The following is a 142,489-nucleotide window of genomic DNA, read 5'->3' as shown; positions in this document are numbered from 1 at the left end:
ATTTTTGGCTGACAAAACTGTCCAAGAGATCACCACAAGTCTGAGTTCCACTACATGCTGCCTTTATGCATTGTCTACCAGATTTTTAAAGTCTACGGTGAGCAGTCTGTTGGCTCCAATCACTCAAAAAGTCAACATGTCGCTTGGATCTGGAATATTCCCAAGAGCCTTAAAACTGCGGTCATTAAGCCTCTCTTAAAGAAGAGCAGTCTTGATGCCACAGTGCTAAATAATTACCGGCCCATCTCAAACCTACTACTACTACTCAGTTGTCCATTATTTTATTTTTTTTATCTTTTATTATCAAAAACATCTTACAAGTATTTACATATATTTACATAATTGTACAGACAAACATCACACACAAGTGCAAGGGAATGGGATACACAAGGGCAGGGGGAGAAGAGACAAAAAATTACAGAAAATCAAACACACAATCATTCTTCAAACTTTCTTCAGTGATGGGGGGTGATGCCGTGGATGGGGGGGTGATGCCGGGGTCAGAAGATGATGTCCAGGTTTCCAGAGGGTATAAGGTGGATCAGGGTGTTGTGGGGGATGAGGTGGGTGATGAACCGGTGCTCTGCTGCCATGTGGAGGTGTCGGAGGTGTGCGGCCAAGAGTCCTTTGAAGATGGGCCAAGGTTCTGCTGTTTTATTGTCACGGAGATGGATGTTCCTGTTGAGATATAATGTATACCGGGCTATGGAGAGGGTTACAGTTGTCCATTCAGGCGTGCAAATTATTTACAATGACAGAAAATGCGCTGCTGTTACAAATTGGAATAAGAGATGGAAAAGTATCCCTGCACACACAGATTAACTGCACTCTTTTCACTTTTTGATTCTCAGTTTGTTGGCAAGGAATGACTGACGTAGACCCATTTTGGATGAAAACCGTGTTTTGCGTTTGTGGAAATGAGCATCACGCAAGGATGTATGGACTCTGTGGCGCAATGGATAGTGCATTGGACTTCTAGGCATTAGTTGCAAGGGCTTTCAAAGGTTGTGGGTTGAGTCCCACTAGAGTCGCTAATGGTGAGAGAACATTTTTGTTTTTTACAATGGAACGTCTGCGCGCTTTACTATCTGATAAAAGGCACTGCTGAACGAGGTTTATTGCCAAGTGTGCTTGAAAAAGTAAGCAAATACATCGGCATTATGTCAAATAACATTATCTTGCAATTTTTCCTCAATATCCAGATTAACTGCAGTATATTGAGTGCGCAATAAATTGGCGAGAGTCGATTGATTGAAAGACTTCCAGTTTTTTTATAGCTACATTGGTACAGGGGATTTAGCTCAAAGGTAGAAAGATTGATGCCCTCGCTCTCCATTAAACACAGTTGATTGGACAGGGGCTGAACTTTCGAATGTTGCTGGCTCGCTTTAAAAAAAAAAAGATGTTGCGGCTTGTCAAGTCGCAAATATTTTTTCGACTGGGCTGGATGTCTCTGTGGCGCAATTGGCCAGCGCGCTCGGCTGTTAACCGGGAGGTTGGTGGTTTGAGCCCACCCAGGGACGACAAGCTATTTTGGAAGAGCTATCGCAGGCAAAATCCACGAGGTAACATTGTTTGCTGAATATCTACCTGAAACAGGTTGGAGTAACATTTTAGAGGCGCTGTGGCTTAGTTGGTCAAAGTGCCTGTCTAGTAAATCCCAGCAGTGCCTTCATGATAGCCTTTCAAGCAAATCAGTTGTTTACATGTACAGAAAAACATATCACCTGAAAGAGCCATTTTGAAATTATAGATTGAACAGTATCCCTGAATAAACAGAGTAAATGCACTCTTTTCACTCCTTGTTTCTCAGTTTGATGGTAAGGAATGATTGATGTAGACCGTTTTCGGATGACTGTTTTGCTTTTGTGAAAAAGGGGAATCAGACAAAAGTTGCAAAGGCATTCAAAGGCTGTGAGTTCGAGACCCACCAGAGTCACTGTTGTAACCCCTGTTATCTACATTGGTAAATAGGAAAGCCTGCTTGTGTTATTAACTGATGAAAGGAACTGCTAAACTTGGTTCAATTACCACAGAATCCCAGTGTGCTATAGGCTGGCCACTGCTTGGTAGGAGTTTCCCGTACGTGAGTGACTGTTCCTTCCTTCCTTCACGCCCCGCTCAACCTCGTCTTCTTCTAAAGAGCTTGGCGCTGTCCTCAGAAGCTTTGGTCTTACTCCGCACCTGAGTGGCCCCACCAAGGGCAAAGGGCACACTCTGGACCTGCTAATGACAAAGCGGGTTAACATTTCAAATTACAGTGTGGTAAATGTTACTTTGTCTGATGGTTTCTGTATTTCTCCAGGTGCAATGAGTTTGCAGTCTTCTTTGTAAGACTCAGTTCAGAACATTAGAAATACCATTCTTTGCAGATAACAAGCACGCAGCCAGCTAGACAACTGGAGTTAACCCATTTTGCATTTTTGGCTGACAAAACTGTCCAAGAGATCACCACAAGTCTGAGTTCCACTACATGCTGCCTTTATGCATTGTCTACCAGATTTTTAAAGTCTACGGTGAGCAGTCTGTTGGCTCCAATCACTCAAAAAGTCAACATGTCGCTTGGATCTGGAATATTCCCAAGAGCCTTAAAACTGCGGTCATTAAGCCTCTCTTAAAGAAGAGCAGTCTTGATGCCACAGTGCTAAATAATTACCGGCCCATCTCAAACCTACTACTACTACTCAGTTGTCCATTATTTTATTTTTTTTTATCTTTTATTATCAAAAACATCTTACAAGTATTTACATATATTTACATAATTGTACAGACAAACATCACACACAAGTGCAAGGGAATGGGATACACAAGGGCAGGGGGAGAAGAGACAAAAAATTACAGAAAATCAAACACACAATCATTCTTCAAACTTTCTTCAGTGATGGGGGGTGATGCCGTGGATGGGGGGGTGATGCCGGGGTCAGAAGATGATGTCCAGGTTTCCAGAGGGTATAAGGTGGATCAGGGTGTTGTGGGGGACGAGGTGGGTGATGAACCGGTGCTCTGCTGCCATGTGGAGGTGTCGGAGGTGTGCGGCCAAGAGTCCTTTGAAGATGGGCCAAGGTTCTGCTGTTTTATTGTCACGGAGATGGATGTTCCTGTTGAGATATAATGTATACCGGGCTATGGAGAGGGTTACAGTTGTCCATTCAGGCGTGCAAATTATTTACAATGACAGAAAATGCGCTGCTGTTACAAATTGGAATAAGAGATGGAAAAGTATCCCTGCACACACAGATTAACTGCACTCTTTTCACTTTTTGATTCTCAGTTTGTTGGCAAGGAATGACTGACGTAGACCCATTTTGGATGAAAACCGTGTTTTGCGTTTGTGGAAATGAGCATCACGCAAGGATGTATGGGCTCTGTGGCGCAATGGATAGCGCATTGGACTTCTAGGCATTAGTTGCAAGGGCTTTCAAAGGTTGTGGGTTGAGTCCCATTAGAGTCGCTAATGGTGAGAGAACATTTTTGTTTTTTACAATGGAACGTCTGCGCGCTTTACTATCTGATAAAAGGCACTGCTGAACGAGGTTTATTGCCAAGTGTGCTTGAAAAAGTAAGCAAATACATCGGCATTATGTCAAATAACATTATCTTGCAATTTTTCCTCAATATCCAGATTAACTGCAGTATATTGAGTGCGCAATAAATTGGCGAGAGTCGATTGATTGAAAGACTTCCAGTTTTTTTATAGCTACATTGGTACAGGGGATTTAGCTCAAAGGTAGAAAGATTGATGCCCTCGCTCTCCATTAAACACAGTTGATTGGACAGGGGCTGAACTTTCGAATGTTGCTGGCTCGCTTTAAAAAAAAAAAGATGTTGCGGCTTGTCAAATCGCAAATATTTTTTCGACTGGGCTGGATGTCTCTGTGGCGCAATTGGCCAGCGCGCTCGGCTGTTAACCGGGAGGTTGGTGGTTTGAGCCCACCCAGGGACGACAAGCTATTTTGGAAGAGCTATCGCAGGCAAAATCCACGAGGTAACATTGTTTGCTGAATATCTACCTGAAACAGGTTGGAGTAACATTTTAGAGGCGCTGTGGCTTAGTTGGTCAAAGTGCCTGTCTAGTAAATCCCAGCAGTGCCTTCATGATAGCCTTTCAAGCAAATCAGTTGTTTACATGTACAGAAAAACATATCACCTGAAAGAGCCATTTTGAAATTATAGATTGAACAGTATCCCTGAATAAACAGAGTAAATGCACTCTTTTCACTCCTTGTTTCTCAGTTTGATGGTAAGGAATGATTGATGTAGACCGTTTTCGGATGACTGTTTTGCTTTTGTGAAAAAGGGGAATCAGACAAAAGTTGCAAAGGCATTCAAAGGCTGTGAGTTCGAGACCCACCAGAGTCACTGTTGTAACCCCTGTTATCTACATTGGTAAATAGGAAAGCCTGCTTGTGTTATTAACTGATGAAAGGAACTGCTAAACTTGGTTCAATTACCACAGAATCCCAGTGTGCTATAGGCTGGCCACTGCTTGGTAGGAGTTTCCCGTACGTGAGTGACTGTTCCTTCCTTCCTTCACGCCCCGCTCAACCTCGTCTTCTTCTAAAGAGCTTGGCGCTGTCCTCAGAAGCTTTGGTCTTACTCAGCACCTGAGTGGCCCCACCAAGGGCAAAGGGCACACTCTGGACCTGCTAATGACAAAGCGGGTTAACATTTCAAATTACAGTGTGGTAAATGTTACTTTGTCTGATGGTTTCTGTATTTCTCCAGGTGCAATGAGTTTCCAGTCTTCTTTGCAAGACTCAGTTCAGAACATTAAAAATACCATTATTTGCAGATAACAAGCACGCAGCCAGCTAGACAACTGGAGTTAACCCATTTTGCATTTTTGGCTGACAAAACTGTCCAAGAGATCGCCACAAGTCTGAGTTCCACTACATGCTGCCTTTATGCATTGTCTACCAGATTTTTAAAGTCTACGGTGAGCAGTCTGTTGGCTCCAATCACTCAAAAAGTCAACATGTCGCTTGGATCTGGAATATTCCCAAGAGCCTTAAAACTGCGGTCATTAAGCCTCTCTTAAAGAAGAGCAGTCTTGATGCCACAGTGCTAAATAATTACCGGCCCATCTCAAACCTACTACTACTACTCAGTTGTCCATTATTTTTTTTTTTTTTTATCTTTTATTATCAAAAACATCTTACAAGTATTTACATATATTTACATAATTGTACAGACAAACATCACACACAAGTGCAAGGGAATGGGATACACAAGGGCAGGGGGAGAAGAGAAAAAAAATTACAGAAAGTCAAACACACAATCATTCTTCAAACTTTCTTCAGTGATGGGGGGTGATGCCGTGGATGGGGGGGTGATGCCGGGGTCAGAAGATGATGTCCAGGTTTCCAGAGGGTATAAGGTGGATCAGGGTGTTGTGGGGGATGAGGTGGGTGATGAACCGGTGCTCTGCTGCCATGTGGAGGTGTCGGAGGTGTGCGGCCAAGAGTCCTTTGAAGATGGGCCAAGGTTCTGCTGTTTTATTGTCACGGAGATGGATGTTCCTGTTGAGATATAATGTATACCGGGCTATGGAGAGGGTTACAGTTGTCCATTCAGGCGTGCAAATTATTTACAATGACAGAAAATGCGCTGCTGTTACAAATTGGAATAAGAGATGGAAAAGTATCCCTGCACACACAGATTAACTGCACTCTTTTCACTTTTTGATTCTCAGTTTGTTGGCAAGGAATGACTGACGTAGACCCATTTTGGATGAAAACCGTGTTTTGCGTTTGTGGAAATGAGCATCACGCAAGGATGTATGGGCTCTGTGGCGCAATGGATAGCGCATTGGACTTCTAGGCATTAGTTGCAAGGGCTTTCAAAGGTTGTGGGTTGAGTCCCACTAGAGTCGCTAATGGTGAGAGAACATTTTTGTTTTTTACAATGGAACGTCTGCGCGCTTTACTATCTGATAAAAGGCACTGCTGAACGAGGTTTATTGCCAAGTGTGCTTGAAAAAGTAAGCAAATACATCGGCATTATGTCAAATAACATTATCTTGCAATTTTTCCTCAATATCCAGATTAACTGCAGTATATTGAGTGCGCAATAAATTGGCGAGAGTCGATTGATTGAAAGACTTCCAGTTTTTTTTATAGCTACATTGGTACAGGGGATTTAGCTCAAAGGTAGAAAGATTGATGCCCTCGCTCTCCATTAAACACAGTTGATTGGACAGGGGCTGAACTTTCGAATGTTGCTGGCTCGCTTTAAAAAAAAAAAGATGTTGCAGCTTGTCAAATCGCAAATATTTTTTGACTGGGCTGGATGTCTCTGTGGTGCAATTGGCCAGCGCGCTCGGCTGTTAACCGGGAGGTTGGTGGTTCGAGTCCACCCAGGGACGAAAAGCTATTTTGGAAGAGCTATCGCAGGCAAAATCCACGAGGTAACATTGTTTGCTGAATATCTACCTGAAACAGGTTGGAGTAACATTTTAGAGGCGCTGTGGCTTAGTTGGTCAAAGTGCCTGTCTAGTAAATCCCAGCAGTGCCTTCATGATAGCCTTTCAAGCAAATCAGTTGTTTACATGTACAGAAAAACATATCACCTGAAAGAGCTATTTTGCAATTATAGATTGAACAGTATCCCTGAATAAACAGAGTAAATGCACTCTTTTCACTCCTTGTTTCTCAGTTTGATGGTAAGGAATGATTGATGTAGACCGTTTTCGGATGACTGTTTTGCTTTTGTGAAAAAGGGGAATCAGACAAAAGTTGCAAAGGCATTCAAAGGCTGTGAGTTCGAGACCCACCAGAGTCACTGTTGTAACCCCTGTTATCTACATTGGTAAATAGGAAAGCCTGCTTGTGTTATTAACTGATGAAAGGAACTGCTAAACTTGGTTCAATTACCACAGAATCCCAGTGTGCTATATGCTGGCCACTGCTTGGTAGGAGTTTCCCGTACGTGAGTGACTGTTCCTTCCTTCCTTCACGCCCCACTCAACCTCGTCTTCTTCTAAAGAGCTTGGCGCTGTCCTCAGAAGCTTTGGTCTTACTCCGCACCTGAGTGGCCCCACCAAGGGCAAAGGGCACACTCTGGACCTGCTAATGACAAAGCGGGTTAACATTTCAAATTACAGTGTGGTAAATGTTACTTTGTCTGATGGTTTCTGTATTTCTCCAGGTGCAATGAGTTTGCAGTCTTGTTTGCAAGACTCAGTTCAGAACATTAGAAATACCATTATTTGCAGATAACAAGCACGCAGCCAGCTAGACAACTGGAGTTAACCCATTTTGCATTTTTGGCTGACAAAACTGTCCAAGAGATCACCACAAGTCTGAGTTCCACTACATGCTGCCTTTATGCATTGTCTACCAGATTTTTAAAGTCTACGGTGAGCAGTCTGTTGGCTCCAATCACTCAAAAAGTCAACATGTCGCTTGGATCTGGAATATTCCCAAGAGCCTTAAAACTGCGGTCATTAAGCCTCTCTTAAAGAAGAGCAGTCTTGATGCCACAGTGCTAAATAATTACCGGCCCATCTCAAACCTACTACTATTACTCAGTTGTCCATTATTTTATTTTATTTTATCTTTTATTATCAAAAACATCTTACAAGTATTTACATATATTTACATAATTGTACAGACAAACATCACACACAAGTGCAAGGGAATGGGATACACAAGGGCAGGGGGAGAAGAGACAAAAAAATACAGAAAATCAAACACACAATCATTCTTCAAACTTTCTTCAGTGATGGGGGGTGATGCCGTGGATGGGGGGGGTGATGCCGGGGTCAGAAGATGATGTCCAGGTTTCCAGAGGGTATAAGGTGGATCAGGGTGTTGTGGGGGATGAGGTGGGTGATGAACCGGTGCTCTGCTGCCATGTGGAGGTGTCGGAGGTGTGCGGCCAAGAGTCCTTTGAAGATGGGCCAAGGTTCTGCTGTTTTATTGTCACGGAGATGGATGTTCCTGTTGAGATATAATGTATACCGGGCTATGGAGAGGGTTACAGTTGTCCATTCAGGCGTGCAAATTATTTACAATGACAGAAAATGCGCTGCTGTTACAAATTGGAATAAGAGATGGAAAAGTATCCCTGCACACACAGATTAACTGCACTCTTTTCACTTTTTGATTCTCAGTTTGTTGGCAAGGAATGACTGACGTAGACCCATTTTGGATGAAAACCGTGTTTTGCGTTTGTGGAAATGAGCATCACGCAAGGATGTATGGGCTCTGTGGCGCAATGGATAGTGCATTGGACTTCTAGGCATTAGTTGCAAGGGCTTTCAAAGGTTGTGGGTTGAGTCCCACTAGAGTCGCTAATGGTGAGAGAACATTTTTGTTTTTTACAATGGAACGTCTGCGCGCTTTACTATCTGATAAAAGGCACTGCTGAACGAGGTTTATTGCCAAGTGTGCTTGAAAAAGTAAGCAAATACATCGGCATTATGTCAAATAACATTATCTTGCAATTTTTCCTCAATATCCAGATTAACTGCAGTATATTGAGTGCGCAATAAATTGGCGAGAGTCGATTGATTGAAAGACTTCCAGTTTTTTTATAGCTACATTGGTACAGGGGATTTAGCTCAAAGGTAGAAAGATTGATGCCCTCGCTCTCCATTAAACACAGTTGATTGGACAGGGGCTGAACTTTCGAATGTTGCTGGCTCGCTTTAAAAAAAAAAAGATGTTGCGGCTTGTCAAGTCGCAAATATTTTTTCGATTGGGCTGGATGTCTCTGTGGCGCAATTGGCCAGCGCGCTTGGCTGTTAACCGGGAGGTTGGTGGTTCGAGCCCACCCAGGGACGACAAGCTATTTTGGAAGAGCTATCGCAGGCAAAATCCACGAGGTAACATTGTTTGCTGAATATCTACCTGAAACAGGTTGGAGTAACATTTTAGAGGCGCTGTGGCTTAGTTGGTCAAAGTGCCTGTCTAGTAAATCCCAGCAGTGCTTTCATGATAGCCTTTCAAGCAAATCAGTTGTTTACATGTACAGAAAAACATATCACCTGAAAGAGCCATTTTGAAATTATAGATTGAACAGTATCCCTGAATAAACAGAGTAAATGCACTCTTTTCACTCCTTGTTTCTCAGTTTGATGGTAAGGAATGATTGATGTAGACCGTTTTCGGATGACTGTTTTGCTTTTGTGAAAAAGGGGAATCAGACAAAAGTTGCAAAGGCATTCAAAGGCTGTGAGTTCGAGACCCACCAGAGTCACTGTTGTAACCCCTGTTATCTACATTGGTAAATAGGAAAGCCTGCTTGTGTTATTAACTGATGAAAGGAACTGCTAAACTTGGTTCAATTACCACAGAATCCCAGTGTGCTATAGGCTGGCCACTGCTTGGTAGGAGTTTCCCGTACGTGAGTGACTGTTCCTTCCTTCCTTCACGCCCCGCTCAACCTCGTCTTCTTCTAAAGAGCTTGGCGCTGTCCTCAGAAGCTTTGGTCTTACTCCGCACCTGAGTGGCCCCACCAAGGGCAAAGGGCACACTCTGGACCTGCTAATGACAAAGCGGGTTAACATTTCAAATTACAGTGTGGTAAATGTTACTTTGTCTGATGGTTTCTGTATTTCTCCAGGTGCAATGAGTTTGCAGTCTTCTTTGCAAGACTCAGTTCAGAACATTAGAAATACCATTATTTGCAGATAACAAGCACGCAGCCAGTTAGACAACTGGAGTTAACCCATTTTGCATTTTTGGCTGACAAAACTGTCCAAGAGATCACCACAAGTCTGAGTTCCACTACATGCTGCCTTTATGCATTGTCTACCAGATTTTTAAAGTCTACGGTGAGCAGTCTGTTGGCTCCAATCACTCAAAAAGTCAACATGTCGCTTGGATCTGGAATATTCCCAAGAGCCTTAAAACTGCGGTCATTAAGCCTCTCTTAAAGAAGAGCAGTCTTGATGCCACAGTGCTAAATAATTACCGGCCCATCTCAAACCTACTACTACTACTCAGTTGTCCATTATTTTTTTTTTTTTTTATCTTTTATTATCAAAAACATCTTACAAGTATTTACATATATTTACATAATTGTACAGACAAACATCACACACAAGTGCAAGGGAATGGGATACACAAGGGCAGGGGGAGAAGAGACAAAAAATTACAGAAAGTCAAACACACAATCATTCTTCAAACTTTCTTCAGTGATGGGGGGTGATGCCGTGGATGGGGGGGTGATGCCGGGGTCAGAAGATGATGTCCAGGTTTCCAGAGGGTATAAGGTGGATCAGGGTGTTGTGGGGGATGAGGTGGGTGATGAACCGGTGCTCTGCTGCCATGTGGAGGTGTCGGAGGTGTGCGGCCAAGAGTCCTTTGAAGATGGGCCAAGGTTCTGCTGTTTTATTGTCACGGAGATGGATGTTCCTGTTGAGATATAATGTATACCGGGCTATGGAGAGGGTTACAGTTGTCCATTCAGGCGTGCAAATTATTTACAATGACAGAAAATGCGCTGCTGTTACAAATTGGAATAAGAGATGGAAAAGTATCCCTGCACACACAGATTAACTGCACTCTTTTCACTTTTTGATTCTCAGTTTGTTGGCAAGGAATGACTGACGTAGACCCATTTTGGATGAAAACCGTGTTTTGCGTTTGTGGAAATGAGCATCACGCAAGGATGTATGGGCTCTGTGGCGCAATGGATAGCGCATTGGACTTCTAGGCATTAGTTGCAAGGGCTTTCAAAGGTTGTGGGTTGAGTCCCACTAGGGTCGCTAATGGTGAGAGAACATTTTTGTTTTTTACAATGGAACGTCTGCGCGCTTTACTATCTGATAAAAGGCACTGCTGAACGAGGTTTATTGCCAAGTGTGCTTGAAAAAGTAAGCAAATACATCGGCATTATGTCAAATAAGATTATCTTGCAATTTTTCCTCAATATCCAGATTAACTGCAGTATATTGAGTGCGCAATAAATTGGCGAGAGTCGATTGATTGAAAGACTTCCAGTTTTTTTTATAGCTACATTGGTACAGGGGATTTAGCTCAAAGGTAGAAAGATTGATGCCCTCGCTCTCCATTAAACACAGTTGATTGGACAGGGGCTGAACTTTCGAATGTTGCTGGCTCGCTTTAAAAAAAAAAAGATGTTGCGGCTTGTCGAGTCGCAAATATTTTATTGCCTAGGCTGGATGTCTCTGTGGTGCAATTGGCCAGCGCGCTCGGCTGTTGACCGGGAGGTTGGTGGTTTGAGCCCACCCAGGGACGAGAAGCTATTTTGGAAGAGCTATCGCAGCCAAAATCCACGGGGTAACATTGTTTGCTGAATATCTACCTGAAACAGGTTGGAGTAACACTTTAGAGGCGCTGTGGCTTAGTTGGTCAAAGTGCCTGTCTAGTAAATCCCAGCAGTGCTTTCATGATAGCCTTTCAAGCAAATCAGTTGTTTACATGTACAGAAAAACATATCACCCGAAAGAGCTATTTTGCAATTAGAGATTGAACAGTATCCCTGAATAAACAGAGTAAATGCACTCTTTTCACTCCTTGTTTCTCAGTTTGATGGTAAGGAATGATTGATGTAGACCGTTTTCGGATGACTGTTTTCTTTTGTGAAAAAGGGGAATCAGACAAAAGTTGCAAAGGCATTCAAAGGCTGTGAGTTCGAGACCCACCAGAGTCACTGTTGTAACCCCTGTTATCTACATTGGTAAATAGGAAAGCCTGCTTGTGTTATTAACTGATGAAAGGAACTGCTAAACTTGGTTCAATTACCACAGAATCCCAGTGTGCTATAGGCTGGCCACTGCTTGGTAGGAGTTTCCCGTACGTGAGTGACTGTTCCTTCCTTCCTTCACGCCCCGCTCAACCTCGTCTTCTTCTAAAGAGCTTGGCGCTGTCCTCAGAAGCTTTGGTCTTACTCCGCACCTGAGTGGCCCCACCAAGGGCAAAGGGCACACTCTGGACCTGCTAATGACAAAGCGGGTTAACATTTCAAATTACAGTGTGGTAAATGTTACTTTGTCTGATGGTTTCTGTATTTCTCCAGGTGCAATGAGTTTGCAGTCTTCTTTGCAAGACTCAGTTCAGAACATTAAAAATACCATTATTTGCAGATAACAAGCACGCAGCCAGCTAGACAACTGGAGTTAACCCATTTTGCATTTTTGGCTGACAAATCTGTCCAAGAGATCACCACAAGTCTGAGTTCCACTACATGCTGCCTTTATGCATTGTCTACCAGATTTTTAAAGTCTACGGTGAGCAGTCTGTTGGCTCCAATCACTCAAAAAGTCAACATGTCGCTTGGATCTGGAATATTCCCAAGAGCCTTAAAACTGCGGTCATTAAGCCTCTCTTAAAGAAGAGCAGTCTTGATGCCACAGTGCTAAATAATTACCGGCCCATCTCAAACCTACTACTACTACTCAGTTGTCCATTATTTTTTTTTTTTTTATCTTTTATTATCAAAAACATCTTACAAGTATTTACATATATTTACATAATTGTACAGACAAACATCACACACAAGTGCAAGGGAATGGGATACACAAGGGCAGGGGGAGAAGAGACAAAAAAATACAGAAAATCAAACACACAATCATTCTTCAAACTTTCTTCAGTGATGGGGGGTGATGCCGTGGATGGGGGTTGATGCCGGGGTCAGAAGATGATGTCCAGGTTTCCAGAGGGTATAAGGTGGATCAGGGTGTTGTGGGGGATGAGGTGGGTGATGAACCGGTGCTCTGCTGCCATGTGGAGGTGTCGGAGGTGTGCGGCCAAGAGTCCTTTGAAGATGGGCCAAGGTTCTGCTGTTTTATTGTCACGGAGATGGATGTTCCTGTTGAGATATAATGTATACCGGGCTATGGAGAGGGTTACAGTTGTCCATTCAGGCGTGCAAATTATTTACAATGACAGAAAATGCGCTGCTGTTACAAATTGGAATAAGAGATGGAAAAGTATCCCTGCACACACAGATTAACTGCACTCTTTTCACTTTTTGATTCTCAGTTTGTTGGCAAGGAATGACTGACGTAGACCCATTTTGGATGAAAACCGTGTTTTGCGTTTGTGGAAATGAGCATCACGCAAGGATGTATGGGCTCTGTGGCGCAATGGATAGCGCATTGGACTTCTAGGCATTAGTTGCAAGGGCTTTCAAAGGTTGTAGGTTGAGTCCCACTAGAGTCGCTAATGGTGAGAGAACATTTTTGTTTTTTACAATGGAACGTCTGCGCGCTTTACTATCTGATAAAAGGCACTGCTGAACGAGGTTTATTGCCAAGTGTGCTTGAAAAAGTAAGCAAATACATCGGCATTATGTCAAATAACATTATCTTGCAATTTTTCCTCAATATCCAGATTAACTGCAGTATATTGAGTGCGCAATAAATTGGCGAGAGTCGATTGATTGAAAGACTTCCAGTTTTTTTTATAGCTACATTGGTACAGGGGATTTAGCTCAAAGGTAGAAAGATTGATGCCCTCGCTCTCCATTAAACACAGTTGATTGGACAGGGGCTGAACTTTCGAATGTTGCTGGCTCGCTTTAAAAAAAAAAAAGATGTTGCGGCTTGTCAAGTCGCAAATATTTTTTCGACTGGGCTGGATGTCTCTGTGGCGCAATTGGCCAGCGCGCTCGGCTGTTAACCGGGAGGTTGGTGGTTCGAGCCCACCCAGGGACGACAAGCTATTTTGGAAGAGCTATCGCAGGCAAAATCCACGAGGTAACATTGTTTGCTGAATATCTACCTGAAACAGGTTGGAGTAACATTTTAGAGGCGCTGTGGCTAAGTTGGTCAAAGTGCCTGTCTAGTAAATCCCAGCAGTGCCTTCATGATAGCCTTTCAAGCAAATCAGTTGTTTACATGTACAGAAAAACATATCACCTGAAAGAGCTATTTTGCAATTATAGATTGAACAGTATCCCTGAATAAACAGAGTAAATGCACTCTTTTCACTCCTTGTTTCTCAGTTTGATGGTAAGGAATGATTGATGTAGACCGTTTTGGGATGACTGTTTTGCTTTTGTGAAAAAGGGGAATCAGACAAAAGTTGCAAAGGCATTCAAAGGCTGTGAGTTCGAGACCCACCAGAGTCACTGTTGTAACCCCTGTTATCTACATTGGTAAATAGGAAAGCCTGCTTGTGTTATTAACTGATGAAAGGAACTGCTAAACTTGGTTCAATTACCACAGAATCCCAGTGTGCTATATGCTGGCCACTGCTTGGTAGGAGTTTCCCGTACGTGAGTGACTGTTCCTTCCTTCCTTCACGCCCCGCTCAACCTCGTCTTCTTCTAAAGAGCTTGGCGCTGTCCTCAGAAGCTTTGGTCTTACTCAGCACCTGAGTGGCCCCACCAAGGGCAAAGGGCACACTCTGGACCTGCTAATGACAAAGCGGGTTAACATTTCAAATTACAGTGTGGTAAATGTTACTTTGTCTGATGGTTTCTGTATTTCTCCAGGTGCAATGAGTTTGCAGTCTTCTTTGCAAGACTCAGTTCAGAACATTAAAAATACCATTATTTGCAGATAACAAGCACGCAGCCAGCTAGACAACTGGAGTTAACCCATTTTGCATTTTTGGCTGACAAAACTGTCCAAGAGATCACCACAAGTCTGAGTTCCACTACATGCTGCCTTTATGCATTGTCTACCAGATTTTTAAAGTCTACGGTGAGCAGTCTGTTGGCTCCAATCACTCAAAAAGTCAACATGTCGCTTGGATCTGGAATATTCCCAAGAGCCTTAAAACTGCGGTCATTAAGCCTCTCTTAAAGAAGAGCAGTCTTGATGCCACAGTGCTAAATAATTACCGGCCCATCTCAAACCTACTACTACTACTCAGTTGTCCATTATTTTATTTTTTTTATCTTTTATTATCAAAAACATCTTACAAGTATTTACATATATTTACATAATTGTACAGACAAACATCACACACAAGTGCAAGGGAATGGGATACACAAGGGCAGGGGGAGAAGAGACAAAAAATTACAGAAAATCAAACACACAATCATTCTTCAAACTTTCTTCAGTGATGGGGGGTGATGCCGTGGATGGGGGGGTGATGCCGGGGTCAGAAGATGATGTCCAGGTTTCCAGAGGGTATAAGGTGGATCAGGGTGTTGTGGGGGATGAGGTGGGTGATGAACCGGTGCTCTGCTGCCATGTGGAGGTGTCGGAGGTGTGCGGCCAAGAGTCCTTTGAAGATGGGCCAAGGTTCTGCTGTTTTATTGTCACGGAGATGGATGTTCCTGTTGAGATATAATGTATACCGGGCTATGGAGAGGGTTACAGTTGTCCATTCAGGCGTGCAAATTATTTACAATGACAGAAAATGCGCTGCTGTTACAAATTGGAATAAGAGATGGAAAAGTATCCCTGCACACACAGATTAACTGCACTCTTTTCACTTTTTGATTCTCAGTTTGTTGGCAAGGAATGACAGACGTAGACCCATTTTGGATGAAAACCGTGTTTTGCGTTTGTGGAAATGAGCATCACGCAAGGATGTATGGGCTCTGTGGCGCAATGGATAGCACATTGGACTTCTAGGCATTATTTGCAAGGGCTTTCAAAGGTTGTGGGTTGAGTCCCACTAGAGTCGCTAATGGTGAGAGAACATTTTTGTTTTTTACAATGGAACGTCTGCGCGCTTTACTATCTGATAAAAGGCACTGCTGAACGAGGTTTATTGCCAAGTGTGCTTGAAAAAGTAAGCAAATACATCGGCATTATGTCAAATAACATTATCTTGCAATTTTTCCTCAATATCCAGATTAACTGCAGTATATTGAGTGCGCAATAAATTGGCGAGAGTCGATTGATTGAAAGACTTCCAGTTTTTTTATAGCTACATTGGTACAGGGGATTTAGCTCAAAGGTAGAAAGATTGATGCCCTCGCTCTCCATTAAACACAGTTGATTGGACAGGGGCTGAACTTTCGAATGTTGCTGGCTCGCTTTAAAAAAAAAAAGATGTTGCGGATTGTCAAGTCGCAAATATTTTTTCGACTGGGCTGGATGTCTCTGTGGCGCAATTGGCCAGCGCGCTTGGCTGTTAACCGGGAGGTTGGTGGTTCGAGCCCACCCAGGGACGACAAGCTATTTTGGAAGAGCTATCGCAGGCAAAATCCACGAGGTAACATTGTTTGCTGAATATCTACCTGAAACAGGTTGGAGTAACATTTTAGAGGCGCTGTGGCTTAGTTGGTCAAAGTGCCTGTCTAGTAAATCCCAGCAGTGCCTTCATGATAGCCTTTCAAGCAAATCAGTTGTTTACATGTACAGAAAAACATATCACCTGAAAGAGCCATTTTGAAATTATAGATTGAACAGTATCCCTGAATAAACAGAGTAAATGCACTCTTTTCACTCCTTGTTTCTCAGTTTGATGGTAAGGAATGATTGATGTAGACCGTTTTCGGATGACTGTTTTGCTTTTGTGAAAAAGGGGAATCAGACAAAAGTTGCAAAGGCATTCAAAGGCTGTGAGTTCGAGACCCACCAGAGTCACTGTTGTAACCCCTGTTATCTACATTGGTAAATAGGAAAGCCTGCTTGTGTTATTAACTGATGAAAGGAACTGCTAAACTTGGTTCAATTACCACAGAATCCCAGTGTGCTATAGGCTGGCCACTGCTTGGTAGGAGTTTCCCGTACGTGAGTGACTGTTCCTTCCTTCCTTCACGCCCCGCTCAACCTCGTCTTCTTCTAAAGAGCTTGGCGCTGTCCTCAGAAGCTTTGGTCTTACTCCGCACCTGAGTGGCCCCACCAAGGGCAAAGGGCACACTCTGGACCTGCTAATGACAAAGCGGGTTAACATTTCAAATTACAGTGTGGTAAATGTTACTTTGTCTGATGGTTTCTGTATTTCTCCAGGTGCAATGAGTTTGCAGTCTTCTTTGCAAGACTCAGTTCAGAACATTAAAAATACCATTATTTGCAGATAACAAGCACGCAGCCAGCTAGACAACTGGAGTTAACCCATTTTGCATTTTTGGCTGACAAAACTGTCCAAGAGATCACCACAAGTCTGAGTTCCACTACATGCTGCCTTTATGCATTGTCTACCAGATTTTTAAAGTCTACGGTGAGCAGTCTGTTGGCTCCAATCACTCAAAAAGTCAACATGTCGCTTGGGTCTGGAATATTCCCAAGAGCCTTAAAACTGCGGTCATTAAGCCTCTCTTAAAGAAGAGCAGTCTTGATGCCACAGTGCTAAATAATTACCGGCCCATCTCAAACCTACTACTACTACTCAGTTGTCCATTATTTTATTTTTTTTATCTTTTATTATCAAAAACATCTTACAAGTATTTACATATATTTACATAATTGTACAGACAAACATCACACACAAGTGCAAGGGAATGGGATACACAAGGGCAGGGGGAGAAGAGACAAAAAATTACAGAAAATCAAACACACAATCATTCTTCAAACTTTCTTCAGTGATGGGGGGTGATGCCGTGGATGGGGGGGTGATGCCGGGGTCAGAAGATGATGTCCAGGTTTCCAGATTGTATAAGGTGGATCAGGGTGTTGTGGGGGATGAGGTGGGTGATGAACCGGTGCTCTGCTGCCATGTGGAGGTGTCGGAGGTGTGCGGCCAAGAGTCCTTTGAAGATGGGCCAAGGTTCTGCTGTTTTATTGTCACGGAGATGGATGTTCCTGTTGAGATATAATGTATACCGGGCTATGGAGAGGGTTACAGTTGTCCATTCAGGCGTGCAAATTATTTACAATGACAGAAAATGCGCTGCTGTTACAAATTGGAATAAGAGATGGAAAAGTATCCCTGCACACACAGATTAACTGCACTCTTTTCACTTTTTGATTCTCAGTTTGTTGGCAAGGAATGACTGACGTAGACCCATTTTGGATGAAAACCGTGTTTTGCGTTTGTGGAAATGAGCATCACGCAAGGGCGTATGGGCTCTGTGGCGCAATGGATAGCGCATTGGACTTCTAGGCATTAGTTGCAAGGCCTTTCAAAGGTTGTGGGTTGAGTCCCACTGGAGTCGCTAATGGCGAGAGAACATTTTTGTTTTTTACAATGGAACGTCTGCGCGCTTTACTATCTGATAAAAAGCACTGCTGAACGAGGTTTATTGCCAAGTGTGCTTGAAAAAGTAAGCAAATACATCGGCATTATGTCAAATAACATTATCTTGCAATTTTTCCTCAATATCCAGATTAACTGCAGTATATTGAGTGCGCAATAAATTGGCGAGAGTCGATTGATTGAAAGACTTCCAGTTTTTTTTTATAGCTACATTGGTACAGGGGATTTAGCTCAAAGGTAGAAAGATTGATGCCCTCGCTCTCCATTAAACTCAGTTGATTGGACAGGGGCTGAACTTTCGAATGTTGCTGGCTCGCTTTAAAAAAAAAAAGATGTTGCGGCTTGTCGAGTCGCAAATATTTTATTGCCTAGGCTGGATGTCTCTGTGGTGCAATTGGCCAGCGCGCTCGGCTGTTAACCGGGTGGTTTGAGCCCACCCAGGGACGAGAAGCTATTTTGGAAGAGCTATCGCAGCCAAAATCCACGGGGTAACATTGTTTGCTGAATATCTACCTGAAACAGGTTGGAGTAACACTTTAGAGGCGCTGTGGCTTAGTTGGTCAAAGTGCCTGTCTAGTAAATCCCAGCAGTGCTTTCATGATAGCCTTTCAAGCAAATCAGTTGTTTACATGTACAGAAAAACATATCACCCGAAAGAGCTATTTTGCAATTAGAGATTGAACAGTATCCCTGAATAAACAGAGTAAATGCACTCTTTTCACTCCTTGTTTCTCAGTTTGATGGTAAGGAATGATTGATGTAGACCGTTTTCGGATGACTGTTTTCTTTTGTGAAAAAGGGGAATCAGACAAAAGTTGCAAAGGCATTCAAAGGCTGTGAGTTCGAGACCCACCAGAGTCACTGTTGTAACCCCTGTTATCTACATTGGTAAATAGGAAAGCCTGCTTGTGTTATTAACTGATGAAAGGAACTGCTAAACTTGGTTCAATTACCACAGAATCCCAGTGTGCTATAGGCTGGCCACTGCTTGGTAGGAGTTTCCCGTACGTGAGTGACTGTTCCTTCCTTCCTTCACGCCCCGCTCAACCTCGTCTTCTTCTAAAGAACTTGGCGCTGTCCTCAGAAGCTTTGGTCTTACTCCGCACCTGAGTGGCCCCACCAAGGGCAAAGGGCACACTCTGGACCTGCTAATGACAAAGCGGGTTAACATTTCAAATTACAGTGTGGTAAATGTTACTTTGTCTGATGGTTTCTGTATTTCTCCAGGTGCAATGAGTTTGCAGTCTTCTTTGCAAGACTCAGTTCAGAACATTAAAAATACCATTATTTGCAGATAACAAGCACGCAGCCAGCTAGACAACTGGAGTTAACCCATTTTGCATTTTTGGCTGACAAAACTGTCCAAGAGATCACCACAAGTCTGAGTTCCACTACATGCTGCCTTTATGCATTGTCTACCAGATTTTTAAAGTCTACGGTGAGCAGTCTGTTGGCTCCAATCACTCAAAAAGTCAACATGTCGCTTGGATCTGGAATATTCCCAAGAGCCTTAAAACTGCGGTCATTAAGCCTCTCTTAAAGAAGAGCAGTCTTGATGCCACAGTGCTAAATAATTACCGGCCCATCTCAAACCTACTACTACTACTCAGTTGTCCATTATTTTATTTTTTTTATCTTTTATTATCAAAAACATCTTACAAGTATTTACATATATTTACATAATTGTACAGACAAACATCACACACAAGTGCAAGGGAATGGGATACACAAGGGCAGGGGGAGAAGAGACAAAAAAATACAGAAAATCAAACACACAATCATTCTTCAAACTTTCTTCAGTGATGGGGGGTGATGCCGTGGATGGGGGTTGATGCCGGGGTCAGAAGATGATGTCCAGGTTTCCAGAGGGTATAAGGTGGATCAGGGTGTTGTGGGGGATGAGGTGGGTGATGAACCGGTGCTCTGCTGCCATGTGGAGGTGTCGGAGGTGTGCGGCCAAGAGTCCTTTGAAGATGGGCCAAGGTTCTGCTGTTTTATTGTCACGGAGATGGATGTTCCTGTTGAGATATAATGTATACCGGGCTATGGAGAGGGTTACAGTTGTCCATTCAGGCGTGCAAATTATTTACAATGACAGAAAATGCGCTGCTGTTACAAATTGGAATAAGAGATGGAAAAGTATCCCTGCACACACAGATTAACTGCACTCTTTTCACTTTTTGATTCTCAGTTTGTTGGCAAGGAATGACTGACGAAGACCCATTTTGGATGAAAACCGTGTTTTGCGTTTGTGGAAATGAGCATCACGCAAGGATGTATGGGCTCTGTGGCGCAATGGATAGCGCATTGGACTTCTAGGCATTAGTTGCAAGGGCTTTTAAAGGTTGTAGGTTGAGTCCCACTAGAGTCGCTAATGGTGAGAGAACATTTTTGTTTTTTACAATGGAACGTCTGCGCGCTTTACTATCTGATAAAAGGCACTGCTGAACGAGGTTTATTGCCAAGTGTGCTTGAAAAAGTAAGCAAATACATCGGCATTATGTCAAATAACATTATCTTGCAATTTTTCCTCAATATCCAGATTAACTGCAGTATATTGAGTGCGCAATAAATTGGCGAGAGTCGATTGATTGAAAGACTTCCAGTTTTTTTTATAGCTACATTGGTACAGGGGATTTAGCTCAAAGGTAGAAAGATTGATGCCCTCGCTCTCCATTAAACACAGTTGATTGGACAGGGGCTGAACTTTCGAATGTTGCTGGCTCGCTTTAAAAAAAAAAAAGATGTTGCGGATTGTCAAGTCGCAAATATTTTTTCAACTGGGCTGGATGTCTCTGTGGCGCAATTGGCCAGCGCGCTCGGCTGTTAACCGGGAGGTTGGTGGTTTGAGCCCACCCAGGGACGACAAGCTATTTTGGAAGAGCTATCGCAGGCAAAATCCACGAGGTAACATTGTTTGCTGAATATCTACCTGAAACAGGTTGGAGTAACATTTTAGAGGCGCTGTGGCTAAGTTGGTCAAAGTGCCTGTCTAGTAAATCCCAGCAGTGCCTTCATGATAGCCTTTCAAGCAAATCAGTTGTTTACATGTACAGAAAAACATATCACCTGAAAGAGCTATTTTGCAATTATAGATTGAACAGTATCCCTGAATAAACAGAGTAAATGCACTCTTTTCACTCCTTGTTTCTCAGTTTGATGGTAAGGAATGATTGATGTAGACCGTTTTCGGATGACTGTTTTGCTTTTGTGAAAAAGGGGAATCAGACAAAAGTTGCAAAGGCATTCAAAGGCTGTGAGTTCGAGACCCACCAGAGTCACTGTTGTAACCCCTGTTATCTACATTGGTAAATAGGAAAGCCTGCTTGTGTTATTAACTGATGAAAGGAACTGCTAAACTTGGTTCAATTACCACAGAATCCCAGTGTGCTATATGCTGGCCACTGCTTGGTAGGAGTTTCCCGTACGTGAGTGACTGTTCCTTCCTTCCTTCACGCCCCGCTCAACCTCGTCTTCTTCTAAAGAGCTTGGCGCTGTCCTCAGAAGCTTTGGTCTTACTCAGCACCTGAGTGGCCCCACCAAGGGCAAAGGGCACACTCTGGACCTGCTAATGACAAAGCGGGTTAACATTTCAAATTACAGTGTGGTAAATGTTACTTTGTCTGATGGTTTCTGTATTTCTCCAGGTGCAATGAGTTTGCAGTCTTCTTTGCAAGACTCAGTTCAGAACATTAAAAATACCATTATTTGCAGATAACAAGCACGCAGCCAGCTAGACAACTGGAGTTAACCCATTTTGCATTTTTGGCTGACAAAACTGTCCAAGAGATCACCACAAGTCTGAGTTCCACTACATGCTGCCTTTATGCATTGTCTACCAGATTTTTAAAGTCTACGGTGAGCAGTCTGTTGGCTCCAATCACTCAAAAAGTCAACATGTCGCTTGGATCTGGAATATTCCCAAGAGCCTTAAAACTGCGGTCATTAAGCCTCTCTTAAAGAAGAGCAGTCTTGATGCCACAGTGCTAAATAATTACCGGCCCATCTCAAACCTACTACTACTACTCAGTTGTCCATTATTTTATTTTTTTTATCTTTTATTATCAAAAACATCTTACAAGTATTTACATATATTTACATAATTGTACAGACAAACATCACACACAAGTGCAAGGGAATGGGATACACAAGGGCAGGGGGAGAAGAGACAAAAAATTACAGAAAATCAAACACACAATCATTCTTCAAACTTTCTTCAGTGATGGGGGGTGATGCCGTGGATGGGGGGGTGATGCCGGGGTCAGAAGATGATGTCCAGGTTTCCAGAGGGTATAAGGTGGATCAGGGTGTTGTGGGGGATGAGGTGGGTGATGAACCGGTGCTCTGCTGCCATGTGGAGGTGTCGGAGGTGTGCGGCCAAGAGTCCTTTGAAGATGGGCCAAGGTTCTGCTGTTTTATTGTCACGGAGATGGATGTTCCTGTTGAGATATAATGTATACCGGGCTATGGAGAGGGTTACAGTTGTCCATTCAGGCGTGCAAATTATTTACAATGACAGAAAATGCGCTGCTGTTACAAATTGGAATAAGAGATGGAAAAGTATCCCTGCACACACAGATTAACTGCACTCTTTTCACTTTTTGATTCTCAGTTTGTTGGCAAGGAATGACTGACGTAGACCCATTTTGGATGAAAACCGTGTTTTGCGTTTGTGGAAATGAGCATCACGCAAGGATGTATGGGCTCTGTGGCGCAATGGATAGCGCATTGGACTTCTAGGCATTAGTTGCAAGGGCTTTCAAAGGTTGTGGGTTGAGTCCCACTAGAGTCGCTAATGGTGAGAGAACATTTTTGTTTTTTACAATGGAACGTCTGCGCGCTTTACTATCTGATAAAAGGCACTGCTGAACGAGGTTTATTGCCAAGTGTGCTTGAAAAAGTAAGCAAATACATCGGCATTATGTCAAATAACATTATCTTGCAATTTTTCCTCAATATCCAGATTAACTGCAGTATATTGAGTGCGCAATAAATTGGCGAGAGTCGATTGATTGAAAGACTTCCAGTTTTTTTTATAGCTACATTGGTACAGGGGATTTAGCTCAAAGGTAGAAAGATTGATGCCCTCGCTCTCCATTAAACACAGTTGATTGGACAGGGGCTGAACTTTCGAATGTTGCTGGCTCGCTTTAAAAAAAAAAAAGATGTTGCGGCTTGTCAAGTCGCAAATATTTTTTCGACTGGGCTGGATGTCTCTGTGGCGCAATTGGCCAGCGCGCTCGGCTGTTAACCGGGAGGTTGGTGGTTCGAGCCCACCCAAGGACGACAAGCTATTTTGGAAGAGCTATCGCAGCCAAAATCCACGGGGTAACATTGTTTGCTGAATATCTACCTGAAACAGGTTGGAGTAACACTTTAGAGGCGCTGTGGCTTAGTTGGTCAAAGTGCCTGTCTAGCAAATCCCAGCAGTGCTTTCATGATAGCCTTTCAAGCAAATCAGTTGTTTACATGTACAGAAAAACATATCACCCGAAAGAGCTATTTTGCAATTAGAGATTGAACAGTATCCCTGAATAAACAGAGTAAATGCACTCTTTTCACTCCTTGTTTCTCAGTTTGATGGTAAGGAATGATTGATGTAGACCGTTTTCGGATGACTGTTTTCTTTTGTGAAAAAGGGGAATCAGACAAAAGTTGCAAAGGCATTCAAAGGCTGTGAGTTCGAGACCCACCAGAGTCACTGTTGTAACCCCTGTTATCTACATTGGTAAATAGGAAAGCCTGCTTGTGTTATTAACTGATGAAAGGAACTGCTAAACTTGGTTCAATTACCACAGAATCCCAGTGTGCTATAGGCTGGCCACTGCTTGGTAGGAGTTTCCCGTACGTGAGTGACTGTTCCTTCCTTCCTTCACGCCCCGCTCAACCTCGTCTTCTTCTAAAGAGCTTGGCGCTGTCCTCAGAAGCTTTGGTCTTACTCCGCACCTGAGTGGCCCCACCAAGGGCAAAGGGCACACTCTGGACCTGCTAATGACAAAGCGGGTTAACATTTCAAATTACAGTGTGGTAAATGTTACTTTGTCTGATGGTTTCTGTATTTCTCCAGGTGCAATGAGTTTGCAGTCTTCTTTGCAAGACTCAGTTCAGAACATTAAAAATACCATTATTTGCAGATAACAAGCACGCAGCCAGCTAGACAACTGGAGTTAACCCATTTTGCATTTTTGGCTGACAAAACTGTCCAAGAGATCACCACAAGTCTGAGTTCCACTACATGCTGCCTTTATGCATTGTCTACCAGATTTTTAAAGTCTACGGTGAGCAGTCTGTTGGCTCCAATCACTCAAAAAGTCAACATGTCGCTTGGATCTGGAATATTCCCAAGAGCCTTAAAACTGCGGTCATTAAGCCTCTCTTAAAGAAGAGCAGTCTTGATGCCACAGTGCTAAATAATTACCGGCCCATCTCAAACCTACTACTACTACTCAGTTGTCCATTATTTTATTTTTTTTATCTTTTATTATCAAAAACATCTTACAAGTATTTACATATATTTACATAATTGTACAGACAAACATCACACACAAGTGCAAGGGAATGGGATACACAAGGGCAGGGGGAGAAGAGACAAAAAATTACAGAAAATCAAACACACAATCATTCTTCAAACTTTCTTCAGTGATGGGGGGTGATGCCGTGGATGGGGGAGTGATGCCGGGGTCAGAAGATGATGTCCAGGTTTCCAGAGGGTATAAGGTGCATCAGGGTGTTGTGGGGGATGAGGTGGGTGATGAACCGGTGCTCTGCTGCCATGTGGAGGTGTCGGAGGTGTGCGGCCAAGAGTCCTTTGAAGATGGGCCAAGGTTCTGCTGTTTTATTGTCACGGAGATGGATGTTCCTGTTGAGATATAATGTATACCGGGCTATGGAGAGGGTTACAGTTGTCCATTCAGGCGTGCAAATTATTTACAATGACAGAAAATGCGCTGCTGTTACAAATTGGAATAAGAGATGGAAAAGTATCCCTGCACACACAGATTAACTGCACTCTTTTCACTTTTTGATTCTCAGTTTGTTGGCAAGGAATGACTGACGTAGACCCATTTTGGATGAAAACCGTGTTTTGCGTTTGTGGAAATGAGCATCACGCAAGGATGTATGGGCTCTGTGGCGCAATGGATAGCGCATTGGACTTCTAGGCATTAGTTGCAAGGGCTTTCAAAGGTTGTGGGTTGAGTCCCACTAGAGTCGCTAATGGTGAGAGAACATATTTGTTTTTTACAATGGAACGTCTGCGCGCTTTACTATCTGATAAAAGGCACTGCTGAACGAGGTTTATTGCCAAGTGTGCTTGAAAAAGTAAGCAAATACATCGGCATTATGTCAAATAACATTATCTTGCAATTTTTCCTCAATATCCAGATTAACTGCAGTATATTGAGTGCGCAATAAATTGGCGAGAGTCGATTGATTGAAAGACTTCCAGTTTTTTTTATAGCTACATTGGTACAGGGGATTTAGCTCAAAGGTAGAAAGATTGATGCCCTCGCTCTCCATTAAACACAGTTGATTGGACAGGGGCTGAACTTTCGAATGTTGCTGGCTCGCTTTAAAAAAAAAAAGATGTTGCGGCTTGTCAAGTCGCAAATATTTTTTCGACTGGGCTGGATGTCTCTGTGGCGCAATTGGCCAGCGCGCTCGGCTGTAAACCGGGAGGTTGGTGGTTCGAGCCCACCCAGGGACGACAAGCTATTTTGGAAGAGCTATCGCAGGCAAAATCCACGAGGTAACATTGTTTGCTGAATATCTACCTGAAACAGGTTGGAGTAACATTTTAGAGGCGCTGTGGCTAAGTTGGTCAAAGTGCCTGTCTAGTAAATCCCAGCAGTGCCTTCATGATAGCCTTTCAAGCAAATCAGTTGTTTACATGTACAGAAAAACATATCACCTGAAAGAGCTATTTTGCAATTATAGATTGAACAGTATCCCTGAATAAACAGAGTAAATGCACTCTTTTCACTCCTTGTTTCTCAGTTTGATGGTAAGGAATGATTGATGTAGACCGTTTTCGGATGACTGTTTGCTTTTGTGAAAAAGGGGAATCAGACAAAAGTTGCAAAGGCATTCAAAGGCTGTGAGTTCGAGACCCACCAGAGTCACTGTTGTAACCCCTGTTATCTACATTGGTAAATAGGAAAGCCTGCTTGTGTTATTAACTGATGAAAGGAACTGCTAAACTTGGTTCAATTACCACAGAATCCCAGTGTGCTATAGGCTGGCCACTGCTTGGTAGGAGTTTCCCGTACGTGAGTGACTGTTCCTTCCTTCCTTCACGCCCCGCTCAACCTCGTCTTCTTCTAAAGAGCTTGGCGCTGTCCTCAGAAGCTTTGGTCTTACTCCGCACCTGAGTGGCCCCACCAAGGGCAAAGGGCACACTCTGGACCTGCTAATGACAAAGCGGGTTAACATTTCAAATTACAGTGTGGTAAATGTTACTTTGTCTGATGGTTTCTGTATTTCTCCAGGTGCAATGAGTTTGCAGTCTTCTTTGCAAGACTCAGTTCAGAACATTAAAAATACCATTATTTGCAGATAACAAGCACGCAGCCAGCTAGACAACTGGAGTTAACCCATTTTGCATTTTTGGCTGACAAAACTGTCCAAGAGATCACCACAAGTCTGAGTTCCACTACATGCTGCCTTTATGCATTGTCTACCAGATTTTTAAAGTCTACGGTGAGCAGTCTGTTGGCTCCAATCACTCAAAAAGTCAACATGTCGCTTGGATCTGGAATATTCCCAAGAGCCTTAAAACTGCGGTCATTAAGCCTCTCTTAAAGAAGAGCAGTCTTGATGCCACAGTGCTAAATAATTACCGGCCCATCTCAAACCTACTACTACTACTCAGTTGTCCATTATTTTATTTTTTTTATCTTTTATTATCAAAAACATCTTACAAGTATTTACATATATTTACATAATTGTACAGACAAACATCACACACAAGTGCAAGGGAATGGGATACACAAGGGCAGGGGGAGAAGAGACAAAAAATTACAGAAAATCAAACACACAATCATTCTTCAAACTTTCTTCAGTGATGGGGGGTGATGCCGTGGATGGGGGAGTGATGCCGGGGTCAGAAGATGATGTCCAGGTTTCCAGAGGGTATAAGGTGCATCAGGGTGTTGTGGGGGATGAGGTGGGTGATGAACCGGTGCTCTGCTGCCATGTGGAGGTGTCGGAGGTGTGCGGCCAAGAGTCCTTTGAAGATGGGCCAAGGTTCTGCTGTTTTATTGTCACGGAGATGGATGTTCCTGTTGAGATATAATGTATACCGGGCTATGGAGAGGGTTACAGTTGTCCATTCAGGCGTGCAAATTATTTACAATGACAGAAAATGCGCTGCTGTTACAAATTGGAATAAGAGATGGAAAAGTATCCCTGCACACACAGATTAACTGCACTCTTTTCACTTTTTGATTCTCAGTTTGTTGGCAAGGAATGACTGACGTAGACCCATTTTGGATGAAAACCGTGTTTTGCGTTTGTGGAAATGAGCATCACGCAAGGATGTATGGGCTCTGTGGCGCAATGGATAGCGCATTGGACTTCTAGGCATTAGTTGCAAGGGCTTTCAAAGGTTGTGGGTTGAGTCCCACTAGAGTCGCTAATGGTGAGAGAACATTTTTGTTTTTTACAATGGAACGTCTGCGCGCTTTACTATCTGATAAAAGGCACTGCTGAACGAGGTTTATTGCCAAGTGTGCTTGAAAAAGTAAGCAAATACATCGGCATTATGTCAAATAACATTATCTTGCAATTTTTCCTCAATATCCAGATTAACTGCAGTATATTGAGTGCGCAATAAATTGGCGAGAGTCGATTGATTGAAAGACTTCCAGTTTTTTTTATAGCTACATTGGTACAGGGGATTTAGCTCAAAGGTAGAAAGATTGATGCCCTCGCTCTCCATTAAACACAGTTGATTGGACAGGGGCTGAACTTTCGAATGTTGCTGGCTCGCTTTAAAAAAAAAAAGATGTTGCGGCTTGTCAAGTCGCAAATATTTTTTCGACTGGGCTGGATGTCTCTGTGGCGCAATTGGCCAGCGCGCTCGGCTGTTAACCGGGAGGTTGGTGGTTCGAGCCCACCCAGGGACGACAAGCTATTTTGGAAGAGCTATCGCAGGCAAAATCCACGAGGTAACATTGTTTGCTGAATATCTACCTGAAACAGGTTGAAGTAACATTTTAGAGGCGCTGTGGCTAAGTTGGTCAAAGTGCCTGTCTAGTAAATCCCAGCAGTGCCTTCATGATAGCCTTTCAAGCAAATCAGTTGTTTACATGTACAGAAAAACATATCACCTGAAAGAGCTATTTTGCAATTATAGATTGAACAGTATCCCTGAATAAACAGAGTAAATGCACTCTTTTCACTCCTTGTTTCTCAGTTTGATGGTAAGGAATGATTGATGTAGACCGTTTTCGGATGACTGTTTTGCTTTTGTGAAAAAGGGGAATCAGACAAAAGTTGCAAAGGCATTCAAAGGCTGTGAGTTCGAGACCCACCAGAGTCACTGTTGTAACCCCTGTTATCTACATTGGTAAATAGGAAAGCCTGCTTGTGTTATTAACTGATGAAAGGAACTGCTAAACTTGGTTCAATTACCACAGAATCCCAGTGTGCTATATGCTGGCCACTGCTTGGTAGGAGTTTCCCGTACGTGAGTGACTGTTCCTTCCTTCCTTCACGCCCCGCTCAACCTCGTCTTCTTCTAAAGAGCTTGGCGCTGTCCTCAGAAGCTTTGGTCTTACTCAGCACCTGAGTGGCCCCACCAAGGGCAAAGGGCACACTCTGGACCTGCTAATGACAAAGCGGGTTAACATTTCAAATTACAGTGTGGTAAATGTTACTTTGTCTGATGGTTTCTGTATTTCTCCAGGTGCAATGAGTTTGCAGTCTTCTTTGCAAGACTCAGTTCAGAACATTAAAAATACCATTATTTGCAGATAACAAGCACGCAGCCAGCTAGACAACTGGAGTTAACCCATTTTGCATTTTTGGCTGACAAAACTGTCCAAGAGATCACCACAAGTCTGAGTTCCACTACATGCTGCCTTTATGCATTGTCTACCAGATTTTTAAAGTCTACGGTGAGCAGTCTGTTGGCTCCAATCACTCAAAAAGTCAACATGTCGCTTGGATCTGGAATATTCCCAAGAGCCTTAAAACTGCGGTCATTAAGCCTCTCTTAAAGAAGAGCAGTCTTGATGCCACAGTGCTAAATAATTACCGGCCCATCTCAAACCTACTACTACTACTCAGTTGTCCATTATTTTATTTTTTTTATCTTTTATTATCAAAAACATCTTACAAGTATTTACATATATTTACATAATTGTACAGACAAACATCACACACAAGTGCAAGGGAATGGGATACACAAGGGCAGGGGGAGAAGAGACAAAAAATTACAGAAAATCAAACACACAATCATTCTTCAAACTTTCTTCAGTGATGGGGGGTAATGCCGTGGATGGGGGGGTGATGCCGGGGTCAGAAGATGATGTCCAGGTTTCCAGAGGGTATAAGGTGGATCAGGGTGTTGTGGGGGATGAGGTGGGTGATGAACCGGTGCTCTGCTGCCATGTGGAGGTGTCGGAGGTGTGCGGCCAAGAGTCCTTTGAAGATGGGCCAAGGTTCTGCTGTTTTATTGTCACGGAGATGGATGTTCCTGTTGAGATATAATGTATACCGGGCTATGGAGAGGGTTACAGTTGTCCATTCAGGCGTGCAAATTATTTACAATGACAGAAAATGCGCTGCTGTTACAAATTGGAATAAGAGATGGAAAAGTATCCCTGCACACACAGATTAACTGCACTCTTTTCACTTTTTGATTCTCAGTTTGTTGGCAAGGAATGACTGACGTAGACCCATTTTGGATGAAAACCGTGTTTTGCGTTTGTGGAAATGAGCATCACGCAAGGATGTATGGGCTCTGTGGCGCAATGGATAGCGCATTGGACTTCTAGGCATTAGTTGCAAGGGCTTTCAAAGGTTGTGGGTTGAGTCCCACTAGAGTCGCTAATGGTGAGAGAACATTTTTGTTTTTTACAATGGAACGTCTGCGCGCTTTACTATCTGATAAAAGGCACTGCTGAACGAGGTTTATTGCCAAGTGTGCTTGAAAAAGTAAGCAAATACATCGGCATTATGTCAAATAACATTATCTTGCAATTTTTCCTCAATATCCAGATTAACTGCAGTATATTGAGTGCGCAATAAATTGGCGAGAGTCGATTGATTGAAAGCCTTCCAGTTTTTTTTATAGCTACATTGGTACAGGGGATTTAGCTCAAAGGTAGAAAGATTGATGCCCTCGCTCTCCATTAAACACAGTTGATTGGACAGGGGCTGAACTTTCGAATGTTGCTGGCTCGCTTTAAAAAAAAAAAGATGTTGCGGCTTGTCAAGTCGCAAATATTTTTTCGACTGGGCTGGATGTCTCTGTGGCGCAATTGGCCAGCGCGCTCGGTTGTTAACCGGGAGGTTGGTGGTTCGAGCCCACCCAGGGACGACAAGCTATTTTGGAAGAGCTATCGCAGGCAAAATCCACGAGGTAACATTGTTTGCTGAATATCTACCTGAAACAGGTTGGAGTAACATTTTAGAGGCGCTGTGGCTAAGTTGGTCAAAGTGCCTGTCTAGTAAATCCCAGCAGTGCCTTCATGATAGCCTTTCAAGCAAATCAGTTGTTTACATGTACAGAAAAACATATCACCTGAAAGAGCTATTTTGCAATTATAGATTGAACAGTATCCCTGAATAAACAGAGTAAATGCACTCTTTTCACTCCTTGTTTCTCAGTTTGATGGTAAGGAATGATTGATGTAGACCGTTTTCGGATGACTGTTTTGCTTTTGTGAAAAAGGGGAATCAGACAAAAGTTGCAAAGGCATTCAAAGGCTGTGAGTTCGAGACCCACCAGAGTCACTGTTGTAACCCCTGTTATCTACATTGGTAAATAGGAAAGCCTGCTTGTGTTATTAACTGATGAAAGGAACTGCTAAACTTGGTTCAATTACCACAGAATCCCAGTGTGCTATATGCTGGCCACTGCTTGGTAGGAGTTTCCCGTACGTGAGTGACTGTTCCTTCCTTCCTTCACGCCCCGCTCAACCTCGTCTTCTTCTAAAGAGCTTGGCGCTGTCCTCAGAAGCTTTGGTCTTACTCAGCACCTGAGTGGCCCCACCAAGGGCAAAGGGCACACTCTGGACCTGCTAATGACAAAGCGGGTTAACATTTCAAATTACAGTGTGGTAAATGTTACTTTGTCTGATGGTTTCTGTATTTCTCCAGGTGCAATGAGTTTGCAGTCTTCTTTGCAAGACTCAGTTCAGAACATTAAAAATACCATTATTTGCAGATAACAAGCACGCAGCCAGCTAGACAACTGGAGTTAACCCATTTTGCATTTTTGGCTGACAAAACTGTCCAAGAGATCACCACAAGTCTGAGTTCCACTACATGCTGCCTTTATGCATTGTCTACCAGATTTTTAAAGTCTACGGTGAGCAGTCTGTTGGCTCCAATCACTCAAAAAGTCAACATGTCGCTTGGATCTGGAATATTCCCAAGAGCCTTAAAACTGCGGTCATTAAGCCTCTCTTAAAGAAGAGCAGTCTTGATGCCACAGTGCTAAATAATTACCGGCCCATCTCAAACCTACTACTACTACTCAGTTGTCCATTATTTTATTTTTTTTATCTTTTATTATCAAAAACATCTTACAAGTATTTACATATATTTACATAATTGTACAGACAAACATCACACACAAGTGCAAGGGAATGGGATACACAAGGGCAGGGGGAGAAGAGACAAAAAATTACAGAAAATCAAACACACAATCATTCTTCAAACTTTCTTCAGTGATGGGGGGTGATGCCGTGGATGGGGGGGTGATGCCGGGGTCAGAAGATGATGTCCAGGTTTCCAGAGGGTATAAGGTGGATCAGGGTGTTGTGGGGGATGAGGTGGGTGATGAACCGGTGCTCTGCTGCCATGTGGAGGTGTCGGAGGTGTGCGGCCAAGAGTCCTTTGAAGATGGGCCAAGGTTCTGCTGTTTTATTGTCACGGAGATGGATGTTCCTGTTGAGATATAATGTATACCGGGCTATGGAGAGGGTTACAGTTGTCCATTCAGGCGTGCAAATTATTTACAATGACAGAAAATGCGCTGCTGTTACAAATTGGAATAAGAGATGGAAAAGTATCCCTGCACACACAGATTAACTGCACTCTTTTCACTTTTTGATTCTCAGTTTGTTGGCAAGGAATGACTGACGTAGACCCATTTTGGATGAAAACCGTGTTTTGCGTTTGTGGAAATGAGCATCACGCAAGGATGTATGGGCTCTGTGGCGCAATGGATAGCGCATTGGACTTCTAGGCATTAGTTGCAAGGGCTTTCAAAGGTTGTGGGTTGAGTCCCACTAGAGTCGCTAATGGTGAGAGAACATTTTTGTTTTTTACAATGGAACGTCTGCGCGCTTTACTATCTGATAAAAGGCACTGCTGAACGAGGTTTATTGCCAAGTGTGCTTGAAAAAGTAAGCAAATACATCGGCATTATGTCAAATAACATTATCTTGCAATTTTTCCTCAATATCCAGATTAACTGCAGTATATTGAGTGCGCAATAAATTGGCGAGAGTCGATTGATTGAAAGACTTCCAGTTTTTTTTATAGCTACATTGGTACAGGGGATTTAGCTCAAAGGTAGAAAGATTGATGCCCTCGCTCTCCATTAAACACAGTTGATTGGACAGGGGCTGAACTTTCGAATGTTGCTGGCTCGCTTTAAAAAAAAAAAGATGTTGCGGCTTGTCAAGTCGCAAATATTTTTTCGACTGGGCTGGATGTCTCTGTGGCGCAATTGGCCAGCGCGCTCGGCTGTTAACCGGGAGGTTGGTGGTTCGAGCCCACCCAGGGACGACAAGCTATTTTGGAAGAGCTATCGCAGGCAAAATCCACGAGGTAACATTGTTTGCTGAATATCTACCTGAAACAGGTTGGAGTAACATTTTAGAGGCGCTGTGGCTAAGTTGGTCAAAGTGCCTGTCTAGTAAATCCCAGCAGTGCCTTCATGATAGCCTTTCAAGCAAATCAGTTGTTTACATGTACAGAAAAACATATCACCTGAAAGAGCTATTTTGCAATTATAGATTGAACAGTATCCCTGAATAAACAGAGTAAATGCACTCTTTTCACTCCTTGTTTCTCAGTTTGATGGTAAGGAATGATTGATGTAGACCGTTTTCGGATGACTGTTTTGCTTTTGTGAAAAAGGGGAATCAGACAAAAGTTGCAAAGGCATTCAAAGGCTGTGAGTTCGAGACCCACCAGAGTCACTGTTGTAACCCCTGTTATCTACATTGGTAAATAGGAAAGCCTGCTTGTGTTATTAACTGATGAAAGGAACTGCTAAACTTGGTTCAATTACCACAGAATCCCAGTGTGCTATATGCTGGCCACTGCTTGGTAGGAGTTTCCCGTACGTGAGTGACTGTTCCTTCCTTCCTTCACGCCCCGCTCAACCTCGTCTTCTTCTAAAGAGCTTGGCGCTGTCCTCAGAAGCTTTGGTCTTACTCAGCACCTGAGTGGCCCCACCAAGGGCAAAGGGCACACTCTGGACCTGCTAATGACAAAGCGGGTTAACATTTCAAATTACAGTGTGGTAAATGTTACTTTGTCTGATGGTTTCTGTATTTCTCCAGGTGCAATGAGTTTGCAGTCTTCTTTGCAAGACTCAGTTCAGAACATTAAAAATACCATTATTTGCAGATAACAAGCACGCAGCCAGCTAGACAACTGGAGTTAACCCATTTTGCATTTTTGGCTGACAAAACTGTCCAAGAGATCACCACAAGTCTGAGTTCCACTACATGCTGCCTTTATGCATTGCCTACTAGATTTTTAAAGTCTACGGTGAGCAGTCTGTTGGCTCCACTCACTCAAAAAGTCAACATGTTGCTTCGATCTGGAATATTCCCAAGAGCCTTAAAACTGCGGTCATTAAGCCTCTCTTAAAGAAGAGCAGTCTTGATGCCACAGTGCTAAATAATTACCGGCCCATTTCAAACCTACTACTACTACTCAGTTGTCCATTATTTTAATTTTTTTTTTATCTTTTATTATCAAAAACATCTTACAAGTATTTACATATATTTACATAATTGTACAGACAAACATCACACACAAGTGCAAGGGAATGGGATACACAAGGGCAGGGGGAGAAGAGACAAAAAATTACAGAAAATCAAACACACCATCATTCTCCAAACTTTCTTCAGTGATGGGGGTTGATGCCGTGGTTGGGGGAGGTGATGCCGGGGTCAGAAGATGATGTCCAGGTTTCCAGAGGGTATAAGGTGGATCAGGGTGTTGTGGGGGACGAGGTGGGTGATGAACCGGTGCTCTGCTGCCATGTGGAGGTGTCGGAGGTGTGCGGCCAAGAGTCCTTTGAAGATGGGCCAAGGTTCTGCTGTTTTATTGTCACGGAGATGGATGTTCCTGTTGAGATATAATGTATACCGGGCTATGGAGAGGGTTACAGTTGTCCATTCAGGCGTGCAAATTGTTTACAATGACAGAAAATGCGCTGCTGTTACAAATTGGAATAAGAGATGGAAAAGTATCCCTGCACACACAGATTAACTGCACTCTTTTCACTTTTTGATTCTCAGTTTGTTGGCAAGGAATGACTGACGTAGACCCATTTTGGATGAAAACCGTGTTTTGCGTTTGTGGAAATGAGCATCACGCAAGGACGTATGGGCTCTGTGGCGCAATGGATAGCGCATTGGACTTCTAGGCATTAGTTGCAAGGGCTTTCAAAGGTTGTGGGTTGAGTCCCACTGGAGTCGCTAATGGCGAGAGAACATTTTTGTTTTTTACAATGGAACGTCTGCGCGCTTTACTATCTGATAAAAGGCACTGCTGAACGAGGTTTATTGCCAAGTGTGCTTGAAAAAGTAAGCAAATACATCGGCATTATGTCAAATAACATTATCTTGCAATTTTTCCTCAATATCCAGATTAACTGCAGTATATTGAGTGCGCAATAAATTGGCGAGAGTCGATTGATTGAAAGACTTCCAGTTTTTTTTATAGCTACATTGGTACAGGGGATTTAGCTCAAAGGTAGAAAGATTGATGCCCTCGCTCTCCATTAAACACAGTTGATTGGACAGGGGCTGAACTTTCGAATGTTGCTGGCTCGCTTTAAAAAAAAAAAGATGTTGCGGCTTGTCAAGTCGCAAATATTTTTTCGACTGGGCTGGATGTCTCTGTGGCGCAATTGGCCAGCGCGCTCGGCTGTTAACCGGGAGGTTGGTGGTTCGAGCCCACCCAGGGACGACAAGCTATTTTGGAAGAGCTATCGCAGGCAAAATCCACGAGGTAACATTGTTTGCTGAATATCTACCTGAAACAGGTTGGAGTAACATTTTAGAGGCGCTGTGGCTAAGTTGGTCAAAGTGCCTGTCTAGTAAATCCCAGCAGTGCCTTCATGATAGCCTTTCAAGCAAATCAGTTGTTTACATGTACAGAAAAACATATCACCTGAAAGAGCTATTTTGCAATTATAGATTGAACAGTATCCCTGAATAAACAGAGTAAATGCACTCTTTTCACTCCTTGTTTCTCAGTTTGATGGTAAGGAATGATTGATGTAGACCGTTTTCGGATGACTGTTTTGCTTTTGTGAAAAAGGGGAATCAGACAAAAGTTGCAAAGGCATTCAAAGGCTGTGAGTTCGAGACCCACCAGAGTCACTGTTGTAACCCCTGTTATCTACATTGGTAAATAGGAAAGCCTGCTTGTGTTATTAACTGATGAAAGGAACTGCTAAACTTGGTTCAATTACCACAGAATCCCAGTGTGCTATATGCTGGCCACTGCTTGGTAGGAGTTTCCCGTACGTGAGTGACTGTTCCTTCCTTCCTTCACGCCCCGCTCAACCTCGTCTTCTTCTAAAGAGCTTGGCGCTGTCCTCAGAAGCTTTGGTCTTACTCAGCACCTGAGTGGCCCCACCAAGGGCAAAGGGCACACTCTGGACCTGCTAATGACAAAGCGGGTTAACATTTCAAATTACAGTGTGGTAAATGTTACTTTGTCTGATGGTTTCTGTATTTCTCCAGGTGCAATGAGTTTGCAGTCTTCTTTGCAAGACTCAGTTCAGAACATTAAAAATACCATTATTTGCAGATAACAAGCACGCAGCCAGCTAGACAACTGGAGTTAACCCATTTTGCATTTTTGGCTGACAAAACTGTCCAAGAGATCACCACAAGTCTGAGTTCCACTACATGCTGCCTTTATGCATTGCCTACTAGATTTTTAAAGTCTACGGTGAGCAGTCTGTTGGCTCCACTCACTCAAAAAGTCAACATGTTGCTTCGATCTGGAATATTCCCAAGAGCCTTAAAACTGCGGTCATTAAGCCTCTCTTAAAGAAGAGCAGTCTTGATGCCACAGTGCTAAATAATTACCGGCCCATTTCAAACCTACTACTACTACTCAGTTGTCCATTATTTTAATTTTTTTTTTATCTTTTATTATCAAAAACATCTTACAAGTATTTACATATATTTACATAATTGTACAGACAAACATCACACACAAGTGCAAGGGAATGGGATACACAAGGGCAGGGGGAGAAGAGACAAAAAATTACAGAAAATCAAACACACCATCATTCTCCAAACTTTCTTCAGTGATGGGGGTTGATGCCGTGGTTGGGGGAGGTGATGCCGGGGTCAGAAGATGATGTCCAGGTTTCCAGAGGGTATAAGGTGGATCAGGGTGTTGTGGGGGACGAGGTGGGTGATGAACCGGTGCTCTGCTGCCATGTGGAGGTGTCGGAGGTGTGCGGCCAAGAGTCCTTTGAAGATGGGCCAAGGTTCTGCTGTTTTATTGTCACGGAGATGGATGTTCCTGTTGAGATATAATGTATACCGGGCTATGGAGAGGGTTACAGTTGTCCATTCAGGCGTGCAAATTGTTTACAATGACAGAAAATGCGCTGCTGTTACAAATTGGAATAAGAGATGGAAAAGTATCCCTGCACACACAGATTAACTGCACTCTTTTCACTTTTTGATTCTCAGTTTGTTGGCAAGGAATGACTGACGTAGACCCATTTTGGATGAAAACCGTGTTTTGCGTTTGTGGAAATGAGCATCACGCAAGGACGTATGGGCTCTGTGGCGCAATGGATAGCGCATTGGACTTCTAGGCATTAGTTGCAAGGGCTTTCAAAGGTTGTGGGTTGAGTCCCACTGGAGTCGCTAATGGCGAGAGAACATTTTTGTTTTTTACAATGGAACGTCTGCGCGCTTTACTATCTGATAAAAAGCACTGCTGAACGAGGTTTATTGCCAAGTGTGCTTGAAAAAGTAAGCAAATACATCGGCATTATGTCAAATAACATTATCTTGCAATTTTTCCTCAATATCCAGATTAACTGCAGTATATTGAGTGCGCAATAAATTGGCGAGAGTCGATTGATTGAAAGACTTCCAGTTTTTTTTATAGCTACATTGGTACAGGGGATTTAGCTCAAAGGTAGAAAGATTGATGCCCTCGCTCTCCATTAAACTCAGTTGATTGGACAGGGGCTGAACTTTCAAATGTTGCTGGCTCGCTTTAAAAAAAAAAAGATGTTGCGGCTTGTCGAGTCGCAAATATTTTATTGACTAGGCTGGATGTCTCTGTGGCGCAATTGGCCAGCGCGCTCGGCTGTTAACCGGGAGGTTGGTGGTTTGAGCCCACCCAGGGACGAGAAAGCTATTTTGGAAGAGCTATCGCAGCCAAAATCCACGGGGTAACATTGTTTGCTGAATATCTACCTGAAACAGGTTGGAGTAACACTTTAGAGGCGCTGTGGCTTAGTTGGTCAAAGTGCCTGTCTAGTAAATCCCAGCAGTGCTTTCATGATAGCCTTTCAAGCAAATCAGTTGTTTACATGTACAGAAAAACATATCACCCGAAAGAGCTATTTTGCAATTAGAGATTGAACAGTATCCCTGAATAAACAGAGTAAATGCACTCTTTTCACTCCTTGTTTCTCAGTTTGATGGTAAGGAATGATTGATGTAGACCGTTTTCGGATGACTGTTTTCTTTTGTGAAAAAGGGGAATCAGACAAAAGTTGCAAAGGCATTCAAAGGCTGTGAGTTCGAGACCCACCAGAGTCACTGTTGTAACCCCTGTTATCTACATTGGTAAATAGGAAAGCCTGCTTGTGTTATTAACTGATGAAAGGAACTGCTAAACTTGGTTCAATTACCACAGAATCCCAGTGTGCTATAGGCTGGCCACTGCTTGGTAGGAGTTTCCCGTACGTGAGTGACTGTTCCTTCCTTCCTTCACGCCCCGCTCAACCTCGTCTTCTTCTAAAGAGCTTGGCGCTGTCCTCAGAAGCTTTGGTCTTACTCCGCACCTGAGTGGCCCCACCAAGGGTAAAGGGCACACTCTGGACCTGCTAATGACAAAGCGGGTTAACATTTCAAATTACAGTGTGGTAAATGTTACTTTGTCTGATGGTTTCTGTATTTCTCCAGGTGCAATGAGTTTGCAGTCTTCTTTGCAAGACTCAGTTCAGAACATTAAAAATACCATTATTTGCAGATAACAAGCACGCAGCCAGCTAGACAACTGGAGTTAACCCATTTTGCATTTTTGGCTGACAAAACTGTCCAAGAGATCACCACAAGTCTGAGTTCCACTACATGCTGCCTTTATGCATTGTCTACCAGATTTTTAAAGTCTACGGTGAGCAGTCTGTTGGCTCCAATCACTCAAAAAGTCAACATGTCGCTTGGATCTGGAATATTCCCAAGAGCCTTAAAACTGCGGTCATTAAGCCTCTCTTAAAGAAGAGCAGTCTTGATGCCACAGTGCTAAATAATTACCGGCCCATCTCAAACCTACTACTACTACTCAGTTGTCCATTATTTTATTTTTTTTATCCTTTATTATCAAAAACATCTTACAAGTATTTACATATATTTACATAATTGTACAGACAAACATCACACACAAGTGCAAGGGAATGGGATACACAAGGGCAGGGGGAGAAGAGACAAAAAATTACAGAAAATCAAACACACAATCATTCTTCAAACTTTCTTCAGTGATGGGGGGTGATGCCGTGGATGGGGGGGTGATGCCGGGGTCAGAAGATGATGTCCAGGTTTCCAGAGGGTATAAGGTGGATCAGGGTGTTGTGGGGGATGAGGTGGGTGATGAACCGGTGCTCTGCTGCCATGTGGAGGTGTCGGAGGTGTGCGGCCAAGAGTCCTTTGAAGATGGGCCAAGGTTCTGCTGTTTTATTGTCACGGAGATGGATGTTCCTGTTGAGATATAATGTATACCGGGCTATGGAGAGGGTTACAGTTGTCCATTCAGGCGTGCAAATTATTTACAATGACAGAAAATGCGCTGCTGTTACAAATTGGAATAAGAGATGGAAAAGTATCCCTGCACACACAGATTAACTGCACTCTTTTCACTTTTTGATTCTCAGTTTGTTGGCAAGGATTGACTGACGTAGACCCATTTTGGATGAAAACCGTGTTTTGCGTTTGTGGAAATGAGCATCACGCAAGGCTGTATGGGCTCTGTGGCGCAATGGATAGCGCATTGGACTTCTAGGCATTAGTTGCAAGGGCTTTCAAAGGTTGTGGGTTGAGTCCCACTAGAGTCGCTAATGGTGAGAGAACATTTTTGTTTTTTACAATGGAATGTCTGCGCGCTTTACTATCTGATAAAAGGCACTGCTGAACGAGGTTTATTGCCAAGTGTGCTTGAAAAAGTAAGCAAATACATCGGCATTATGTCAAATAACATTATCTTGCAATTTTTCCTCAATATCCAGATTAACTGCAGTATATTGAGTGCGCAATAAATTGGCGAGAGTCGATTGATTGAAAGACTTCCAGTTTTTTTATAGCTACATTGGTACAGGGGATTTAGCTCAAAGGTAGAAAGATTGATGCCCTCGCTCTCCATTAAACACAGTTGATTGGACAGGGGCTGAACTTTCGAATGTTGCTGGCTCGCTTTAAAAAAAAAAGATGTTGCGGCTTGTCGAGTCGCAAATATTTTTTGACTGGGCTGGATGTCTCTGTGGCGCAATTGGCCAGCGCGCTCGGCTGTTAACCGGGAGGTTGGTGGTTTGAGCCCACCCAGGGACGACAAGCTATTTTGGAAGAGCTATCGCAGGCAAAATCCACGAGGTAACATTGTTTGCTGAATATCTACCTGAAACAGGTTGGAGTAACATTTTAGAGGCGCTGTGGCTTAGTTGGTCAAAGTGCCTGTCTAGTAAATCCCAGCAGTGCTTTCATGATAGCCTTTCAAGCAAATCAGTTGTTTACATGTACAGAAAAACATATCACCCGAAAGAGCTATTTTGCAATTATAGATTGAACAGTATCCCTGAATAAACAGAGTAAATGCACTCTTTTCACTCCTTGTTTCTCAGTTTGATGGTAAGGAATGATTGATGTAGACCGTTTTCGGATGACTGTTTTCTTTTGTGAAAAAGGGGAATCAGACAAAAGTTGCAAAGGCATTCAAAGGCTGTGAGTTCGAGACCCACCAGAGTCACTGTTGTAACCCCTGTTATCTACATTGGTAAATAGGAAAGCCTGCTTGTGTTATTAACTGATGAAAGGAACTGCTAAACTTGGTTCAATTACCACAGAATCCCAGTGTGCTATAGGCTGGCCACTGCTTGGTAGGAGTTTCCCGTACGTGAGTGACTGTTCCTTCCTTCCTTCACGCCCCGCTCAACCTCGTCTTCTTCTAAAGAGCTTGGCGCTGTCCTCAGAAGCTTTGGTCTTACTCCGCACCTGAGTGGCCCCACCAAGGGCAAAGGGCACACTCTGGACCTGCTAATGACAAAGCGGGTTAACATTTCAAATTACAGTGTGGTAAATGTTACTTTGTCTGATGGTTTCTGTATTTCTCCAGGTGCAATGAGTTTGCAGTCTTCTTTGCAAGACTCAGTTCAGAACATTAAAAATACCATTATTTGCAGATAACAAGCACGCAGCCAGCTAGACAACTGGAGTTAACCCATTTTGCATTTTTGGCTGACAAAACTGTCCAAGAGATCACCACAAGTCTGAGTTCCACTACATGCTGCCTTTATGCATTGTCTACCAGATTTTTAAAGTCTACGGTGAGCAGTCTGTTGGCTCCAATCACTCAAAAAGTCAACATGTCGCTTGGATCTGGAATATTCCCAAGAGCCTTAAAACTGCGGTCATTAAGCCTCTCTTAAAGAAGAGCAGTCTTGATGCCACAGTGCTAAATAATTACCGGCCCATCTCAAACCTACTACTACTACTCAGTTGTCCATTATTTTATTTTTTTTATCTTTTATTATCAAAAACATCTTACAAGTATTTACATATATTTACATAATTGTACAGACAAACATCACACACAAGTGCAAGGGAATGGGATACACAAGGGCAGGGGGAGAAGAGACAAAAAATTACAGAAAATCAAACACACAATCATTCTTCAAACTTTCTTCAGTGATGGGGGGTGATGCCGTGGATGGGGGGGTGATGCCGGGGTCAGAAGATGATGTCCAGGTTTCCAGAGGGTATAAGGTGGATCAGGGTGTTGTGGGGGATGAGGTGGGTGATGAACCGGTGCTCTGCTGCCATGTGGAGGTGTCGGAGGTGTGCGGCCAAGAGTCCTTTGAAGATGGGCCAAGGTTCTGCTGTTTTATTGTCACGGAGATGGATGTTCCTGTTGAGATATAATGTATACCGGGCTATGGAGAGGGTTACAGTTGTCCATTCAGGCGTGCAAATTATTTACAATGACAGAAAATGCGCTGCTGTTACAAATTGGAATAAGAGATGGAAAAGTATCCCTGCACACACAGATTAACTGCACTCTTTTCACTTTTTGATTCTCAGTTTGTTGGCAAAGAATGACTGACGTAGACCCATTTTGGATGAAAACCGTGTTTTGCGTTTGTGGAAATGAGCATCACGCAAGGATGTATGGGCTCTGTGGCGCAATGGATAGTGCATTGGACTTCTAGGCATTAGTTGCAAGGGCTTTCAAAGGTTGTGGGTTGAGTCCCACTAGAGTCGCTAATGGTGAGAGAACATTTTTGTTTTTTACAATGGAACGTCTGCGCGCTTTACTATCTGATAAAAGGCACTGCTGAACGAGGTTTATTGCCAAGTGTGCTTGAAAAAGTAAGCAAATACATCGGCATTATGTCAAATAACATTATCTTGCAATTTTTCCTCAATATCCAGATTAACTGCAGTATATTGAGTGCGCAATAAATTGGCGAGAGTCGATTGATTGAAAGACTTCCAGTTTTTTTATAGCTACATTGGTACAGGGGATTTAGCTCAAAGGTAGAAAGATTGATGCCCTCGCTCTCCATTAAACACAGTTGATTGGACAGGGGCTGAACTTTCGAATGTTGCTGGCTCGCTTTAAAAAAAAAAAGATGTTGCGGCTTGTCAAGTCGCAAATATTTTTTCGACTGGGCTGGATGTCTCTGTGGCGCAATTGGCCAGCGCGCTCGGCTGTTAACCGGGAGGTTGGTGGTTTGAGCCCACCCAGGGACGACAAGCTATTTTGGAAGAGCTATCGCAGGCAAAATCCACGAGGTAACATTGTTTGCTGAATATCTACCTGAAACAGGTTGGAGTAACATTTTAGAGGCGCTGTGGCTTAGTTGGTCAAAGTGCCTGTCTAGTAAATCCCAGCAGTGCCTTCATGATAGCCTTTCAAGCAAATCAGTTGTTTACATGTACAGAAAAACATATCACCTGAAAGAGCCATTTTGAAATTATAGATTGAACAGTATCCCTGAATAAACAGAGTAAATGCACTCTTTTCACTCCTTGTTTCTCAGTTTGATGGTAAGGAATGATTGATGTAGACCGTTTTCGGATGACTGTTTTGCTTTTGTGAAAAAGGGGAATCAGACAAAAGTTGCAAAGGCATTCAAAGGCTGTGAGTTCGAGACCCACCAGAGTCACTGTTGTAACCCCTGTTATCTACATTGGTAAATAGGAAAGCCTGCTTGTGTTATTAACTGATGAAAGGAACTGCTAAACTTGGTTCAATTACCACAGAATCCCAGTGTGCTATAGGCTGGCCACTGCTTGGTAGGAGTTTCCCGTACGTGAGTGACTGTTCCTTCCTTCCTTCACGCCCCGCTCAACCTCGTCTTCTTCTAAAGAGCTTGGCGCTGTCCTCAGAAGCTTTGGTCTTACTCCGCACCTGAGTGGCCCCACCAAGGGCAAAGGGCACACTCTGGACCTGCTAATGACAAAGCGGGTTAACATTTCAAATTACAGTGTGGTAAATGTTACTTTGTCTGATGGTTTCTGTATTTCTCCAGGTGCAATGAGTTTGCAGTCTTCTTTGTAAGACTCAGTTCAGAACATTAGAAATACCATTATTTGCAGATAACAAGCACGCAGCCAGCTAGACAACTGGAGTTAACCCATTTTGCATTTTTGGCTGACAAAACTGTCCAAGAGATCACCACAAGTCTGAGTTCCACTACATGCTGCCTTTATGCATTGTCTACCAGATTTTTAAAGTCTACGGTGAGCAGTCTGTTGGCTCCAATCACTCAAAAAGTCAACATGTCGCTTGGATCTGGAATATTCCCAAGAGCCTTAAAACTGCGGTCATTAAGCCTCTCTTAAAGAAGAGCAGTCTTGATGCCACAGTGCTAAATAATTACCGGCCCATCTCAAACCTACTACTACTACTCAGTTGTCCATTATTTTATTTTTTTTATCTTTTATTATCAAAAACATCTTACAAGTATTTACATATATTTACATAATTGTACAGACAAACATCACACACAAGTGCAAGGGAATGGGATACACAAGGGCAGGGGGAGAAGAGACAAAAAATTACAGAAAATCAAACACACAATCATTCTTCAAACTTTCTTCAGTGATGGGGGGTGATGCCGTGGATGGGGGGGTGATGCCGGGGTCAGAAGATGATGTCCAGGTTTCCAGAGGGTATAAGGTGGATCAGGGTGTTGTGGGGGATGAGGTGGGTGATGAACCGGTGCTCTGCTGCCATGTGGAGGTGTCGGAGGTGTGCGGCCAAGAGTCCTTTGAAGATGGGCCAAGGTTCTGCTGTTTTATTGTCACGGAGATGGATGTTCCTGTTGAGATATAATGTATACCGGGCTATGGAGAGGGTTACAGTTGTCCATTCAGGCGTGCAAATTATTTACAATGACAGAAAATGCGCTGCTGTTACAAATTGGAATAAGAGATGGAAAAGTATCCCTGCACACACAGATTAACTGCACTCTTTTCACTTTTTGATTCTCAGTTTGTTGGCAAGGAATGACTGACGTAGACCCATTTTGGATGAAAACCGTGTTTTGCGTTTGTGGAAATGAGCATCACGCAAGGATGTATGGGCTCTGTGGCGCAATGGATAGTGCATTGGACTTCTAGGCATTAGTTGCAAGGGCTTTCAAAGGTTGTGGGTTGAGTCCCACTAGAGTCGCTAATGGTGAGAGAACATTTTTGTTTTTTACAATGGAACGTCTGCGCGCTTTACTATCTGATAAAAGGCACTGCTGAACGAGGTTTATTGCCAAGTGTGCTTGAAAAAGTAAGCAAATACATCGGCATTATGTCAAATAACATTATCTTGCAATTTTTCCTCAATATCCAGATTAACTGCAGTATATTGAGTGCGCAATAAATTGGCGAGAGTCGATTGATTGAAAGACTTCCAGTTTTTTTATAGCTACATTGGTACAGGGGATTTAGCTCAAAGGTAGAAAGATTGATGCCCTCGCTCTCCATTAAACACAGTTGATTGGACAGGGGCTGAACTTTCGAATGTTGGCTCGCTTTAAAAAAAAAAAGATGTTGCGGCTTGTCAAGTCGCAAATATTTTTTCGACTGGGCTGGATGTCTCTGTGGCGCAATTGGCCAGCGCGCTCCGCTGTTAACCGGGAGGTTGGTGGTTTGAGCCCACCCAGGGACGACAAGCTATTTTGGAAGAGCTATCGCAGGCAAAATCCACGAGGTAACATTGTTTGCTGAATATCTACCTGAAACAGGTTGGAGTAACATTTTAGAGGCGCTGTGGCTTAGTTGGTCAAAGTGCCTGTCTAGTAAATCCCAGCAGTGCCTTCATGATAGCCTTTCAAGCAAATCAGTTGTTTACATGTACAGAAAAACATATCACCTGAAAGAGCCATTTTGAAATTATAGATTGAACAGTATCCCTGAATAAACAGAGTAAATGCACTCTTTTCACTCCTTGTTTCTCAGTTTGATGGTAAGGAATGATTGATGTAGACCGTTTTCGGATGACTGTTTTGCTTTTGTGAAAAAGGGGAATCAGACAAAAGTTGCAAAGGCATTCAAAGGCTGTGAGTTCGAGACCCACCAGAGTCACTGTTGTAACCCCTGTTATCTACATTGGTAAATAGGAAAGCCTGCTTGTGTTATTAACTGATGAAAGGAACTGCTAAACTTGGTTCAATTACCACAGAATCCCAGTGTGCTATAGGCTGGCCACTGCTTGGTAGGAGTTTCCCGTACGTGAGTGACTGTTCCTTCCTTCCTTCACGCCCCGCTCAACCTCGTCTTCTTCTAAAGAGCTTGGCGCTGTCCTCAGAAGCTTTGGTCTTACTCCGCACCTGAGTGGCCCCACCAAGGGCAAAGGGCACACTCTGGACCTGCTAATGACAAAGCGGGTTAACATTTCAAATTACAGTGTGGTAAATGTTACTTTGTCTGATGGTTTCTGTATTTCTCCAGGTGCAATGAGTTTGCAGTCTTCTTTGTAAGACTCAGTTCAGAACATTAGAAATACCATTATTTGCAGATAACAAGCACGCAGCCAGCTAGACAACTGGAGTTAACCCATTTTGCATTTTTGGCTGACAAAACTGTCCAAGAGATCACCACAAGTCTGAGTTCCACTACATGCTGCCTTTATGCATTGTCTACCAGATTTTTAAAGTCTACGGTGAGCAGTCTGTTGGCTCCAATCACTCAAAAAGTCAACATGTCGCTTGGATCTGGAATATTCCCAAGAGCCTTAAAACTGCGGTCATTAAGCCTCTCTTAAAGAAGAGCAGTCTTGATGCCACAGTGCTAAATAATTACCGGCCCATCTCAAACCTACTACTACTACTCAGTTGTCCATTATTTTATTTTTTTTATCTTTTATTATCAAAAACATCTTACAAGTATTTACATATATTTACATAATTGTACAGACAAACATCACACACAAGTGCAAGGGAATGGGATACACAAGGGCAGGGGGAGAAGAGACAAAAAATTACAGAAAATCAAACACACAATCATTCTTCAAACTTTCTTCAGTGATGGGGGGTGATGCCGTGGATGGGGGGGTGATGCCGGGGTCAGAAGATGATGTCCAGGTTTCCAGAGGGTATAAGGTGGATCAGGGTGTTGTGGGGGATGAGGTGGGTGATGAACCGGTGCTCTGCTGCCATGTGGAGGTGTCGGAGGTGTGCGGCCAAGAGTCCTTTGAAGATGGGCCAAGGTTCTGCTGTTTTATTGTCACGGAGATGGATGTTCCTGTTGAGATATAATGTATACCGGGCTATGGAGAGGGTTACAGTTGTCCATTCAGGCGTGCAAATTATTTACAATGACAGAAAATGCGCTGCTGTTACAAATTGGAATAAGAGATGGAAAAGTATCCCTGCACACACAGATTAACTGCACTCTTTTCACTTTTTGATTCTCAGTTTGTTGGCAAGGAATGACTGACGTAGACCCATTTTGGATGAAAACCGTGTTTTGCGTTTGTGGAAATGAGCATCACGCAAGGATGTATGGGCTCTGTGGCGCAATGGATAGTGCATTGGACTTCTAGGCATTAGTTGCAAGGGCTTTCAAAGGTTGTGGGTTGAGTCCCACTAGAGTCGCTAATGGTGAGAGAACATTTTTGTTTTTTACAATGGAACGTCTGCGCGCTTTACTATCTGATAAAAGGCACTGCTGAACGAGGTTTATTGCCAAGTGTGCTTGAAAAAGTAAGCAAATACATCGGCATTATGTCAAATAACATTATCTTGCAATTTTTCCTCAATATCCAGATTAACTGCAGTATATTGAGTGCGCAATAAATTGGCGAGAGTCGATTGATTGAAAGACTTCCAGTTTTTTTATAGCTACATTGGTACAGGGGATTTAGCTCAAAGGTAGAAAGATTGATGCCCTCGCTCTCCATTAAACACAGTTGATTGGACAGGGGCTGAACTTTCGAATGTTGCTGGCTCGCTTTAAAAAAAAAAAGATGTTGCGGCTTGTCAAGTCGCAAATATTTTTTCGACTGGGCTGGATGTCTCTGTGGCGCAATTGGCCAGCGCGCTCGGCTGTTAACCGGGAGGTTGGTGGTTTGAGCCCACCCAGGGACGACAAGCTATTTTGGAAGAGCTATCGCAGGCAAAATCCACGAGGTAACATTGTTTGCTGAATATCTACCTGAAACAGGTTGGAGTAACATTTTAGAGGCGCTGTGGCTTAGTTGGTCAAAGTGCCTGTCTAGTAAATCCCAGCAGTGCCTTCATGATAGCCTTTCAAGCAAATCAGTTGTTTACATGTACAGAAAAACATATCACCTGAAAGAGCCATTTTGAAATTATAGATTGAACAGTATCCCTGAATAAACAGAGTAAATGCACTCTTTTCACTCCTTGTTTCTCAGTTTGATGGTAAGGAATGATTGATGTAGACCGTTTTCGGATGACTGTTTTGCTTTTGTGAAAAAGGGGAATCAGACAAAAGTTGCAAAGGCATTCAAAGGCTGTGAGTTCGAGACCCACCAGAGTCACTGTTGTAACCCCTGTTATCTACATTGGTAAATAGGAAAGCCTGCTTGTGTTATTAACTGATGAAAGGAACTGCTAAACTTGGTTCAATTACCACAGAATCCCAGTGTGCTGTAGGCTGGCCACTGCTTGGTAGGAGTTTCCCGTACGTGAGTGACTGTTCCTTCCTTCCTTCACGCCCCGCTCAACCTCGTCTTCTTCTAAAGAGCTTGGCGCTGTCCTCAGAAGCTTTGGTCTTACTCCGCACCTGAGTGGCCCCACCAAGGGCAAAGGGCACACTCTGGACCTGCTAATGACAAAGCGGGTTAACATTTCAAATTACAGTGTGGTAAATGTTACTTTGTCTGATGGTTTCTGTATTTCTCCAGGTGCAATGAGTTTGCAGTCTTCTTTGTAAGACTCAGTTCAGAACATTAGAAATACCATTATTTGCAGATAACAAGCACGCAGCCAGCTAGACAACTGGAGTTAACCCATTTTGCATTTTTGGCTGACAAAACTGTCCAAGAGATCACCACAAGTCTGAGTTCCACTACATGCTGCCTTTATGCATTGTCTACCAGATTTTTAAAGTCTACGGTGAGCAGTCTGTTGGCTCCAATCACTCAAAAAGTCAACATGTCGCTTGGATCTGGAATATTCCCAAGAGCCTTAAAACTGCGGTCATTAAGCCTCTCTTAAAGAAGAGCAGTCTTGATGCCACAGTGCTAAATAATTACCGGCCCATCTCAAACCTACTACTACTACTCAGTTGTCCATTATTTTATTTTTTTTATCTTTTATTATCAAAAACATCTTACAAGTATTTACATATATTTACATAATTGTACAGACAAACATCACACACAAGTGCAAGGGAATGGGATACACAAGGGCAGGGGGAGAAGAGACAAAAAATTACAGAAAATCAAACACACAATCATTCTTCAAACTTTCTTCAGTGATGGGGGGTGATGCCGTGGATGGGGGGGTGATGCCGGGGTCAGAAGATGATGTCCAGGTTTCCAGAGGGTATAAGGTGGATCAGGGTGTTGTGGGGGATGAGGTGGGTGATGAACCGGTGCTCTGCTGCCATGTGGAGGTGTCGGAGGTGTGCGGCCAAGAGTCCTTTGAAGATGGGCCAAGGTTCTGCTGTTTTATTGTCACGGAGATGGATGTTCCTGTTGAGATATAATGTATACCGGGCTATGGAGAGGGTTACAGTTGTCCATTCAGGCGTGCAAATTATTTACAATGACAGAAAATGCGCTGCTGTTACAAATTGGAATAAGAGATGGAAAAGTATCCCTGCACACACAGATTAACTGCACTCTTTTCACTTTTTGATTCTCAGTTTGTTGGCAAGGAATGACTGACGTAGACCCATTTTGGATGAAAACCGTGTTTTGCGTTTGTGGAAATGAGCATCACGCAAGGATGTATGGGCTCTGTGGCGCAATGGATAGTGCATTGGACTTCTAGGCATTAGTTGCAAGGGCTTTCAAAGGTTGTGGGTTGAGTCCCACTAGAGTCGCTAATGGTGAGAGAACATTTTTGTTTTTTACAATGGAACGTCTGCGCGCTTTACTATCTGATAAAAGGCACTGCTGAACGAGGTTTATTGCCAAGTGTGCTTGAAAAAGTAAGCAAATACATCGGCATTATGTCAAATAACATTATCTTGCAATTTTTCCTCAATATCCAGATTAACTGCAGTATATTGAGTGCGCAATAAATTGGCGAGAGTCGATTGATTGAAAGACTTCCAGTTTTTTTATAGCTACATTGGTACAGGGGATTTAGCTCAAAGGTAGAAAGATTGATGCCCTCGCTCTCCATTAAACACAGTTGATTGGACAGGGGCTGAACTTTCGAATGTTGGCTCGCTTTAAAAAAAAAAAGATGTTGCGGCTTGTCAAGTCGCAAATATTTTTTCGACTGGGCTGGATGTCTCTGTGGCGCAATTGGCCAGCGCGCTCGGCTGTTAACCGGGAGGTTGGTGGTTTGAGCCCACCCAGGGACGACAAGCTATTTTGGAAGAGCTATCGCAGGCAAAATCCACGAGGTAACATTGTTTGCTGAATATCTACCTGAAACAGGTTGGAGTAACATTTTAGAGGCGCTGTGGCTTAGTTGGTCAAAGTGCCTGTCTAGTAAATCCCAGCAGTGCCTTCATGATAGCCTTTCAAGCAAATCAGTTGTTTACATGTACAGAAAAACATATCACCTGAAAGAGCCATTTTGAAATTATAGATTGAACAGTATCCCTGAATAAACAGAGTAAATGCACTCTTTTCACTCCTTGTTTCTCAGTTTGATGGTAAGGAATGATTGATGTAGACCGTTTTCGGATGACTGTTTTGCTTTTGTGAAAAAGGGGAATCAGACAAAAGTTGCAAAGGCATTCAAAGGCTGTGAGTTCGAGACCCACCAGAGTCACTGTTGTAACCCCTGTTATCTACATTGGTAAATAGGAAAGCCTGCTTGTGTTATTAACTGATGAAAGGAACTGCTAAACTTGGTTCAATTACCACAGAATCCCAGTGTGCTATAGGCTGGCCACTGCTTGGTAGGAGTTTCCCGTACGTGAGTGACTGTTCCTTCCTTCCTTCACGCCCCGCTCAACCTCGTCTTCTTCTAAAGAGCTTGGCGCTGTCCTCAGAAGCTTTGGTCTTACTCCGCACCTGAGTGGCCCCACCAAGGGCAAAGGGCACACTCTGGACCTGCTAATGACAAAGCGGGTTAACATTTCAAATTACAGTGTGGTAAATGTTACTTTGTCTGATGGTTTCTGTATTTCTCCAGGTGCAATGAGTTTGCAGTCTTCTTTGTAAGACTCAGTTCAGAACATTAGAAATACCATTATTTGCAGATAACAAGCACGCAGCCAGCTAGACAACTGGAGTTAACCCATTTTGCATTTTTGGCTGACAAAACTGTCCAAGAGATCACCACAAGTCTGAGTTCCACTACATGCTGCCTTTATGCATTGTCTACCAGATTTTTAAAGTCTACGGTGAGCAGTCTGTTGGCTCCAATCACTCAAAAAGTCAACATGTCGCTTGGATCTGGAATATTCCCAAGAGCCTTAAAACTGCGGTCATTAAGCCTCTCTTAAAGAAGAGCAGTCTTGATGCCACAGTGCTAAATAATTACCGGCCCATCTCAAACCTACTACTACTACTCAGTTGTCCATTATTTTATTTTTTTTATCTTTTATTATCAAAAACATCTTACAAGTATTTACATATATTTACATAATTGTACAGACAAACATCACACACAAGTGCAAGGGAATGGGATACACAAGGGCAGGGGGAGAAGAGACAAAAAATTACAGAAAATCAAACACACAATCATTCTTCAAACTTTCTTCAGTGATGGGGGGTGATGCCGTGGATGGGGGGGTGATGCCGGGGTCAGAAGATGATGTCCAGGTTTCCAGAGGGTATAAGGTGGATCAGGGTGTTGTGGGGGATGAGGTGGGTGATGAACCGGTGCTCTGCTGCCATGTGGAGGTGTCGGAGGTGTGCGGCCAAGAGTCCTTTGAAGATGGGCCAAGGTTCTGCTGTTTTATTGTCACGGAGATGGATGTTCCTGTTGAGATATAATGTATACCGGGCTATGGAGAGGGTTACAGTTGTCCATTCAGGCGTGCAAATTATTTACAATGACAGAAAATGCGCTGCTGTTACAAATTGGAATAAGAGATGGAAAAGTATCCCTGCACACACAGATTAACTGCACTCTTTTCACTTTTTGATTCTCAGTTTGTTGGCAAGGAATGACTGACGTAGACCCATTTTGGATGAAAACCGTGTTTTGCGTTTGTGGAAATGAGCATCACGCAAGGATGTATGGGCTCTGTGGCGCAATGGATAGTGCATTGGACTTCTAGGCATTAGTTGCAAGGGCTTTCAAAGGTTGTGGGTTGAGTCCCACTAGAGTCGCTAATGGTGAGAGAACATTTTTGTTTTTTACAATGGAACGTCTGCGCGCTTTACTATCTGATAAAAGGCACTGCTGAACGAGGTTTATTGCCAAGTGTGCTTGAAAAAGTAAGCAAATACATCGGCATTATGTCAAATAACATTATCTTGCAATTTTTCCTCAATATCCAGATTAACTGCAGTATATTGAGTGCGCAATAAATTGGCGAGAGTCGATTGATTGAAAGACTTCCAGTTTTTTATAGCTACATTGGTACAGGGGATTTAGCTCAAAGGTAGAAAGATTGATGCCCTCGCTCTCCATTAAACACAGTTGATTGGACAGGGGCTGAACTTTCGAATGTTGCTGGCTCGCTTTAAAAAAAAAAAGATGTTGCGGCTTGTCAAGTCGCAAATATTTTTTCGACTGGGCTGGATGTCTCTGTGGCGCAATTGGCCAGCGCGCTCGGCTGTTAACCGGGAGGTTGGTGGTTTGAGCCCACCCAGGGACGACAAGCTATTTTGGAAGAGCTATCGCAGGCAAAATCCACGAGGTAACATTGTTTGCTGAATATCTACCTGAAACAGGTTGGAGTAACATTTTAGAGGCGCTGTGGCTTAGTTGGTCAAAGTGCCTGTCTAGTAAATCCCAGCAGTGCCTTCATGATAGCCTTTCAAGCAAATCAGTTGTTTACATGTACAGAAAAACATATCACCTGAAAGAGCCATTTTGAAATTATAGATTGAACAGTATCCCTGAATAAATAGAGTAAATGCACTCTTTTCACTCCTTGTTTCTCAGTTTGATGGTAAGGAATGATTGATGTAGACCGTTTTCGGATGACTGTTTTGCTTTTGTGAAAAAGGGGAATCAGACAAAAGTTGCAAAGGCATTCAAAGGCTGTGAGTTCGAGACCCACCAGAGTCACTGTTGTAACCCCTGTTATCTACATTGGTAAATAGGAAAGCCTGCTTGTGTTATTAACTGATGAAAGGAACTGCTAAACTTGGTTCAATTACCACAGAATCCCAGTGTGCTATAGGCTGGCCACTGCTTGGTAGGAGTTTCCCGTACGTGAGTGACTGTTCCTTCCTTCCTTCACGCCCCGCTCAACCTCGTCTTCTTCTAAAGAGCTTGGCGCTGTCCTCAGAAGCTTTGGTCTTACTCCGCACCTGAGTGGCCCCACCAAGGGCAAAGGGCACACTCTGGACCTGCTAATGACAAAGCGGGTTAACATTTCAAATTACAGTGTGGTAAATGTTACTTTGTCTGATGGTTTCTGTATTTCTCCAGGTGCAATGAGTTTGCAGTCTTCTTTGTAAGACTCAGTTCAGAACATTAGAAATACCATTATTTGCAGATAACAAGCACGCAGCCAGCTAGACAACTGGAGTTAACCCATTTTGCATTTTTGGCTGACAAAACTGTCCAAGAGATCACCACAAGTCTGAGTTCCACTACATGCTGCCTTTATGCATTGTCTACCAGATTTTTAAAGTCTACGGTGAGCAGTCTGTTGGCTCCAATCACTCAAAAAGTCAACATGTCGCTTGGATCTGGAATATTCCCAAGAGCCTTAAAACTGCGGTCATTAAGCCTCTCTTAAAGAAGAGCAGTCTTGATGCCACAGTGCTAAATAATTACCGGCCCATCTCAAACCTACTACTACTACTCAGTTGTCCATTATTTTATTTTTTTTATCTTTTATTATCAAAAACATCTTACAAGTATTTACATATATTTACATAATTGTACAGACAAACATCACACACAAGTGCAAGGGAATGGGATACACAAGGGCAGGGGGAGAAGAGACAAAAAATTACAGAAAATCAAACACACAATCATTCTTCAAACTTTCTTCAGTGATGGGGGGTGATGCCGTGGATGGGGGGGTGATGCCGGGGTCAGAAGATGATGTCCAGGTTTCCAGAGGGTATAAGGTGGATCAGGGTGTTGTGGGGGATGAGGTGGGTGATGAACCGGTGCTCTGCTGCCATGTGGAGGTGTCGGAGGTGTGCGGCCAAGAGTCCTTTGAAGATGGGCCAAGGTTCTGCTGTTTTATTGTCACGGAGATGGATGTTCCTGTTGAGATATAATGTATACCGGGCTATGGAGAGGGTTACAGTTGTCCATTCAGGCGTGCAAATTATTTACAATGACAGAAAATGCGCTGCTGTTACAAATTGGAATAAGAGATGGAAAAGTATCCCTGCACACACAGATTAACTGCACTCTTTTCACTTTTTGATTCTCAGTTTGTTGGCAAGGAATGACTGACGTAGACCCATTTTGGATGAAAACCGTGTTTTGCGTTTGTGGAAATGAGCATCACGCAAGGATGTATGGGCTCTGTGGCGCAATGGATAGTGCATTGGACTTCTAGGCATTAGTTGCAAGGGCTTTCAAAGGTTGTGGGTTGAGTCCCACTAGAGTCGCTAATGGTGAGAGAACATTTTTGTTTTTTACAATGGAACGTCTGCGCGCTTTACTATCTGATAAAAGGCACTGCTGAACGAGGTTTATTGCCAAGTGTGCTTGAAAAAGTAAGCAAATACATCGGCATTATGTCAAATAACATTATCTTGCAATTTTTCCTCAATATCCAGATTAACTGCAGTATATTGAGTGCGCAATAAATTGGCGAGAGTCGATTGATTGAAAGACTTCCAGTTTTTTTATAGCTACATTGGTACAGGGGATTTAGCTCAAAGGTAGAAAGATTGATGCCCTCGCTCTCCATTAAACACAGTTGATTGGACAGGGGCTGAACTTTCGAATGTTGCTGGCTCGCTTTAAAAAAAAAAAGATGTTGCGGCTTGTCAAGTCGCAAATATTTTTTCGACTGGGCTGGATGTCTCTGTGGCGCAATTGGCCAGCGCGCTCGGCTGTTAACCGGGAGGTTGGTGGTTTGAGCCCACCCAGGGACGACAAGCTATTTTGGAAGAGCTATCGCAGGCAAAATCCACGAGGTAACATTGTTTGCTGAATATCTACCTGAAACAGGTTGGAGTAACATTTTAGAGGCGCTGTGGCTTAGTTGGTCAAAGTGCCTGTCTAGTAAATCCCAGCAGTGCCTTCATGATAGCCTTTCAAGCAAATCAGTTGTTTACATGTACAGAAAAACATATCACCTGAAAGAGCCATTTTGAAATTATAGATTGAACAGTATCCCTGAATAAACAGAGTAAATGCACTCTTTTCACTCCTTGTTTCTCAGTTTGATGGTAAGGAATGATTGATGTAGACCGTTTTCAGATGACTGTTTTGCTTTTGTGAAAAAGGGGAATCAGACAAAAGTTGCAAAGGCATTCAAAGGCTGTGAGTTCGAGACCCACCAGAGTCACTGTTGTAACCCCTGTTATCTACATTGGTAAATAGGAAAGCCTGCTTGTGTTATTAACTGATGAAAGGAACTGCTAAACTTGGTTCAATTACCACAGAATCCCAGTGTGCTATAGGCTGGCCACTGCTTGGTAGGAGTTTCCCGTACGTGAGTGACTGTTCCTTCCTTCCTTCACGCCCCGCTCAACCTCGTCTTCTTCTAAAGAGCTTGGCGCTGTCCTCAGAAGCTTTGGTCTTACTCCGCACCTGAGTGGCCCCACCAAGGGCAAAGGGCACACTCTGGACCTGCTAATGACAAAGCGGGTTAACATTTCAAATTACAGTGTGGTAAATGTTACTTTGTCTGATGGTTTCTGTATTTCTCCAGGTGCAATGAGTTTGCAGTCTTCTTTGTAAGACTCAGTTCAGAACATTAGAAATACCATTCTTTGCAGATAACAAGCACACAGCCAGCTAGACAACTGGAGTTAACCCATTTTGCATTTTTGGCTGACAAAACTGTCCAAGAGATCACCACAAGTCTGAGTTCCACTACATGCTGCCTTTATGCATTGTCTACCAGATTTTTAAAGTCTACGGTGAGCAGTCTGTTGGCTCCAATCACTCAAAAAGTCAACATGTCGCTTGGATCTGGAATATTCCCAAGAGCCTTAAAACTGCGGTCATTAAGCCTCTCTTAAAGAAGAGCAGTCTTGATGCCACAGTGCTAAATAATTACCGGCCCATCTCAAACCTACTACTACTACTCAGTTGTCCATTATTTTATTTTTTTTTATCTTTTATTATCAAAAACATCTTACAAGTATTTACATATATTTACATAATTGTACAGACAAACATCACACACAAGTGCAAGGGAATGGGATACACAAGGGCAGGGGGAGAAGAGACAAAAAATTACAGAAAATCAAACACACAATCATTCTTCAAACTTTCTTCAGTGATGGGGGGTGATGCCGTGGATGGGGGGGTGATGCCGGGGTCAGAAGATGATGTCCAGGTTTCCAGAGGGTATAAGGTGGATCAGGGTGTTGTGGGGGACGAGGTGGGTGATGAACCGGTGCTCTGCTGCCATGTGGAGGTGTCGGAGGTGTGCGGCCAAGAGTCCTTTGAAGATGGGCCAAGGTTCTGCTGTTTTATTGTCACGGAGATGGATGTTCCTGTTGAGATATAATGTATACCGGGCTATGGAGAGGGTTACAGTTGTCCATTCAGGCGTGCAAATTATTTACAATGACAGAAAATGCGCTGCTGTTACAAATTGGAATAAGAGATGGAAAAGTATCCCTGCACACACAGATTAACTGCACTCTTTTCACTTTTTGATTCTCAGTTTGTTGGCAAGGAATGACTGACGTAGACCCATTTTGGATGAAAACCGTGTTTTGCGTTTGTGGAAATGAGCATCACGCAAGGATGTATGGGCTCTGTGGCGCAATGGATAGCGCATTGGACTTCTAGGCATTAGTTGCAAGGGCTTTCAAAGGTTGTGGGTTGAGTCCCACTAGAGTCGCTAATGGTGAGAGAACATTTTTGTTTTTTACAATGGAACGTCTGCGCGCTTTACTATCTGATAAAAGGCACTGCTGAACGAGGTTTATTGCCAAGTGTGCTTGAAAAAGTAAGCAAATACATCGGCATTATGTCAAATAACATTATCTTGCAATTTTTCCTCAATATCCAGATTAACTGCAGTATATTGAGTGCGCAATAAATTGGCGAGAGTCGATTGATTGAAAGACTTCCAGTTTTTTTATAGCTACATTGGTACAGGGGATTTAGCTCAAAGGTAGAAAGATTGATGCCCTCGCTCTCCATTAAACACAGTTGATTGGACAGGGGCTGAACTTTCGAATGTTGCTGGCTCGCTTTAAAAAAAAAAAGATGTTGCGGCTTGTCAAGTCGCAAATATTTTTTCGACTGGGCTGGATGTCTCTGTGGCGCAATTGGCCAGCGCGCTCGGCTGTTAACCGGGAGGTTGGTGGTTTGAGCCCACCCAGGGACGACAAGCTATTTTGGAAGAGCTATCGCAGGCAAAATCCACGAGGTAACATTGTTTGCTGAATATCTACCTGAAACAGGTTGGAGTAACATTTTAGAGGCGCTGTGGCTTAGTTGGTCAAAGTGCCTGTCTAGTAAATCCCAGCAGTGCCTTCATGATAGCCTTTCAAGCAAATCAGTTGTTTACATGTACAGAAAAACATATCACCTGAAAGAGCCATTTTGAAATTATAGATTGAACAGTATCCCTGAATAAACAGAGTAAATGCACTCTTTTCACTCCTTGTTTCTCAGTTTGATGGTAAGGAATGATTGATGTAGACCGTTTTCGGATGACTGTTTTGCTTTTGTGAAAAAGGGGAATCAGACAAAAGTTGCAAAGGCATTCAAAGGCTGTGAGTTCGAGACCCACCAGAGTCACTGTTGTAACCCCTGTTATCTACATTGGTAAATAGGAAAGCCTGCTTGTGTTATTAACTGATGAAAGGAACTGCTAAACTTGGTTCAATTACCACAGAATCCCAGTGTGCTATAGGCTGGCCACTGCTTGGTAGGAGTTTCCCGTACGTGAGTGACTGTTCCTTCCTTCCTTCACGCCCCGCTCAACCTCGTCTTCTTCTAAAGAGCTTGGCGCTGTCCTCAGAAGCTTTGGTCTTACTCCGCACCTGAGTGGCCCCACCAAGGGCAAAGGGCACACTCTGGACCTGCTAATGACAAAGCGGGTTAACATTTCAAATTACAGTGTGGTAAATGTTACTTTGTCTGATGGTTTCTGTATTTCTCCAGGTGCAATGAGTTTGCAGTCTTCTTTGTAAGACTCAGTTCAGAACATTAGAAATACCATTCTTTGCAGATAACAAGCACACAGCCAGCTAGACAACTGGAGTTAACCCATTTTGCATTTTTGGCTGACAAAACTGTCCAAGAGATCACCACAAGTCTGAGTTCCACTACATGCTGCCTTTATGCATTGTCTACCAGATTTTTAAAGTCTACGGTGAGCAGTCTGTTGGCTCCAATCACTCAAAAAGTCAACATGTCGCTTGGATCTGGAATATTCCCAAGAGCCTTAAAACTGCGGTCATTAAGCCTCTCTTAAAGAAGAGCAGTCTTGATGCCACAGTGCTAAATAATTACCGGCCCATCTCAAACCTACTACTACTACTCAGTTGTCCATTATTTTATTTTTTTTTATCTTTTATTATCAAAAACATCTTACAAGTATTTACATATATTTACATAATTGTACAGACAAACATCACACACAAGTGCAAGGGAATGGGATACACAAGGGCAGGGGGAGAAGAGACAAAAAATTACAGAAAATCAAACACACAATCATTCTTCAAACTTTCTTCAGTGATGGGGGGTGATGCCGTGGATGGGGGGGTGATGCCGGGGTCAGAAGATGATGTCCAGGTTTCCAGAGGGTATAAGGTGGATCAGGGTGTTGTGGGGGACGAGGTGGGTGATGAACCGGTGCTCTGCTGCCATGTGGAGGTGTCGGAGGTGTGCGGCCAAGAGTCCTTTGAAGATGGGCCAAGGTTCTGCTGTTTTATTGTCACGGAGATGGATGTTCCTGTTGAGATATAATGTATACCGGGCTATGGAGAGGGTTACAGTTGTCCATTCAGGCGTGCAAATTATTTACAATGACAGAAAATGCGCTGCTGTTACAAATTGGAATAAGAGATGGAAAAGTATCCCTGCACACACAGATTAACTGCACTCTTTTCACTTTTTGATTCTCAGTTTGTTGGCAAGGAATGACTGACGTAGACCCATTTTGGATGAAAACCGTGTTTTGCGTTTGTGGAAATGAGCATCACGCAAGGGTGTATGGGCTCTGTGGCGCAATGGATAGCGCATTGGACTTCTAGGCATTAGTTGCAAGGGCTTTCAAAGGTTGTGGGTTGAGTCCCATTAGAGTCGCTAATGGTGAGAGAACATTTTTGTTTTTTACAATGGAACGTCTGCGCGCTTTACTATCTGATAAAAGGCACTGCTGAACGAGGTTTATTGCCAAGTGTGCTTGAAAAAGTAAGCAAATACATCGGCATTATGTCAAATAACATTATCTTGCAATTTTTCCTCAATATCCAGATTAACTGCAGTATATTGAGTGCGCAATAAATTGGCGAGAGTCGATTGATTGAAAGACTTCCAGTTTTTTTTTATAGCTACATTGGTACAGGGGATTTAGCTCAAAGGTAGAAAGATTGATGCCCTCGCTCTCCATTAAACACAGTTGATTGGACAGGGGCTGAACTTTCGAATGTTGCTGGCTCGCTTGAAATAAAAAAAGATGTTGCGGCTTGTCGAGTCGCAAATATTTTTTCAACTGGACTGGATGTCTCTTTGGCGCAATTGGCCAGCGCGCTCGGCTGTTAACCGGGAGGTTGGTGGTTCGAGCCCACCCAGGGACGACAAGCTATTTTGGAAGAGCTATCGCAGGCAAAATCCACGAGGTAACATTGTTTGCTGAATATCTACCTGAAACAGGTTGGAGTAACATTTTAGAGGCGCTGTGGCTTAGTTGGTCAAAGTGCCTGTCTAGTAAATCCCAGCAGTGCTTTCATGATAGCCTTTCAAGCAAATCAGTTGTTTACATGTACAGAAAAACATATCACCCGAAAGAGCTATTTTGCAATTATAGATTGAACAGTATCCCTGAATAAACAGAGTAAATGCACTCTTTTCACTCCTTGTTTCTCAGTTTGATGGTAAGGAATGATTGATGTAGACTGTTTTCGGATGACTGTTTTCTTTTGTGAAAAAGGGGAATCAGACAAAAGTTGCAAAGGCATTCAAAGGCTGTGAGTTCGAGACCCACCAGAGTCACTGTTGTAACCCCTGTTATCTACATTGGTAAATAGGAAAGCCTGCTTGTGTTATTAACTGATGAAAGGAACTGCTAAACTTGGTTCAATTACCACAGAATCCCAGTGTGCTATAGGCTGGCCACTGCTTGGTAGGAGTTTCCCGTACGTGAGTGACTGTTCCTTCCTTCCTTCACGCCCCGCTCAACCTCGTCTTCTTCTAAAGAGCTTGGCGCTGTCCTCAGAAGCTTTGGTCTTACTCCGCACCTGAGTGGCCCCACCAAGGGCAAAGGGCACACTCTGGACCTGCTAATGACAAAGCGGGTTAACATTTCAAATTACAGTGTGGTAAATGTTACTTTGTCTGATGGTTTCTTTATTTCTCCAGGTGCAATGAGTTTGCAGTCTTCTTTGCAAGACTCAGTTCAGAACATTAAAAATACCATTATTTGCAGATAACAAGCACGCAGCCAGCTAGACAACTGGAGTTAACCCATTTTGCATTTTTGGCTGACAAAACTGTCCAAGAGATCACCACAAGTCTGAGTTCCACTACATGCTGCCTTTATGCATTGCCTACTAGATTTTTAAAGTCTACGGTGAGCAGTCTGTTGGCTCCACTCACTCAAAAAGTCAACATGTTGCTTGGATCTGGAATATTCCCAAGAGCCTTAAAACTGCGGTCATTAAGCCTCTCTTAAAGAAGAGCAGTCTTGATGCCACAGTGCTAAATAATTACCGGCCCATTTCAAACCTACTACTACTACTCAGTTGTCCATTATTATTATTTTTTTTTATCTTTTATTATCAAAAACATCTTACAAGTATTTACATATATTTACATAATTGTACAGACAAACATCACACACAAGTGCAAGGGAATGGGATACACAAGGGCAGGGGGAGAAGAGACAAAAAATTACAGAAAATCAAACACACAATCATTCTTCAAACTTTCTTCAGTGATGGGGGGTGATGCCGTGGATGGGGGGGTGATGCCGGGGTCAGAAGATGATGTCCAGGTTTCCAGAGGGTATAAGGTGGATCAGGGTGTTGTGGGGGATGAGGTGGGTGATGAACCGGTGCTCTGCTGCCATGTGGAGGTGTCGGAGGTGTGCGGCCAAGAGTCCTTTGAAGATGGGCCAAGGTTCTGCTGTTTTATTGTCACGGAGATGGATGTTCCTGTTGAGATATAATGTATACCGGGCTATGGAGAGGGTTACAGTTGTCCATTCAGGCGTGCAAATTATTTACAATGACAGAAAATGCGCTGCTGTTACAAATTGGAATAAGAGATGGAAAAGTATCCCTGCACACACAGATTAACTGCACTCTTTTCACTTTTTGATTCTCAGTTTGTTGGCAAGGAATGACTGACGTAGACCCATTTTGGATGAAAACCGTGTTTTGCGTTTGTGGAAATGAGCATCACGCAAGGATGTATGGGCTCTGTGGCGCAATGGATAGCGCATTGGACTTCTAGGCATTAGTTGCAAGGGCTTTCAAAGGTTGTGGGTTGAGTCCCATTAGAGTCGCTAATGGTGAGAGAACATTTTTGTTTTTTACAATGGAACGTCTGCGCGCTTTACTATCTGATAAAAGGCACTGCTGAACGAGGTTTATTGCCAAGTGTGCTTGAAAAAGTAAGCAAATACATCGGCATTATGTCAAATAACATTATCTTGCAATTTTTCCTCAATATCCAGATTAACTGCAGTATATTGAGTGCGCAATAAATTGGCGAGAGTCGATTGATTGAAAGACTTCCAGTTTTTTTTATAGCTACATTGGTACAGGGGATTTAGCTCAAAGGTAGAAAGATTGATGCCCTCGCTCTCCATTAAACACAGTTGATTGGACAGGGGCTGAACTTTCGAATGTTGCTGGCTCGCTTGAAATAAAAAAAGATGTTGCGGCTTGTCGAGTCGCAAATATTTTTTCGATTGGACTGGATGTCTCTGTGGCGCAATTGGCCAGCGCGCTCGGCTGTTAACCGGGAGGTTGGTGGTTCGAGCCCACCCAGGGACGACAAGCTATTTTGGAAGAGCTATCGCAGGCAAAATCCACGAGGTAACATTGTTTGCTGAATATCTACCTGAAACAGGTTGGAGTAACATTTTAGAGGCGCTGTGGCTTAGTTGGTCAAAGTGCCTGTCTAGTAAATCCCAGCAGTGCTTTCATGATAGCCTTTCAAGCAAATCAGTTGTTTACATGTACAGAAAAACATATCACCCGAAAGAGCTATTTTGCAATTATAGATTGAACAGTATCCCTGAATAAACAGAGTAAATGCACTCTTTTCACTCCTTGTTTCTCAGTTTGATGGTAAGGAATGATTGATGTAGACTGTTTTCGGATGACTGTTTTCTTTTGTGAAAAAGGGGAATCAGACAAAAGTTGCAAAGGCATTCAAAGGCTGTGAGTTCGAGACCCACCAGAGTCACTGTTGTAACCCCTGTTATCTACATTGGTAAATAGGAAAGCCTGCTTGTGTTATTAACTGATGAAAGGAACTGCTAAACTTGGTTCAATTACCACAGAATCCCAGTGTGCTATAGGCTGGCCACTGCTTGGTAGGAGTTTCCCGTACGTGAGTGACTGTTCCTTCCTTCCTTCACGCCCCGCTCAACCTCGTCTTCTTCTAAAGAGCTTGGCGCTGTCCTCAGAAGCTTTGGTCTTACTCCGCACCTGAGTGGCCCCACCAAGGGCAAAGGGCACACTCTGGACCTGCTAATGACAAAGCGGGTTAACATTTCAAATTACAGTGTGGTAAATGTTACTTTGTCTGATGGTTTCTGTATTTCTCCAGGTGCAATGAGTTTGCAGTCTTCTTTGCAAGACTCAGTTCAGAACAATAAAAATACCATTATTTGCAGATAACAAGCACGCAGCCAGCTAGACAACTGGAGTTAACCCATTTTGCATTTTTGGCTGACAAAACTGTCCAAGAGATCACCACAAGTCTGAGTTCCACTACATGCTGCCTTTATGCATTGTCTACCAGATTTTTAAAGTCTACGGTGAGCAGTCTGTTGGCTCCAATCACTCAAAAAGTCAACATGTCGCTTGGATCTGGAATATTCCCAAGAGCCTTAAAACTGCGGTCATTAAGCCTCTCTTAAAGAAGAGCAGTCTTGATGCCACAGTGCTAAATAATTACCGGCCCATCTCAAACCTACTACTACTACTCAGTTGTCCATTATTTTATTTTTTTTATCTTTTATTATCAAAAACATCTTACAAGTATTTACATATATTTACATAATTGTACAGACAAACATCACACACAAGTGCAAGGGAATGGGATACACAAGGGCAGGGGGAGAAGAGACAAAAAATTACAGAAAATCAAACACACAATCATTCTTCAAACTTTCTTCAGTGATGGGGGGTGATGCCTTGGATGGGGGGGTGATGCCGGGGTCAGAAGATGATGTCCAGGTTTCCAGAGGGTATAAGGTGGATCAGGGTGTTGTGGGGGATGAGGTGGGTGATGAACCGGTGCTCTGCTGCCATGTGGAGGTGTCGGAGGTGTGCGGCCAAGAGTCCTTTGAAGATGGGCCAAGGTTCTGCTGTTTTATTGTCACGGAGATGGATGTTCCTGTTGAGATATAATGTATACCGGGCTATGGAGAGGGTTACAGTTGTCCATTCAGGCGTGCAAATTATTTACAATGACAGAAAATGCGCTGCTGTTACAAATTGGAATAAGAGATGGAAAAGTATCCCTGCACACACAGATTAACTGCACTCTTTTCACTTTTTGATTCTCAGTTTGTTGGCAAGGAATGACTGACGTAGACCCATTTTGGATGAAAACCGTGTTTTGCGTTTGTGGAAATGAGCATCACGCAAGGAAGTATGGGCTCTGTGGCGCAATGGATAGCGCATTGGACTTCTAGGCATTAGTTGCAAGGGCTTTCAAAGGTTGTGGGTTGAGTCCGACTAGAGTCGCTAATGGTGAGAGAACATTTTGTTTTTTACAATGGAACGTCTGCGCGCTTTACTATCTGATAAAAGGCACTGCTGAACGAGGTTTATTGCCAAGTGTGCTTGAAAAAGTAAGCAAATACATCGGCATTATGTCAAATAACATTATCTTGCAATTTTTCCTCAATATCCAGATTAACTGCAGTATATTGAGTGCGCAATAAATTGGCGAGAGTCGATTGATTGAAAGACTTCCAGTTTTTTTTTATAGCTACATTGGTACAGGGGATTTAGCTCAAAGGTAGAAAGATTGATGCCCTCGCTCTCCATTAAACACAGTTGATTGGACAGGGGCTGAACTTTCGAATGTTGCTGGCTCGCTTTAAAAAAAAAAAGATGTTGCGGCTTGTCGAGTCGCAAATATTTTTTCAACTGTGCTGGATGTCTCTGTGGCGCAATTGGCCAGCGCGCTCGGCTGTTAACCGGGAGGTTGGTGGTTCGAGCCCACCCAGGGACGACAAGCTATTTTGGAAGAGCTATCGCAGGCAAAATCCACGAGGTAACATTGTTTGCTGAATATCTACCTGAAACAGGTTGGAGTAACATTTTAGAGGCGCTGTGGCTTAGTTGGTCAAAGTGCCTGTCTAGTAAATCCCAGCAGTGCTTTCATGATAGCCTTTCAAGCAAATCAGTTGTTTACATGTACAGAAAAACATATCACCCGAAAGAGCTATTTTGCAATTATAGATTGAACAGTATCCCTGAATAAACAGAGTAAATGCACTCTTTTCACTCCTTGTTTCTCAGTTTGATGGTAAGGAATGATTGATGTAGACCGTTTTCGGATGACTGTTTTCTTTTGTGAAAAAGGGGAATCAGACAAAAGTTGCAAAGGCATTCAAAGGCTGTGAGTTCGAGACCCACCAGAGTCACTGTTGTAACCCCTGTTATCTACATTGGTAAATAGGAAAGCCTGCTTGTGTTATTAACTGATGAAAGGAACTGCTAAACTTGGTTCAATTACCACAGAATCCCAGTGTGCTATAGGTTGGCCACTGCTTGGTAGGAGTTTCCCGTACGTGAGTGACTGTTCCTTCCTTCCTTCACGCCCCGCTCAACCTCGTCTTCTTCTAAAGAGCTTGGCGCTGTCCTCAGAAGCTTTGGTCTTACTCCGCACCTGAGTGGCCCCACCAAGGGCAAAGGGCACACTCTGGACCTGCTAATGACAAAGCGGGTTAACATTTCAAATTACAGTGTGGTAAATGTTACTTTGTCTGATGGTTTCTGTATTTCTCCAGGTGCAATGAGTTTGCAGTCTTCTTTGCAAGACTCAGTTCAGAACATTAAAAATACCATTATTTGCAGATAACAAGCACGCAGCCAGCTAGACAACTGGAGTTAACCCATTTTGCATTTTTGGCTGACAAAACTGTCCAAGAGATCACCACAAGTCTGAGTTCCACTACATGCTGCCTTTATGCATTGTCTACCAGATTTTTAAAGTCTACGGTGAGCAGTCTGTTGGCTCCAATCACTCAAAAAGTCAACATGTCGCTTGGATCTGGAATATTCCCAAGAGCCTTAAAACTGCGGTCATTAAGCCTCTCTTAAAGAAGAGCAGTCTTGATGCCACAGTGCTAAATAATTACCGGCCCATCTCAAACCTACTACTACTACTCAGTTGTCCATTATTTTATTTTTTTTATCTTTTATTATCAAAAACATCTTACAAGTATTTACATATATTTACATAATTGTACAGACAAACATCACACACAAGTGCAAGGGAATGGGATACACAAGGGCAGGGGGAGAAGAGACAAAAAATTACAGAAAATCAAACACACAATCGTTCTTCAAACTTTCTTCAGTGATGGGGGGTGATGCCGTGGATGGGGGGGTGATGCCGGGGTCAGAAGATGATGTCCAGGTTTCCAGAGGGTATAAGGTGGATCAGGGTGTTGTGGGGGATGAGGTGGGTGATGAACCGGTGCTCTGCTGCCATGTGGAGGTGTCGGAGGTGTGCGGCCAAGAGTCCTTTGAAGATGGGCCAAGGTTCTGCTGTTTTATTGTCACGGAGATGGATGTTCCTGTTGAGATATAATGTATACCGGGCTATGGAGAGGGTTACAGTTGTCCATTCAGGCGTGCAAATTATTTACAATGACAGAAAATGCGCTGCTGTTACAAATTGGAATAAGAGATGGAAAAGTATCCCTGCACACACAGATTAACTGCACTCTTTTCACTTTTTGATTCTCAGTTTGTTGGCAAGGAATGACTGACGTAGACCCATTTTGGATGAAAACCGTGTTTTGCATTTGTGGAAATGAGCATCACGCAAGGAAGTATGGGCTCTGTGGCGCAATGGATAGCGCATTGGACTTCTAGGCATTAGTTGCAAGGGCTTTCAAAGGTTGTGGGTTGAGTCCCACTAGAGTCGCTAATGGTGAGAGAACATTTTTGTTTTTTACAATGGAACGTCTGCGCGCTTTACTATCTGATAAAAGGCACTGCTGAACGAGGTTTATTGCCAAGTGTGCTTGAAAAAGTAAGCAAATACATCGGCATTATGTCAAATAACATTATCTTGCAATTTTTCCTCAATATCCAGATTAACTGCAGTATATTGAGTGCGCAATAAATTGGCGAGAGTCGATTGATTGAAAGACTTCCAGTTTTTTTTATAGCTATATTGGTACAGGGGATTTAGCTCAAAGGTAGAAAGATTGATGCCCTCACTCTCCATTAAACACAGTTGATTGGACAGGGGCTGAACTTTCGAATGTTGCTGGCTCGCTTTAAAAAAAAAAAGATGTTGCGGCTTGTCGAGTCGCAAATATTTTTTCGACTGGGCTGGATGTCTCTGTGGCGCAATTGGCCAGCGCGCTCGGCTGTTAACCGGGAGGTTGGTGGTTCGAGCCCACCCAGGGACGACAAGCTTTTTTGGAAGAGCTATCGCAGGCAAAATCCACGAGGTAACATTGTTTGCTGAATATCTACCTGAAACAGGTTGGAGTAACATTTTAGAGGCGCTGTGGCTTAGTTGGTCAAAGTGCCTGTCTAGTAAATCCCAGCAGTGCTTTCATGATAGCCTTTCAAGGAAATCAGTTGTTTACATGTACAGAAAAACATATCACCCGAAAGAGCTATTTTGCAATTATAGATTGAACAGTATCCCTGAATAAACAGAGTAAATGCACTCTTTTCACTCCTTGTTTCTCAGTTTGATTGTAAGGAATGATTGATGTAGACCGTTTTCGGATGACTGTTTTCTTTTGTGAAAAAGGGGAATCAGACAAAACTTGCAAAGGCATTCAAAGGCTGTGAGTTCGAGACCCACCAGAGTCACTGTCGTAACCCCTGTTATCTACATTGGTAAATAGGAAAGCCTGCTTGTGTTATTAACTGATGAAAGGAACTGCTAAACTTGGTTCAATTACCACAGAATCCCAGTGTGCTATAGGCTGGCCACTGCTTGGTAGGAGTTTCCAGTACGTGAGTGACTGTTCCTTCCTTCCTTCACGCCCCGCTCAACCTCGTCTTCTTCTAAAGAGCTTGGCGCTGTCCTCAGAAGCTTTGGTCTTACTCCGCACCTGAGTGGCCCCACCAAGGGCAAAGGGCACACTCTGGACCTGCTAATGACAAAGCGGGTTAACATTTCAAATTACAGTGTGGTAAATGTTACTTTGTCTGATGGTTTCTGTATTTCTCCAGGTGCAATGAGTTTGCAGTCTTCTTTGCAAGACTCAGTTCAGAACATTAAAAATACCATTATTTGCAGATAACAAGCACGCAGCCAGCTAGACAACTGGAGTTAACCCATTTTGCATTTTTGGCTGACAAAACTGTCCAAGAGATCACCACAAGTCTGAGTTCCACTACATGCTGCCTTTATGCATTGTCTACCAGATTTTTAAAGTCTACGGTGAGCAGTCTGTTGGCTCCAATCACTCAAAAAGTCAACATGTCGCTTGGATCTGGAATATTCCCAAGAGCCTTAAAACTGCGGTCATTAAGCCTCTCTTAAAGAAGAGCAGTCTTGATGCCACAGTGCTAAATAATTACCGGCCCATCTCAAACCTACTACTACTACTCAGTTGTCCATTATTTTATTTTTTTTATCTTTTATTATCAAAAACATCTTACAAGTATTTACATATATTTACATAATTGTACAGACAAACATCACACACAAGTGCAAGGGAATGGGATACACAAGGGCAGGGGGAGAAGAGACAAAAAATTACAGAAAATCAAACACACAATCGTTCTTCAAACTTTCTTCAGTGATGGGGGGTGATGCCGTGGATGGGGGGGTGATGCCGGGGTCAGAAGATGATGTCCAGGTTTCCAGAGGGTATAAGGTGGATCAGGGTGTTGTGGGGGATGAGGTGGGTGATGAACCGGTGCTCTGCTGCCATGTGGAGGTGTCGGAGGTGTGCGGCCAAGAGTCCTTTGAAGATGGGCCAAGGTTCTGCTGTTTTATTGTCACGGAGATGGATGTTCCTGTTGAGATATAATGTATACCGGGCTATGGAGAGGGTTACAGTTGTCCATTCAGGCGTGCAAATTATTTACAATGACAGAAAATGCGCTGCTGTTACAAATTGGAATAAGAGATGGAAAAGTATCCCTGCACACACAGATTAACTGCACTCTTTTCACTTTTTGATTCTCAGTTTGTTGACAAGGAATGACTGACGTAGACCCATTTTGGATGAAAACCGTGTTTTGCGTTTGTGGAAATGAGCATCACGCAAGGATGTATGGGCTCTGTGGCGCAATGGATAGCGCATTGGACTTCTAGGCATTAGTTGCAAGGGCTTTCAAAGGTTGTGGGTTGAGTCCCACCAGAGTCGCTAATGGTGAGAGCTCAGAAGGCAAGAAGAAAGAGGAAAAACATGTCCGAAACGCCCTCTCAGCCTGTGGTTACCCCACTTGGGCTCTCAACAGAGTGAAGAGAACCATGAAGCAGGACAAAAGGGAAACTGAACAGAGAAGGAAGGGTGTTTCTATCCCTTATGTCTCTGGCCTGTCGGAAAAACTGCAGAGAATTTTTAGACAACACGAAGTCCCTGTTTATTTTAAACCAGGAAACACTTTAAGACAAAAACTGGTTCATCCCAAGGACAAGTTGCCGACTCAAAAACAGAGCAATGTAGTTTATTCGATCCAATGCAGTGAAGAAAGCTGTAAAGAACGGTACATAAGTGAGACAAAACAGCCTCTACACAAGAGGCTTTATCAGCACAGAAGAAATACAAGTTCAGGACCACAGAGCGCCGTGCATCTCCATCTTGAAGCCTCTAATCACTCGTTTGAAGACGGTGAGGTGAAGGTTTTAAGCAGGGAGAAAAGATGGTTTGAAAGAGGAGTCAAGGAGGCTATTTTTGTTAAAAAAGAAAAACCTTCTTTAAACAGAAATGGAGGGCTAAGATTTAATCTTCCTGTTATTTATAATGGGATACTGAACCCCTGGAAAGGTAGAGGACCAGGACCAGGACATTTAGATGCTAATCAGGTACTCAGGGTGGTTGAGCCAGGGTCTCACAAAGACAAAGAGGATTCTAATAGCCCATTAAAATTCTGAATAGGCTAGCTCGGTAGATACAGGGGGGGAGTTTCTGTTGAAACAAACAACTCTTTCTTACTTCAGGAAGGCTCCTCCCAATGGGCGGGTCTTACCACAGAACAGTATTAATATCGGAGTTCTCGATCTAAATTCTTTTATTGACAATGACTCTTGGATGAGAGTCGAAACGTCTATTTTTTCAAACTGAGTCCAGATGACTACAACTGAAGCTTTTTCTACAATGGTGAGAGAACATTTTTGTTTTTTACAATGGAACGTCTGTGCGCTTTACTATCTGATAAAAGGCACTGCTGAACAAGGTTTATTGCCAAGTGTGCTTGAAAAAGTAAGCAAATACATCGGCATTATGTCAAATAACATTATCTTGCAATTTTTCCTCAATATCCAGATTAACTGCAGTATATTGAGTGCGCAATAAATTGGCGAGAGTCGATTGATTGAAAGACTTCCAGTTTTTTTTTATAGCTACATTGGTACAGGGGATTTAGCTCAACGGTAGAAAGATTGATGCCCTCGCTCTCCATTAAACAACGTTGATTGGACAGGGGCTGAACTTTCAAATGTTGCTGGCTCGCTTTCAAAAAAAAAAGATGTTGCGGCTTGTCGAGTCGCAAATATTTTATTTACTGGGCTGGATGTCTCTGTGGCGCAATTGGCCAGCGCGCTCGGCTGTTAACCGGGAGGTTGGTGGTTCGAGCCCACCCAGGGGCGACAAGCTATTTTGGAAGAGCTATCGCAGGCAAAATCCATGAGGTAACATTGTTTGCTGAATATCTACCTGAAACAGGTTGGAGTAACATTTTAGAGGCGCTGTGGCTTAGTTGGTCAAAGTGCCTGTCTAGTAAATCCCAGCAGTGCTTTCATGATAGCCTTTCAAGCAAATCAGTTGTTTACATGTACAGAAAAACATATCACCCGAAAGAGCTATTTAGCAATTATAGATTGAACAGTATCCCTGAATAAACAGAGTAAATGCACTCTTTTCACTCCTTGTTTCTCAGTTTGATGGTAAGGAATGATTGATGTAGACCGTTTTCGGATGACTGTTTTCTTTTGTGAAAAAGGGGAATCAGACAAAAGTTGCAAAGGCATTCAAAGGCTGTGAGTTCGAGACCCACCAGAGTCACTGTTGTAACCCCTGTTATCTACATTGGTAAATAGGAAAGCCTGCTTGTGTTATTAACTGATGAAAGGAACTGCTAAACTTGGTTCAATTACCACAGAATCCCAGTGTGCTATAGGCTGGCCACTGCTTGGTAGGAGTTTCCCGTACGTGAGTGACTGTTCCTTCCTTCCTTCACGCCCCGCTCAACCTCGTCTTCTTCTAAAGAGCTTGGCGCTGTCCTCAGAAGCTTTGGTCTTACTCCGCACCTGAGTGGCCCCACCAAGGGCAAAGGGCACACTCTGGACCTGCTAATGACAAAGCGGGTTAACATTTCAAATTACAGTGTGGTAAATGTTACTTTGTCTGATGGTTTCTGTATTTCTCCAGGTGCAATGAGTTTGCAGTCTTCTTTGCAAGACTCAGTTCAGAACATTAAAAATACCATTATTTGCAGATAACAAGCACGCAGCCAGCTAGACAACTGGAGTTAACCCATTTTGCATTTTTGGCTGACAAAACTGTCCAAGAGATCACCACAAGTCTGAGTTCCACTACATGCTGCCTTTATGCATTGTCTACCAGATTTTTAAAGTCTACGGTGAGCAGTCTGTTGGCTCCAATCACTCAAAAAGTCAACATGTCGCTTGGATCTGGAATATTCCCAAGAGCCTTAAAACTGCGGTCATTAAGCCTCTCTTAAAGAAGAGCAGTCTTGATGCCACAGTGCTAAATAATTACCGGCCCATCTCAAACCTACTACTACTACTCAGTTGTCCATTATTTTATTTTTTTTATCTTTTATTATCAAAAACATCTTACAAGTATTTACATATATTTACATAATTGTACAGACAAACATCACACACAAGTGCAAGGGAATGGGATACACAAGGGCAGGGGGAGAAGAGACAAAAAATTACAGAAAATGAAACACACAATCGTTCTTCAAACTTTCTTCAGTGATGGGGGGTGATGCCGTGGATGGGGGGGTGATGCCGGGGTCAGAAGATGATGTCCAGGTTTCCAGAGGGTATAAGGTGGATCAGGGTGTTGTGGGGGATGAGGTGGGTGATGAACCGGTGCTCTGCTGCCATGTGGAGGTGTCGGAGGTGTGCGGCCAAGAGTCCTTTGAAGATGGGCCAAGGTTCTGCTGTTTTATTGTCACGGAGATGGATGTTCCTGTTGAGATATAATGTATACCGGGCTATGGAGAGGGTTACAGTTGTCCATTCAGGCGTGCAAATTATTTACAATGACAGAAAATGCGCTGCTGTTACAAATTGGAATAAGAGATGGAAAAGTATCCCTGCACACACAGATTAACTGCACTCTTTTCACTTTTTGATTCTCAGTTTGTTGGCAAGGAATGACTGACGTAGACCCATTTTGGATGAAAACCGTGTTTTGCGTTTGTGGAAATGAGCATCACGCAAGGATGTATGGGCTCTGTGGCGCAATGGATAGCGCATTGGACTTCTAGGCATTAGTTTCAAGGGCTTTCAAAGGTTGTGGGTTGAGTCCCACTAGAGTCGCTAATGGTGAGAGAACATTTTTGTTTTTTACAATGGAACGTCTGCGCGCTTTACTATCTGATAAAAGGCACTGCTGAACGAGGTTTATTGCCAAGTGTGCTTGAAAAAGTAAGCAAATACATCGGCATTATGTCAAATAACATTATCTTGCAATTTTTCCTCAATATCCAGATTAACTGCAGTATATTGAGTGCGCAATAAATTGGCGAGAGTCGATTGATTGAAAGACTTCCAGTTTTTTTTATAGCTACATTGGTACAGGGGATTTAGCTCAAAGGTAGAAAGATTGATGCCCTCGCTCTCCATTAAACACAGTTGATTGGACAGGGGCAGAACTTTCGAATGTTGCTGGCTCGCTTTAAAAAAAAAAAAGATGTTGCGGCTTGTCGAGTCGCAAATATTTTTTCGACTGGGCTGGATGTCTCTGTGGCGCAATTGGCCAGCGCGCTTGGCTATTAACCGGGAGGTTGGTGGTTCGAGCCCACCCAGGGACGACAAGCTATTTTGGAAGAGCTATCGCAGGCAAAATCCACAAGGTAACATTGTTTGCTGAATATCTACCTGAAACAGGTTGGAGTAACATTTTAGAGGCGCTGTGGCTTAGTTGGTCAAAGTGCCTGTCTAGTAAATCCCAGCAGTGCTTTCATGATAGCCTTTCAAGCAAATCAGTTGTTTACATGTACAGAAAAACATATCACCCTAAAAGAGCTATTTTGCAAATATAGATTGAACAGTATCCATGAATAAACAGAGTAAATGCACTCTTTTCACTCCTTGTTTCTCAGTTTGATGGTAAGGAATGATTGATGTAGACCGTTTTCGGATGACTGTTTTCTTTTGTGAAAAAGGGGAATCAGACAAAAGTTGCAAAGGCATTCAAAGGCTGTGAGTTCGAGACCCACCAGAGTCACTGTTGTAACCCCTGTTATCTACATTGGTAAATAGGAAAGCCTGCTTGTGTTATTAACTGATGAAAGGAACTGCTAAACTTGGTTCAATTACCACAGAATCCCAGTGTGCTATAGGCTGGCCACTGCTTGGTAGGAGTTTCCCGTACGTGAGTGACTGTTCCTTCCTTCCTTCACGCCCCGCTCAACCTCGTCTTCTTCTAAAGAGCTTGGCGCTGTCCTCAGAAGCTTTGGTCTTACTCCGCACCTGAGTGGCCCCACCAAGGGCAAAGGGCACACTCTGGACCTGCTAATGACAAAGCGGGTTAACATTTCAAATTACAGTGTGGTAAATGTTACTTTGTCTGATGGTTTCTGTATTTCTCCAGGTGCAATGAGTTTGCAGTCTTCTTTGCAAGACTCAGTTCAGAACATTAAAAATACCATTATTTGCAGATAACAAGCACGCAGCCAGCTAGACAACTGGAGTTAACCCATTTTGCATTTTTGGCTGACAAAACTGTCCAAGAGATCACCACAAGTCTGAGTTCCACTACATGCTGCCTTTATGCATTGTCTACCAGATTTTTAAAGTCTACGGTGAGCAGTCTGTTGGCTCCAATCACTCAAAAAGTCAACATGTCGCTTGGATCTGGAATATTCCCAAGAGCCTTAAAACTGCGGTCATTAAGCCTCTCTTAAAGAAGAGCAGTCTTGATGCCACAGTGCTAAATAATTACCGGCCCATCTCAAACCTACTACTACTACTCAGTTGTCCATTATTTTATTTTTTTTATCTTTTATTATCAAAAACATCTTACAAGTATTTACATATATTTACATAATTGTACAGACAAACATCACACACAAGTGCAAGGGAATGGGATACACAAGGGCAGGGGGAGAAGAGACAAAAAATTACAGAAAATCAAACACACAATCGTTCTTCAAACTTTCTTCAGTGATGGGAGGTGATGCCGTGGATGGGGGGGTGATGCCGGGGTCAGAAGATGATGTCCAGGTTTCCAGAGGGTATAAGGTGGATCAGGGTGTTGTGGGGGATGAGGTGGGTGATGAACCGGTGCTCTGCTGCCATGTGGAGGTGTCGGAGGTGTGCGGCCAAGAGTCCTTTGAAGATGGGCCAAGGTTCTGCTGTTTTATTGTCACGGAGATGGATGTTCCTGTTGAGATATAATGTATACCGGGCTATGGAGAGGGTTACAGTTGTCCATTCAGGCGTGCAAATTATTTACAATGACAGAAAATGCGCTGCTGTTACAAATTGGAATAAGAGATGGAAAAGTATCCCTGCACACACAGATTAACTGCACTCTTTTCACTTTTTGATTCTCAGTTTGTTGGCAAGGAATGACTGACGTAGACCCATTTTGGATGAAAACCGTGTTTTGCGTTTGTGGAAATGAGCATCACGCAAGGATGTATGGGCTCTGTGGCGCAATGGATAGCGCATTGGACTTCTAGGCATTAGTTTCAAGGGCTTTCAAAGGTTGTGGGTTGAGTCCCACTAGAGTCGCTAATGGTGAGAGAACATTTTTGTTTTTTACAATGGAACGTCTGCGCGCTTTACTATCTGATAAAAGGCACTGCTGAACGAGGTTTATTGCCAAGTGTGCTTGAAAAAGTAAGCAAATACATCGGCATTATGTCAAATAACATTATCTTGCAATTTTTCCTCAATATCCAGATTAACTGCAGTATATTGAGTGCGCAATAAATTGGCGAGAGTCGATTGATTGAAAGACTTCCAGTTTTTTTTATAGCTACATTGGTACAGGGGATTTAGCTCAAAGGTAGAAAGATTGATGCCCTCGCTCTCCATTAAACACAGTTGATTGGACAGGGGCTGAACTTTCGAATGTTGCTGGCTCGCTTTAAAAAAAAAAAAGATGTTGCGGCTTGTCGAGTCGCAAATATTTTTTCGACTGGGCTGGATGTCTCTGTGGCGCAATTGGCCAGCGCGCTTGGCTATTAACCGGGAGGTTGGTGGTTCCAGCCCACCCAGGGACGACAAGCTATTTTGGAAGAGCTATCGCAGGCAAAATCCACAAGGTAACATTGTTTGCTGAATATCTACCTGAAACAGGTTGGAGTAACATTTTAGAGGCGCTGTGGCTTAGTTGGTCAAAGTGCCTGTCTAGTAAATCCCAGCAGTGCTTTCATGATAGCCTTTCAAGCAAATCAGTTGTTTACATGTACAGAAAAACATATCACCCTAAAAGAGCTATTTTGCAATTATAGATTGAACAGTATCCCTGAATAAACAGAGTAAATGCACTCTTTTCACTCCTTGTTTCTCAGTTTGATGGTAAGGAATGATTGATGTAGACCGTTTTCGGATGACTGTTTTCTTTTGTGAAAAAGGGGAATCAGACAAAAGTTGCAAAGGCATTCAAAGGCTGTGAGTTCGAGACCCACCAGAGTCACTGTTGTAACCCCTGTTATCTACATTGGTAAATAGGAAAGCCTGCTTGTGTTATTAACTGATGAAAGGAACTGCTAAACTTGGTTCAATTACCACAGAATCCCAGTGTGCTATAGGCTGGCCACTGCTTGGTAGGAGTTTCCCGTACGTGAGTGACTGTTCCTTCCTTCCTTCACGCCCCGCTCAACCTCGTCTTCTTCTAAAGAGCTTGGCGCTGTCCTCAGAAGCTTTGGTCTTACTCCGCACCTGAGTGGCCCCACCAAGGGCAAAGGGCACACTCTGGACCTGCTAATGACAAAGCGGGTTAACATTTCAAATTACAGTGTGGTAAATGTTACTTTGTCTGATGGTTTCTGTATTTCTCCAGGTGCAATGAGTTTGCAGTCTTCTTTGCAAGACTCAGTTCAGAACATTAAAAATACCATTATTTGCAGATAACAAGCACACAGCCAGCTAGACAACTGGAGTTAACCCATTTAGCATGTTTGGCTGACAAAACTGTCCAAGAGAGCACCACAAGTCTGAGTTCCACTACATGCTGCCTTTATGCATTGCCTACTAGATTTTTAAAGTCTACGGTGAGCAGTCTGTTGGCTCCAATCACTCAAAAAGTCAACATGTTGCTTGGATCTGGAATATTCCCAAGAGCCTTAAAACTGCGGTCATTAAGCCTCTCTTAAAGAAGAGCAGTCTTGATGCCACAGTGCTAAATAATTACCGGCCCATTTCAAACTTACTACTACTACTCAGTTGTCCATTATTTTAATTTTTTTATCTTTTATTATCAAAAACATCTTACAAGTATTTACATATATTTACATAATTGTACAGACAAACATCACACACAAGTGCAAGGGAATGGGATACACAAGGGCAGGGGGAGAAGAGACAAAAAATTACAGAAAATCAAACACACAATCATTCTTCAAACTTTCTTCAGTGATGGGGGGTGATGTCGTGGATGGGGGGGGTGATGCCGGGGTCAGAAGATGATGTCCAGGTTTCCAGAGGGTATAAGGTGGATCAGGGTGTTGTGGGGGACGAGGTGGGTGATGAACCGGTGCTCTGCTGCCATGTGGAGGTGTCGGAGGTGTGCGGCCAAGAGTCCTTTGAAGATGGGCCAAGGTTCTGCTGTTTTATTGTCACGGAGATGGATGTTCCTGTTGAGATATAATGTATACCGGGCTATGGAGAGGGTTACAGTTGTCCATTCAGGCGTGCAAATTATTTACAATGACAGAAAATGCGCTGCTGTTACAAATTGGAATAAGAGATGGAAAAGTATCCCTGCACACACAGATTAACTGCACTCTTTTCACTTTTTGATTCTCAGTTTGTTGGCAAGGAATGACTGACGTAGACCCATTTTGGATGAAAACCGTGTTTTGCGTTTGTGGAAATGAGCATCACGCAAGGATGTATGGGCTCTGTGGCGCAATGGATAGCGCATTGGACTTCTAGGCATTAGTTGCAAGGGCTTTCAAAGGTTGTGGGTTGAGTCCCACCAGAGTCGCTAATGGTGAGAGCTCAGAGGGCAAGAAGAAAGAGGAAAAACATGTCCGAAATGCCCTCTCAGCCTGTGGTTACCCCACTTGGGCTCTCAACAGAGTGAAGAGAACCATGAAGCAGGACAAAAGGGAAACTGAACAGAGAAGGAAGGGTGTTTCTATCCCTTATGTCTCTGGCCTGTCGGAAAAACTGCAGAGAATTTTTAGACAACACGAGGTCCCTGTTTATTTTAAACCAGGAAACACTTTAAGACAAAAACTGGTTCATCCTAAGGACAAGTTGCCGACTCAAAAACAGAGCAATGTAGTTTATTCGATCCAATGCAGTGAAGAAAGCTGTAAAGAACGGTACATAGGTGAGACAAAACAGCCTCTACACAAGAGGCTTTATCAGCACAGAAGAAATACAAGTTCAGGACCACAGAGCGCCGTGCATCTCCATCTTGAAGCCTCTAATCACTCGTTTGAAGACGGTGAGGTGAAGGTTTTAAGCAGGGAGAAAAGATGGTTTGAAAGAGGAGTCAAGGAAGCTATTTTTGTTAAAAAAGAAAAACCTTCTTTAAACAGAAATGGAGGGCTAAGATTTAATCCTCCTGTTATTTATAATGGGATACTGAACCCCTGGAAAGGTAGAGGACCAGGAACAGGACATTTAGATGCTAATCAGGTACTCAGGGTGGTTGAGCCAGGGTCTCACAAAGACAAAGAGGATTCTAATAGCCCATTAAAATTCTGAATAGGCTAGCTCGGTAGATATAGGGGGGGAGTTTCTGTTGAAACAAACAACTCTTTCTTACTTCAGGAAGGCTCCTCCCAATGGGCGGGTCTTACCACAGAACAGTATTAATATCGGAGTTCTCGATCTAAATTCTTTTATTGACAATGACTCTTGGATGAGAGTCGAAACGTCTATTTTTTCAAACTGAGTCCAGATGACTACAACTGAAGCTTTTTCTACAATGGTGAGAGAACATTTTTGTTTTTTACAATGGAACGTCTGCGCGCTTTACTATCTGATAAAAGGCACTGCTGAACGAGGTTTATTGCCAAGTGTGCTTGAAAAAGTAAGCAAATACATCGGCATTATGTCAAATAACATTATCTTGCAATTTTTCCTCAATATCCAGATTAACTGCAGTATATTGAGTGCGCAATAAATTGGCGAGAGTCGATTGATTGAAAGACTTCCAGTTTTTTTTATAGCTACATTGGTACAGGGGATTTAGCTCAAAGGTAGAAAGATTGATGCCCTCGCTCTCCATTAAACACAGTTGATTGGACAGGGGCTGAACTTTCGAATGTTGCTGGCTCGCTTTAAAAAAAAAAGATGTTGCGGCTTGTCGAGTCGCAAATATTTTTTCGACTGGGCTGGATGTCTCTGTGGCGCAATTGGCCAGCGCGCTCGGCTGTTAACCGGGAGGTTGGTGGTTTGAGCCCACCCAGGGACGAGAAGCTATTTTGGAAGAGCTATCGCAGCCAAAATCCACGGGGTAACATTGTTTGCTGAATATCTACCTGAAACAGGTTGGAGTAACACTTTAGAGGCGCTGTGGCTTAGTTGGTCAAAGTGCCTGTCTAGTAAATCCCAGCAGTGCTTTCATGATAGCCTTTCAAGCAAATCAGTTGTTTACATGTACAGAAAAACATATCACCCGAAAGAGCTATTTTGCAATTATAGATTGAACAGTATCCCTGAATAAACAGAGTAAATGCACTCTTTTCACTCCTTGTTTCTCAGTTTGATGGTAAGGAATGATTGATGTAGACCGTTTTCGGATGACTGTTTTGCTTTTGTGAAAAAGGGGAATCAGACAAAAGTTGCAAAGGCATTCAAAGGCTGTGAGTTCGAGACCCGCCAGAGTCACTGTTGTAACCCCTGTTATCTACATTGGTAAAGAGGAAAGCCTGCTTGTGTTATTAACTGATGAAAGGAACTGCTAAACTTGGTTCAATTACCACAGAATCCCAGTGTGCTATAGGCTGGCCACTGCTTGATAGGAGTTTCCCGTACGTGAGTGACTGTTCTTTCCTTCCTTCACGCCCCGCTCAACCTTGTCTTCTTCTAAAGAGCTTGGCGCTGTCCTCAGAAGCTTTGGTCTTACTCAGCACCTGAGTGGCCCCACCAAGGGCAAAGGGCACACTCTGGACCTGCTAATGACAAAGCGGGTTAACATTTCAAATTACAGTGTGGTAAATGTTACTTTGTCTGATGGTTTCTGTATTTCTCCAGGTGCAATGAGTTTGCAGTCTTCTTTGCAAGACTCAGTTCAGAACATTAAAAATACCATTATTTGCAGATAACAAGCACGCAGCCAGCTAGACAACTGGAGTTAACCCATTTTGCATTTTTGGCTGACAAAACTGTCCAAGAGATCACCACAAGTCTGAGTTCCACTACACGCTGCCTTTATGCATTGCCTACTAGATTTTTAAAGTCGATGGTGAGCAGTCTGTTGGCTCCAATCACTCAAAAAGTCAACATGTCGCTTGGATCTGGAATATTCCCAAGAGCCTTAAAACTGCGGTCATTAAGCCTCTCTTAAAGAAGAGCAGTCTTGATGCCACAGTGCTAAATAATTACCGGCCCATCTCAAACCTACTACTACTACTCAGTTGTCCAATTTTTTTTATTTTTATCTTTCGAGTCCCATCATTGTAAGCATTCAGCTGAGTGGCGCAGCGGAAGCGTGCTGGGCCCATAACCCAGAGGTAAATGGACTGAAGCCATGCTCTGCTAGGACATTTTTACTTGCATTGAAGGGGATTTTAATCAGAATGTATCAAGCCAGTCAGTAATGTGTTGGATGATGGAAGCCGATCTTCAGCGCAAGCTCCCCTTTTCACATTACCTTTGAATCTAGTAGCACATTGCTTTTGACCATCCTATACAGACTGCTATGGCATTTTTAATCAAGGGGATGTAGCTCAGTGGTAGAGTGCATGCTTTGCATGTATGAAGTCCTGGGTTCAATCCCCAGCATCTCCAGGCAATCCTATTTTCTTTGCAATTGCCAGATTGCAGTGCGATATTTTTTAGAGAAATTCGCTTAAATATGTTAAATCTTCAAAAGTGGAGCCCCAGTGGCCTAATGGATAAGGCACTGGCCTCCTAAGCCAGGGATTGTGGGTTCATGTCCCATCTGGGGTGTATGAAAAGCATTGTCAGCTACAGTGACATTCGTAAGTTGTTTTTGGGCTTTGAGCAGTATAAATGATATCTCCTACTCTTTGGCTAATGGATATTCAAAAATCAAAATTGCATCCACAAGCTTAAAAAACTCAATAAATCCATTGCGAACTGTCACCTTGTCATATTATAATGCAGTGATAGTATGGTATTGAGTAGGTTTATTCTCATCTGATGGCGAGATAGATGCTCAAACGCAAGCTTCAGAGTAAACTCCCAGTCCTACATTACCTTTGAACCTCGCAGCACTTATATAATTCAAACAATATTATTTCATCCATCCATCCACACTACTTGCAGGAAGGTGAGACAAAGTGGCCCACCCAGTTGGCCTGGGTTCAACTCCAGGTATGGGAACATAGTGGTCAGCCTTTTGGAAGACTTGAATCCACAGGATGAATAAGACACGCTGTGGATACAAGTGAAATGAAACTGGATGGGTGTCAAGAGAGGCATAGAAAAATCTCATCCATTTACGATGCAGCATGCAATATGTAGTAATCAACCTTTAGCTGTTCCATGCAATGTAGCAGCGGTTGTACTTGAAAGCATCCCTTCACAGGGACTGGAACTTAAATCTAACTCCTTAGAACACTCGGCTAGAATATGTGGAGGGGCACAACACAAACTCAGAGCTGCTTGATAGTGCTTCTTACCCCATTTAAAAAAAAAAACTGTTTTAAAAATCACAAAGTGGCTCTATTTGGCTGAACCAAAAGCAAAATACAAATCCCGACATATGTGCTTCTTTCCATTACATGCAGAACCAAGCACATTTAGATATTAAAAATGCTTGTTTAAAAGCTGGTGACCCAACTATGTACTGTTCCTTAACCTCTCAAACATCAATGAGGCTTATGTTACAATTCAATCTGTTACACTTGATCTTTAAATTTCTCATATGGTCTAGGGGTTAGAATTTGTAGTTCTCACCGAGGCAGCCTGGTCGACATTCCCAACTTCCAGTATGGGTATGTCTTGCCAAACCTGAGCTTACAATGCTTAATAAAACATGCTGTCTGCAGATAACATTGAAGCAATCCTGCAAGAATTCATGGAGGGTTAAATATGGTAATGTAATTGCGTTGGTTTCTGTATTTCTCCAGGTGCAATGAGTTTGCAGTCTTCTTTGCAAGACTCAGTTCAGAACATTAAAAATACCATTATTTGCAGATAACAAGCACGCAGCCAGCTAGACAACTGGAGTTAACCCATTTTGCATTTTTGGCTGACAAAACTGTCCAAGAAATCACCACAAGTCTGAGTTCCACTACATGCTGCCTTTATGCATTGCCTACTAGATTTTTAAAGTCTACGGTGAGCAGTCTGTTGGCTCCAATCACTCAAAAAGTCAACATGTTGCTTGGATCTGGAATATTCCCAAGAGCCTTAAAACTGTGGTCATTAAGCCTCTCTTAAAGAAGAGCAGTCTTGATGCCACCGGCCCATCTCAAACCTACTACTACTACTCAGTTGTCCATTATTTTATTTTTTTATCTTTTATTATCAAAAACATCTTACAAGTATTTACATATATTTACATAATTGTACAGACAAACATCACACACAAGTGCAAGGGAATGGGATACACAAGGGCAGGGGGAGAAGAGACAAAAAATTACAGAAAATCAAACACACAATCATTCTTCAAACTTTCTTCAGTGATGGGGGGTGATGCCGTGGTTGGGGAGGTGATGCCGGGATCAGAAGATGATGTTCAGGTTTCCAGAGGGTATAAGGTGGATCAGGGTGTTGTGGGGGACGAGGTGGGTGATGAACCGGTGCTCTGCTGCCATGTGGAGGTGTCGGAGGTGTGCGGCTAAGAGTCCTTTGAAGATGGGCCAAGGTTCTGCTGTTTTATTGTCACGGAGATGGATGTTCCTGTTGAGATATAATGTATACCGGGCTATGGAGAGGGTTACAGTTGTCCATTCAGGCGTGCAAATTATTTACAATGACAGAAAATGCGCTGCTGTTACAAATTGGAATAAGAGATGGAAAAGTATCCCTGCACACACAGATTAACTGCACTCTTTTCACTTTTTGATTCTCAGTTTGTTGGCAAGGAATGACTGACGTAGACCCATTTTGGATGAAAACCGTGTTTTGCGTTTGTGGAAATGAGCATCACGCAAGGATGTATGGGATCTGTGGCGCAATGGATAGCGCATTGGACTTCTAGGCGTTAGTTGCAAGGGCTTTCAAAGGTTGTGGGTTGGAGTCCCACCAGAGTTCCTAATGGTGTGAGAACATTTTTGTTTTTTACAATGGAAAGTCTGCGCGCTTTACTATCTGATAAAAGGCACTGCTGAAGGAGGTTTATTGCCAAGTGTGCTTGAAAAAGTAAGCAAATACATCGGCATTATGTCAAATAACATTATCTTGCAATTTTTCCTCAATATCCAGATTAACTGCAGTATATTGAGTGCGCAATAAATTGGTGAGAGTCGATTGATTGAAAGACTTCCAGTCTTTTTATAGCTACATTGGTACAGGGGATTTAGCTCAAAGGTAGAAAGATTGATGCCCTCGCTCTCTATTAAACACAGTTGATTGGACAGGGGCTGAACTTTCGAATGTTGCTGGCTCGCTTTAAAAAAAAAAAAGATGTTGCGGCTTGTCAAGTCGCAAATATTTTGTCGACTGGGCTGGATGTCTCTGTGGCGCAATTGGCCAGTGCGCTCGGCTGGTAACCGGGAGGTTGGTGGTTTGAGCCCACCCAGGGACGACAAGATATTTTGGAAGAGCTATCGCAGGCAAAATCCACGAGGTAACATTGTTTGCTGAATATCTACCTGAAACAGGTTGGGGTAACATTTTAGAGGCGCTGTGGCTTAGTTGGTCAAAGTGCCTGTCTAGTAAATCCCAGCAGTGCCTTCATGATAGCCTTTCAAGCAAATCAGTTGTTTACATGTACAGAAAAACATATCACCCGAAAGAGCTCTTTTGCAATTAGAGATTGAACAGTATCCCTGAATAAACAGAGTAAATGCACTCTTTTCACTCCTTGTTTCTCAGTTTGATGGTAAGGAATGATTGATGTAGACCGTTTTCGGATGACTGTTTTGCTTTTGTGAAAAAGGGGAATCAGACAAAAGTTGCAAAGGCATTCAAAGGCTGTGAGTTCGAGACCCACCAGAGTCACTGTTGTAACCCCTGTTATCTACATTGGTAAATAGGAAAGCCTGCTTGTGTTATTAACTGATGAAAGGAACTGCTAAACTTGGTTCAATTACCACAGAATTCCAGTGTGCTATAGGCTGGCCACTGCTTGGTAGGAGTTTCCCGTACGTGAGTAACTGTTCCTTCCTTCCTTCACGCCCCGCTCAACCTTGTCTTCTTCTTAAGAGCTTGGCGCTGTCCTCAGAAGCTTTGGTCTTACTCAGCACCTGAGTGGCCCCACCAAGGGCAAAGGGCACACTCTGGACCTGCTAATGACAAAGCGGGTTAACATTTCAAATTACAGTGTGATAAATGTTACTTTGTCTGATGGTTTCTGTATTTCTCCAGGTGCAATGAGTTTGCAGTCTTCTTTGCAAGACTCAGTTCAGAACATTAAAAATACCATTATTTGCAGATAACAAGCACGCAGCCAGCTAGACAACTGGAGTTAACCCATTTTGCATTTTTGGCTGACAAAACTGTCCAAGAGATCACCACAAGTCTGAGTTCCACTACACGCTGCCTTTATGCATTGCCTACTAGATTTTTAAAGTCGATGGTGAGCAGTCTGTTGGCTCCAATCACTCAAAAAGTCAACATGTTGCTTGGATCTGGAATATTCCCAAGAGCCTTAAAACTGCGGTCATTAAGCCTCTCTTAAAGAAGAGCAGTCTTGATGCCACAGTGCTAAATAATTACCGGCCCATCTCAAACCTACTACTACTACTCAGTTGTCCAAATTTTTTTAGTTTTATCTTTCGAGTCCCATCATTGTAAGCATTCAGCTGAGTGGCGCAGCGGAAGCGTGCTGGGCCCATAACCCAGAGGTAAATGGACTGAAGCCATGCTCTGCTAGGACATTTTTACTTGCATTGAAGGGGATTTTAATCAGAATGTATCAAGCCAGTCAGTAATGTGTTGGATGATGGAAGCCGATCTTCAGCGCAAGCTCCCCTTTTCACATTACCTTTGAATCTAGTAGCACATTGCTTTTGACCATCCTATACAGACTGCTATGGCATTTTTAATCAAGGGGATGCAGCTCAGTGGTAGAGTGCATGCTTTGCATGTATGAAGTCCTGGGTTCAATCCCCAGCATCTCCAGGCAATCCTATTTTCTTTGCAATTGCCAGATTGCAGTGCGATAATTTTTAGAGAAATTCGCTTAAATATGTTAAATCTTCAAAAGTGGAGCCCCAGTGGCCTAATGGATAAGGCACTGGCCTCCTAAGCCAGGGATTGTGGGTTCAAGTCCCATCTGGGGTGTATGAAAAGCATTGTCAGCTACAGTGACATTCGTAAGTTGTTTTTGGGCTTTGAGCAGTATAAATGATATCTCCTACTCTTTGGCTAATGGATATTCAAAAATCAAAATTGCATCCACAAGCTTAAAAAACTCAATAAATCCATTGCGAACTGTCACCTTGTCATATTATAATGCAGTGATAGTATGGTATTGAGTAGGTTTATTCTCATCTGATGGCGAGATAGATGCTCAAACGCAAGCTTCAGAGTAAACTCCCAGTCCTACATTACCTTTGAACCTCGCAGCACTTATATAATTCAAACAATATTATTTCATCCATCCATCCACACTACTTGCAGGAAGGTGAGACAAAGTGGCCCACCCAGTTGGCCTGGGTTCAACTCCAGGTATGGGAACATAGTGGTCAGCCTTTTGGAAGACTTGAATCCACAGGATGAATAAGACACGCTGTGGATACAAGTGAAATGAAACTGGATGGGTGTCAAGAGAGGCATAGAAAAATCTCATCCATTTACGATGCAGCATGCAATATGTAGTAATCAACCTTTAGCTGTTCCATGCAATGTAGCAGCGGTTGTACTTGAAAGCATCCCTTCACAGGGACTGGAACTTAAATCTAACTCCTTAGAACACTCGGCTAGAATATGTGGAGGGGCACAACACAAACTCAGAGCTGCTTGATAGTGCTTCTTACCCCATTTAAAAAAAAAAACTGTTTTAAAAATCACAAAGTGGCTCTATTTGGCTGAACCAAAAGCAAAATACAAATCCCGACATATGTGCTTCTTTCCATTACATGCAGAACCAAGCACATTTAGATATTAAAAATGCTTGTTTAAAAGCTGGTGACCCAACTATGTACTGTTCCTTAACCTCTCAAACATCAATGAGGCTTATGTTACAATTCAATCTGTTACACTTGATCTTTAAATTTCTCATATGGTCTAGGGGTTAGAATTTGTAGTTCTCACCGAGGCAGCCTGGTCGACATTCCCAACTTCCAGTATGGGTATGTCTTGCCAAACCTGAGCTTACAATGCTTAATAAAACATGCTGTCTGCAGATAACATTGAAGCAATCCTGCAAGAATTCATGGAGGGTTAAATATGGTAATGTAATTGCGTTGGTTTCTGTATTTCTCCAGGTGCAATGAGTTTGCAGTCTTCTTTGCAAGACTCAGTTCAGAACATTAAAAATACCATTATTTGCAGATAACAAGCACGCAGCCAGCTAGACAACTGGAGTTAACCCATTTTGCATTTTTGGCTGACAAAACTGTCCAAGAAATCACCACAAGTCTGAGTTCCACTACATGCTGCCTTTATGCATTGCCTACTAGATTTTTAAAGTCTACGGTGAGCAGTCTGTTGGCTCCAATCACTCAAAAAGTCAACATGTTGCTTGGATCTGGAATATTCCCAAGAGCCTTAAAACTGTGGTCATTAAGCCTCTCTTAAAGAAGAGCAGTCTTGATGCCACCGGCCCATCTCAAACCTACTACTACTACTCAGTTGTCCATTATTTTATTTTTTTATCTTTTATTATCAAAAACATCTTACAAGTATTTACATATATTTACATAATTGTACAGACAAACATCACACACAAGTGCAAGGGAATGGGATACACAAGGGCAGGGGGAGAAGAGACAAAAAATTACAGAAAATCAAACACACAATCATTCTTCAAACTTTCTTCAGTGATGGGGGGTGATGCCGTGGTTGGGGAGGTGATGCCGGGATCAGAAGATGATGTTCAGGTTTCCAGAGGGTATAAGGTGGATCAGGGTGTTGTGGGGGACGAGGTGGGTGATGAACCGGTGCTCTGCTGCCATGTGGAGGTGTCGGAGGTGTGCGGCTAAGAGTCCTTTGAAGATGGGCCAAGGTTCTGCTGTTTTATTGTCACGGAGATGGATGTTCCTGTTGAGATATAATGTATACCGGGCTATGGAGAGGGTTACAGTTGTCCATTCAGGCGTGCAAATTATTTACAATGACAGAAAATGCGCTGCTGTTACAAATTGGAATAAGAGATGGAAAAGTATCCCTGCACACACAGATTAACTGCACTCTTTTCACTTTTTGATTCTCAGTTTGTTGGCAAGGAATGACTGACGTAGACCCATTTTGGATGAAAACCGTGTTTTGCGTTTGTGGAAATGAGCATCACGCAAGGATGTATGGGATCTGTGGCGCAATGGATAGCGCATTGGACTTCTAGGCGTTAGTTGCAAGGGCTTTCAAAGGTTGTGGGTTGGAGTCCCACCAGAGTTCCTAATGGTGTGAGAACATTTTTGTTTTTTACAATGGAAAGTCTGCGCGCTTTACTATCTGATAAAAGGCACTGCTGAAGGAGGTTTATTGCCAAGTGTGCTTGAAAAAGTAAGCAAATACATCGGCATTATGTCAAATAACATTATCTTGCAATTTTTCCTCAATATCCAGATTAACTGCAGTATATTGAGTGCGCAATAAATTGGTGAGAGTCGATTGATTGAAAGACTTCCAGTCTTTTTATAGCTACATTGGTACAGGGGATTTAGCTCAAAGGTAGAAAGATTGATGCCCTCGCTCTCTATTAAACACAGTTGATTGGACAGGGGCTGAACTTTCGAATGTTGCTGGCTCGCTTTAAAAAAAAAAAAGATGTTGCGGCTTGTCAAGTCGCAAATATTTTGTCAACTGGGCTGGATGTCTCTGTGGCGCAATTGGCCAGTGCGCTCGGCTGGTAACCGGGAGGTTGGTGGTTTGAGCCCACCCAGGGACGACAAGATATTTTGGAAGAGCTATCGCAGGCAAAATCCACGAGGTAACATTGTTTGCTGAATATCTACCTGAAACAGGTTGGGGTAACATTTTAGAGGCGCTGTGGCTTAGTTGGTCAAAGTGCCTGTCTAGTAAATCCCAGCAGTGCCTTCATGATAGCCTTTCAAGCAAATCAGTTGTTTACATGTACAGAAAAACATATCACCCGAAAGAGCTCTTTTGCAATTAGAGATTGAACAGTATCCCTGAATAAACAGAGTAAATGCACTCTTTTCACTCCTTGTTTCTCAGTTTGATGGTAAGGAATGATTGATGTAGACCGTTTTCGGATGACTGTTTTGCTTTTGTGAAAAAGGGGAATCAGACAAAAGTTGCAAAGGCATTCAAAGGCTGTGAGTTCGAGACCCACCAGAGTCACTGTTGTAACCCCTGTTATCTACATTGGTAAATAGGAAAGCCTGCTTGTGTTATTAACTGATGAAAGGAACTGCTAAACTTGGTTCAATTACCACAGAATTCCAGTGTGCTATAGGCTGGCCACTGCTTGGTAGGAGTTTCCCGTACGTGAGTAACTGTTCCTTCCTTCCTTCACGCCCCGCTCAACCTTGTCTTCTTCTTAAGAGCTTGGCGCTGTCCTCAGAAGCTTTGGTCTTACTCAGCACCTGAGTGGCCCCACCAAGGGCAAAGGGCACACTCTGGACCTGCTAATGACAAAGCGGGTTAACATTTCAAATTACAGTGTGATAAATGTTACTTTGTCTGATGGTTTCTGTATTTCTCCAGGTGCAATGAGTTTGCAGTCTTCTTTGCAAGACTCAGTTCAGAACATTAAAAATACCATTATTTGCAGATAACAAGCACGCAGCCAGCTAGACAACTGGAGTTAACCCATTTTGCATTTTTGGCTGACAAAACTGTCCAAGAGATCACCACAAGTCTGAGTTCCACTACACGCTGCCTTTATGCATTGCCTACTAGATTTTTAAAGTCGATGGTGAGCAGTCTGTTGGCTCCAATCACTCAAAAAGTCAACATGTTGCTTGGATCTGGAATATTCCCAAGAGCCTTAAAACTGCGGTCATTAAGCCTCTCTTAAAGAAGAGCAGTCTTGATGCCACAGTGCTAAATAATTACCGGCCCATCTCAAACCTACTACTACTACTCAGTTGTCCAAATTTTTTTAGTTTTATCTTTCGAGTCCCATCATTGTAAGCATTCAGCTGAGTGGCGCAGCGGAAGCGTGCTGGGCCCATAACCCAGAGGTAATTGGACTGAAGCCATGCTCTGCTAGGACATTTTTACTTGCATTGAAGGGGATTTTAATCAGAATGTATCAAGCCAGTCAGTAATGTGTTGGATGATGGAAGCCGATCTTCAGCGCAAGCTCCCCTTTTCACATTACCTTTGAATCTAGTAGCACATTGCTTTTGACCATCCTATACAGACTGCTATGGCATTTTTAATCAAGGGGATGCAGCTCAGTGGTAGAGTGCATGCTTTGCATGTATGAAGTCCTGGGTTCAATCCCCAGCATCTCCAGGCAATCCTATTTTCTTTGCAATTGCCAGATTGCAGTGCGATAATTTTTAGAGAAATTCGCTTAAATATGTTAAATCTTCAAAAGTGGAGCCCCAGTGGCCTAATGGATAAGGCACTGGCCTCCTAAGCCAGGGATTGTGGGTTGAAGTCCCATCTGGGGTGTATGAAAAGCATTGTCAGCTACAGTGACATTCGTAAGTTGTTTTTGGGCTTTGAGCAGTATAAATGATATCTCCTACTCTTTGGCTAATGGATATTCAAAAATCAAAATTGCATCCACAAGCTTAAAAAACTCAATAAATCCATTGCGAACTGTCACCTTGTCATATTATAATGCAGTGATAGTATGGTATTGAGTAGGTTTATTCTCATCTGATGGCGAGATAGATGCTCAAACGCAAGCTTCAGAGTAAACTCCCAGTCCTACATTACCTTTGAACCTCGCAGCACTTATATAATTCAAACAATATTATTTCATCCATCCATCCACACTACTTGCAGGAAGGTGAGACAAAGTGGCCCACCCAGTTGGCCTGGGTTCAACTCCAGGTATGGGAACATAGTGGTCAGCCTTTTGGAAGACTTGAATCCACAGGATGAATAAGACACGCTGTGGATACAAGTGAAATGAAACTGGATGGGTGTCAAGAGAGGCATAGAAAAATCTCATCCATTTACGATGCAGCATGCAATATGTAGTAATCAACCTTTAGCTGTTCCATGCAATGTAGCAGCGGTTGTACTTGAAAGCATCCCTTCACAGGGACTGGAACTTAAATCTAACTCCTTAGAACACTCGGCTAGAATATGTGGAGGGGCACAACACAAACTCAGAGCTGCTTGATAGTGCTTCTTACCCCATTTAAAAAAAAAAACTGTTTTAAAAATCACAAAGTGGCTCTATTTGGCTGAACCAAAAGCAAAATACAAATCCCGACATATGTGCTTCTTTCCATTACATGCAGAACCAAGCACATTTAGATATTAAAAATGCTTGTTTAAAAGCTGGTGACCCAACTATGTACTGTTCCTTAACCTCTCAAACATCAATGAGGCTTATGTTACAATTCAATCTGTTACACTTGATCTTTAAATTTCTCATATGGTCTAGGGGTTAGAATTTGTAGTTCTCACCGAGGCAGCCTGGTCGACATTCCCAACTTCCAGTATGGGTATGTCTTGCCAAACCTGAGCTTACAATGCTTAATAAAACATGCTGTCTGCAGATAACATTGAAGCAATCCTGCAAGAATTCATGGAGGGTTAAATATGGTAATGTAATTGCGTTGGTTTCTGTATTTCTCCAGGTGCAATGAGTTTGCAGTCTTCTTTGCAAGACTCAGTTCAGAACATTAAAAATACCATTATTTGCAGATAACAAGCACGCAGCCAGCTAGACAACTGGAGTTAACCCATTTTGCATTTTTGGCTGACAAAACTGTCCAAGAAATCACCACAAGTCTGAGTTCCACTACATGCTGCCTTTATGCATTGCCTACTAGATTTTTAAAGTCTACGGTGAGCAGTCTGTTGGCTCCAATCACTCAAAAAGTCAACATGTTGCTTGGATCTGGAATATTCCCAAGAGCCTTAAAACTGTGGTCATTAAGCCTCTCTTAAAGAAGAGCAGTCTTGATGCCACCGGCCCATCTCAAACCTACTACTACTACTCAGTTGTCCATTATTTTATTTTTTTATCTTTTATTATCAAAAACATCTTACAAGTATTTACATATATTTACATAATTGTACAGACAAACATCACACACAAGTGCAAGGGAATGGGATACACAAGGGCAGGGGGAGAAGAGACAAAAAATTACAGAAAATCAAACACACAATCATTCTTCAAACTTTCTTCAGTGATGGGGGGTGATGCCGTGGTTGGGGAGGTGATGCCGGGATCAGAAGATGATGTTCAGGTTTCCAGAGGGTATAAGGTGGATCAGGGTGTTGTGGGGGACGAGGTGGGTGATGAACCGGTGCTCTGCTGCCATGTGGAGGTGTCGGAGGTGTGCGGCTAAGAGTCCTTTGAAGATGGGCCAAGGTTCTGCTGTTTTATTGTCACGGAGATGGATGTTCCTGTTGAGATATAATGTATACCGGGCTATGGAGAGGGTTACAGTTGTCCATTCAGGCGTGCAAATTATTTACAATGACAGAAAATGCGCTGCTGTTACAAATTGGAATAAGAGATGGAAAAGTATCCCTGCACACACAGATTAACTGCACTCTTTTCACTTTTTGATTCTCAGTTTGTTGGCAAGGAATGACTGACGTAGACCCATTTTGGATGAAAACCGTGTTTTGCGTTTGTGGAAATGAGCATCACGCAAGGATGTATGGGATCTGTGGCGCAATGGATAGCGCATTGGACTTCTAGGCGTTAGTTGCAAGGGCTTTCAAAGGTTGTGGGTTGGAGTCCCACCAGAGTTCCTAATGGTGTGAGAACATTTTTGTTTTTTACAATGGAAAGTCTGCGCGCTTTACTATCTGATAAAAGGCACTGCTGAAGGAGGTTTATTGCCAAGTGTGCTTGAAAAAGTAAGCAAATACATCGGCATTATGTCAAATAACATTATCTTGCAATTTTTCCTCAATATCCAGATTAACTGCAGTATATTGAGTGCGCAATAAATTGGTGAGAGTCGATTGATTGAAAGACTTCCAGTCTTTTTATAGCTACATTGGTACAGGGGATTTAGCTCAAAGGTAGAAAGATTGATGCCCTCGCTCTCTATTAAACACAGTTGATTGGACAGGGGCTGAACTTTCGAATGTTGCTGGCTCGCTTTAAAAAAAAAAAAGATGTTGCGGCTTGTCAAGTCGCAAATATTTTGTCAACTGGGCTGGATGTCTCTGTGGCGCAATTGGCCAGTGCGCTCGGCTGGTAACCGGGAGGTTGGTGGTTTGAGCCCACCCAGGGACGACAAGATATTTTGGAAGAGCTATCGCAGGCAAAATCCACGAGGTAACATTGTTTGCTGAATATCTACCTGAAACAGGTTGGGGTAACATTTTAGAGGCGCTGTGGCTTAGTTGGTCAAAGTGCCTGTCTAGTAAATCCCAGCAGTGCCTTCATGATAGCCTTTCAAGCAAATCAGTTGTTTACATGTACAGAAAAACATATCACCCGAAAGAGCTCTTTTGCAATTAGAGATTGAACAGTATCCCTGAATAAACAGAGTAAATGCACTCTTTTCACTCCTTGTTTCTCAGTTTGATGGTAAGGAATGATTGATGTAGACCGTTTTCGGATGACTGTTTTGCTTTTGTGAAAAAGGGGAATCAGACAAAAGTTGCAAAGGCATTCAAAGGCTGTGAGTTCGAGACCCACCAGAGTCACTGTTGTAACCCCTGTTATCTACATTGGTAAATAGGAAAGCCTGCTTGTGTTATTAACTGATGAAAGGAACTGCTAAACTTGGTTCAATTACCACAGAATTCCAGTGTGCTATAGGCTGGCCACTGCTTGGTAGGAGTTTCCCGTACGTGAGTAACTGTTCCTTCCTTCCTTCACGCCCCGCTCAACCTTGTCTTCTTCTTAAGAGCTTGGCGCTGTCCTCAGAAGCTTTGGTCTTACTCAGCACCTGAGTGGCCCCACCAAGGGCAAAGGGCACACTCTGGACCTGCTAATGACAAAGCGGGTTAACATTTCAAATTACAGTGTGATAAATGTTACTTTGTCTGATGGTTTCTGTATTTCTCCAGGTGCAATGAGTTTGCAGTCTCAGACTCAGTTCACAACATTAAAAATACCATTATTTGCAGATAACAAGCACGCAGCCAGCTAGACAACTGGAGTTAACCCATTTTGCATTTGTGGCTGACAAAACTGTCCAAGAGATCACCACAAGTCTGAGTTCCACTACATGCTGCCTTTATGCATTGCCTACTAGATTTTTAAAGTCTACGGTGAGCAGTCTGTTGGCTCCAATCACTCAAAAAGTCAACATGTTGCTTGGATCTGGAATATTCCCAAGAGCCTTAAAACTGTGGTCATTAAGCCGCTCTTAAAGAAGAGCAGTCTTGATGCCACAGTGCTAAATAATTACCGGCCCATCTCAAACCTACTACTACTACTCAGTTGTCCATTATTTAATTTTTTTTATCTTTTATTATCAAAAACATCTTACAAGTATTTACATATATTTACATAATTGTACAGACAAACATCACACACAAGTGCAAGGGAATGGGATACACAAGGGCAGGGGGAGAAGAGACAAAAAATTACAGAAAATCAAACACACAATCATTCTTCAAACTTTCTTCAGTGATGGGGGGTGATGCCGTGGTTGGGGAGGTGATGCCGGGATCAGAAGATGATGTTCAGGTTTCCAGAGGGTATAAGGTGGATCAGGGTGTTGTGGGGGACGAGGTGGGTGATGAACCGGTGCTCTGCTGCCATGTGGAGGTGTCGGAGGTGTGCGGCTAAGAGTCCTTTGAAGATGGGCCAAGGTTCTGCTGTTTTATTGTCACGGAGATGGATGTTCCTGTTGAGATATAATGTATACCGGGCTATGGAGAGGGTTACAGTTGTCCATTCAGGCGTGCAAATTGTTTACAATGACAGAAAATGCGCTGCTGTTACAAATTGGAATAAGAGATGGAAAAGTATCCCTGCACACACAGATTAACTGCACTCTTTTCACTTTTTGATTCTCAGTTTGTTGGCAAGGAATGACTGACGTAGACCCATTTTGGATGAAAACCGTGTTTTGCGTTTGTGGAAATGAGCATCACGCAAGGATGTATGGGATCTGTGGCGCAATGGATAGCGCATTGGACTTCTAGGCGTTAGTTGCAAGGGCTTTCAAAGGTTGTGGGTTGAAGTCCCACCAGAGTTCCTAATGGTGTGAGAACATTTTTGTTTTTTACAATGGAAAGTCTGCGCGGTTTACTATCTGATAAAAGGCACTGCTGAACGAGGTTTATTGCCAAGTGTGCTTGAAAAAGTAAGCAAATACATCAGCATTATGTCAAATAACATTATCTTGCAATTTTTCCTCAATATCCAGATTAACTGCAGTATATTGAGTGCGCAATAAATTGGCGAGAGTTGATTGATTGAAAGACTTCCAGTTTTTTTTATAGCTACATTGGTACAGGGGATTTAGCTCAAAGGTAGAAAGATTGATGCCCTCGCTCTCCATTAAACACAGTTGATTGGACAGGGGCTGAACTTTCGAATGTTGCTGGCTCGCTTTAAAAAAAAAATATGTTGCGGATTGTCGAGTCGCAAATATTTTATTGACTGGGCTGGATGTCTCTGTGGTGCAATTGGCCAGCGCGCTCGGCTGTTAACCGGGAGGTTGGTGGTTCGAGCCCACCCAGGGATGACAAGCTATTTTGGAAGAGCTATCGCAGGCAAAATCCACGAGGTAACATTGTTTGCTGAATATCTACCTGAAACAGGTTGGAGTAACATTTTAGAGGCGCTGTGGCTTAGTTGGTCAAAGTGCCTGTCTAGTAAATCCCAGCAGTGCCTTCATGATAGCCTTTCAAGCAAATCAGTTGTTTACATGTACAGAAAAACATATCACCCGAAAGAGCTATTTTGCAATTAGAGATTGAATAGTATCCCTGAATAAACAGAGTAAATTCACTCTTTTCACTCCTTGTTTCTCAGTTTGATGGTAAGGAATGATTGATGTAGACCGTTTTCGGATGACTGTGTTGCTTTTGTGAAAAAGGGGAATCAGAGAAAAGTTGCAAAGGCATTCAAAGGCTGTGAGTTCGAGACCCACCAGAGTCACTGTTGTAACCCCTGTTATCTACATTGGTAAATAGGAAAGCCTGCTTGTGTTATTAACTGATGAAAGGAACTGCTAAACTTGGTTCAATTACCACAGAATCCTAGTGTGCTATAGGCTGGTCACTGCTTGGTAGGAGTTTCCCGTACGTGAGTGACTGTTCCTTCCTTCCTTCACGCCCCGCTCAATCTTGTCTTCTTCTAAAGAGCTTGGCGCTGTCCTCAGAAGCTTTGGTCTTACTCAGCACCTGAGTGGCCCCACCAAGGGCAAAGGGCACACTCTGGACCTGCTAATGACAAAGCGGGTTAACATTTCAAATTACAGTGTGGTAAATGTTACTTTGTCTGATGGTTTCTGTATTTCTCCAGGTGCAATGAGTTTGCAGTCTCAGACTCAGTTCAGAACATTAAAAATACCATTATTTGCAGATAACAAGCACGCAGCCAGCTAGACAACTGGAGTTAACCCATTTTGCATTTGTGGCTGACAAAACTGTCCAAGAAATCACCACAAGTCTGAGTTCCACTACATACTGCCTTTATGCATTGCCTACTAGATTTTTAAAGTCTACAGTGAGCAGTCTGTTGGCTCCAATCACTCAAAAAGTGAACATGTTGCTTGGATCTGGAATATTCCCAAGAGCCTTAAAACTGCGGTCATTAAGCCGCTCTTAAAGTAGAGCAGTCTTGATGCCACAGTGCTAAATAATTACCGGCCCATCTCAAACCTACTACTACTACTCAGTTGTCCATTATTTTATTTTTTTTATCTTTTATTATCAAAAACATCTTACAAGTATTTACATATATTTACATAATTGTACAGACAAACATCACACACAAGTGCAAGGGAATGGGATACACAAGGGCAGGGGGAGAAGAGACAAAAAATTACAGAAAATCAAACACACAATCATTCTTCAAACTTTCTTCAGTGATGGGGGGTGATGCCGGGGTCAGAAGATGATGTCCAGGTTTCCAGAGGGTATAAGGTGAATCAGGGTGTTGTGGGGGACGAACCGGTGCTCTGCTGCCATGTGGAGGTGTCGGAGGTGTGCGGCTAAGAGTCCTTTGAAGATGGGCCAAGGTTCTGCTGTTTTATTGTCATGGAGATGGATGTTCCTGTTGAGATATAATGTATACCGGGCTATGGAGAGGGTTACAGTTGTCCATTCAGGCGTGCAAATTATTTACAATGACAGAAAATGCGCTGCTGTTACAAATTGGAATAAGAGATGGAAAAGTATCCCTGCACACACAGATTAACTGCACTCTTTTCACTTTTTGATTCTCAGTTTGTTGGCAAGGAATGACTGACGTAGACCCATTTTGGATGAAAACCGTGTTTTGCGTTTGTGGAAATGAGCATCACACGAGGATGTATGGGCGCAATGGATAGCGCATTGGACTTCTAGACATTAGTTGCAAGGGCTTTCAAAGGTTGTGGGTTGGAGTCCCACCAGAGTCGCTAATGGTGAGAGAACATTTTTGTTTTTTACAATGGAAAGTCTGCGCGCTTTACTATCTGATAAAAGGCACTGCTGAACGAGGTTTATTGCCAAGTGTGCTTGAAAAAGTAAGCAAATACATCGGCATTATATCAAATAACATTATCTTGCAATTTTTCCTCAATATCCAGATTAACTGCAGTATATTGAGTGCGCAATAAATTGGCGAGAGTTGATTGATTGAAAGACTTCCAGTTTTTTTTATAGCTACATTGGTACAGGGGATTTAGCTCAAAGGTAGAAAGATTGATGCCCTCGCTCTCCATTAAACACAGTTGATTGGACAGGGGCTGAACTTTCGAATGTTGCTGGCTCGCTTTAAAAAAAAAAAGATGTTGCGGCTTGTCAAGTCGCAAATATTTTATTGACTTGGCTGGATGTCTCTGCGGCGCAATTGGCCAGTGCGCTTGGCTGTTAACCGGGAGGTTGGTGGTTCGAGCCCACACAGGGATGGCAAGCTATTTTGGAAGAGCTATTGCAGGCAAAATCCACGAGGTAACATTGTTTGCTGAATATCTATCTACCTGAAACAGGTTGGAGTAACATTTTAGAGGCGCTGTGGCTTAGTTGGTCAAAGTGCCTGTCTAGTAAATCCCAGCAGTGCCTTCATGATAGCCTATCAAGCAAATCAGTTGTTTACATGTACAGAAAAACATATCACCCGAAAGAGCTATTTTGCAATTAGAGATTGAACAGTATCCCTGAATAAACAGAGCAAATGCACTCTTTTCACTCCTTGTTTCTCAGTTTGATGGTAAGGAATGATTGATGTAGACCGTTTTCGGATGACTGTTTTGCTTTTGTGAAAAAGGGGAATCAGACAAAAGTTGCAAAGGCATTCAAAGGCTGTGAGTTCGAGACCCACCAGAGTCACTGTTGTAACCCCTGTTATCTACATTGGTAAATAGGAAAGCCTGCTTGTGTTATTAACTGATGAAAGGAACTGCTAAACTTGGTTCAATTACCACAGAATCCCAGTGTGCTATAGGCTGGCCACTGCTTGGTAGGAGTTTCCCGTACGTGAGTGACTGTTCCTTCCTTCCTTCACGCCCCGCTCAACCTCGTCTTCTTCTAAAGAGCTTGGTGCTGTCCTCAGAAGCTTTGGTCTTACTCAGCACCTGAGTGGCCCCACCAAGGGCAAAGGGCACACTCTGGACCTGCTAATGACAAAGCGGGTTAACCCTTTAAGCGCCAAAGTCGCAGAAATGCAACTTTACCGTACAAGGAAATTAATGAAATAATAGTAGAAAATGAATCACTTCAGTCATTGGTCGGTTCGGTGCAACTTCCTCTTATTAGCCAGGTATTATCTAGGGCAGATCCGGTAAGGAAAAAAATGGCTGGAGGAAGTACACGTGGCATGCAATTTACAGCAGATTCTGACTCTGAAGGGTATTATCTCCCCGAGAGTGACGATGGATTTCCAAGTGGAGATGAAGGGACTTCGAAACAACGGACAGGTGCAAAGGACAGACGGAGGCGAGGAACCAGTGGAACCAGTGGCTGCAGTAAAACTTGCCCGGTGGATGAGAGCTGGGACATGCTGAGAGAGGTCGAGGTATTTGAGGCATGGATCAAACCTTTTGAAGACCCAGTTGGCTACACAGGAGAGATGGATCTGACGGATGCTAATCCATTTGATATTCTGTCACTCTTTCTGACCGATCAGTTTTGGACTTTCATTACTGATGAGACAAATAGATATTCACATCAGTGTATGGCACCTATGATTCTGAAGCCACATTCAAGATTTCTTGAGTGGTATGATGTATCAGTCACCGAAATGAAAGCTTTCTTCGCTTTGCATCTCTCCATGGGCCTTGTTGAGAAACCTGAAATCGAGGATTACTGGGGAACATTTTGGCTTACACAAACGCCTGGATTTGGAAATGTAATGTCAAGAAACAGATTTGAAATCATTCTTTCGTTCTTTCATTTTGTCAACAATAATGATTATGTGAGAACAGGCGAGCCCGGGCACGATAAACTGTTCAAAGTCCGCCCAATAATAGATTTGATTATTCCCAAATTTGCAGCAGTTTACAGTCCAATCAAGGAGCTTTCTTTAGATGAAATGACAATAGCTTTTAAGGGGAGATCTTCACTAAAATGTTACTCTCCGAATAAACCTGACAAATATGGCTATAGAGTGTATGCCCTGAGTGAAAGCTGTTCAGGGTATGTTTTGCGCTGGTCAATGCACACTGGACAGTACAAAAATAATGCAAGCAACATCAGTGCAACACACGCAGTTGTCCGTGAGTTGGTTTCTCCCTTTACGGGCAAAGGACACGAGATTTACATGGACAGTTACTATACCTCGCCTGTAATTGCAAATGAATTAGCAGATTTGGAAACTGGACTGTGTGGGACGGTAAGGATTACCAGGTTGGGGATGCCAAAATGCCTTGGTAAAAGTGTCTTACAGCTGAAAAAAGGAGATGACCCAGTTTTTTGCAGAAAGGGAAAACTCCTGGCTTGTGCTTGGCACGATACTAAACGTCTCACCATGTTGTCCACAGTCCATGGAAATGATTGTGTTCAGAGGAGGATCCGGTCCAAGACAGATGACACTGGCTTCCGTGACATCAAAAGACCTGTATGTGTCGACCAGTACAACGCCTACATGGGTGGAGTGGACACTGCTGACCAGAGGATGAAGACATACCTCTTTCCACACAGGTCCCGGAAATGGTATCATCGCATATTCAATGCCATTATAAGCATAAGTATTGTCAACTCACACATCATATACACCAAATCCACTCCAGGCCCACACAAACCTTTAAAGGTTTACATTCAGAACATTATTGATGGGCGGTTTTTGAGAATGACGTTTTTCGCAATCGAAACAGGTACATTTCCTGGTTGTGCGGCTACTGGGCAAGGAGCTCGTTTGACGGGCACACGAGAACCGCGATCGATGGGCCCCGTTCTGGTTTTATCCAGCTTCCAGGGCTCCTTCACAGCCGTAATGTCAAGTCATGGTTCGGAGGTGCGGAGGTGAGCGTCGGATCACGGAGCCTCTGAATGGAGCACCGCGCTCCCGCGCTCCCGCGCTCCTCCGCGCTCTAAGCGCCGCTCAGACCCGGCATGAGAGGGTCTATTTTCGGCTTGATTTTACCAGACTCCCGGGCACTTCCAGAAGCTTCCTGTTTGCTCTGATTGCTCGGGGCAGAGCACAGTGTCACGCTGACCACGGGCTGTACGCGTAGGTGACCGCTGGTTGTAAGGCGAATCACGGAGCCTCTGAATGGAGCACCGCGCTCCCGCGCTCCTCCGCGCTCTAAGTGCCGCTCAGACCCGGCATGAGAGGGTCTATTTTCGGCTTGATTTTACCAGACTCCCGGGCACTTCCAGAAGCTTCCTGTTTGCTCTGATTGCTCGGGGCAGAGCACAGTGTCACGCTGACCACGGGCTGTACGCGGAGGTGACCGCTGGTTGTAAGGCGAATCACGGAGCCTCTGAATGGAGCACCGCGCTCCCGCGCTCCTCCGCGCTCTAAGCGCCGCTCAGACCCGGCATGAGAGGGTCTATTTTCGGCTTGATTTTACCAGACTCCCGGGCACTTCCAGAAGCTTCCTGTTTGCTCTGATTGCTCGGGGCAGAGCACAGTGTCACGCTGACCACGGGCTGTACGCGGAGGTGACCGCTGGTTGTAAGGCGAATCACGGAGCCTCTGAATGGAGCACCGCGCTCCCGCGCTCCTCCGCGCTCTAAGCGCCGCTCAGACCCGGCATGAGAGGGTCTATTTTCGGCTTGATTTTACCAGACTCCCGGGCACTTCCAGAAGCTTCCTGTTTGCTCTGATTGCTCGGGGCAGAGCACAGTGTCACGCTGACCACGGGCTGTACGCGGAGGTGACCCGCTCCGTGATCTTAGCGCCGCCCAGACCCAGGGCCATCCACCCCGCACACGGCCAGACTTTGCCCGGCCAGGGAGCACCTTCTGCGGGTCGGAGGCTCCGGGTCGGAGCCCCTGGAGCCTGGAGCCCTCACCGGGCCCCGAACTCGGCTGCCGGAGGCAGTGCAGTGCCTCATGGATAAAAGGACACCCAGCCGGTCTCGAACTCGCGTGAGGCGGAGCAGGGATCATCCATGAATCAACCATGAAAATGGTACAAATCATGGTTCTATGTATACCAGACAAGGAGCTTGGTCTATTGGCACTCAAGACCCGCCATCGTAGGGCCCCGTTCTGGTTTTATCCAGCTTCGAAGGCTCCTGCGCACTGCGGGTTTGTTTACATTTTGCGGCTGTGGTTTGCTCCGGCTAACCTCACGCCGGACACGTTGGAAGCGAGGCCGAGACAGAGGTCCCACCAGGCGCGGGGCGTCAGTCTGACTGGCTTCCCCTGCGCCTGGCCCCTTGTCTCCGGAGATGGGACCGTCACTCACCCCCGCACTGAAGGACGCGCGGCTTGAAGGATGATGGCTGTGCTTAGCCCCTGTGCCAGGGGCTCTGAGCCAGTCCCCTTCAGCCTCAACGCGTCCGGTGGGAACACAGTCCGGGTCCACTGTCACTCACCCCTGCGCAGAAGGACGCGCGGCTTGGAGGATGATGGCTGCGCTTAGCCCCTGGCACAGGGGCTCTGCACCAGTCCCCTTCAGCCTCAACGCGTCCGGTGGAACAACAGTCCAGGCCCACTGTCACTCACCCCCGCACTGAAGAACGCGCGGCTTGGAGGATGATGGCTGCGCTTAGCCCCTGTTACAGGGGCTCTGCGCCAGTCTCCTTCAGCCTCAACGCGTCCGACGGAACCACAGTCCGGGTCCATTGTCACTCACCCCTGCGCAGAAGGACGCGCGGCTTGGAGGATGATGGCTGCGCTTAGCCCCTGGCACAGGGGCTCTGCACCAGTCCCCTTCAGCCTCAACGCGTCCGGTGGAACAACAGTCCAGGCCCTCTGTCACTCACCCCCGCACTGAAGGACGCGCGGCTTGAAGGATGATGGCTGTGCTTAGCCCCTGTGCCAGGGGCTCTGAGCCAGTCCCCTTCAGCCTCAACGCGTCCGGTGGGAACACAGTCCGGGTCCACTGTCACTCACCCCTGCGCAGAAAGACGCGCGGCTTGGAGGATGATGGCTGCGCTTAGCCCCTGGCACAGGGGCTCTGCACCAGTCCCCTTCAGCCTCAACGCGTCCGGTGGAACAACAGTCCAGGCCCACTGTCACTCACCCCCGCACTTAAGGACGCGCGGCTTGGAGGATGATGGCTGCGCTTAGCCCCTGTTACAGGGGCTCTGCGCCAGTCTCCTTCAGCCTCAACGCGTCCGACGGAACCACAGTCCGGGCCCACTGTCACTCACCCCTGCGCAGCAGGAGGCGCGGCTTGAAGGATGATGGCTGCGCTTAGCCCCTGGGCCCAAGGGCTCTGCACCAGTCCCCTTCAGCCTCAACGCGTCCGGTGGAACAACAGTCCAGGCCCTCTGTCACTCACCCCCGCACTGAAGGACGCGCGGCTTGAAGGATGATGGCTGTGCTTAGCCCCTGTGCCAGGGGCTCTGAGCCAGTCCCCTTCAGCCTCAACGCGTCCGGTGGGAACACAGTCCGGGTCCACTGTCACTCACCCCTGCGCAGAAAGACGCGCGGCTTGGAGGATGATGGCTGCGCTTAGCCCCTGGCACAGGGGCTCTGCACCAGTCCCCTTCAGCCTCAACGCGTCCGGTGGAACAACAGTCCAGGCCCACTGTCACTCACCCCCGCACTTAAGGACGCGCGGCTTGGAGGATGATGGCTGCGCTTAGCCCCTGTTACAGGGGCTCTGCGCCAGTCTCCTTCAGCCTCAACGCGTCCGACGGAACCACAGTCCGGGCCCACTGTCACTCACCCCTGCGCAGCAGGAGGCGCGGCTTGAAGGATGATGGCTGCGCTTAGCCCCTGGGCCCAAGGGCTCTGCGCCAGTCCCCTTCAGCCTCAACGTGTCCGATGGCTCTGCGCGGGGCGGGGGGCAGGGCCGGCGCATATTTTTGGTCCGACTCCGGTCCCTTCCTCGTCTCTGAGTTTGTAAAAAGCAGCGCCTGTCCAGGGCTCACTTTGCTATCAACTGGCTGGTCACCGCCATCGTAGGGCCCCGTTCTGGTTTCATCCAGCTTCGAAGGCTCCTGCGCACTGCGGGGTTGTAGGCATTTGTGGTCCTGATTTGCGCTGGCTCACCCTCACGCTGGACACAGCGCCAGATGATATATTTGGTCCGACTCCGGTCCCTTCCTCGTCTCTGAGTTTGTCAAATGCAGCGCCTGTCCAGGGCTCACTTTGCTATCAACTGGCTGGTCACCGCCATCGAAGGGCCCCGTTCTGGTTTCATCCAGCTTCGAAGGCTCCTGCGCACTGCGGGGTTGTAGGCATTTGTGGTCCTGATTTGCGCTGGCTCACCCTCACGCTGGACACAGCGCCAGATGATATATTTGGTCGGACTCCGGTCCCTTCCTCGTCTCTGAGTTTGTCAAATGCAGCGCCTGTCCAGGGCTCACTTTGCTATCAACTGGCTGGTTACCGCCATCGTAGGGCCCCGTTCTGGTTTCATCCAGCTTCGAAGGCTCCTGCGCACTGCGGGGTTGTAGGCATTTGTGGTCCTGATTTGCGCTGGCTCACCCTCACGCTGGACACAGCGCCAGATGATATATTTGGTCCGACTCCGGTCCCTTCCTCGTCTCTGAGTTTGTCAAATGCAGCGCCTATCCAGGGCTCACTTTGCTATCAACTGGCTGGTCACCGCCATCGTAGGGCCCCGTTCTGGTTTCATCCAGCTTCGAAGGCTCCTGCGCACTGCGGGGTTGTAGGCATTTGTGGTCCTGATTTGCGCTGGCTCACCCTCACGCTGGACACAGCGCCAGATGATATATTTGGTCGGACTCCGGTCCCTTCCTCGTCTCTGAGTTTGTCAAATGCAGCGCCTGTCCAGGGCTCACTTTGCTATCAACTGGCTGGTCACCGCCATCGTAGGGCACCGTTCTGGTTTCATCCAGCTTCGAAGGCTCCTGCGCACTGCGGGGTTGTAGGCATTTGTGGTCCTGATTTGCGCTGGCTCACCCTCACGCTGGACACAGCGCCAGATGATATATTTTGTCCGACTCCGGTCCCTTCCTCGTCTCTGAGTTTGTCAAATGCAGCGCCTGTCCAGGGCTCACTTTGCTATCAACTGGCTGGTCACCGCCATCGTAGGGCCCCGTTCTGGTTTCATCCAGCTTCGAAGGCTCCTGCGCACTGCGGGGTTGTAGGCATTTGTGGTCCTGATTTGAGCTGGCTCACTCTCACGCTGGACACAGCGCCAGATGATATATTTGGTCGGACTCCGGTCTCTTCCTCGTCTCTGAGTTTGTCAAATGCAGCGCCTGTCCAGGGCTCACTTTGCTATCAACTGGCTGGTCACCGCCATCGTAGGGCCCCGTTCTGGTTTCATCCAGCTTCGAAGGCTCCTGCGCACTGCGGGGTTGTAGGTATTTGTGGTCCAGAGCCCCGGCTCTAAATTAAACCTGTTACCCTAGTAGGCCGGCCTCCGGGTCCCCCTCTCTTCTTCGGTTATGGAGTACATTGGGCGCGGGGGCAGCCAGTGGAGGGCAAGGGCCCTGCCTCCAAGTGTGGTGTAGGGGACAGGGGAGCCAGGGCCTTGGGGTCCTGGTGCTTTTTATCTTTTAAAGTGGCTCAGAGTACCAAGGGCACGGACTTCCAGAGGGCTGCACCAAGGGTGTGTAGCTCGTGTGGGGGTGCTTAAGTGTGGGTACCCGGGGACGAAAGGTGGGCCAGGGCCGGCGCGAGCCTCTGTGGTGTGCTGGGCCGTTCCCTTGGTACTCCAGTCAGAGTACCAAGGGCACGGACTTCCAGGGGGCTGAACCAAGGGTGTGTAGCCCGTGTGGGGGTGCTTAAGTGTGGGTACCCGGGGACGAAGGGAGAGCCTGGTCCCCGGTGGTCATCCCCGGAGTCCCAGAGCCTGCAACCCGGGGAAGAGTGGCCCGTCCCCAGACTGAGTTTGGGGGAATGCCGGGTGGCTCTGGAGGTGCTCCGTGGGTTCCAGGGGGTGATCAGCGGAGGCCATGCCCAGCCAGAGTGTCCCTTCCCCGGGCAGAGTCTGGGGAGAGTGGGGGGTGGCTGTGGAGGTGCTCCGGGGGCTCCAGGGGTTCCAGGGGGTGATCAGCGGAGGCCATGCCCAGCCAGAGTGGCCCTTCCCCGGGCAGAGTCTGGAGGAGTGGGGGGTGGCTCTGGAGGTCCTCCGTGGGCTCCGGGGGTTCCAGGGGGTGCTCAGCGGAGGCCATGCCCGGCCAGAGTGGCCCTTCCCCGGGGTGAGTCTGCAGGAGTGGGGGGTGGCTCTAGAGGGCCTCCGGCGGTTCCAGGGGGTGCTCAGCGGAGGCCATGCCCAGCCAGAGTGGCCCTTCCCCGGGGTGAGTCTGGGGAGAGTGGGGGGTGGCTCTGGAGGGGCTCTGGGGGTTCCAGGGGGTGTTCGGCGGAGGCCATGCCCGGCCAGAGTGTCCCTTCCCCGGGCAGAGTCTGGGGAGAGTGGGGGGTGGCTCTGGAGGTGCTCCGGGGGCTCCAGGGGTTCCAGGGGGTGATCAGCGGAGGCCATGCCCAGCCAGAGTGGCCCTTCCCCGGGCAGAGTCTGGAGGAGTGGGGGGTGGCTCTGGAGGTCCTCCGTGGGCTCCGGGGGTTCCAGGGGGTGCTCAGCGGAGGCCATGCCCGGCCAGAGTGTCCCTTCCCCGGGCAGAGTCTGGGGAGAGTGGGGGGTGGCTCTGGAGGTGCTCCGGGGGCTCCAGGGGTTCCAGGGGGTGATCAGCGGAGGCCATGCCCAGCCAGAGTGGCCCTTCCCCGGGCAGAGTCTGGAGGAGTGGGGGGTGGTTCTGGAGGTCCTCCGTGGGCTCCGGGGGTTCCAGGGGGTGCTCAGCGGAGGCCATGCCCGGCCAGAGTGGCCCTTCCCCGGGGTGAGTCTGGAGGAGTGGGGGGTGGCTCTAGAGGGCCTCCGGCGGTTCCAGGGGGTGCTCAGCGGAGGCCATGCCCAGCCAGAGTGGCCCTTCCCCGGGGTGAGTCTGGGGAGAGTGGGGGGTAGCTCTGGAGGGGCTCTGGGGGTTCCAGGGGTGTTCGGCGGAGGCCATGCCCGGCCAGAGTGTCCCTTCCCCGGGCAGAGTCTGGGGAGAGTGGGGGGTGGCTCTGGAGGTGCTCCGGGGGCTCCAGGGGTTCCAGGGGGTGATCAGCGGAGGCCATGCCCAGCCAGAGTGGCCCTTCCCCGGGCAGAATCTGGGGAGAGTGGGGAGTGGCTCTGGAGGTTCTCCGGGGGCTCCAGGGGTTCCAGGGGGTGCTCAGTGGGGGCCATGCCCAGCCAGAGTGGCCCTTCCCCGGGGTGAGTCTGGAGGAGAGTGGGGGGTGGCTCTGGAGGTGCTCCAGGGGTTCCAGGGGGTGCTCGGCGGAGGCCATGCCCAGCCAGAGTGGCCCTTCCCCGGGCAGAATCTGGGGAGAGTGGGGGGTGGCTCTGGAGGTGCTCCGGGGGCTCCAGGGGTTCCAGGGGGTTCTCAGTGGGGGCCATGCCCAGCCAGAGTGGCCCTTCCCCGGTCAAAGTCTGGCCGTGTGCGGGGTGGATGATCCCTGCTCCGCCTCACGCAAGTTCGCGACCGGCTGGGTGCCCTTTTATCCATGAGGCACTGCACTGCCTCCGGCAGCCGAGTTCGGGGCCCGGTGAGGGCTCCAGGCTCCAGGGGCTCCGACCCGGAGCCTCCGACCCGCAGAAGGTGCTCCCTGGCCGGGCAAAGTCTGGCCGTGTGCGGGGTGGATGATCCCTGCTCCGCCTCACGCGAGTTCGAGACCGGCTGGGTGCCCTTTTATCCATGAGGCACTGCACTGCCTCCGGCAGCCGAGTTCGGGGCCCGGTGAGGGCTCCAGGCTCCAGGGGCTCCGACCCGGAGCCTCCGACCCGCAGAAAGTGCTCCCTGGCCGGGCAAAGTCTGGCCGTGTGCGGGGTGGATGATCCCTGCTCCGCCTCACGCGAGTTCGAGACCGGCTGGGTGCCCTTTTATCCATGAGGCACTGCACTGCCTCCGGCAGCCGAGTTCGGGGCCCGGTGAGGACTCCAGGCTCCAGGGGCTCCGACCCGGAGCCTCCGACCCGCAGAAGGTGCTCCCTGGCCGGGCAAAGTCTGGCCGTGTGCGGGGTGGATGATCCCTGCTCCGCCTCACGCGAGTTCGAGACCGGCTGGGTGCCCTTTTATCCAAGAATCAACTGGAGTGTAGAGCTTCTACGGGCCTCCAGGGGCACTGCCGACCCAGAGCTGTGCCCCGGCTTCAGTTCTCTGTATCTCAGGAAGTTTTTTATTTATACATTTATTTCATCCATAATCTCTGGCGCCTAAAGGGTTAACATTTCAAATTACAGTGTGGTAAATGTTACTTTGTCTGATGGTTTCTGTATTTCTCCAGGTGCAATGAGTTTGCAGTCTTCTTTGCAAGACTCAGTTCAGAACATTAAAAATACCATTATTTGCAGATAACAAGCACGCAGCCAGCTAGACAACTGGAGTTAACCCATTTTGCATTTTTGGCTGACAAAACTGTCCAAGAGATCACCACAAGTCTGAGTTCCACTACATGCTGCCTTTATGCATTGCCTACTAGATTTTTAAAGTCTACGGTGAGCAGTCTGTTGGCTCCACTCACTCAAAAAGTCAACATGTTGCTTGGATCTGGAATATTCCCAAGAGCCTTAAAACTGCGGTCATTAAGCCTCTCTTAAAGAAGAGCAGTCTTGATGCCACAGTGCTAAATAATTACCGGCCCATTTCAAACCTACTACTACTACTCAGTTGTCCATTATTTTAATTTTTTTTTTTATCTTTTATTATCAAAAACATCTTACAAGTATTTACATATATTTACATAATTGTACAGACAAACATCACACACAAGTGCAAGGGAATGGGATACACAAGGGCAGGGGGAGAAGAGACAAAAAATTACAGAAAATCAAACACACCATCATTCTCCAAACTTTCTTCAGTGATGGGGGTTGATGCCGTGGTTGGGGGGGGTGATGCCGGGGTCAGAAGATGATGTCCAGGTTTCCAGAGGGTATAAGGTGGATCAGGGTGTTGTGGGGGACGAGGTGGGTGATGAACCGGTGCTCTGCTGCCATGTGGAGGTGTCGGAGGTGTGCGGCCAAGAGTCCTTTGAAGATGGGCCAAGGTTCTGCTGTTTTATTGTCACGGAGATGGATGTTCCTGTTGAGATATAATGTATACCGGGCTATGGAGAGGGTTACAGTTGTCCATTCAATTGTTTACAATGACAGAAAATGCGCTGCTGTTACAAATTGGAATAAGAGATGGAAAAGTATCCCTGCACACACAGATTAACTGCACTCTTTTCACTCCTTGTTTCTCAGTTTGATGGTAAGGAATGATTGATGTAGACCGTTTTCGGATGACTGTTTTGCTTTTGTGAAAAAGGGGAATCAGACAAAAGTTGCAAAGGCATTCAAAGGCTGTGAGTTCGAGACCCACCAGAGTCACTGTTGTAACCCCTGTTATCTACATTGGTAAATAGGAAAGCCTGCTTGTGTTATTAACTGATGAAAGGAACTGCTAAACTTGGTTCAATTACCACAGAATCCCAGTGTGCTATAGGCTGGCCACTGCTTGGTAGGAGTTTCCCGTACGTGAGTGACTGTTCCTTCCTTCCTTCACGCCCCGCTCAACCTCGTCTTCTTCTAAAGAGCTTGGCGCTGTCCTCAGAAGCTTTGGTCTTACTCAGCACCTGAGTGGCCCCACCAAGGGCAAAGGGCACACTCTGGACCTGCTAATGACAAAGCGGGTTAACATTTCAAATTACAGTGTGGTAAATGTTACTTTGTCTGATGGTTTCTGTATTTCTCCAGGTGCAATGAGTTTCCAGTCTTCTTTGCAAGACTCAGTTCAGAACATTAAAAATACCATTATTTGCAGATAACAAGCACGCAGCCAGCTAGACAACTGGAGTTAACCCATTTTGCATTTTTGGCTGACAAAACTGTCCAAGAGATCGCCACAAGTCTGAGTTCCACTACATGCTGCCTTTATGCATTGCCTACTAGATTTTTAAAGTCTACGGTGAGCAGTCTGTTGGCTCCAATCACTCAAAAAGTCAACATGTTGCTTGGATCTGGAATATTCCCAAGAGCCTTAAAACTGCGGTCATTAAGCCTCTCTTAAAGAAGAGCAGTCTTGATGCCACAGTGCTAAATAATTACCGGCCCATTTCAAACCTACTACTACTACTCAGTTGTCCATTATTTTAATTTTTTTTTTATCTTTTATTATCAAAAACATCTTACAAGTATTTACATATATTTACATAATTGTACAGACAAACATCACACACAAGTGCAAGGGAATGGGATACACAAGGGCAGGGGGAGAAGAGACAAAAAATTACAGAAAATCAAACACACCATCATTCTCCAAACTTTCTTCAGTGATGGGGGTTGATGCCGTGGTTGGGGGGGGGGTGATGCCGGGGTCAGAAGATGATGTCCAGGTTTCCAGAGGGTATAAGGTGGATCAGGGTGTTGTGGGGGACGAGGTGGGTGATGAACCGGTGCTCTGCTGCCATGTGGAGGTGTCGGAGGTGTGCGGCCAAGAGTCCTTTGAAGATGGGCCAAGGTTCTGCTGTTTTATTGTCACGGAGATGGATGTTCCTGTTGAGATATAACGTATACCGGGCTATGGAGAGGGTTACAGTTGTCCATTCAGGCGTGCAAATTGTTTACAATGACAGAAAATGCGCTGCTGTTACAAATTGGAATAAGAGATGGAAAAGTATTCCTGCACACACAGATTAACTGCACTCTTTTCACTTTTTGATTCTCAGTTTGTTGGCAAGGAATGACTGACGTAGACCCATTTTGGATGAAAACCGTGTTTTGCGTTTGTGGAAATGAGCATCACGGAAGGATGTATGGGCTCTGTGGCGCAATGGATAGCGCGTTGGACTTCTAGGCATTAGTTGCAAGGGCTTTCAAAGGTTGTGGGTTGAGTCCCACTAGAGTCGCTAATATTGAGAGAACATTTTTGTTTTTTACAATGGAACGTCTGCGCGCTTTACTATCTGATAAAAAGCACTGCTGAACGAGGTTTATTGCCAAGTGTGCTTGAAAAAGTAAGCAAATACATCGGCATTATGTCAAATAACATTATCTTGCAATTTTTCCTCAATATCCAGATTAACTGCAGTATATTGAGTGCGCAATAAATTGGCGAGAGTCGATTGATTGAAAGACTTCCAGTTTTTTTTTATAGCTACATTGGTACAGGGGATTTAGCTCAAAGGTAGAAAGATTGATGCCCTCGCTCTCCATTAAACACAGTTGATTGGACAGGGGCTGAACTTTCGAATGTTGCTGGCTCGCTTTAAAAAAAAAAGATGTTGCGGCTTGTCGAGTCGCAAATATTTTTTGACTGGGCTGGATGTCTCTGTGGCGCAATTGGCCAGCGCGCTCGGCTGTTAACCGGGAGGTTGGTGGTTTGAGCCCACCCAGGGACGACAAGCTATTTTGGAAGAGCTATCGCAGGCAAAATCCACGAGGTAACATTGTTTGCTGAATATCTACCTGAAACAGGTTGGAGTAACATTTTAGAGGCGCTGTGGCTTAGTTGGTCAAAGTGCCTGTCTAGTAAATCCCAGCAGTGCTTTCATGATAGCCTTTCAAGCAAATCAGTTGTTTACATGTACAGAAAAACATATCACCCGAAAGAGCTATTTTGCAATTATAGATTGAACAGTATCCCTGAATAAACAGAGTAAATGCACTCTTTTCACTCCTTGTTTCTCAGTTTGATGGTAAGGAATGATTGATGTAGACCGTTTTCGGATGACTGTTTTGCTTTTGTGAAAAAGGGGAATCAGACAAAAGTTGCAAAGGCATTCAAAGGCTGTGAGTTCGAGACCCACCAGAGTCACTGTTGTAACCCCTGTTATCTACATTGGTAAATAGGAAAGCCTGCTTGTGTTATTAACTGATGAAAGGAACTGCTAAACTTGGTTCAATTACCACAGAATCCCAGTGTGCTATAGGCTGGCCACTGCTTGGTAGGAGTTTCCCGTACGTGAGTGACTGTTCCTTCCTTCCTTCACGCCCCGCTCAACCTCGTCTTCTTCTAAAGAGCTTGGCGCTGTCCTCAGAAGCTTTGGTCTTACTCAGCACCTGAGTGGCCCCACCAAGGGCAAAGGGCACACTCTGGACCTGCTAATGACAAAGCGGGTTAACATTTCAAATTACAGTGTGGTAAATGTTACTTTGTCTGATGGTTTCTGTATTTCTCCAGGTGCAATGAGTTTCCAGTCTTCTTTGCAAGACTCAGTTCAGAACATTAAAAATACCATTATTTGCAGATAACAAGCACGCAGCCAGCTAGACAACTGGAGTTAACCCATTTTGCATTTTTGGCTGACAAAACTGTCCAAGAGATCGCCACAAGTCTGAGTTCCACTACATGCTGCCTTTATGCATTGCCTACTAGATTTTTAAAGTCTACGGTGAGCAGTCTGTTGGCTCCAATCACTCAAAAAGTCAACATGTTGCTTGGATCTGGAATATTCCCAAGAGCCTTAAAACTGCGGTCATTAAGCCTCTCTTAAAGAAGAGCAGTCTTGATGCCACAGTGCTAAATAATTACCGGCCCATTTCAAACCTACTACTACTACTCAGTTGTCCATTATTTAAATTTTTTTTTTATCTTTTATTATCAAAAACATCTTACAAGTATTTACATATATTTACATAATTGTACAGACAAACATCACACACAAGTGCAAGGGAATGGGATACACAAGGGCAGGGGGAGAAGAGACAAAAAATTACAGAAAATCAAACACACCATCATTCTCCAAACTTTCTTCAGTGATGGGGGTTGATGCCGTGGTTGGGGGGGGGGTGATGCCGGGGTCAGAAGATGATGTCCAGGTTTCCAGAGGGTATAAGGTGGATCAGGGTGTTGTGGGGGACGAGGTGGGTGATGAACCGGTGCTCTGCTGCCATGTGGAGGTGTCGGAGGTGTGCGGCCAAGAGTCCTTTGAAGATGGGCCAAGGTTCTGCTGTTTTATTGTCACGGAGATGGATGTTCCTGTTGAGATATAACGTATACCGGGCTATGGAGAGGGTTACAGTTGTCCATTCAGGCGTGCAAATTGTTTACAATGACAGAAAATGCGCTGCTGTTACAAATTGGAATAAGAGATGGAAAAGTATTCCTGCACACACAGATTAACTGCACTCTTTTCACTTTTTGATTCTCAGTTTGTTGGCAAGGAATGACTGACGTAGACCCATTTTGGATGAAAACCGTGTTTTGCGTTTGTGGAAATGAGCATCACGGAAGGATGTATGGGCTCTGTGGCGCAATGGATAGCGCGTTGGACTTCTAGGCATTAGTTGCAAGGGCTTTCAAAGGTTGTGGGTTGAGTCCCACTAGAGTCGCTAATATTGAGAGAACATTTTTGTTTTTTACAATGGAACGTCTGCGCGCTTTACTATCTGATAAAAAGCACTGCTGAACGAGGTTTATTGCCAAGTGTGCTTGAAAAAGTAAGCAAATACATCGGCATTATGTCAAATAACATTATCTTGCAATTTTTCCTCAATATCCAGATTAACTGCAGTATATTGAGTGCGCAATAAATTGGCGAGAGTCGATTGATTGAAAGACTTCCAGTTTTTTTTTATAGCTACATTGGTACAGGGGATTTAGCTCAAAGGTAGAAAGATTGATGCCCTCGCTCTCCATTAAACACAGTTGATTGGACAGGGGCTGAACTTTCGAATGTTGCTGGCTCGCTTTAAAAAAAAAAGATGTTGCGGCTTGTCGAGTCGCAAATATTTTTTGACTGGGCTGGATGTCTCTGTGGCGCAATTGGCCAGCGCGCTCGGCTGTTAACCGGGAGGTTGGTGGTTTGAGCCCACCCAGGGACGACAAGCTATTTTGGAAGAGCTATCGCAGGCAAAATCCACGAGGTAACATTGTTTGCTGAATATCTACCTGAAACAGGTTGGAGTAACATTTTAGAGGCGCTGTGGCTTAGTTGGTCAAAGTGCCTGTCTAGTAAATCCCAGCAGTGCTTTCATGATAGCCTTTCAAGCAAATCAGTTGTTTACATGTACAGAAAAACATATCACCCGAAAGAGCTATTTTGCAATTATAGATTGAACAGTATCCCTGAATAAACAGAGTAAATGCACTCTTTTCACTCCTTGTTTCTCAGTTTGATGGTAAGGAATGATTGATGTAGACCGTTTTCGGATGACTGTTTTCTTTTGTGAAAAAGGGGAATCAGACAAAAGTTGCAAAGGCATTCAAAGGCTGTTAGTTCGAGACCCACCAGAGTCACTGTTGTAACCCCTGTTATCTACATTGGTAAATAGGAAAGCCTGCTTGTGTTATTAACTGATGAAAGGAACTGCTAAACTTGGTTCAATTACCACAGAATCTCAGTGTGCTATAGGCTGGCCACTGCTTGGTAGGAGTTTCCCGTACGTGAGTGACTGTTCCTTCCTTCCTTCACGCCCCGCTCAACCTCGTCTTCTTCTAAAGAGCTTGGCGCTGTCCTCAGAAGCTTTGGTCTTACTCCGCACCTGAGTGGCCCCACCAAGGGCAAAGGGCACACTCTGGACCTGCTAATGACAAAGCGGGTTAACATTTCAAATTACAGTGTGGTAAATGTTACTTTGTCTGATGGTTTCTGTATTTCTCCAGGTGCAATGAGTTTGCAGTCTTCTTTGCAAGACTCAGTTCAGAACATTAAAAATACCATTATTTGCAGATAACAAGCACGCAGCCAGCTAGACAACTGGAGTTAACCCATTTTGCATTTTTGGCTGACAAAACTGTCCAAGAGATCACCACAAGTCTGAGTTCCACTACATGCTGCCTTTATGCATTGCCTACTAGATTTTTAAAGTCTACGGTGAGCAGTCTGTTGGCTCCACTCACTCAAAAAGTCAACATGTTGCTTGGATCTGGAATATTCCCAAGAGCCTTAAAACTGCGGTCATTAAGCCTCTCTTAAAGAAGAGCAGTCTTGATGCCACAGTGCTAAATAATTACCGGCCCATTTCAAACCTACTACTACTACTCAGTTGTCCATTATTATTTATTTTTTTTATCTTTTATTATCAAAAACATCTTACAAGTATTTACATATATTTACATAATTGTACAGACAAACATCACACACAAGTGCAAGGGAATGGGATACACAAGGGCAGGGGGAGAAGAGACAAAAAATTACAGAAAATCAAACACACAATCATTCTTCAAACTTTCTTCAGTGATGGGGGGTGACGCCGTGGATGGGGGGGTGATGCCGGGGTCAGAAGATGATGTCCAGGTTTCCAGAGGGTATAAGGTGGATCAGGGTGTTGTGGGGGATGAGGTAGGTGATGAACCGGTGCTCTGCTGCCATGTGGAGGTGTCGGAGGTGTGCGGCCAAGAGTCCTTTGAAGATGGGCCAAGGTTCTGCTGTTTTATTGTCACGGAGATGGATGTTCCTGTTGAGATATAATGTATACCGGGCTATGGAGAGGGTTACAGTTGTCCATTCAGGCGTGCAAATTATTTACAATGACAGAAAATGCGCTGCTGTTACAAATTGGAATAAGAGATGGAAAAGTATCCCTGCACACACAGATTAACTGCACTCTTTTCACTTTTTGATTCTCAGTTTGTTGGCAAGGAATGACTGACGTAGACCCATTTTGGATGAAAACCGTGTTTTGCGTTTGTGGAAATGAGCATCACGCAAGGATGTATGGGCTCTGTGGCGCAATGGATAGCGCATTGGACTTCTAGGCATTAGTTGCAAGGGCTTTCAAAGGTTGTGGGTTGAGTCCCATTAGAGTCGCTAATGGTGAGAGAACATTTTTGTTTTTTACAATGGAACGTCTGCGCGCTTTACTATCTGATAAAAGGCACTGCTAAACGAGGTTTATTGCCAAGTGTGCTTGAAAAAGTAAGCAAATACATCGGCATTATGTCAAATAACATTATCTTGCAATTTTTCCTCAATATCCAGATTAACTGCAGTATATTGAGTGCGCAATAAATTGGCGAGAGTCGATTGATTGAAAGACTTCCAGTTTTTTTTATAGCTACATTGGTACAGGGGATTTAGCTCAAAGGTAGAAAGATTGATGCCCTCGCTCTCCATTAAACACAGTTGATTGGACAGGGGCTGAACTTTCGAATGTTGCTGGCTCGCTTAAAATAAAAAAAGATGTTGCGGCTTGTCGGGTCGCAAATATTTTTTCGACTGGACTGGATGTCTCTGTGGCGCAATTGGCCAGCGCGCTCGGCTGTTAACCGGGAGGTTGGTGGTTCGAGCCCACCCAGGGACGACAAGCTATTTTGGAAGAGCTATCGCAGGCAAAATCCACGAGGTAACATTGTTTGCTGAATATCTACCTGAAACATGTTGGAGTAACATTTTAGAGGCGCTGTGGCTTAGTTGGTCAAAGTGCCTGTCTAGTAAATCCCAGCAGTGCTTTCATGATAGCCTTTCAAGCAAATCAGTTGTTTACATGTACAGAAAAACATATCACCCGAAAGAGCTATTTTGCAATTATAGATTGAACAGTATCCCTGAATAAACAGAGTAAATGCACTCTTTTCACTCCTTGTTTCTCAGTTTGATGGTAAGGAATGATTGATGTAGACTGTTTTCGGATGACTGTTTTCTTTTGTGAAAAAGGGGAATCAGACAAAAGTTGCAAAGGCATTCAAAGGCTGTGAGTTCGAGACCCACCAGAGTCACTGTTGTAACCCCTGTTATCTACATTGGTAAATAGGAAAGCCTGCTTGTGTTATTAACTGATGAAAGGAACTGCTAAACTTGGTTCAATTACCACAGAATCCCAGTGTGCTATAGGCTGGCCACTGCTTGGTAGGAGTTTCCCGTACGTGAGTGACTGTTCCTTCCTTCCTTCACGCCCCGCTCAACCTCGTCTTCTTCTAAAGAGCTTGGCACTGTCCTCAGAAGCTTTGGTCTTACTCCGCACCTGAGTGGCCCCACCAAGGGCAAAGGGCACACTCTGGACCTGCTAATGACAAAGCGGGTTAACATTTCAAATTACAGTGTGGTAAATGTTACTTTGTCTGATGGTTTCTTTATTTCTCCAGGTGCAATGAGTTTGCAGTCTTCTTTGCAAGACTCAGTTCAGAACATTAAAAATACCATTATTTGCAGATAACAAGCACGCAGCCAGCTAGACAACTGGAGTTAACCCATTTTGCATTTTTGGCTGACAAAACTGTCCAAGAGATCACCACAAGTCTGAGTTCCACTACATGCTGCCTTTATGCATTGTCTACCAGATTTTTAAAGTCTACGGTGAGCAGTCTGTTAGCTCCAATCACTCAAAAACATGTCGCTTGGATCTGGAATATTCCCAAGAGCCTTAAAACTGCGGTCATTAAGCCTCTCTTAAAGAAGAGCAGTCTTGATGCCACAGTGCTAAATAATTACCGGCCCATCTCAAACCTACTACTACTACTCAGTTGTCCATTATTTTATTTTTTTTATCTTTTATTATCAAAAACATCTTACAAGTATTTACATATATTTACATAATTGTACAGACAAACATCACACACAAGTGCAAGGGAATGGGATACGCAAGGGCAGGGGGAGAAGAGACAAAAAATTACAGAAAATCAAACACACAATCGTTCTTCAAACTTTCTTCAGTGATGGGGGGTGATGCCGTGGATGGGGGGGTGATGCCGGGGCCAGAAGATGATGTCCAGGTTTCCAGAGGGTATAAGGTGGATCAGGGTGTTGTGGGGGATGAGGTGGGTGATGAACCGGTGCTCTGCTGCCATGTGGAGGTGTCGGAGGTGTGCGGCCAAGAGTCCTTTGAAGATGGGCCAAGGTTCTGCTGTTTTATTGTCACAGAGATGGATGTTCCTGTTGAGATATAATGTATACCGGGCTATGGAGAGGGTTACAGTTGTCCATTCAGGCGTGCAAATTATTTACAATGACAGAAAATGCGCTGCTGTTACAAATTGGAATAAGAGATGGAAAAGTATCCCTGCACACACAGATTAACTGCACTCTTTTCACTTTTTGATTCTCAGTTTGTTGGCAAGGAATGACTGACGTAGACCCATTTTGGATGAAAACCGTGTTTTGCGTTTGTGAAAATGAGCATCACGCAAGGATGTATGGGCTCTGTGGCGCAATGGATAGCGCATTGGACTTCTAGGCATTAGTTGCAAGGGCTTTCAAAGGTTGTGGGTTGAGTCCCATTAGAGTCGCTAATGGTGAGAGAACATTTTTGTTTTTTACAATGGAACGTCTGCGCGCTTTACTATCTGATAAAAGGCACTGTTGAACGAGGTTTATTGCCAAGTGTGCTTGAAAAAGTAAGCAAATACATCGGCATTATGTCAAATAACATTATCTTGCAATTTTTCCTCAATATCCAGATTAACTGCAGTATATTGAGTGCGCAATAAATTGGCGAGAGTCGATTGATTGAAAGACTTCCAGTTTTTTTATAGCTACATTGGTACAGGGGATTTAGCTCAAAGGTAGAAAGATTGATGCCCTCGCTCTCCATTAAACACAGTTGATTGGACAGGGGCTGAACTTTCAAATGTTGCTGGCTCGCTTAAAAAAAAAAAAGATGTTGCGGCTTGTCGAGTCGCAAATATTTTTTCGACTGGGCTGGATGTCTCTGTGGCGCAATTGGCCAGCGCGCTCGGCTGTTAACCGGGAGGTTGGTGGTTCGAGCCCACCCAGGGACGACAAGCTATTTTGGAAGAGCTATCGCAGGCAAAATCCACGAGGTAACATTGTTTGCTGAATATCTACCTGAAACAGGTTGGAGTAACATTTTAGAGGCGCTGTGGCTTAGTTGGTCAAAGTGCCTGTCTAGTAAATCCCAGCAGTGCTTTCATGATAGCCTTTCAAGCAAATCAGTTGTTTACATGTACAGAAAAACATATCACCCGAAAGAGCTATTTTGCAATTATAGATTGAACAGTATCCCTGAATAAACAGAGTAAATGCACTCTTTTCACTCCTTGTTTCTCAGTTTGATGGTAAGGAATGATTGATGTAGACTGTTTTCGGATGACTGTTTTCTTTTGTGAAAAAGGGGAATCAGACAAAAGTTGCAAAGGCATTCAAAGGCTGTGAGTTCGAGACCCACCAGAGTCACTGTTGTAACCCCTGTTATCTACATTGGTAAATAGGAAAGCCTGCTTGTGTTATTAACTGATGAAAGGAACTGCTAAACTTGGTTCAATTACCACAGAATCCCAGTGTGCTATAGGCTGGCCACTGCTTGGTAGGAGTTTCCCGTACGTGAGTGACTGTTCCTTCCTTCCTTCACGCCCCGCTCAACCTCGTCTTCTTCTAAAGAGCTTGGCGCTGTCCTCAGAAGCTTTGGTCTTACTCCGCACCTGAGTGGCCCCACCAAGGGCAAAGGGCACACTCTGGACCTGCTACTGACAAAGCGGGTTAACATTTCAAATTACAGTGTGGTAAATGTTACTTTGTCTGATGGTTTCTGTATTTCTCCAGGTGCAATGAGTTTGCAGTCTTCTTTGCAAGACTCAGTTCAGAACATTAAAAATACCATTATTTGCAGATAACAAGCACGCAGCCAGCTAGACAACTGGAGTTAACCCATTTTGCATTTTTTGCTGACAAAACTGTCCAAGAGATCACCACAAGTCTGAGTTCCACTACATGCTGCCTTTATGCATTGTCTACCAGATTTTTAAAGTCTACGGTGAGCAGTCTGTTGGCTCCAATCACTCAAAAAGTCAGCATGTCGCTTGGATCTGGAATATTCCCAAGAGCCTTAAAACTGCGGTCATTAAGCCTCTCTTAAAGAAGAGCAGTCTTGATGCCACAGTGCTAAATAATTACCGGCCCATCTCAAACCTACTACTACTACTCAGTTGTCCATTATTTTATTTTTTTTATCTTTTATTATCAAAAACATCTTACAAGTATTTACATATATTTACATAATTGTACAGACAAACATCACACACAAGTGCAAGGGAATGGGATACACAAGGGCAGGGGGAGAAGAGACAAAAAATTACAGAAAATCAAACACACAATCATTCTTCAAACTTTCTTCAGTGATGGGGGGTGATGCCGTGGATGGGGGGGTGATGCCGGGGTCAGAAGATGATGTCCAGGTTTCCAGAGGGTATAAGGTGGATCAGGGTGTTGTGGGGGATGAGGTGGGTGATGAACCGGTGCTCTGCTGCCATGTGGAGGTGTCGGAGGTGTGCGGCCAAGAGTCCTTTGAAGATGAGCCAAGGTTCTGCTGTTTTATTGTCACGGAGATGGATGTTCCTGTTGAGATATAATGTATACCGGGCTATGGAGAGGGTTACAGTTGTCCATTCAGGCGTGCAAATTATTTACAATGACAGAAAATGCGCTGCTGTTACAAATTGGAATAAGAGATGGAAAAGTATCCCTGCACACACAGATTAACTGCACTCTTTTCACTTTTTGATTCTCAGTTTGTTGGCAAGGAATGACTGACGTAGACCCATTTTGGATGAAAACCGTGTTTTGCGTTTGTGGAAATGAGCATCACGCAAGGATGTATGGGCTCTGTGGCGCAATGGATAGCGCATTGGACTTCTAGGCATTAGTTGCAAGGGCTTTCAAAGGTTGTGGGTTGAGTCCCACTAGAGTCGCTAATGGTGAGAGAACATTTTTGTTTTTTACAATGGAACGTCTGCGCGCTTTACTATCTGATAAAAGGCACTGCTGAACGAGGTTTATTGCCAAGTGTGCTTGAAAAAGTAAGCAAATACATCGGCATTATGTCAAATAACATTATCTTGCAATTTTTCCTCAATATCCAGATTAACTGCAGTATATTGAGTGCGCAATAAATTGGCGAGAGTCGATTGATTGAAAGACTTCCAGTTTTTTTTATAGCTACATTGGTACAGGGGATTTAGCTCAAAGGTAGAAAGATTGATGCCCTCGCTCTCCATTAAACACAGTTGATTGGACAGGGGCTGAACTTTCGAATGTTGCTGGCTCGCTTAAAAAAAAAAAAAGATGTTGCGGCTTGTCGAGTCGCAAATATTTTTTCGACTGGGCTGGATGTCTCTGTGGCGCAATTGGCCAGCGCGCTCGGCTGTTAACCGGGAGGTTGGTGGTTCGAGCCCACCCAGGGACGACAAGCTTTTTTGGAAGAGCTATCGCAGGCAAAATCCACGAGGTAACATTGTTTGCTGAATATCTACCTGAAACAGGTTGGAGTAACATTTTAGAGGCGCTGTGGCTTAGTTGGTCAAAGTGCCTGTCTAGTAAATCCCAGCAGTGCTTTCATGATAGCCTTTCAAGGAAATCAGTTGTTTACATGTACAGAAAAACATATCACCCGAAAGAACTATTTTGCAATTATAGATTGAACAGTATCCCTGAATAAACAGAGTAAATGCACTCTTTTCACTCCTTGTTTCTCAGTTTGATGGTAAGGAATGATTGATGTAGACCGTTTTCGGATGACTGTTTTGCTTTTGTGAAAAAGGGGAATCAGACAAAACTTGCAAAGGCATTCAAAGGCTGTGAGTTCGAGACCCACCAGAGTCACTGTCGTAACCCCTGTTATCTACATTGGTAAATAGGAAAGCCTGCTTGTGTTATTAACTGATGAAAGGAACTGCTAAACTTGGTTCAATTACCACAGAATCCCAGTGTGCTATAGGCTGGCCACTGCTTGGTAGGAGTTTCCAGTATGTGAGTGACTGTTCCTTCCTTCCTTCACGCCCCGCTCAACCTCGTCTTCTTCTAAAGAGCTTGGCGCTGTCCTCAGAAGCTTTGGTCTTACTCCGCACCTGAGTGGCCCCACCAAGGGCAAAGGGCACACTCTGGACCTGCTAATGACAAAGCGGGTTAACATTTCAAATTACAGTGTGGTAAATGTTACTTTGTCTGATGGTTTCTGTATTTCTCCAGGTGCAATGAGTTTGCAGTCTTCTTTGCAAGACTCAGTTCAGAACATTAAAAATACCATTATTTGCAGATAACAAGCACGCAGCCAGCTAGACAACTGGAGTTAACCCATTTTGCATTTTTGGCTGACAAAACTGTCCAAGAGATCACCACAAGTCTGAGTTCCACTACATGCTGCCTTTATGCATTGTCTACCAGATTTTTAAAGTCTACGGTGAGCAGTCTGTTGGCTCCAATCACTCAAAAAGTCAACATGTCGCTTGGATCTGGAATATTCCCAAGAGCCTTAAAACTGCGGTCATTAAGCCTCTCTTAAAGAAGAGCAGTCTTGATGCCACAGTGCTAAATAATTACCGGCCCATCTCAAACCTACTACTACTACTCAGTTGTCCATTATTTTATTTTTTTTATCTTTTATTATCAAAAACATCTTACAAGTATTTACATATATTTACATAATTGTACAGACAAACATGTCACACAAGTGCAAGGGAATGGGATACACAAGGGCAGGGGGAGAAGAGACAAAAAATTACAGAAAATCAAACACACAATCGTTCTTCAAACTTTCTTCAGTGATGGGGGGTGATGCCGTGGATGGGGGGGTGATGCCGGGGTCAGAAGATGATGTCCAGGTTTCCAGAGGGTATAAGGTGGATCAGGGTGTTGTGGGGGATGAGGTGGGTGATGAACCGGTGCTCTGCTGCCATGTGGAGGTGTCGGAGGTGTGCGGCCAAGAGTCCTTTGAAGATGGGCCAAGGTTCTGCTGTTTTATTGTCACGGAGATGGATGTTCCTGTTGAGATATAATGTATACCGGGCTATGGAGAGGGTTACAGTTGTCCATTCAGGCGTGCAAATTATTTACAATGACAGAAAATGCGCTGCTGTTACAAATTGGAATAAGAGATGGAAAAGTATCCCTGCACACACAGATTAACTGCACTCTTTTCACTTTTTGATTCTCAGTTTGTTGGCAAGGAATGACTGACGTAGACCCATTTTGGATGAAAACCGTGTTTTGCGTTTGTGGAAATGAGCATCACGCAAGGATGTATGGGCTCTGTGGCGCAATGGATAGCGCATTGGACTTCTAGGCATTAGTTGCAAGGGCTTTCAAAGGTTGTGGGTTGAGTCCCACTAGAGTCGCTAATGGTGAGAGAACATTTTTGTTTTTTACAATGGAACGTCTGCGCGCTTTACTATCTGATAAAAGGCACTGCTAAACGAGGTTTATTGCCAAGTGTGCTTGAAAAAGTAAGCAAATACATCGGCATTATGTCAAATAACATTATCTTGCAATTTTTCCTCAATATCCAGATTAACTGCAGTATATTGAGTGCGCAATAAATTGGCGAGAGTCGATTGATTGAAAGACTTCCAGTTTTTTTTATAGCTACATTGGTACAGGGGATTTAGCTCAAAGGTAGAAAGATTGATGCCCTCGCTCTCCATTAAACACAGTTGATTGGACAGGGGCTGAACTTTCGAATGTTGCTGGCTCGCTTTAAAAAAAAAAAAGATGTTGCGGCTTGTCGAGTCGCAAATATTTTTTCGACTGGGCTGGATGTCTCTGTGGCGCAATTGGCCAGCGCGCTTGGCTATTAACCGGGAGGTTGGTGGTTCGAGCCCACCCAGGGACGACAAGCTATTTTGGAAGAGCTATCGCAGGCAAAATCCACAAGGTAACATTGTTTGCTGAATATCTACCTGAAACAGGTTGGAGTAACATTTTAGAGGCGCTGTGGCTTAGTTGGTCAAAGTGCCTGTCTAGTAAATCCCAGCAGTGCTTTCATGATAGCCTTTCAAGCAAATCAGTTGTTTACATGTACAGAAAAACATATCACCCGAAAGAGCTATTTTGCAATTATAGATTGAACAGTATCCCTGAATAAACAGAGTAAATGCACTCTTTTCACTCCTTGTTTCTCAGTTTGATGGTAAGGAATGATTGATGTAGACCGTTTTCGGATGACTGTTTTCTTTTGTGAAAAAGGGGAATCAGACAAAAGTTGCAAAGGCATTCAAAGGCTGTGAGTTCCAGACCCACCAGAGTCACTGTTGTAACCCCTGTTATCTACATTGGTAAATAGGAAAGCCTGCTTGTGTTATTAACTGATGAAAGGAACTGCTAAACTTGGTTCAATTACCACAGAATCCCAGTGTGCTATAGGCTGGCCACTGCTTGGTAGGAGTTTCCCGTACGTGAGTGACTGTTCCTTCCTTCCTTCACGCCCCGCTCAACCTCGTCTTCTTCTAAAGAGCTTGGCGCTGTCCTCAGAAGCTTTGGTCTTACTCCGCACCTGAGTGGCCCCACCAAGGGCAAAGGGCACACTCTGGACCTGCTAATGACAAAGCGGGTTAACATTTCAAATTACAGTGTGGTAAATGTTACTTTGTCTGATGGTTTCTGTATTTCTCCAGGTGCAATGAGTTTGCAGTCTTCTTTGCAAGACTCAGTTCAGAACATTAAAAATACCATTATTTGCAGATAACAAGCACGCAGCCAGCTAGACAACTGGAGTTAACCCATTTTGCATTTTTGGCTGACAAAACTGTCCAAGAGATCACCACAAGTCTGAGTTCCACTACATGCTGCCTTTATGCATTGCCTACCAGATTTTTAAAGTCTACGGTGAGCAGTCTGTTGGCTCCAATCACTCAAAAAGTCAACATGTCGCTTGGATCTGGAATATTCCCAAGAGCCTTAAAACTGCGGTCATTAAGCCTCTCTTAAAGAAGAGCAGTCTTGATGCCACAGTGCTAAATAATTACCGGCCCATCTCAAACCTACTACTACTACTCAGTTGTCCAATATTTTATTTTTTTTATCTTTTATTATCAAAAACATCTTACAAGTATTTACATATATTTACATAATTGTACAGACAAACATCGCACACAAGTGCAAGGGAATGGGATACACAAGGGCAGGGGGAGAAGAGACAAAAAATTACAGAAAATCAAACACACAATCATTCTTCAAACTTTCTTCAGTGATGGGGGGTGATGCCGTGGATGGGGGGGTGATGCCGGGGTCAGAAGATGATGTCCAGGTTTCCAGAGGGTATAAGGTGGATCAGGGTGTTGTGGGGGACGAGGTGGGTGATGAACCGGTGCTCTGCTGCCATGTGGAGGTCTCGGAGGTGTGCGGCCAAGAGTCCTTTGAAGATGGGCCAAGGTTCTGCTGTTTTATTGTCACGGAGATGGATGTTCCTGTTGAGATATAATGTATACTGGGCTATGGAGAGGGTTACAGTTGTCCATTCAGGCGTGCAAATTATTTACAATGACAGAAAATGCGCTGCTGTTACAAATTGGAATAAGAGATGGAAAAGTATCCCTGCACACACAGATTAACTGCACTCTTTTCACTTTTTGATTCTCAGTTTGTTGGCAAGGAATGACTGACGTAGACCCATTTTGGATGAAAACCGTGTTTTGCGTTTGTGGAAATGAGCATCACGCAAGGATGTATGGGCTCTGTGGCGCAATGGATAGCGCATTAGACTTCTAGGCATTAGTTGCAAGGGCTTTCAAAGGTTGTGGGTTGAGTCCCACCAGAGTCGCTAATGGTGAGAGCTCAGAGGGCAAGAAGAAAGAGGAAAAACATGTCCGAAATACCCTCTCAGCCTGTGGTTACCCCACTTGGGCTCTCAACAGAGTGAAGAGAACCATGAAGCAGGACAAAAGGGAAACTGAACAGAGAAGGAAGGGTGTTTCTATCCCTTATGTCTCTGGCCTGTCGGAAAAACTGCAGAGAATTTTTAGACAACACGAAGTCCCTGTTTATTTTAAACCAGGAAACACTTTAAGACAAAAACTGGTTCATCCTAAGGACAAGTTGCCGACTCAAAAACAGAGCAATGTAGTTTATTCGATCCAATGCAGTGAAGAAAGCTGTAAAGAACGGTACATAAGTGAGACAAAACAGCCTCTACACAAGAGGCTTTATCAGCACAGAAGAAATACAAGTTCAGGACCACAGAGCGCCGTGCATCTCCATCTTGAAGCCTCTAATCACTCGTTTGAAGACGGTGAGGTGAAGGTTTTAAGCAGGGAGAAAAGATGGTTTGAAAGAGGAGTCAAGGAAGCTATTTTTGTTAAAAAAGAAAAACCTTCTTTAAACAGAAATGGAGGGCTAAGATTTAATCTTCCTGTTATTTATAATGGGATACTGAACCCCTGGAAAGGTAGAGGACCAGGACCAGGACATTTAGATGCTAATCAGGTACTCAGGGTGGTTGAGCCAGGGTCTCACAAAGACAAAGAGGATTCTAATAGCCCATTAAAATTCTGAATAGGCTAGCTCGGTAGATACAGGGGGGGAGTTTCTGTTGAAACAAACAACTCTTTCTTACTTCAGGAAGGCTCCTCCCAATGGGCGGGTCTTACCACAGAACAGTATTAATATCGGAGTTCTCGATCTAAATTCTTTTATTGACAATGACTCTTGGATGAGAGTCGAAACGTCTATTTTTTCAAACTGAGTCCAGATGACTACAACTGAAGCTTTTTCTACAATGGTGAGAGAACATTTTTGTTTTTTACAATGGAACGTCTGCGCGCTTTACTATCTGATAAAAGGCACTGCTGAACGAGGTTTATTGCCAAGTGTGCTTGAAAAAGTAAGCAAATACATCGGCATTATGTCAAATAACATTATCTTGCAATTTTTCCTCAATATCCAGATTAACTGCAGTATATTGAGTGCGCAATAAATTGGCGAGAGTCGATTGATTGAAAGACTTCCAGTTTTTTTTATAGCTACATTGGTACAGGGGATTTAGCTCAAAGGTAGAAAGATTGATGCCCTCGCTCTCCATTTAACACAGTTGATTGGACAGGGGCTGAACTTTCAAATGTTGCTGGCTCGCTTTCAAAAAAAAAAAGATGTTGCGGCTTGTCGAGTCGCAAATATTTTTTCAACTGGGCTGGATGTCTCTGTGGCGCAATTGGCCAGCGCGCTTGGCTATTAACCGGGAGGTTGGTGGTTCGAGCCCACCCAGGAACGACAAGCTATTTTGGAAGAGCTATCGCAGGCAAAATCCACAAGGTAACATTGTTTGCTGAATATCTACCTGAAACAGGTTGGAGTAACATTTTAGAGGCGCTGTGGCTTAGTTGGTCAAAGTGCCTGTCTAGTAAATCCCAGCAGTGCTTTCATGATAGCCTTTCAAGCAAATCAGTTGTTTACATGTACAGAAAAACATATCACCCGAAAGAGCTATTTTGCAATTATAGATTGAACAGTATCCCTGAATAAACAGAGTAAATGCACTCTTTTCACTCCTTGTTTCTCAGTTTGATGGTAAGGAATGATTGATGTAGACCGTTTTCGGATGACTGTTTTCTTTTGTGAAAAAGGGGAATCAGACAAAAGTTGCAAAGGCATTCAAAGGCTGTGAGTTCCAGACCCACCAGAGTCACTGTTGTAACCCCTGTTATCTACATTGGTAAATAGGAAAGCCTGCTTGTGTTATTAACTGATGAAAGGAACTGCTAAACTTGGTTCAATTACCACAGAATCCCAGTGTGCTATAGGCTGGCCACTGCTTGGTAGGAGTTTCCCGTACGTGAGTGACTGTTCCTTCCTTCCTTCACGCCCCGCTCAACCTCGTCTTCTTCTAAAGAGCTTGGCGCTGTCCTCAGAAGCTTTGGTCTTACTCCGCACCTGAGTGGCCCCACCAAGGGCAAAGGGCACACTCTGGACCTGCTAATGACAAAGCGGGTTAACATTTCAAATTACAGTGTGGTAAATGTTACTTTGTCTGATGGTTTCTGTATTTCTCCAGGTGCAATGAGTTTGCAGTCTTCTTTGCAAGACTCAGTTCAGAACATTAAAAATACCATTATTTGCAGATAACAAGCACGCAGCCAGCTAGACAACTGGAGTTAACCCATTTTGCATTTTTGGCTGACAAAACTGTCCAAGAGATCACCACAAGTCTGAGTTCCACTACATGCTGCCTTTATGCATTGCCTACCAGATTTTTAAAGTCTACGGTGAGCAGTCTGTTGGCTCCAATCACTCAAAAAGTCAACATGTCGCTTGGATCTGGAATATTCCCAAGAGCCTTAAAACTGCGGTCATTAAGCCTCTCTTAAAGAAGAGCAGTCTTGATGCCACAGTGCTAAATAATTACCGGCCCATCTCAAACCTACTACTACTACTCAGTTGTCCAATATTTTATTTTTTTTATCTTTTATTATCAAAAACATCTTACAAGTATTTACATATATTTACATAATTGTACAGACAAACATCGCACACAAGTGCAAGGGAATGGGATACACAAGGGCAGGGGGAGAAGAGACAAAAAATTACAGAAAATCAAACACACAATCATTCTTCAAACTTTCTTCAGTGATGGGGGGTGATGCCGTGGATGGGGGGGTGATGCCGGGGTCAGAAGATGATGTCCAGGTTTCCAGAGGGTATAAGGTGGATCAGGGTGTTGTGGGGGACGAGGTGGGTGATGAACCGGTGCTCTGCTGCCATGTGGAGGTCTCGGAGGTGTGCGGCCAAGAGTCCATTGAAGATGGGCCAAGGTTCTGCTGTTTTATTGTCACGGAGATGGATGTTCCTGTTGAGATATAATGTATACTGGGCTATGGAGAGGGTTACAGTTGTCCATTCAGGCGTGCAAATTATTTACAATGACAGAAAATGCGCTGCTGTTACAAATTGGAATAAGAGATGGAAAAGTATCCCTGCACACACAGATTAACTGCACTCTTTTCACTTTTTGATTCTCAGTTTGTTGGCAAGGAATGACTGACGTAGACCCATTTTGGATGAAAACCGTGTTTTGCGTTTGTGGAAATGAGCATCACGCAAGGATGTATGGGCTCTGTGGCGCAATGGATAGCGCATTAGACTTCTAGGCATTAGTTGCAAGGGCTTTCAAAGGTTGTGGGTTGAGTCCCACCAGAGTCGCTAATGGTGAGAGCTCAGAGGGCAAGAAGAAAGAGGAAAAACATGTCCGAAATACCCTCTCAGCCTGTGGTTACCCCACTTGGGCTCTCAACAGAGTGAAGAGAACCATGAAGCAGGACAAAAGGGAAACTGAACAGAGAAGGAAGGGTGTTTCTATCCCTTATGTCTCTGGCCTGTCGGAAAAACTGCAGAGAATTTTTAGACAACACGAAGTCCCTGTTTATTTTAAACCAGGAAACACTTTAAGACAAAAACTGGTTCATCCTAAGGACAAGTTGCCGACTCAAAAACAGAGCAATGTAGTTTATTCGATCCAATGCAGTGAAGAAAGCTGTAAAGAACGGTACATAAGTGAGACAAAACAGCCTCTACACAAGAGGCTTTATCAGCACAGAAGAAATACAAGTTCAGGACCACAGAGCGCCGTGCATCTCCATCTTGAAGCCTCTAATCACTCGTTTGAAGACGGTGAGGTGAAGGTTTTAAGCAGGGAGAAAAGATGGTTTGAAAGAGGAGTCAAGGAAGCTATTTTTGTTAAAAAAGAAAAACCTTCTTTAAACAGAAATGGAGGGCTAAGATTTAATCTTCCTGTTATTTATAATGGGATACTGAACCCCTGGAAAGGTAGAGGACCAGGACCAGGACATTTAGATGCTAATCAGGTACTCAGGGTGGTTGAGCCAGGGTCTCACAAAGACAAAGAGGATTCTAATAGCCCATTAAAATTCTGAATAGGCTAGCTCGGTAGATACAGGGGGGGAGTTTCTGTTGAAACAAACAACTCTTTCTTACTTCAGGAAGGCTCCTCCCAATGGGCGGGTCTTACCACAGAACAGTATTAATATCGGAGTTCTCGATCTAAATTCTTTTATTGACAATGACTCTTGGATGAGAGTCGAAACGTCTATTTTTTCAAACTGAGTCCAGATGACTACAACTGAAGCTTTTTCTACAATGGTGAGAGAACATTTTTGTTTTTTACAATGGAACGTCTGCGCGCTTTACTATCTGATAAAAGGCACTGCTGAACGAGGTTTATTGCCAAGTGTGCTTGAAAAAGTAAGCAAATACATCGGCATTATGTCAAATAACATTATCTTGCAATTTTTCCTCAATATCCAGATTAACTGCAGTATATTGAGTGCGCAATAAATTGGCGAGAGTCGATTGATTGAAAGACTTCCAGTTTTTTTTATAGCTACATTGGTACAGGGGATTTAGCTCAAAGGTAGAAAGATTGATGCCCTCGCTCTCCATTTAACACAGTTGATTGGACAGGGGCTGAACTTTCAAATGTTGCTGGCTCGCTTTCAAAAAAAAAAAGATGTTGCGGCTTGTCGAGTCGCAAATATTTTTTCAACTGGGCTGGATGTCTCTGTGGCGCAATTGGCCAGCGCGCTTGGCTATTAACCGGGAGGTTGGTGGTTCGAGCCCACCCAGGAACGACAAGCTATTTTGGAAGAGCTATCGCAGGCAAAATCCACAAGGTAACATTGTTTGCTGAATATCTACCTGAAACAGGTTGGAGTAACATTTTAGAGGCGCTGTGGCTTAGTTGGTCAAAGTGCCTGTCTAGTAAATCCCAGCAGTGCTTTCATGATAGCCTTTCAAGCAAATCAGTTGTTTACATGTACAGAAAAACATATCACCCGAAAGAGCTATTTTGCAATTATAGATTGAACAGTATCCCTGAATAAACAGAGTAAATGCACTCTTTTCACTCCTTGTTTCTCAGTTTGATGGTAAGGAATGATTGATGTAGACCGTTTTCGGATGACTGTTTTCTTTTGTGAAAAAGGGGAATCAGACAAAAGTTGCAAAGGCATTCAAAGGCTGTGAGTTCCAGACCCACCAGAGTCACTGTTGTAACCCCTGTTATCTACATTGGTAAATAGGAAAGCCTGCTTGTGTTATTAACTGATGAAAGGAACTGCTAAACTTGGTTCAATTACCACAGAATCCCAGTGTGCTATAGGCTGGCCACTGCTTGGTAGGAGTTTCCCGTACGTGAGTGACTGTTCCTTCCTTCCTTCACGCCCCGCTCAACCTCGTCTTCTTCTAAAGAGCTTGGCGCTGTCCTCAGAAGCTTTGGTCTTACTCCGCACCTGAGTGGCCCCACCAAGGGCAAAGGGCACACTCTGGACCTGCTAATGACAAAGCGGGTTAACATTTCAAATTACAGTGTGGTAAATGTTACTTTGTCTGATGGTTTCTGTATTTCTCCAGGTGCAATGAGTTTGCAGTCTTCTTTGCAAGACTCAGTTCAGAACATTAAAAATACCATTATTTGCAGATAACAAGCACGCAGCCAGCTAGACAACTGGAGTTAACCCATTTTGCATTTTTGGCTGACAAAACTGTCCAAGAGATCACCACAAGTCTGAGTTCCACTACATGCTGCCTTTATGCATTGCCTACCAGATTTTTAAAGTCTACGGTGAGCAGTCTGTTGGCTCCAATCACTCAAAAAGTCAACATGTCGCTTGGATCTGGAATATTCCCAAGAGCCTTAAAACTGCGGTCATTAAGCCTCTCTTAAAGAAGAGCAGTCTTGATGCCACAGTGCTAAATAATTACCGGCCCATCTCAAACCTACTACTACTACTCAGTTGTCCAATATTTTATTTTTTTTATCTTTTATTATCAAAAACATCTTACAAGTATTTACATATATTTACATAATTGTACAGACAAACATCGCACACAAGTGCAAGGGAATGGGATACACAAGGGCAGGGGGAGAAGAGACAAAAAATTACAGAAAATCAAACACACAATCATTCTTCAAACTTTCTTCAGTGATGGGGGGTGATGCCGTGGATGGGGGGGTGATGCCGGGGTCAGAAGATGATGTCCAGGTTTCCAGAGGGTATAAGGTGGATCAGGGTGTTGTGGGGGACGAGGTGGGTGATGAACCGGTGCTCTGCTGCCATGTGGAGGTCTCGGAGGTGTGCGGCCAAGAGTCCTTTGAAGATGGGCCAAGGTTCTGCTGTTTTATTGTCACGGAGATGGATGTTCCTGTTGAGATATAATGTATACTGGGCTATGGAGAGGGTTACAGTTGTCCATTCAGGCGTGCAAATTATTTACAATGACAGAAAATGCGCTGCTGTTACAAATTGGAATAAGAGATGGAAAAGTATCCCTGCACACACAGATTAACTGCACTCTTTTCACTTTTTGATTCTCAGTTTGTTGGCAAGGAATGACTGACGTAGACCCATTTTGGATGAAAACCGTGTTTTGCGTTTGTGGAAATGAGCATCACGCAAGGATGTATGGGCTCTGTGGCGCAATGGATAGCGCATTAGACTTCTAGGCATTAGTTGCAAGGGCTTTCAAAGGTTGTGGGTTGAGTCCCACCAGAGTCGCTAATGGTGAGAGCTCAGAGGGCAAGAAGAAAGAGGAAAAACATGTCCGAAATACCCTCTCAGCCTGTGGTTACCCCACTTGGGCTCTCAACAGAGTGAAGAGAACCATGAAGCAGGACAAAAGGGAAACTGAACAGAGAAGGAAGGGTGTTTCTATCCCTTATGTCTCTGGCCTGTCGGAAAAACTGCAGAGAATTTTTAGACAACACGAAGTCCCTGTTTATTTTAAACCAGGAAACACTTTAAGACAAAAACTGGTTCATCCTAAGGACAAGTTGCCGACTCAAAAACAGAGCAATGTAGTTTATTCGATCCAATGCAGTGAAGAAAGCTGTAAAGAACGGTACATAAGTGAGACAAAACAGCCTCTACACAAGAGGCTTTATCAGCACAGAAGAAATACAAGTTCAGGACCACAGAGCGCCATGCATCTCCATCTTGAAGCCTCTAATCACTCGTTTGAAGACGGTGAGGTGAAGGTTTTAAGCAGGGAGAAAAGATGGTTTGAAAGAGGAGTCAAGGAAGCTATTTTTGTTAAAAAAGAAAAACCTTCTTTAAACAGAAATGGAGGGCTAAGATTTAATCTTCCTGTTATTTATAATGGGATACTGAACCCCTGGAAAGGTAGAGGACCAGGACCAGGACATTTAGATGCTAATCAGGTACTCAGGGTGGTTGAGCCAGGGTCTCACAAAGACAAAGAGGATTCTAATAGCCCATTAAAATTCTGAATAGGCTAGCTCGGTAGATACAGGGGGAGAGTTTCTGTTGAAACAAACAACTCTTTCTTACTTCAGGAAGGCTCCTCCCAATGGGCGGGTCTTACCACAGAACAGTATTAATATCGGAGTTCTCGATCTAAATTCTTTTATTGACAATGACTCTTGGATGAGAGTCGAAACGTCTATTTTTTCAAACTGAGTCCAGATGACTACAACTGAAGCTTTTTCTACAATGGTGAGAGAACATTTTTGTTTTTTACAATGGAACGTCTGCGCGCTTTACTATCTGATAAAAGGCACTGCTGAACAAGGTTTATTGCCAAGTGTGCTTGAAAAAGTAAGCAAATACATCGGCATTATGTCAAATAACATTATCTTGCAATTTTTCCTCAATATCCAGATTAACTGCAGTATATTGAGTGCGCAATAAATTGGCGAGAGTCGATTGATTGAAAGACTTCCAGTTTTTTTTATAGCTACATTGGTACAGGGGATTTAGCTCAACGGTAGAAAGATTGATGCCCTCGCTCTCCATTAAACAACGTTGATTGGACAGGGGCTGAACTTTCAAATGTTGCTGGCTCGCTTTCAAAAAAAAAAGATGTTGCGGCTTGTCGAGTCGCAAATATTTTATTGACTGAGCTGGATGTCTCTGTGGCGCAATTGGCCAGCGCGCTCGGCTGTTAACCGGGAGGTTGGTGGTTCGAGCCCACCCAGGGACGACAAGCTATTTTGGAAGAGCTATCGCAGGCAAAATCCACGAGGTAACATTGTTTGCTGAATATCTACCTGAAACAGGTTGGAGTAACATTTTAGAGGCGCTGTGGCTTAGTTGGTCAAAGTGCCTGTCTAGTAAATCCCAGCAGTGCTTTCATGATAGCCTTTCAAGCAAATCAGTTGTTTACATGTACAGAAAAACATATCACCCGAAAGAGCTATTTTGCAATTATAGATTGAACAGTATCCCTGAATAAACAGAGTAAATGCACTCTTTTCACTCCTTGTTTCTCAGTTTGATGGTAAGGAATGATTGATGTAGACCGTTTTCGGATGACTGTTTTCTTTTGTGAAAAAGGGGAATCAGACAAAAGTTGCAAAGGCATTCAAAGGCTGTGAGTTCGAGACCCACCAGAGTCACTGTTGTAACCCCTGTTATCTACATTGGTAAATAGGAAAGCCTGCTTGTGTTATTAACTGATGAAAGGAACTGCTAAACTTGGTTCAATTACCACAGAATCCCAGTGTGCTATAGGCTGGCCACTGCTTGGTAGGAGTTTCCCGTACGTGAGTGACTGTTCCTTCCTTCCTTCACGCCCCACTCAACCTCGTCTTCTTCTAAAGAGCTTGGCGCTGTCCTCAGAAGCTTTGGTCTTACTCCGCACCTGAGTGGCCCCACCAAGGGCAAAGGGCACACTCTGGACCTGCTAATGACAAAGCGGGTTAACATTTCAAATTACAGTGTGGTAAATGTTACTTTGTCTGATGGTTTCTGTATTTCTCCAGGTGCAATGAGTTTGCAGTCTTCTTTGCAAGACTCAGTTCAGAACATTAAAAATACCATTATTTGCAGATAACAAGCACGCAGCCAGCTAGACAACTGGAGTTAACCCATTTTGCATTTTTGGCTGACAAAACTGTCCAAGAGATCACCACAAGTCTGAGTTCCACTACATGCTGCCTTTATGCATTGTCTACCAGATTTTTAAAGTCTACGGTGAGCAGTCTGTTGGCTCCAATCACTCAAAAAGTCAACATGTCGCTTGGATCTGGAATATTCCCAAGAGCCTTAAAACTGCGGTCATTAAGCCTCTCTTAAAGAAGAGCAGTCTTGATGCCACAGTGCTAAATAATTACCGGCCCATCTCAAACCTACTACTACTACTCAGTTGTCCATTATTTTATTTTTTTTATCTTTTATTATCAAAAACATCTTACAAGTATTTACATATATTTACATAATTGTACAGACAAACATCACACACAAGTGCAAGGGAATGGGATACACAAGGGCAGGGGGAGAAGAGACAAAAAATTACAGAAAATCAAACACACAATCATTCTTCAAACTTTCTTCAGTGATGGGGGGTGATGCCGTGGATGGGGGGGTGATGCCGGGGTCAGAAGATGATGTCCAGGTTTCCAGAGGGTATAAGGAGGATCAGGGTGTTGTGGGGGACGAGGTGGGTGATGAACCGGTGCTCTGCTGCCATGTGGAGGTCTCGGAGGTGTGCGGCCAAGAGTCCTTTGAAGATGGGCCAAGGTTCTGCTGTTTTATTGTCACGGAGATGGATGTTCCTGTTGAGATATAATATATACTGGGCTATGGAGAGGGTTACAGTTGTCCATTCAGGCGTGCAAATTATTTACAATGACAGAAAATGCGCTGCTGTTACAAATTGGAATAAGAGATGGAAAAGTATCCCTGCACACACAGATTAACTGCACTCTTTTCACTTTTTGATTCTCAGTTTGTTGGCAAGGAATGACTGACGTAGACCCATTTTGGATGAAAACCGTGTTTTGCGTTTGTGGAAATGAGCATCACGCAAGGATGTATGGGCTCTGTGGCGCAATGGATAGCGCATTGGACTTCTAGGCATTAGTTGCAAGGGCTTTCAAAGGTTGTGGGTTGAGTCCCACCAGAGTCGCTAATGGTGAGAGCTCAGAGGGCAAGAAGAAAGAGGAAAAACATGTCCGAAATGCCCTCTCAGCCTGTGGTTACCCCACTTGGGCTCTCAACAGAGTGAAGAGAACCATGAAGCAGGACAAAAGGGAAACTGAACAGAGAAGGAAGGGTGTTTCTATCCCTTATGTCTCTGGCCTGTCGGAAAAACTGCAGAGAATTTTTAGACAACACGAAGTCCCTGTTTATTTTAAACCAGGAAACACTTTAAGACAAAAACTGGTTCATCCTAAGGACAAGTTGCCGACTCAAAAACAGAGCAATGTAGTTTATTCGATCCAATGCAGTGAAGAAAGCTGTAAAGAACGGTACATAAGTGAGACAAAACAGCCTCTACACAAGAGGCTTTATCAGCACAGAAGAAATACAAGTTCAGGACCACAGAGCGCCGTGCATCTCCATCTTGAAGCCTCTAATCACTCGTTTGAAGACGGTGAGGTGAAGGTTTTAAGCAGGGAGAAAAGATGGTTTGAAAGAGGAGTCAAGGAAGCTATTTTTGTTAAAAAAGAAAAACCTTCTTTAAACAGAAATGGAGGGCTAAGATTTAATCTTCCTGTTATTTATAATGGGATACTGAACCCCTGGAAAGGTAGAGGACCAGGACCAGGACATTTAGATGCTAATCAGGTACTCAGGGTGGTTGAGCCAGGGTCTCACAAAGACAAAGAGGATTCTAATAGCCCATTAAAATTCTGAATAGGCTAGCTCGGTAGATACAGGGGGGGAGTTTCTGTTGAAACAAACAACTCTTTCTTACTTCAGGAAGGCTCCTCCCAATGGGCGGGTCTTACCACAGAACAGTATTAATATCGGAGTTCTCGATCTAAATTCTTTTATTGACAATGACTCTTGGATGAGAGTCGAAACGTCTATTTTTTCAAACTGAGTCCAGATGACTACAACTGAAGCTTTTTCTACAATGGTGAGAGAACATTTTTGTTTTTTACAATGGAACGTCTGCGCGCTTTACTATCTGATAAAAGGCACTGCTGAACAAGGTTTATTGCCAAGTGTGCTTGAAAAAGTAAGCAAATACATCGGCATTATGTCAAATAACATTATCTTGCAATTTTTCCTCAATATCCAGATTAACTGCAGTATATTGAGTGCGCAATAAATTGGCGAGAGTCGATTGATTGAAAGACTTCCAGTTTTTTTTATAGCTACATTGGTACAGGGGATTTAGCTCAAAGGTAGAAAGATTGATGCCCTCGCTCTCCATTAAACAACGTTGATTGGACAGGGGCTGAACTTTCAAATGTTGCTGGCTCGCTTTCAAAAAAAAAAGATGTTGCGGCTTGTCGAGTCGCAAATATTTTTATTGACTAGGCTGGATGTCTCTGTGGCGCAATTGGCCAGCGCGCTCGGCTGTTAACCGGGAGGTTGGTGGTTCGAGCCCACCCAGGGGCGACAAGCTATTTTGGAAGAGCTATCGCAGGCAAAATCCATGAGGTAACATTGTTTGCTGAATATCTACCTGAAACAGGTTGGAGTAACATTTTAGAGGCGCTGTGGCTTAGTTGGTCAAAGTGCCTGTCTAGTAAATCCCAGCAGTGCCTTCATGATAGCCTTTCAAGCAAATCAGTTGTTTACATGTACAGAAAAACATATCACCCGAAAGAGCTATTTAGCAATTATAGATTGAACAGTATCCCTGAATAAACAGAGTAAATGCACTCTTTTCACTCCTTGTTTCTCAGTTTGATGGTAAGGAATGATTGATGTAGACCGTTTTCGGATGACTGTTTTCTTTTGTGAAAAAGGGGAATCAGACAAAAGTTGCAAAGGCATTCAAAGGCTGTGAGTTCGAGACCCACCAGAGTCACTGTTGTAACCCCTGTTATCTACATTGGTAAATAGGAAAGCCTGCTTGTGTTATTAACTGATGAAAGGAACTGCTAAACTTGGTTCAATTACCACAGAATCCCAGTGTGCTATAGGCTGGCCACTGCTTGGTAGGAGTTTCCCGTACGTGAGTGACTGTTCCTTCCTTCCTTCACGCCCCGCTCAACCTCGTCTTCTTCTAAAGAGCTTGGCGCTGTCCTCAGAAGCTTTGGTCTTACTCCGCACCTGAGTGGCCCCACCAAGGGCAAAGGGCACACTCTGGACCTGCTAATGACAAAGCGGGTTAACATTTCAAATTACAGTGTGGTAAATGTTACTTTGTCTGATGGTTTCTGTATTTCTCCAGGTGCAATGAGTTTGCAGTCTTCTTTGCAAGACTCAGTTCAGAACATTAAAAATACCATTATTTGCAGATAACAAGCACACAGCCAGCTAGACAACTGGAGTTAACCCATTTTGCATTTTTGGCTGACAAAACTGTCCAAGAGATCACCACAAGTCTGAGTTCCACTACATGCTGCCTTTATGCATTGTCTACCAGATTTTAAAAGTCTACGGTGAGCAGTCTGTTGGCTCCAATCACTCAAAAAGTCAACATGTCGCTTGGATCTGGAATATTCCCAAGAGCCTTAAAACTGCGGTCATTAAGCCTCTCTTAAAGAAGAGCAGTCTTGATGCCACAGTGCTAAATAATTACCGGCCCATCTCAAACCTACTACTACTACTCAGTTGTCCATTATTTAATTTTTTTTATCTTTTATTATCAAAAACATCTTACAAGTATTTACATATATTTACATAATTGTACAGACAAACATCACACACAAGTGCAAGGGAATGGGATACACAAGGGCAGGGGGAGAAGAGACAAAAAATTACAGAAAATCAAACACACAATCGTTCTTCAAACTTTCTTCAGTGATGGGGGGTGATGCCGTGGATGGGGGGGTGATGCCGGGGTCAGAAGATGATGTCCAGGTTTCCAGAGGGTATAAGGTGGATCAGGGTGTTGTGGGGGATGAGGTGGGTGATGAACCGGTGCTCTGCTGCCATGTGGAGGTGTCGGAGGTGCGCGGCCAAGAGTCCTTTGAAGATGGGCCAAGGTTCTGCTGTTTTATTGTCACGGAGATGGATGTTCCTGTTGAGATATAATGTATACCGGGCTATGGAGAGGGTTACAGTTGTCCATTCAGGCGTGCAAATTATTTACAATGACAGAAAATGCGCTGCTGTTACAAATTGGAATAAGAGATGGAAAAGTATCCCTGCACACACAGATTAACTGCACTCTTTTCACTTTTTGATTCTCAGTTTGTTGGCAAGGAATGACTGACGTAGACCCATTTTGGATGAAAACCGTGTTTTGCGTTTGTGGAAATGAGCATCACGCAAGGATGTATGGGCTCTGTGGCGCAATGGATAGCGCATTGGACTTCTAGGCATTAGTTGCAAGGGCTTTCAAAGGTTGTGGGTTGAGTCCCACCAGAGTCGCTAATGGTGAGAGCTCAGAGGGCAAGAAGAAAGAGGAAAAACATGTCCGAAATACCCTCTCAGCCTGTGGTTACCCCACTTGGGCTCTCAACAGAGTGAAGAGAACCATGAAGCAGGACAAAAGGGAAACTGAACAGAGAAGGAAGGGTGTTTCTATCCCTTATGTCTCTGGCCTGTCGGAAAAACTGCAGAGAATTTTTAGACAACACGAAGTCCCTGTTTATTTTAAACCAGGAAACACTTTAAGACAAAAACTGGTTCATCCTAAGGACAAGTTGCCGACTCAAAAACAGAGCAATGTAGTTTATTCGATCCAATGCAGTGAAGAAAGCTGTAAAGAACGGTACATAAGTGAGACAAAACAGCCTCTACACAAGAGGCTTTATCAGCACAGAAGAAATACAAGTTCAGGACCACAGAGCGCCGTGCATCTCCATCTTGAAGCCTCTAATCACTCGTTTGAAGACGGTGAGGTGAAGGTTTTAAGCAGGGAGAAAAGATGGTTTGAAAGAGGAGTCAAGGAAGCTATTTTTGTTAAAAAAGAAAAACCTTCTTTAAACAGAAATGGAGGGCTAAGATTTAATCTTCCTGTTATTTATAATGGGATACTGAACCCCTGGAAAGGTAGAGGACCAGGAACAGGACATTTAGATGCTAATCAGGTACTCAGGGTGGTTGAGCCAGGGTCTCACAAAGACAAAGAGGATTCTAATAGCCCATTAAAATTCTGAATAGGCTAGCTCGGTAGATACAGGGGGGGAGTTTCTGTTGAAACAAACAACTCTTTCTTACTTCAGGAAGGCTCCTCCCAATGGGCGGGTCTTACCACAGAACAGTATTAATATCGGAGTTCTCGATCTAAATTCTTTTATTGACAATGACTCTTGGATGAGAGTCGAAACGTCTATTTTTTCAAACTGAGTCCAGATGACTACAACTGAAGCTTTTTCTACAATGGTGAGAGAACATTTTTGTTTTTTACAATGGAACGTCTGCGCGCTTTACTATCTGATAAAAGGCACTGCTGAACGAGGTTTATTGCCAAGTGTGCTTGAAAAAGTAAGCAAATACATCGGCATTATGTCAAATAACATTATCTTGCAATTTTTCCTCAATATCCAGATTAACTGCAGTATATTGAGTGCGCAATAAATTGGCGAGAGTCGATTGATTGAAAGACTTCCAGTTTTTTTTATAGCTACATTGGTACAGGGGATTTAGCTCAACGGTAGAAAGATTGATGCCCTCGCTCTCCATTAAACAACGTTGATTGGACAGGGGCTGAACTTTCAAATGTTGCTGGCTCGCTTTCAAAAAAAAAAGATGTTGCGGCTTGTCGAGTCGCAAATATTTTATTGACTGAGCTGGATGTCTCTGTGGCGCAATTGGCCAGCGCGCTCGGCTGTTAACCGGGAGGTTGGTGGTTCGAGCCCACCCAGGGGCGACAAGCTATTTTGGAAGAGCTATCGCAGGCAAAATCCATGAGGTAACATTGTTTGCTGAATATCTACCTGAAACAGGTTGGAGTAACATTTTAGAGGCGCTGTGGCTTAGTTGGTCAAAGTGCCTGTCTAGTAAATCCCAGCAGTGCTTTCATGATAGCCTTTCAAGCAAATCAGTTGTTTACATGTACAGAAAAACATATCACCCGAAAGAGCTATTTTGCAATTATAGATTGAACAGTATCCCTGAATAAACAGAGTAAATGCACTCTTTTCACTCCTTGTTTCTCAGTTTGATGGTAAGGAATGATTGATGTAGACCGTTTTCGGATGACTGTTTTCTTTTGTGAAAAAGGGGAATCAGACAAAAGTTGCAAAGGCATTCAAAGGCTGTGAGTTCGAGACCCACCAGAGTCACTGTTGTAACCCCTGTTATCTACATTGGTAAATAGGAAAGCCTGCTTGTGTTATTAACTGATGAAAGGAACTGCTAAACTTGGTTCAATTACCACAGAATCCCAGTGTGCTATAGGCTGGCCACTGCTTGGTAGGAGTTTCCCGTACGTGAGTGACTGTTCCTTCCTTCCTTCACGCCCCGCTCAACCTCGTCTTCTTCTAAAGAGCTTGGCGCTGTCCTCAGAAGCTTTGGTCTTACTCCGCACCTGAGTGGCCCCACCAAGGGCAAAGGGCACACTCTGGACCTGCTAATGACAAAGCGGGTTAACATTTCAAATTACAGTGTGGTAAATGTTACTTTGTCTGATGGTTTCTGTATTTCTCCAGGTGCAATGAGTTTGCAGTCTTCTTTGCAAGACTCAGTTCAGAACATTAAAAATACCATTATTTGCAGATAACAAGCACGCAGCCAGCTAGACAACTGGAGTTAACCCATTTTGCATTTTTGGCTGACAAAACTGTCCAAGAGATCACCACAAGTCTGAGTTCCACTACATGCTGCCTTTATGCATTGCCTACCAGATTTTTAAAGTCTACGGTGAGCAGTCTGTTGGCTCCAATCACTCAAAAAGTCAACATGTCGCTTGGATCTGGAATATTCCCAAGAGCCTTAAAACTGCGGTCATTAAGCCTCTCTTAAAGAAGAGCAGTCTTGATGCCACAGTGCTAAATAATTACCGGCCCATCTCAAACCTACTACTACTACTCAGTTGTCCATTATTTTATTTTTTTTATCTTTTATTATCAAAAACATCTTACAAGTATTTACATATATTTACATAATTGTACAGACAAACATCGCACACAAGTGCAAGGGAATGGGATACACAAGGGCAGGGGGAGAAGAGACAAAAAATTACAGAAAATCAAACACACAATCATTCTTCAAACTTTCTTCAGTGATGGGGGGTGATGCCGTGGATGGGGGGGTGATGCCGGGGTCAGAAGATGATGTCCAGGTTTCCAGAGGGTATAAGGTGGATCAGGGTGTTGTGGGGGATGAGGTGGGTGATGAACCGGTGCTCTGCTGCCATGTGGAGGTGTCGGAGGTGTGCGGCCAAGAGTCCTTTGAAGATGGGCCAAGGTTCTGCTGTTTTATTGTCACGGAGATGGATGTTCCTGTTGAGATATAATGTATACCGGGCTATGGAGAGGGTTACAGTTGTCCATTCAGGCGTGCAAATTATTTACAATGACAGAAAATGCGCTGCTGTTACAAATTGGAATAAGAGATGGAAAAGTATCCCTGCACACACAGATTAACTGCACTCTTTTCACTTTTTGATTCTCAGTTTGTTGGCAAGGAATGACTGACGTAGACCCATTTTGGATGAAAACCGTGTTTTGCGTTTGTGGAAATGAGCATCACGCAAGGATGTATGGGCTCTGTGGCGCAATGGATAGCGCATTGGACTTCTAGGCATTAGTTGCAAGGGCTTTCAAAGGTTGTGGGTTGAGTCCCACCAGAGTCGCTAATGGTGAGAGCTCAGAGGGCAAGAAGAAAGAGGAAAAACATGTCCGAAATACCCTCTCAGCCTGTGGTTACCCCACTTGGGCTCTCAACAGAGTGAAGAGAACCATGAAGCAGGACAAAAGGGAAACTGAACAGAGAAGGAAGGGTGTTTCTATCCCTTATGTCTCTGGCCTGTCGGAAAAACTGCAGAGAATTTTTAGACAACACGAAGTCCCTGTTTATTTTAAACCAGGAAACACTTTAAGACAAAAACTGGTTCATCCTAAGGACAAGTTGCCGACTCAAAAACAGAGCAATGTAGTTTATTCGATCCAATGCAGTGAAGAAAGCTGTAAAGAACGGTACATAAGTGAGACAAAACAGCCTCTACACAAGAGGCTTTATCAGCACAGAAGAAATACAAGTTCAGGACCACAGAGCGCCGTGCATCTCCATCTTGAAGCCTCTAATCACTCGTTTGAAGACGGTGAGGTGAAGGTTTTAAGCAGGGAGAAAAGATGGTTTGAAAGAGGAGTCAAGGAAGCTATTTTTGTTAAAAAAGAAAAACCTTCTTTAAACAGAAATGGAGGGCTAAGATTTAATCTTCCTGTTATTTATAATGGGATACTGAACCCCTGGAAAGGTAGAGGACCAGGACCAGGACATTTAGATGCTAATCAGGTACTCAGGGTGGTTGAGCCAGGGTCTCACAAAGACAAAGAGGATTCTAATAGCCCATTAAAATTCTGAATAGGCTAGCTCGGTAGATACAGGGGGGGGGGAGTTTCTGTTGAAACAAAAAACTCTTTCTTACTTCAGGAAGGCTCCTCCCAATGGGCGGGTCTTACCACAGAACAGTATTAATATCGGAGTTCTCGATCTAAATTCTTTTATTGACAATGACTCTTGGATGAGAGTCGAAACGTCTATTTTTTCAAACTGAGTCCAGATGACTACAACTGAAGCTTTTTCTACAATGGTGAGAGAACATTTTTGTTTTTTACAATGGAACGTCTGCGCGCTTTACTATCTGATAAAAGGCACTGCTGAACAAGGTTTATTGCCAAGTGTGCTTGAAAAAGTAAGCAAATACATCGGCATTATGTCAAATAACATTATCTTGCAATTTTTCCTCAATATCCAGATTAACTGCAGTATATTGAGTGCGCAATAAATTGGCGAGAGTCGATTGATTGAAAGACTTCCAGTTTTTTTTATAGCTACATTGGTACAGGGGATTTAGCTCAACGGTAGAAAGATTGATGCCCTCGCTTTCCATTAAACAACGTTGATTGGACAGGGGCTGAACTTTCAAATGTTGCTGGCTCGCTTTCAAAAAAAAAAGATGTTGCGGCTTGTCGAGTCGCAAATATTTTATTGACTGAGCTGGATGTCTCTGTGGCGCAATTGGCCAGCGCGCTCGGCTGTTAACCGGGAGGTTGGTGGTTCGAGCCCACCCAGGGGCGACAAGCTATTTTGGAAGAGCTATCGCAGGCAAAATCCATGAGGTAACATTGTTTGCTGAATATCTACCTGAAACAGGTTGGAGTAACATTTTAGAGGCGCTGTGGCTTAGTTGGTCAAAGTGCCTGTCTAGTAAATCCCAGCAGTGCTTTCATGATAGCCTTTCAAGCAAATCAGTTGTTTACATGTACAGAAAAACATATCACCCGAAAGAGCTATTTTGCAATTATAGATTGAACAGTATCCCTGAATAAACAGAGTAAATGCACTCTTTTCACTCCTTGTTTCTCAGTTTGATGGTAAGGAATGATTGATGTAGACCGTTTTCGGATGACTGTTTTCTTTTGTGAAAAAGGGGAATCAGACAAAAGTTGCAAAGGCATTCAAAGGCTGTGAGTTCGAGACCCACCAGAGTCACTGTTGTAACCCCTGTTATCTACATTGGTAAATAGGAAAGCCTGCTTGTGTTATTAACTGATGAAAGGAACTGCTAAACTTGGTTCAATT

The 142,489-nt window shown here is 44.0% G+C and overlaps 26 non-coding genes across 26 annotated transcripts; all 26 read left to right on the top strand.

Moving 5' to 3' along the window:
• Positions 1 to 13,553: 13,553 nt before the first annotated feature.
• On the top strand, positions 13,554 to 13,627 carry trnan-guu (transfer RNA asparagine (anticodon GUU)). The gene has a single exon. It is a non-coding gene; the product is annotated as a tRNA-Asn (tRNA).
• Positions 13,628 to 25,645: 12,018 nt separating this feature from the next.
• On the top strand, positions 25,646 to 25,719 carry trnay-gua (transfer RNA tyrosine (anticodon GUA)). The gene has a single exon. It is a non-coding gene; the product is annotated as a tRNA-Tyr (tRNA).
• A 2,345-nt stretch (positions 25,720 to 28,064) lies between these two features.
• Positions 28,065 to 28,138, top strand: trnan-guu (transfer RNA asparagine (anticodon GUU)). Its single transcript has one exon. It is a non-coding gene; the product is annotated as a tRNA-Asn (tRNA).
• A 4,766-nt stretch (positions 28,139 to 32,904) lies between these two features.
• Positions 32,905 to 32,978, top strand: trnan-guu (transfer RNA asparagine (anticodon GUU)). The gene has a single exon. It is a non-coding gene; the product is annotated as a tRNA-Asn (tRNA).
• A 2,350-nt stretch (positions 32,979 to 35,328) lies between these two features.
• trnan-guu (transfer RNA asparagine (anticodon GUU)) lies at positions 35,329 to 35,402 on the top strand. The gene has a single exon. It is a non-coding gene; the product is annotated as a tRNA-Asn (tRNA).
• A 26,536-nt stretch (positions 35,403 to 61,938) lies between these two features.
• On the top strand, positions 61,939 to 62,012 carry trnan-guu (transfer RNA asparagine (anticodon GUU)). The gene has a single exon. It is a non-coding gene; the product is annotated as a tRNA-Asn (tRNA).
• Positions 62,013 to 64,357: 2,345 nt separating this feature from the next.
• Positions 64,358 to 64,431, top strand: trnan-guu (transfer RNA asparagine (anticodon GUU)). The gene has a single exon. It is a non-coding gene; the product is annotated as a tRNA-Asn (tRNA).
• A 2,345-nt stretch (positions 64,432 to 66,776) lies between these two features.
• On the top strand, positions 66,777 to 66,850 carry trnan-guu (transfer RNA asparagine (anticodon GUU)). The gene has a single exon. It is a non-coding gene; the product is annotated as a tRNA-Asn (tRNA).
• A 5,717-nt stretch (positions 66,851 to 72,567) lies between these two features.
• trnan-auu (transfer RNA asparagine (anticodon AUU)) lies at positions 72,568 to 72,641 on the top strand. Its single transcript has one exon. It is a non-coding gene; the product is annotated as a tRNA-Asn (tRNA).
• A 2,347-nt stretch (positions 72,642 to 74,988) lies between these two features.
• trnan-auu (transfer RNA asparagine (anticodon AUU)) lies at positions 74,989 to 75,062 on the top strand. Its single transcript has one exon. It is a non-coding gene; the product is annotated as a tRNA-Asn (tRNA).
• A 4,837-nt stretch (positions 75,063 to 79,899) lies between these two features.
• Positions 79,900 to 79,971, top strand: trnaa-ugc (transfer RNA alanine (anticodon UGC)). The gene has a single exon. It is a non-coding gene; the product is annotated as a tRNA-Ala (tRNA).
• An 89-nt stretch (positions 79,972 to 80,060) lies between these two features.
• Positions 80,061 to 80,133, top strand: trnar-ccu (transfer RNA arginine (anticodon CCU)). Its single transcript has one exon. It is a non-coding gene; the product is annotated as a tRNA-Arg (tRNA).
• Positions 80,134 to 82,826: 2,693 nt separating this feature from the next.
• trnat-ggu (transfer RNA threonine (anticodon GGU)) lies at positions 82,827 to 82,900 on the top strand. The gene has a single exon. It is a non-coding gene; the product is annotated as a tRNA-Thr (tRNA).
• Positions 82,901 to 84,366: 1,466 nt separating this feature from the next.
• trnaa-ugc (transfer RNA alanine (anticodon UGC)) lies at positions 84,367 to 84,438 on the top strand. Its single transcript has one exon. It is a non-coding gene; the product is annotated as a tRNA-Ala (tRNA).
• An 89-nt stretch (positions 84,439 to 84,527) lies between these two features.
• Positions 84,528 to 84,600, top strand: trnar-ccu (transfer RNA arginine (anticodon CCU)). Its single transcript has one exon. It is a non-coding gene; the product is annotated as a tRNA-Arg (tRNA).
• A 2,693-nt stretch (positions 84,601 to 87,293) lies between these two features.
• Positions 87,294 to 87,367, top strand: trnat-ggu (transfer RNA threonine (anticodon GGU)). Its single transcript has one exon. It is a non-coding gene; the product is annotated as a tRNA-Thr (tRNA).
• Positions 87,368 to 88,833: 1,466 nt separating this feature from the next.
• trnaa-ugc (transfer RNA alanine (anticodon UGC)) lies at positions 88,834 to 88,905 on the top strand. The gene has a single exon. It is a non-coding gene; the product is annotated as a tRNA-Ala (tRNA).
• An 89-nt stretch (positions 88,906 to 88,994) lies between these two features.
• Positions 88,995 to 89,067, top strand: trnar-ccu (transfer RNA arginine (anticodon CCU)). Its single transcript has one exon. It is a non-coding gene; the product is annotated as a tRNA-Arg (tRNA).
• A 2,693-nt stretch (positions 89,068 to 91,760) lies between these two features.
• Positions 91,761 to 91,834, top strand: trnat-ggu (transfer RNA threonine (anticodon GGU)). Its single transcript has one exon. It is a non-coding gene; the product is annotated as a tRNA-Thr (tRNA).
• A 22,596-nt stretch (positions 91,835 to 114,430) lies between these two features.
• On the top strand, positions 114,431 to 114,504 carry trnan-guu (transfer RNA asparagine (anticodon GUU)). The gene has a single exon. It is a non-coding gene; the product is annotated as a tRNA-Asn (tRNA).
• A 2,339-nt stretch (positions 114,505 to 116,843) lies between these two features.
• On the top strand, positions 116,844 to 116,917 carry trnan-guu (transfer RNA asparagine (anticodon GUU)). Its single transcript has one exon. It is a non-coding gene; the product is annotated as a tRNA-Asn (tRNA).
• Positions 116,918 to 119,263: 2,346 nt separating this feature from the next.
• Positions 119,264 to 119,337, top strand: trnan-guu (transfer RNA asparagine (anticodon GUU)). Its single transcript has one exon. It is a non-coding gene; the product is annotated as a tRNA-Asn (tRNA).
• A 2,347-nt stretch (positions 119,338 to 121,684) lies between these two features.
• On the top strand, positions 121,685 to 121,758 carry trnan-auu (transfer RNA asparagine (anticodon AUU)). Its single transcript has one exon. It is a non-coding gene; the product is annotated as a tRNA-Asn (tRNA).
• Positions 121,759 to 125,055: 3,297 nt separating this feature from the next.
• Positions 125,056 to 125,129, top strand: trnan-auu (transfer RNA asparagine (anticodon AUU)). The gene has a single exon. It is a non-coding gene; the product is annotated as a tRNA-Asn (tRNA).
• Positions 125,130 to 128,426: 3,297 nt separating this feature from the next.
• On the top strand, positions 128,427 to 128,500 carry trnan-auu (transfer RNA asparagine (anticodon AUU)). The gene has a single exon. It is a non-coding gene; the product is annotated as a tRNA-Asn (tRNA).
• A 3,296-nt stretch (positions 128,501 to 131,796) lies between these two features.
• On the top strand, positions 131,797 to 131,870 carry trnan-guu (transfer RNA asparagine (anticodon GUU)). Its single transcript has one exon. It is a non-coding gene; the product is annotated as a tRNA-Asn (tRNA).
• Positions 131,871 to 142,489: the final 10,619 nt, after the last annotated feature.

This window comes from Eucyclogobius newberryi, unplaced genomic scaffold (genome assembly GCF_026437365.1).
Source record: "Eucyclogobius newberryi isolate DKJ021-1_F unplaced genomic scaffold, fEucNew1.0.hap1 SCAF_142, whole genome shotgun sequence".
In the NCBI taxonomy this organism is placed as follows: domain Eukaryota; kingdom Metazoa; phylum Chordata; class Actinopteri; order Gobiiformes; family Gobiidae; genus Eucyclogobius; species Eucyclogobius newberryi.
This window is presented reverse-complemented; position numbering and strand designations above follow the sequence as displayed.